Genomic DNA, 144,179 nt, shown 5'->3' on the forward strand with positions numbered 1-144,179 from the left:
CTGATCGGATTAAAGCTGTCGGTTAGGATCAAATCTGGGGTTGTTCAAAAGAATTGAACTGATTACGTAATCAGGTAAGATCAAGCTTTTCGAAATAAAACCTCCAGTTTGAAACTTTTGAGTAGGATCGGGATAACTTTAATTTAAAAAGTCAGGATTACCCGGATCCAAGCAGAGGGGTGGATTCAGGCTGGATTAGAGGAACAAAATTTAATACAACTTTCAAGTAGCTCAAACGAAACATTTTTACGATGATGTTTTTACTTTAGACATTTTTTAAATATTTTGCTCTTGAATCTCAGATTTTTGCTTCCGTGACAGATAAGTAGAGAAGGTAGACTTTAGGGTTGTGGAAAAAATAAAGGATTGTGCTCCTGTAAAACATTTTGCCAAATAGCTGTTAAAGCTTCAGTTTGTGTTGAGTTTGGCGCCCCCTGTGGACAAAGCCGTACCTCTTATCTCTTTGCTGATTTTGTCCTGTACATGCTTAAGTAGTGGTTTTTAACAAAAAATCTCATCCTGCTTTCTTTAACAGTCATTTGTAACTCTCACTTTAAATTTCCTGGAAATGTAAACAAAGGCAGCGTGCAGTTAATCGCTTCGTCTGACACCTACCCCCCCTTAAACCTTTTGAGCACCGGAGCCCCGAAGCGCAAAAGTTTTGTGTCGACTTTAGACCCATGAAGTTTGTGATATCAAGGAAGAGGCATGTAGATCATGCATGTGATGTAGTGCAGCTATTTGTATGATGCAAAATATTTGACACAATAAAGTTAAAAAAGTTATTCGTCACCTGGATCACCTCATGTTGCCAGAAGTGAGCGCTGTTACACGCAGTGTTCTCCTCAGTCCTTGGAGAAGATAGCTTACAGGTTTGGCCAGCCAACATTGCAAACAAGTACAGCATTATGTTTATCATATATTAGTAGTGTTGCATACAATTTTGAATTTCCACCTGAGATTGGGGTGGAGATATGGAGGTAAACGGATTTTGGTTTGTGCAGCATTAAACAGAGACAAAAACCTGCAGTATGAGCATCCGTGTTGACTCTGCAAACTACTTTTTTTGGACTAAAGTCCCAAGTATTACAAAAAGAATGATTTATATTAGGGATGCACTATATTATCGGCACGTTATCGGCCGATATTGGCTTAAAAATGAACTATCGGACATCGGCCAACACGCCGATATCCGCCGATCTAATTAACCGATAAAATAATGGGCTGCTGCATACTTGATTAAATGCCCGACCTCGGCGCAATGTCCCCGGCGCGAAGAAGACCTGCGCGGCGCAGCGTGATGACATCACGTGTGTCTACCTGCAGCATGAGAGAGTTAGAAGCCAAAATGTCCGTGGTGTGGAAGTTTTTCAAAGTGTCCGAAATAGATAGCAAAACTGCTGTTTGCAATGACTGCTCAACTTCGGTGATGCGAGGAGGAGCCAAGGCAAAGTCTTTCAACACTACAAACTTGATTAACCATCTCAAGACCCGTCACCCCGACCGTTGTAACAAATGTGATAAGAGTATCACCATTATACTGTACGCTAATTCCAATACAGAAGAGAGTTGATGATCTCTGCAATTAGGTGTGCGGGAAAAAAATATCGGTATCGGTAATCGGCTAAATGAGTTGTAAAATATCGGCATATCGGATATTGGCAAAAAATCCAATATCGAGCATCCCTAATTTATATCTAAGAAATAAGCAAAAGCTATTTGCATGGAAAGATATCACTAAAGAAAAAATTTGAATATTTAGAGGAAACTGTGAATCTAACTTGAACTGTAATATGTAATTGATTATAACAGCTGAGAGAGACTCTACACATTCACGGTTTTATTGCCAACAGTCATACAGAATAATGATAAACCCATACAACCAAAAGATTAAATCTGTAAACATCATTTGGACTTGTTGTTTCTTTGTTTTTATTTCCTTTTTTTTTGTACTATACCTGTTCCAAAATAGTGATTTTACGTGTGATTCCCTCCGACAAAGATTTTATATTTCTGGAAATGATACATTTATAATATATAATAGAGGAGGGAGGGAGAGAGGGAGACAGATAGAGAGAGAAAACAGTAGTCTCAAGCAGCAACACGCAGCAGGGCGAAACACGACCTCTAGTGAACAGGCATGCCCCATTGAAGATCAGCTATTGCACTTTGAAGAGAGAAAGAAGAACAAAAATACCATTTGTACAAATAAAAGGCACATTTTCATCAACAAAAATCTGGAAAGAAGCCATGTTCTTTTTGTGTCCCAGCACGTTTGGTTGGATAATTTCTTAACGCCACGCAGCTAATTGTCATGTCAGGGATTCAAGTATGGAGTTGTTCCTGTTGTGTTCAAAATTTGCACTTTTAATTACGACAAATTTGCTCTTCAGAAATAAATTCTTAGCATAGTGCTTATTTAAAATGTTAGCATTATTCCTTCTTCCAGGATGTTAGATTTGATGAAATAATGTCACAAAAAATCGGACAAAGTAAACATTAATGGCGGCTAACCTCTCAGTGATTCTTTGTGCGCTTTTCTCCTCAACTTTCCTCTCAAAAATGCCCTTTTTTGGGCACTTCCTGTCTTTTACTCAAAAGTGACACAATGAATCACGGAAAGTCTTAAACCAAAAACAAATCAGTTGGTCGACTATTTTAAAAACGATCCCAATACTGCTCTTTGCTAACATATGTGTTGCGGTGAGATGCATGTACTGTACACTCCCTCTTGCAGCAAAATACAGGCACGTTATATTACATTGCATCTGTCTTGTCAAACTCATTGAACACATGCTGATTTTGGTTCAATCGAAGTGGTCCAGTGCATATCGAATACAATGCCCCATTCATTTGGTATCCATCAGAGTACTGACAACAGGAAGGATGAGAGCATTTTTAAAGTCGTACTATTTCTAGAAGCTGTTTTTAAATTTGGATTCACACTCTACAAAAACAGCGTGTGTAACTGTTCTGATTGTGTACAGTGGACTGAAATATGTGAATTAACTCTAAACCGGTCAAGAAACTACGGTTGAAAAGTCGCTTGGATTTTCTCCTGCTCGGTAAAGCAATGCACAACCAGCATCCTCTCCTGATAAGTGAATGACGGGGTAGAACATGCACTTCTGTGATGACATCTAGTGGCAACAACGCGTCATTGCTATAAGATATCCACACACTGATCAAATCAAATCTTTTTGTTTCAACCATAGACTGTATAAAAAGATGGAGGACATGACAGCTCCCTAAAAGTGAAGCCAAAACATTTCGAGCGCCCCCCGCTGACTGGCAGCAGCATAGGTCATAAAGCCCGCCTCCTCCATGTTAACAGATGGGACATGAGTCAAACTATAAAATCTAATGTTTCTCAAACATGGTTTCTGTCATTATGCTGATGCTGATTTGCATCCAAGTGTTCATTTTTCTGGTCAAGTTTAGCTTTAATTAGTTATTTGATGCTGTAAAAATGATGATTGACAGCTCTGTTGACATATCTGGTATATCTGTTCCGGATTAGCAGATCAAAGGAGGAACGGCGAGAGGAGACGGAACTAAAACAATCACTACAGTCATTGAAGCTTCATATCTGTGAGCGTCTGCTTCAGACCAACACAAGAAGCTGTTCTGCTGTTAAATACACTGCCGTGCAGGATCCTTGATGTTTTTTGCAGTAAGTTAAGTGTGTGTTTTGGTTAGCGGAAGTGGCTACGGCGGCTCCACTCGCCGATCTCTACTGCGCAACTCTGGCTCCAAATGACATCACCATCTCAAGATGGCAGCGCCTTTCACGGGGGCTATTTTGGCATCAGTTTCGTACAATGAGAGCAGATGGAGACACGTCGTCCATCTATATATACAGTCATTGTTTCGCATCTATAAGTGAAGGTGATCTTGTCTGACAGCGAATTTAACATTTGTTCAATTGATATTGATAAGCAGAAAGTGTGAATTATATCCCAACACATTGGTAATTTCTCTTGGTACAAGTGACACAGATGATCTAACGGATCTAACTTTCCGATTGTGCTCATTTGTGATCATTCAAATGATAAAATTTCACTCAAATAAGGCTGAAAAATATTAAATAATTAGGAATGTGAGAATATCCATTGCGTGACTTAAGCCCCAAAACTAATCATCGACTACACACCTAAAAGAAGAATCCAGAAAGAACCAATTGAGAAATAATCACTGGTTGAAAAGCATAAATATTTTACAGTGTCAGCATACACAAGCACCTCTTCCAAATAAAGGGGTATCAAGGTCTACGAACGATGTCCACAAGAACAGTTGATTTTTAAGTCATGCGACCGCAGTGACACGAGAAAATACTTGATAAAAAATCTTTAAAGCCATTGACAGCACTATGGAGGATGTCTGTTTGCACCCCGACACTTTGTGACTACTGCAAAGCAAAAACACATTCAGATCTAACCCCCGATAAAAGCTGATTTCATATAGTGACTAATTGAGTGAGCTGTCACGCTATTGGTGAGATTAAAGGACGTTTTTTCATTATAAACAGCGTCTGTGTTTGTTTCCTCGACCTCTTAGCCAACGCTTCCTGTAGAAATGTGGTTGTGCTTGACAGACAAAACTAAAATTTCAGGTTTTATTCTAAAATACTCTTGTCATCACCTCTCTGAGGTTCGATTTGCACTTCATCTAAACTACAAGAACAATTGTGTTTTTTTTTATCTTTTAAAACACCAAATCAAGATATTATGTCCAAATACACCTATTTCTTCTCAAAAATATAGCATTTCAGTCATCACAACAAAATAATAACAGTTCTATAAATATTTTTTTATCTTAAACAAATCTTGCATCTTCCAGCGCCTCCAGTAAAGTAACCACGGGCTAATTTTCCCAAAAACACTGTCAGCGTGTATCGCCTTTGAGCATCTTATCTTCATGTGTCATCTTCAAGTTTCAGGATGGTAGGAATGACTGTCCAGAGCTTCCCGTCTCCCATCAGGCATCGCAAGCATCACTGTTTCCTTCCGACGGGCTGTAGGAGACACAGTTCACTCCCAGCGGACACGATCGGCAGATTGTTATCACGATGATGGCCAATAAGATGGCTAATGCTGTCAAATATATGATCTTTTGTCCGTACCTTAAAAAAGAGAAGAAATAAAAGTTCAATCACTTTTGTGGTCTATTATTAAGATGTTTAAAAATCTGCATGTCCTCTAACTGCATCTTACCGTGCCCTCAGGGTCCACCAGCAGAAGGTGTTTGGCGAGTCCATTGTGCATGCCCGTCAGGACGTAGGACCCTGGGTTTGTAGTGCTTTTACGAACCAGGAAGTCCCCGTCCTCTTTCAGCAGTTTTTCAGCGTCCCGGCGGCTCATTTTGCCGTGGTACCACGTCTGTCCCTCCAGCTCCTCCTGAGCCCGGAAGGCCAGTGAGCGCACGAGAAGAGGGCTGGAGTTGTCCACGGACGCTGCCTTGTGAAGAACAGAAACCTGGGACTGGAGCTGCCCCTGGGGCGGCGGGTGGGACTGCGACTGAATGGCATCCTCGAAGGGCTCTGGTAAAGGTGAGGGGAGTGCCATAATGATGAATGAAGGGAAGAAAGATATTTAGAGCACAATTTTTGACTCAATATCCTACACCTGCCTATACTATTAGATTGGAGACAGTAGATGCTATAGCTGTGAGATTGTTTAAACTGTTGCTGTTGTATTATCAGAGTCTTCTATTCCTCTTTTATTAAAAAGCATGGACTGTATAAATTAAGTGGACGCAGTCATCATTGGTTTGTGAACCCCCTTTTGAAGTCTCAGTTAGGCATTTTGGCCAATGCCATCTTATTTATTTTGTAACCAGAAGTGACCATATTTGGACAACAGGGTGGATACACTTTGTTACATTTCAATGTAGCTACTCCCAAAAGCATACACTGCTTTATCATCAGTTAAACAATGTACTAAATGAACATTATCCTGTGTTAAACAAGCCTTAAGTAGCAATTGCGACCATCCGTAGGGAAGTGTCTACTGAAGAGGAAGGCACATTCCTTTTGGTTTCACACAATCAACTTCATTTTGAAATCACTGAAGTCGCCCCCTGCTGACTATTGGAAAGAATGCAGGTTTAATACTCGGCCTTTCTTTCGAAACCAGAGGCTACAGCTCTGGAAAGAAATAAGAGACCGCTGCAAAAATATGTTTTTCTCTGGTTCTACTATTTATAGATTTTTTGTAAAATTAACTTTTGTTTCATTGTAAATAACTTTTCTAACTACTTCCAATAAAAATATTTCTCAGTGAGGTCTTTTATTTGCAGAAGATGACGACGGTTAAGATCAAAAAGATGCAAAAAGAGGTGTTTTTCAGACCTTGAATAATGCAAAGAAGACAAGTGCATGTTCATGTTTAAATCAAGCGGCAACCTCCGGTGTTTAAAAATGAAGCCAATGCGGAAGTGCAAAAAACTGCAGTTCCTCGAGTGGCCACTAGAGGCTGGCTCCAGAAAACAAGAAATAACATTACAGCAGAAATAAACATGTTTACAGCCTGGTACAAAAAACGGGTTTGTTATAAATAGCTGATTTTATTGTTCAAGATAACTGTACGGGGGGTGAATTTTTTTATAACACACCCATTTTAATTATATGAAGCCTTAAATCATAGGGGCCGGCTCACTTGATTGACAGGTGGATCTTGCTGGCTGTCTGCTAGACGTCAACACAGACGCACAGACAGTGAGCTTAACTTCATCTGTTTGTGTTGCTGGAGACTTCTGGGGATTTTTTCATTCAAAGTTTGGGCAAATAATCTCTCTGGGGGACTTTATGGAACTTTATGGCCGTGCAAGAAGTCTGAGCTCCAGCTTTTCGGTGAGTTAAATGCTGTGTTATTGTATTGAAATATTTTTAGCACTAAGTAGCAGGTATACTGCGCTCGCTTTAGCTGCTTGTTGCTGTGACATTTTGGTGCAAGAATTCAAGCAGCTCGGCTTTGTTTGATGGCTCGTGACCATCCGTCTTGATCACATTCAGGAGGTTTTCAATGGGTTTCAGATCTGGATTGGGCTTGCCATGACATGTAGAGAGAGATGTCTGTGAAGGTTCTCAGTCTTCCAGGTCATGGTGATTCTAAACTTAATCCAAAAGGCAACTGGACTTGTTGTTGAAGACGTTTCACCTCTCATCCGAAAGGCTTCTTCAGTTCTAAACTGAGCCTCTTATATTTCTAGCTCCGTCCACCAGTCAGTTTGCCAGTCAAGCTTAGAATTAGAGAGAGATGCTGTTTAAGGAAAATTTGAGTAGAGTGGTCTCTTATTCTTTTCTGGAGCTTTACATCAACTTCTTGTATCCAGTCTATGTTAAAAAGGCATCCGTTAGGGACCCAGTGCACTAACATACTTTGAATCTGGAAGGGATCGTTACGTCATTATTGCATCATCATCCTTTTTTTCCAAATGGATTTATTTCCCCATGAATTGGGCACTTAAACGGTACCATATGGGTTTTTTTTGACCCATTCCTGGAGGTAACAGAATACATTTTCCTGCACATGTTTAACATGTGACAAGTACCACAACAATACACCAGAAAAAAGGCACAAAAAAGTTACTAAATGTGACTGTTAGCAGTTAGAAAACTTGAGTGGGTGGACGCTGACGCGTGAACTTAGATTTAATATAAGAACAGTTAACTTTAGAGATGCAAAGTTCAGCGCTCACATGTAATTTGTGTCATGGATTCTTCATGCATAGTTACACACATCCTCATGAAACTGATCCATCATGTGTAATAATTGCTACGCTAAGCTCCAACTTAAAAGGAGGAAATAATATATGCTGCACACTAGTATTAACACTGTCCTCCTATTGTCTTCATGCTGATATGGTGTTATTATAACACCACACTCAGGTCACTGAGGAACAAAAGCTCGGGGACCTCTATAATTAAGAACCCTGATTAGAGAGTCTTACCATGTTATGCCGACAGATCCTGTTCAGACACTTTGTAAAGCTTAAACAGGTGAGTCTTATTCGTATTACACTGCAAACATGCTGAAACTTCACTACACATCACCCAGACTTACTCATGTCAAACAGGTCCTTCTGCGGGCTCTCTTTGGCTGCAGCTGCCATGCCCTTCGTCACATTTTCAGCCTCCGCCTGGAGCGCTGCGAGCACCTGGGCGTCGATCTGCTGAGTGTTCACGTACGCCGGCATCTCTCCTGTTTTTGGTCCCTGACTTTTACACTCAGGTAGACTGCTTATATCAAATGATCCTACAGTTTGCAGTTTGGAGAAACAAGCACAGCCACAGTGTTGGTTGATACAATTATGGCAAAATTCAGCATGTAAACAAATGTTGGGAGGCACGGGTTCCCTTACCCTGTTGTATGAATATGGGCTTTCTTTCATCTCCCCAGTTTTCTCCACAGTGTCGCCCCTGGTAATACGTCTGGTCAACTGAGCCTGGACCCATCTGATGACAAACAGACGCACATTTATAAGACCAGATGTATTATTCAATTTAGGTGGAGTTATTCTGTCCATATAAATGACTGTATAAATGGATGGATGACGCATCTCCATCTGCTCTCATTGTACAAAATCAAAGCCAAAATAGCTCTTGTGGTGGGCGCTGCCATCTTGCGATGGTGACGTCATTTGGAGCCAGAGTGTGTGCAGTAGAGATCAGCGGATGACGCCGCCGTAGCCACTTCCACTAACCAAAACACACACTTAACTGACCAAAAAAACCAGCAAGGATCCAACATGTCCGCCTATTTAACGGCAAAACAGCTTCTTGTGTTGGTCTGAAGCTAACATTAGCAGATATGGAAACTACTGTTGTGATTGTTTTAGTTACATCTCCTCTCACCGTTCCTCCTCTACTCTGCTAATCCAGAACAGATCAGCTGCAGGAGCCGGATTTGTCAACAGAGCTGTCAATCATCCTTTTTAGAGCATCAAATAACTATTTAAACTTAATTCATGCAAATCAGCATGATAAGAATTAACCATAATGACAGAAACCGTGTTTGATAAAAATGTATTTGACGTGTATTTTGATTTTATATAGTTTGACTCGTCCCATCTGTTAACATGGAGGAGGTGGGCTTTATGACCTATACTGCAGCCAGCCAGCAGGGGGGCGCTCCAAATGTTTTAGCTTCACTTTTAGGGAGCTCTCATGTCGTCCATCTTTTTATACAGTCTATGATCTGTATAATTTGAGTTGTACCTGGCAGCCATCTGGTGCTGCGTTCTGATTGGTCAGCCGGGCGTCGATGAATCCTCCTGGCGGCGGCATCTTCCCAGGGATGTTGTTATAGTAAGGATGTTCAGCTGACTCCTCCTCTTCCTCTGTCCATGGTAGCTCCTCCATGTTTAATACCCTGAGGAAAAATCATGGCGAATATTAAACTCAATACAGTCTATGTGTGTCTGTGCTTTTGCTACGTGTGTCATAAACGCCTCACCTGTCATGTGTGGAGGACAGTTTGCTCGAGGGACACTGCAGGTACTGCTGGAAGCGAAGGTCAAAGGCCTGGCCGATGGTGCTGATGACGTCCTGGGCCAGACCGTCGGAGCACTCCAGGATGTGGCAAGCTGACAAAGGCCAGAGAATCAAACTTTAATAAGTGAGTAGCGTGAGAGATATTAGAGCCTGTGCGGAATATTACAGGAATGATACTGACCTCTTCTGTTAACAGGGTCCTTTGCTACATAGGCAACAAAATCTGTTGTTTCCTGATAAAAGAGACACAATAAAACGTTACCTTAAATGTGTGGCCACTTTAAAAAGGGATACGCACAACAGGGCCTAGGTTAACAATGTACAATATGTCAGAAAGAGTTATTTAACTTTAACGTTACTTACAGGATCTCCGCCTGATGCGAAAGAGATGGACTGCATGTGATGGTTGGCTATGATCTGTCAAGAGCCAAAATAAACAGTACATATGAGTGAATGCAAAAACACTTTACAAGGTTGTACTTTGTCACCATCTGCTGGCAAAATCAGCTGTTGCAGACAGCAATGCAAGGAGCAACCACAGACCACTGCTGCCACAGAGAGAACATTTTTATTTCCCATTTAACTAAATATAGTTATTTACAAAGCAACATCTGGAGACGTCATGTGCTCCTGCTTGTCTTCCTCTGGTGTTTCCATTTGTATTTTGACCACGCATGTACGATGCTTGCGCACTCACCTGTTTGCCATCAGGGGTCATCAGGTTGAGGCTACTGGTGGAGATATTTAGGTTGATGGACATGCCAGCAAACTGCAGGTTACTCTTCCCCAGGATACTGGACAGAGCTTTGGACGGTGGCTGAGAGGATCAGAGGACACAAAAACTAATTAAAGCAACAAAGTGTCTTTCACCAACTACACAGTGTATCTCTAAGGAACAATTCACCTTATTTTGCGGGAAAAAGAATTTATACTTGTTTTGCTGAGAGCGATCTTGTGGTCAACCAATCACAGTCCTATGACATCATCACAGAATCCATAACTGCATGTCTTTAAAGAGGGGGTCTTATGCTGTTTCACATTTTAAGATATATATATATATTGTTACAATGTTGGATGTCCGCACTAAACGTGGGTGAAGTTTCAAATCTGTAGGTAAAAGTATGTTGGAGTAATCCCCAGGCTTCTCAGCTCAGTCTGCAGGCTGCTGTGAACGCCAGGTTTGTGACGTCACAAAGTGCAGCCTCGGCAGGCTTCAGAGAGCTAGCCAATCAGAAGAAAGTGGGCTTGTAGGGGCGGGGTTCTTAAAGGGACAGAGCTGACTGAGTCGTTTCATGCAGAGGCTGTATGAGTGCCTGCACAGAGCACCAGTGTGAGAAAAATTATGACTTTTTTTAAACCGTAAATTATGCTAAGCTACTCCACAGGTATCACAGAGTGAAATATGATGCTTGAAAATTGCATTATACCCCCCCTTTAAGTCATTAGTATAATCTGTATATAGTATAGAGTATAATCTGTAGTACCTAGAGCTGTAGCAATATGAGCTACTGCCCCATTAGCAAGTCTGCTTGTTAACTAGGTAGGCTATGCTAACTAGTGAGCTTTTCCAATGAGCTGGGATACTGTTGACATATACTAAAGAGTGAAGATATTACAGCTTATTGGCAAGCTTACTTGTTAGCATAGCCTAGCCTCTTAGCAAGCTAACTAGCTAGCCAGAAGTAGAGTAGCTAATTACAGCCCTAGTCGAGACTTGCCTGTGAAGATTAAAATCATGACTTGATGATTTGCAACTAATTGTATGTTAACTGTATTTTTTACCAATTGTACAAACTTGCATTTGAAGGACTGATTGGTTGATCGCAATATTGGTTTAAGATTAAATTGGGAGGTAAAAATCATGCTGTGCTAACTAGCAAACACAGCTTAGCTTAGGTTAGCTTAGCATAAAAACGTGAAGCTGAAAAAAGGCAGCCTGGCTCTGTCCAAAGTTACCCAAAACACACCTTCCAGCACTTTTCTGAAGCAATCAAATGGACATGTCATGCCCCCCTACTTCATGGAGTCCTTCATTTTGCCTCCCAGGAAATAGTCTGAACTTTAGTCTTTTAAACAAGTAAGATATAACATAGGATTTTAGCCTTACGAGCACTTCGTACACCGATTTTACAACACTTGGAAACAGGCTAGTTGTTAGCTAGTTTGCGATCCCAAGCTAACCGGCTTTAGAAGAATACTTTTTAATAATGTTGAACTACCCCCTAAAGTAAGTAGTGAGTGGTGATTTCAACCCATTCAAAGTTCCCCGTATAAAGCTGATGTCACCATAATGCAAAATAACCTTATCTTATATCTTATGAAGGAGAACTAGTCTGAACTGATTGTGTGTTATATACCCTTTCCTGACATTTGAGCAGGCTCAATAGGGCAGAGTAATGCTTCATTTCACACCAACGTTCAGACAGTTTCCTCACACACTGTGAACACATCATGTACATGCACACACAGAAAACAGGCTCTCACAAAAACATGCACAAGAACACACACACACACACACACACTAGCTCAGCCTCCTGATCACAGATATTGTGCACTACATGAGTCACTAAGCACTGTGCGCGGTGTGCAATGCATCGTGGGCTGTAGCTACGCCCACGCACATACAGTCCCATACCTCTTCATCTCTCTCCTCAGCCTCTTTCTTTTCTATGTGCAATCTCTCTCTCTCATCATTTCTTCCCCTCTCTATCTATTTTCTTTTTTCCATGAAGGAAGGATGAGAGAAGAAGAACTTACAGAGGCGATGCTATATATAGAACGTGGAAGGGTAAATGAATATCTAATGCTGTTTCCTCTCCTCTCTACCGTATCGTTCAGTAACATTCATTCTCTCTGATCTCTCAGTGTGGGCATCACATCGCACGTGATCGCTCCATCTCCCTCCCTCTCTGTCCATCCGTGTACCTTTCTCTTCCGCAGTGCTCCTTTGGTCCCTGGAACAGCCTCACACACCAGGCTGATGGCTTCCCTAGAGGGAGGGTGAGAGGAGGATGAAGCCAAGATGGTGACCATAGACGGTTACAGAATCAAAGACATTTTGGCATTAGGTTAGACTGTTTACAGTTCAAATTCTTTACAATGAACTTTGCCAAGACAGCAAGAAATAATAAGTTGTTGTCATAGATGAACACTACGAGTACACAGCAGCGGTAGTGGCTAGTTGGCACTGCAAACTTTTAGCTACATGCTAACACCATCATACTTGTTGATGATGCTATATAAGCATGCTATCCATAAACTGTATATAACAAGTAGATGTAGCCTCTTGGTGAGAAGTGAAGCCAGTACTGAAATGCCTTAAACCTGCATTCTTTATACGACCAGCAGGGGGCGCCTATGCAGCTGAAAAACAAGTCTGATATAATCTACGATATAATACGATGTAATTTAGGGCGTGGCTAACTGTGATTGACAAGTTGCTACGACCTATCAACCATGATTGAGAAGCAGCAATTTGTACCAACCCTGTCGTCCAAATATAGTCAATTTGCCACAAAAAAAAAATATATATGTTGACCGTCAATATGCAGAACTGAGGCTTCAAAACACGAACCAGTTGGTGACGTAAAGGTGGCTACATCCACTTCTTGTATACAGTCTATAGCTGTGTCCCAATTCAGGGGCTGCATCCTTCAAAGGACGTATTTGAAGGCCGATTGCGTCACAGCTGCACGTCGAAGGCTGTCCCATTTCGAGTGCTCCTTTAAAAGCGGCCGACAAATGTGTCCTCCGGTTCCTGGGCTGCAAAGGATCCATCCGGTGCATCCTTCACAGCCCAACATATCCCAAGATTCATTGCACAGCAATTCAAAGGAGATGGCGGACTCTTAAGGGGTCGTGGGAAAACACTTTTAAATATGAACGTTTTTGGCTTCAACTCAGTTAAATAGCTAGCGATACAAATGTTAAGATAAACGAAAGGGGCCTTGAAACTTCAAACTATCTATAAAATAATAGGTTAAGTTACGAGACGTTAGTTATGTTAGCTAGGTAGCCAGCAAGCTACCTGTTGCTAGGTGACAGGAGCGGCACACAATAAATCCTCTGTAGACCAGACTGTCTCATTTCAGTTCGGCCTTAGTGCTCTACGCAGGCTATGAATGATGCATACTTTGTAGCCTGCGTCCTTCGAAGGATGCAGCCCCTGAATTGAGACACAGCTTATGATGCTAACATTAAGCACTTAAAGGTGGTCTGTAAAATAATTGTTTTCAACATTTTCTTTCTTAAAACATCTGTACATCTCTACCCACGTTTCACAAAAATCCATCAAGCACTTGTCAAAATATTTCAGTCTGAAACAAACTGTTAAACCACTTAACCAACATAGCGCTCTTTGAGCTACACTGTTAGCTTGGGTAAATATTTTCTCCTGATGTGAGGCTTTTCCTTGATTATTTAACATAAATCGTTTTTATTTTTGGCTTTTTTTGCCTTTATTGAGAGACAGAGGACAGTGAATAGTGCAATTTAACCACTGAGCTAAACCGCCGCCTTATTTAACTTAATTCTTACGACGAGAGAAGTAACTCCACACAAGCAGAACTACAGGTATATTTTAGAAGATTTTTATCCCTCCTTCTCTCGTGTTTAGAATAGTTCAGTCATGAGGACTTGAAGCTGTACGTAAATATTGGGTTTTGTCAGGCAGAGCTGAAATCTGTTTTTTCTTTTAGTGGTTTATTAGTTGTGTGAATATCTGATAATTCAATACTTTGGATCTTTCCTATAAACGTATTATTAATACAGCTATTTTTTTCCTCTTTTGCTACACCTTACCATATTCTGATCTGTGAGTTACTGGAATATTTAAGAGTCCTCGAGAGAAAAATAAGTTTATATTTTTCAGTCTTACATGTGTAACTGTCTTTTTCTAACTGGACTGTTTTCCTTTATATTACATAATTTTTGTGTTATTTATGCAGAAATTGATTCATTTGCTGGTGCTTGAATATAGTTTGGATGATGAATTAAGACTTATCCTTCAATAATTAGAAGTTACCTTATTAAATACACTGAACTTACAGACTATATTTACAGTGTGCTTGAACTCTACAGGTAGTTACTCATAAAAAGAAACCATCTTTGCCACAAGGGACCAGAGGCAACATTCGACATTCAGTAGAAAGTGTTTGACACGGTGCTATAGGGAGTATAGCAAATGCACTGCACCCCAGCTGTATCTGTTAATGGTGCTGCACATCACAGAGATGTAAAGAAAACTGTTTTTAGCAGCAGCCATGCCTGTGCTGTCATTTTTATATAAAGACAACAATATGTGGATGAAGAAGCAGCTAAAGATAGAGCTGCTTAGATGCATAAAAGTCCCCTCTGGGACAAAGTGTATATTTGTTTAAAGACAGAAACTTTCACTTCTGTATGCTTTCTACCTGCACAAAGGTCGAATAATTTAGAAAGGGAGAAGCTTAATAATAGCATGAGGCATAGCGTCCTCTCTCTGCTCTCCCTTTAATAGAGGCACATATACACACGTGAGAGAGAGGCTACCGCTGTGTGGCCGTCCAAGTCTAGTCTGGACTCACTTCAGGAAGTCAAGCATAAAAGTGGACATGACACAAACCGATTAACTGTTGCCCTTTGCCTCACTGCACATTGGTCAATGATTTCAGAGGTGCACATGGAGTCACAGAAAATTGTGATGAGAGGAACAATAAAAGGGTTATAAATACTTATAAATCTTAATCCTGCCACATGTTTTAGAAGGGGGTTTAGAGGAGGTGGAGTGCACATAGAAACGTATTAATACTGACAAATACGTTTCTGCTTCCTTTTGTTAAGAAAAACTATAGTAGCAACAATTTTCTGCATTTTTAACACGGACATACTAAAATAATTGATTACATTGAAGATTTTTAATGACAGTTTGAACTTATAAAGGTTTATTTATAGGCTACTAACAATGCAATCGCTGAAAATAATTCTAATTTCTTCTGATACCTTTTGCCTTTTCTCTCTGCCTCTTCTCTCGTGTTTGCTGCTGTTCCGCTTTTCAGTGGTTTTATGCTCCCAAACTTCCTCCTACTGTTTTGCCTGGATACGTTTTTCCTTTTTTTTTGTGTTCTGTGACCTACACGTCTTGTAAACAGGCAGAAACCTACAGGAGCTTAAAGTCGAGCTGAAACGGCATTTCGAGAGTATCTAGCTTCCGTATCGTGACATATATTCCGAGTGAAACAGGACGTGCAGGCGGGACATATCATTAGAGGGATTTGATTTGATCGTTGAGAAGTGGGCGCAGACAGACGTTCTCCACAGCGCAGTAGCTAGCTAACTGACCGAGCGTTCTTGGTGCTCTGCGGCTAAATGTTGCAGATTGATTGGTTGAAATTGTTTGGTGCTAACTGACGTAAGCACACGTGAAATTTAGTTTTACCGGAAGAAAAAATGATCGGATTTTGATATAAGAATACGAAGAAATTGATTTTTTGTATTTTTTTTGGCCTATATTGTCAAATAGATGCACAATATTACCGGGGATGTGATCTTAAAGGATTAAAATGACATTTTTCATTTCACCTTGACTTTAAGTGAAGTTAGCATCAGATGCTAAGCTAAGCTTTGGCTCATAGACAATTTCAAATGTATTGTGAATTATGTATTTTACATTCAAATCTGTTTAATTTCTAAATGGCTCATTGTTACATAATGGTGGTTGTCATGTTAGATTGTTAACAGTGATTTTAAATGTTAAGCAGTATTACAGAATAAAACTTCAACAACATTCGCATCATCAAATGAGACATTAGAAAGCCCTAATTTGATGGTTTCCAGTAAAGATTAAAGCACTGCTCTACAACTTCTTTATATCTAAAAATAACCATTTTGCACAGTTACAAAATATATTGTTTTTTATTGTGAAAAATGTACACCAGTGTTCCAACGAAGCAGAACATGGACTTATAACCAATAAAGTGGACATACCTTGTAATTTGTGATCTCGTGGTGAAATCCAGGGACCTCATCGACCGGAGGACTTCTATACAGCCCAGATACTGAAGAGCAAAAACAAAAAGCCTGTGTTAAATACATGTTTCACAAGATGTCAAACGTTACATTCAGAATTTCATGAAAAACACACCTGACATTTTTGCATTACCAAACTCCCTAAATCCAAACATCTGCAGTTCTTGTATACCAAATGACTCTTGCATGTATTTAATAATTACAAACAAGGGGCTATTTGCATAAAAGGCCTCATATCACCTATTAATCTGCTAAATCATGCATATGTAAAAGGTGAGATAGAGCCAGAAAACTGGCCTGGCACCAGGGGTTAGGTTGAAGTTAGCCTGCCATATACCAGGTTGGTGTTAGGATTTCAGTATCTGCAGTACAAGAGGCAGATTTTCAGTTATTCTGAATGAACTCTGGTTTAGTTTTTAACAAATAGTAATATTTTATCGCATATATCTTGCGCTGATTGTCACCTATATGCTGGTATCTACAATAGACTGTATAAAAAGATGGACGCCCTGACAGCTCCCTAAAAGTGCAGCCAGAACATCTCTATCGCCCCCTGCTGACTGGCTGCAGTATAGGTCATAAAGCCCGCCTCCTCCATGTTAACAGATGGGACATGAGTCAAACTATAAAATCAAAATACACGTCAAATACATTTTTCTCAAACATAATTTCTGTCATGATAGTTAGTTATTGTTGTTCTGATTTAATTATCAAGTTTAGTTTTAATTAGATATTCAATTAGTTATTTAATGCTGTAAAAAGGATGATTGACAGCTCTTTGACAAACATGGCTCCTGTAGCGTTCTATGCAGTGTAAGTTAAGGTTGCTAATCTTGCTAAAGTCAAATGAAAATGACACATAATTTAACAAGTTACTTGCATAAAGTGTGATATACATTTAAAATGACCGGACATATTTTCTTCTGTTTATCTTTAAGAACATGGAAGTCAAAATTAGACAGAAATTAAACCTGTCAAAAAAATCAGTCACTTCCTGGCTAAGGTCACCGTTTTTAAAATGTGTCCCTGGTTGTGCTGTCTTTGATTGGGTCAATTTAACATCCTGTTTACACTAAACACACTCAGACTCGGCTAAATGTGAAGCATTAAAAGAATCTGGTCCTGACACAAAGTTTATTTGAAATAAAATAATGAAGTGATTTGTAAGCTGCATCAGTGTGTTACTATGCCACATGAGGTGACTGTCGTCCCCCTATCCCATAAAACCGTCTCCAGCACCAGCCACCTACTCACATTACAACACCTCTTGTGATTAACATTGCACAGACTGGGAACATTTTGTGCTGACGACTTCCTTTCATTAACACAATCACATTCATAATCTGGCTGTAAACAAACCCGACATCCACACACACTTTCTGTTTCCTCTTCAGAGTACGAGGAAGTTATTGGAACTATAACTTTCATATTATGAGGCCCCCTCTCTCCAGGGAGCCTTTTACAAGTACTACTAAACAAATAGCAATTTGTCTGCACGACGTTTGCACTTCTTTAATGTTATCTACTTTTAGAGCAGGGAGTTTGAAGTGTACAATACAGCAGGGCCCAAAATATATCAGACTGTTCTAAAATAGGGAGAGAGCTATTCTGAGCACAACGTGAGGACATTTCTGTCTCATGGTGTACAACAAACAAGTACGAGCTTCACGCTGTAAAGCTTAATCATGAAAATAGACTTTATTCTGTTACACATTACTTTATTGAAGGGCCATATTTGAGAAAAAAAATAGAGTGCCAAAGACCGGATATTTATTTATACCGCTTATCCTGTTCAGGGTCGCAGGGTGCTGGAGCCTATCCCAGCTGTCACTGGGCGAGAGGCGGGGTTACACCCTGCACTGATCACCAGTCAATCACAGGGCTGACGCATAGAGACAGACAACCTTTCACGCTCACAGTCACACCTACTGGCAATTTTAAAGTCACCAATGAACCTAACGAGCACGTCTTTGGACTGTGGGAGGATGCTGAAGCAAACTCCACACAGGAAGGCCCCGTACGTCCAAACTGGGTTTTGAACCAGGAACATTTAGGCTGCGCGGCGACAGCGCTAAGCACCGTGCAGCTCGCTAGGAATTTAAATGTGTTAAAAATGCACCTTTTAATCTCAGAAGTAGGTTGTTGTTTAAGTAAACACAGTGTTGTATGTTACAATAACTTATTTATTAAGTTTGACTCTCTGAATAAAAGACCACCTTTTTAAATAAATAAATTATTTCAGTGCCGAAAAACAGACATTTAGGGCTTTGAACGATTTTAAGTAAATATCCAATTGCGCTTATTTTGATTTCTATTGCAATTTCGATATGATTTTAAAGGGAATTTTTTAATTTTTTTTGTTGGGATCTACCAAACAAAGATATTTGTTACGTACATCTGTGTATGATGCGTAAGCAAGAACATCTCTGCAGCACAATATTTTATCTGAAATGGTATTTTGACACATTTTACCTTTAACAAATATTGCACATTATGCAATTCTAAAATTGCACTAGGCCATATTGCCATTTCGATAATGTTCTGATTAGCCCGAACAGACATAACTGATAAATAGGCAAATTAGCCAACAAATGAAGTAATGGTCCTATTATAATCAAACACTGTGAACACTCTTCGTTCAAACAGTTGTTTCAAAGAGTAAAGGATGTTACTTTTAAAATCCTGTAGATTTATTAAGAGTGATTTCCTGTTTGTTTCATTTATTTTAGTTTAGTTTAAAGAGTAACTGCACACTTAAACATGTTTTCCGAGCTGTAATCTAAATTATATTGCTGTACTGTGATGAAACGCATCAATGCTGGTGTTAATATTGACAATTCTTACCACATCTATAAAAAACGGTGTTTCATGGGTTGGAAATGGCTCAAACACGCCATCTACGGTTTTAAATCCACCCTGGTCTTTGCCAGCTGATGGTGACGTAGAGGCGACCGTTTGGGACAAAACTACGTAATGAATTTATTCTTTTATGCTCATTTTCAATTCATCCTGATCAAGATCATTCAGTAGAGTTTACACTATTTTTGCTAGCACACTGTACATTAGCCTTCTAGCTAACGTTACGTTACCACTCAGACTGCGCCCATTCTCTCTTCAGAATCAGAATCAGAAATAATTGTAACAGGTTGCACGCGCAGTCGGCGCACTTGCACTTGCATTGCCTCGGCTCCGAAAGCTCCATCTTCGTGGGGCTGGAGCCAACGGCTCGAACTGATAGGGCTCGGGACCACCACGGTCCTCCACCACACTAAAGTGCTCTTCAGGGGACTCTGGAGGGGAGAAGTCCTCCACCTCAAAAGACGGACTCTCTGTGGCATGTGTGCCTTATGACTCTGTGGAGGGGACGTCACTGAGCTGCCGGACACACCCACCCCTCCCTCTCAGCCCCTTGCCCACTTTGAGCATTTTTCAAAATTGTGCAGTGGGTGGAGTTGTGGTCGGACCTGTGGGTGCAGTTACACTTTAATTTTTAAAAGTGCAAACAGATTTCGTATGGCTGCGTCAGAGTGAGAGGTAGTGTTGTAGCCGAGTCACAAAAACCTTGAGTCTGAGTCGAGTTTCGAGTCTCCAGGGTTCAAGTCTAAGTCGAGTCGAAGCCACCAAAGAAGAATATGAGAATACGAGTCCAAGTCCGCGTCCTCAAGGTTTAATTATGTTAAATGCTACTAAGAGCCCAAGTCTGAGTCATCAGTGCTCGAGTCCAAGTCGTGTCTCGAACCCTGAAAATCTTGAGCCCAAGTCCTGGACTTGAGTACTACAACACTGGTGAGAGGTAATGTCTGTTTCTGGATGATTGTCATATATGTATACTTTTTTATGCTACTTCTGTGAATGATTGAAGGGCCAGAATGTGGTTGAAAAAGCATCGCATTAAGCCCACAAGCTGCAAATCGTATAACAGCGCTGCCTTTACAACAGATTGTTTGTCTTTATACCGTGTTATACTTGTCGTGGCTAAGACAGCAGCGTAAAAAAGTTTCACATAAAGAACAAACAGACTAAAACAAGCAGAAAGCATTTGTAAAATTATTGAGAAACATCATACAAGCTTTATTCAGTGCAGATATACTGTTTGGTCCAGCATGCCACGTGAAACAGGTTGATGGAGTTTTCTTTGTTGTTGAATAACGTGCAAAATGGAGCCGTTACTTAAGCATGATGAAGGGCAGGAGCAATAAATAATTACAACATACTAAGCAATGCATAAAGGATGGTGATTATGATAGTTAAATAATTAACAGATCACATGACTGTCTGTGAAAGGGGGTCGCTCACAGTGACGAACCCGCTGAGACCGTTCCTTTCAGCTCTGTGTGACTTCATTGTTTTTAAGCTGCTTTTAGCTTTTTGTCGTCGGACTGAATCCGGCCCGAGCGCGCAGCTAGCATGGGGCTGAAACGTGTGAGAGTAAACACTGTCACTGTCAATCAATGTCCCTTCAGAGTAATGGTGCATGATGTGCGGGGAGTGACCACATGACGCTAATTAAAAGTGCTGTGAGCATAACACCACGATGAACTCAATACACACAGGACTCCAACCGCAGGAAGAGAGGAGCAGAGGGTGGGGTGGATGGGTAGAGACCGGACCCCGTTCCTCCCCCCTCCCGCCTCGCAGTGTGGATGCTTTCAGCGGCATCGACTGGACAAATAAGCGCTCCCGTCCTTAATGCAGTTAATGGAAAGTCACGCTGGTCACAGATACTGTAAGCTTTGTTCAGGCCGGCTGTAGAAGGTGTCATATGATGCCAATCAAAGTGAGTAATTTAATTTGGAATATAACACATTTAACGTTTAATTGTTTATGTGCTGCTTAAATATAAAGAAAGAAAAAGTGTCTGTTGAGGCATCTTTTCCTGAATGGTTCCTTCCATTTTTTTTTTTTTCATTCACTTTACACCTTGAAGAGCTCAGGGCTCAGCATCATCGCTCCTCATGCTAGTGACTCATAGCCGGCATGATGACATTCACAGCTCTCGTAGTTGTGCGCCAACTTGCGCTCCTTTAAATGATGTATGATGGCTGAGCGGCGTGAACGCGAGATTGCGATGAGACAAACATGTACGTATTTTTTTTCCACCATTTCACTATGTGAGCTCATAGAGCTGCACAATGTACAGAAATAACACATCACCATGGTTACAAAAGCATAACGCTGCGGCTCCACATACACAAGACGGACCCCCCCCCCCCCCCCCCCAAAAAAAAGCATGCTTAAAATGCGACAGAGAATCTCTGTTTGTGTTTCCCCATCACTGTTTCCCCCCCCCGATGTTGACCTTCTCTCTTTCCTGAATTATTCAATGTCTGTTTTCTGGTCGCTGCTCCTTCACTCAGCCTTCCAACCTACATCCACCCACTCAAGGGCATGTTGTGATGTACCAATGAAACTACATTATCTCCTTCCATGCAGGTAGCTTGAGTCATTGAAAGAAAAGAGAGAATGAGACAAGGGGAGGCAGAGAGAGCACCAACCTTTACAACGTATGTCACTCCTGGACCGGAGATCTTCTCGCTCGAGTGGAGCCATCCTCTGGAGGGTTTGCTCACCAGTCCACCTCCTCCACCCGGGTTCCAGTCCTCTCTGCCCGGCTGGTGCTCGTCCAGCCTGCTCTTCTTGCTCATGCTGACGGCCGGCTCCAGCTGCGAGCAGGGGGTTGAATGGGAGCTGCACAGAGAGCCGCCCACACCAGAGGCTGCCGCCGCTGCCGCTGCTGCACTGGGGCTCGGGCCACCGGAGCCGCCTGAGCCCGATCCCCCACCCACCTGCAGCTTAGACACGGCCAGGTCCTTCACAGCCGAGGGCAGACCCTTGATGCCCAGCAAGCTGCCTGAATTGGTGAATTTCAGGTTGGACACCTTGTTGATGAGGGTGCAGAGGGTGGTGCCTCCATCTTCCAGGTGGTCAGAGCCGTGGCTGGTGCTGGTGCTGGAAGCAGTGGTGGTGGAGGAGGGCTGGACCTCAGTCGGGGGTGTGTAGGACGTCTCGGCTGCAGACTGGGGGTTGGCCGAGACCTTGGGGTTCATGGACAGGCCGTGGAGAAGCTCATCGACGGATGTCACTGACTCATTCCTGAAGCGGTTGTATTTGGTACGGTGAAGCATACCCTTCTCTCTCTTTTGCTCTCTCCCCTCTCTCCGCCGAGCGACACGCGCAGCCTGCCTCGTTCACAAGCGTGCTGGCAGACGTGGCTGAGCCGTGCTCATTACCCTCTCCTGTAACATAGCAGCGGCGGTACAGGCAGCAAACGCCTTTCAGCAAATCACAGGCCACCTGACTGTAATTTTCTCTATTGAGGTTACAGTGGTGGTTGTGTTGAGCTGCTGCTGCTGCTGCTGCTGCTGCTGTCGCCAAAGTCCAATGTGCTGTCAATGAAATCCAGAGCTGCAATCCAATCCGTCAGAGAGAAACACACAGACACAATCCATGGAAACACAGGAAGCAGAGGATGGAGAGAGGAAGGTCTCTAAAAGGCTGCCAGTGTTGTGGTGCAGCTTGTTTGGTTTCCAGCGGCGGTGAAGCTGCTGCTGCCGATTTCTACGCTCAAAAATCCAAAAAGTAAGAGAACAGAGGAAGGTCTATGTTGTCGATGACCATGGATACTGCGAGGGAAGAGCAAACACTCTCTGCTGACTGCTGCCTGCCTGCCTGCCTGCCGGCTTCGAGCTAAAGCATGACTCACTGATCTGAGAAAACCTTCTCAACAAAAGGCTTGCTGAACACTGCAAATCACTTCCTGTCGGAGGGGAGAAAAAAAAAAAAAAAAAACCTCCCACTTACAGCACACTAGGACCAATCAATTTTTAAATTCCCCAGTCTGATATTTATTCCCTGTAATTCTCCACGTCTCATTTGTTTTTCCGAGAGAAGGAAATGAAGGAGGAGGAGGAAGCTCGACTATTTAACGTGGTAACAAAATCATTCATGACAATTTCCTCCGATTCAAGCTGCAGTAAACGGATGACACACGCAATAAACTAATCAAAGAGGTGTTAATGAATTAAATAAGTAATGAAAACTCGCATCCATTTTAACGCTACAATCACGCTCTTACAAAAAATATGGATTCTTTGATTCAATCATTGAGTTTAAATGTTTCATAAAGACGTCATTTTCCTTAAAGGATGGGAGAGAAATCATTGAAAGCGACGATACAGCAACATTTTAGCACAACTGCAGGTGCGCAACATGATTCATATAATGTCCATGTTAGTTTATAAGAGCTGCAGAATATGGAGACATCACTCAGGGTCTCAGTTATGGGCTTTCAACAAACTATAATCCAGTGATGCTTCTGCACAAAATGTTGCTAATCAGGCATTAACGCAATGATTAAATAAAGCTATTTTTTGTCTAATACGAAGAACTAATCCTCCAACAGTATCCTGTAACAAAGGATTAAAAATGGAGTTAACAACTCACAGCTTGTCTTAAATATCCAGCTTTAACTACACGCATGATACAACTCAAACAAACACAATATGAACGGCGTGTTTCTCAGTGAGATGAGTCAACGAAACAGCCGAAAGAATAACAGATATAAAAAAAAAAAAAGAGCCCAAGAGTCTCCTTAAAAGCAGCAGCAACGAAGCATCTTTGTCTCCCTGGTAGCGGAAAGCAAACAGCCAGACACCATTCATGTAAAATGTCCTCAGGAGCATCTAGCGAAGCCGAGAGACTGACGCTCATTCATAAGCAGCTTCCGCTCTCGCTCTGCCGCAGATTTCGCACTGCAGTCCCTCCCAACATCTCTCTTTCCTGCCTGGCAAATATAGAAAAAAAAAAAAAAAAAAAAAAAACACAGCACGTCTGCCTTCTCTCGTCTGAGAAAAAAAAAAAAAAAGGCAAACACAAAAGCAGGGAAGAAAAAGGCAGGCCCTCGCTTATAAAAGAGGAGGTAAGAAGACAAAGAAGAACAGCAGCGGAGGAGAAAAAAGCATGCAATATTTAGTCTTTTATGTGAATGAAATAGCAGGCTGGCATACCAATGTTTCTGTGAATGGAAGCAAGGCCTTTCTGCCTCTGCAAGGCAATCCCTTGGGATGGCATGGTCTTATCCAATGAGGAGCCGGCAGGATGACTCATTCAGGGGAGGCTTGCAGAATAGTGGAAGAGACCATTCCAGACGCAGGTGTGCATCTCGTTTTCTCCCCACTGCCCTTTAACAATAAGACGTACATCATCACATATGACATGTTTGCATAATTAATGAACATGATGTTCTGTTGAGGAGATAAGAAAGCGGAAAAATAGTAAAGTTAAATAAACGAGAGGTGGAAATGACACCCCCATGATTTTGATTGTCTCCATTATCAGCTTTTCCCCCCACATTCATGTGAACAGTAACCACCTACACATTTAATTAGTGATTTACTGTTTATATGTGTGAGAGCAGAGAGTACAATTACACTAGAACAGCATGTTTATTCTGGGTGACAGGTCTATAAATAATGATGCATATTATTATCTTTTATAAACACAATTATTTTTCATATTTAAATTTAGCAAAACAATGACATCCTTCATAATATTTTATTTTTTAAAATTTAGTATATACATGTTTAAGTTAGAAATTCTACTCTATTAGTCTCACCTTGCCAGTGCACTAAATTTAACTCCAAATTTAACAACCAAAGCCTTCACTGCATTGTACAAAGGACAAAAAAACATCATCATTTAACAGCTGTGTGCTCCTGTCCTCCAGTTATTCCTTTATAAACATTATCATGTGACTCAAACTGGCCTTAAGCATTCAGAAAACCAATATCATGAAGAACTGTATGACGAGATGTGAGCAGAGAGAGCTGAGTCAGTAATGTACGGAAGCCCATGGATGGAATAATTTAATGAAACTGACCTTTGATTTGTTGTGTTTATTTAGACCATAGACTGTATAAAAAGATGGACGACATGATGGCTCCCTAAAAGTGAAGCTAAAACATTTGGAGCGCCCCCTGCTGACTGGCTGCCGCATAGGTCATAAAGCTCGCCTCCTCCATGTTAACAGATGGGACATGAGTCAAACTATAAAATCAAAATACACGTCAAATACATTTTTCTCAAACATGGTTTCTGTCATTATAGCTAGTTATTATCATGCTGATTTATGTCCAAGTGTTCATTTTTCAGAAAAGTTTATTTTTAATTATTTATTTGATGCTGTCAAAATGATGATTGACAGCTCTGTTGACAAATTAGGCTCCTGCAGCCAATCAGTTCGGGGTGCCTATCGCAGGGGCAATTTTGGCATCAATTACGTACAATGGGAGCAGATTGAGACGTGTTGTCCATCTATATATACAGTCATTGATTTAGACTTTTAATATTATTATATCATTATAGCAATAAATAATTAATAAAAATACATTCAACAATCACTTACTTGAAAATTTAAAAAAATGCAAATTAAGGTTTTTTTTGCAAATGTAAAATAAAAATTGAAATGCCAGTTAAAGTGGTTTGTTTGAACAAAGCCAACATTTTACAGCCTTTGACAGCATCTGTCAGCAATCAAAACCAAAGACATGGACAAAAAACCCAACTGACCTACTTGTGAACCCCTCCCCCAAACAACGATCGCCCAATAATGTATAGAAACTATAACTTCTCACAGCAGGGCCGTGAATAATGCTACATTTTGCTTAGGAGGGTTCCGGAATAAGTAAAATGACACACGGGTATAAGTGGGAGCTTTAATATAAGCGTGTCAAATTCTCTTAATGCTTCGGAAAGTAGCTTCACTGCTTCCTTTAGCGTAGCATACACTAAATAAATAAGAAAACCTGTATGCCAATCCTGCATGCGTAGTAATAATAATTGAGTTTCCTAATGATATATATAATTGAAGATGACGGTGCCAATAATAATTCGGAAGACTATTTTAATTTGTGTAAATGTCATCTCTGCTACAGCGAGCAGGTTTTTTATTTTTGGATATAAAAGGTGTTATGTTAAAACTTTTTTAAGCATTAACCATGAAATTTTTCATCTGTCGTTCCATTTGTCATTCCAGAAGCTCCTCCCCTGGGCCTATGACATCACATGGGCGGAGCCACTTAAAGGGCTAGGGATGACATGATGGTTGGTCCCACTTCACATGCCTTAAGTAAGGAAGCTTATTGACAATTTTGGGAGCATGTACCATCTAATCAGACGGGCTGTTCCAATATCAAGTGGGCCACAGCCAGCAGGGCAGTGTCCTTTTGTTCTCCACATTGGTGGTCATCTAATCTGCTGTAAGCACCTGGGTTAGGAAGTTAAAGTTTTCACTGCATTATCCACATTTATATTGCATGGAGGAAAAAAAAAGTCAAGAACGACTTCTTTGGATTAATTACAAAGTGGCAGACCCATGTCAATCCCATCTGTCATCACTTACAAGCCTACTTTCATTGCAGTCGGATTCTTTTAGCCCCGTTTTTATCTTTTCTTATGTCCATCTGAATCGTCCTTTACATCTTTCCTCGGCTTCATGATGTTTTTCACTGACATGGAAAGAGCTTAAGAGCTTAAGGAGGTGATCAACTTTTTTTTTGACAATTCAACTTCTATTTCTTCTAGAGATAGACCGATATGTTTTTTCAGGGCCGATACCGATTATTAGTAGTCAAGGAGGCTGATAACCGATATTTGAAGCCGATATTCATTTGCAATAAAAGTGGAAATATTGGCGTCAAAATTTTGAATAATACAAACTCCAACGCTCAACTTTGTTTAAATGCCTTTAAGCATATGCATCAGAGCCAAAATAACCCAGTTATTACCGATAATAACCGGCCGATAATCGGTCTATCCCTAATTTCTTCAATAGTTCTATCAATAGAGCGTGATACAGAGCGTTAGCACGACCCAAGTCCTGCCATTTTTGCTCTTTGCTCCAATACAGTCGAGCATCTTGGTACCCGGCAGAACTTGGGTCAACTTTGCCCACATCCTATTTGAAAGAGGTTTCTGTGGCACTGAGGACCCACCCACCATTTCCTGCCACTAATGCAGAGAAACACAAGGGGGCAGAGTTGAAAAGAAAAGGTGGGAATATTTTAAAAATTGTCTGCGACTGTGTTAAACAATGACAGCAGGTCACTGGGGGTGCTTCTTACTTATTGACAGCAGGGATCGTGTTGTTTGTTTCTTTCCTATTAGAAGCTGGTATCATCTTAACAACCCACAGGAATGTGACAGGTAGATCTTTCAAAATAAGAGTCCACTGACAAGGAAATATAAATATGCCTTCTAATAGTTAAATTAATCTTGTACACTGACTAAGAAGATACATAAAAGCCTTATACAATAATGAACCAATGTTCATAGTGTTTGATAGATGTAAGAAAATTCCTTGTAATAGGTTAAAAAATGTATTCATTAAGAAATAAACATGTGGCATACGTTCGTCTTCATCTCATTTCTCACACATACATTAAGAATGAATGAGAAAGGAGCGACGGAGGAAAAGAGCATCCACTGGTAAGGAAAGCAGGAGACACTTCTCCACTGACTACTGTTGCCAGGTTACCAAAAACATTCAAAAAAAGCAAGAGTTATTTTCAGACGAGCTAGAAACAAAAAAAAAAAACAATGTAACAGAAAGGGCAGACACAAGCGACTGGTAAAATGTGATCATTTTTGTTATTGTTTAAAAATGCATTATTCACTTACAGCAATGAAAAGTCAACGACGCTGTTCGCTGACCTTTGGTTCAAGATACTCCGGAGCAATCTGCACTTTCAGAATAAAAGCCCTTCTTTGCTCAAGCACACAAACATGTGACTCTGTACACTGACTGAGGCTGTTCTCTCCCACCGCCTCCCACAGAGGCATCCCAGTGATATTAATCATTAAACTGTTCACAGGCACAACTTATCAAAGGCAAAGAACTCCTTAAAGAAGTTAGCTTCTCTGTCCTCGCATGGGAAATATTATGTTAACTTTAATATAGATAAATAGTCTGATGACTCTCTCGTCTCATCTAGTTATTATGATTTAATATAAAGCTAAGCTATTATATGCTTATTACACGGCTGTGATAATACTTGATTCTGATTGGTTAATCACGGCATTCTGAGGTCTGCTATTTCTCGATAGCAGACCGTTGTTATGAAGAACAGACCGTAGCTATAGGGATACCGTGGACCGTGTGAACACTCTGTTCTGATAGGCTGAAGAGTGACAATTAACTCTTGAGAATTGAACACCTGTGAAGTAAAGTTGAAACAGTCTGATCACCTTTCTAAATTAATGCGCTAGCTACGTATCAAACTGTATATTAAATGAGTAAACAAAGCAACAGGGACACAGTCAAAGCCTCCTTGTTTTCAGAATAGCATCAAGTTACAACAACGAGGGCCTTTCATAAACAATTCAGGATACATGACAACTTTGATGACGGGGCTGTATGCAGCTAAAGAGAGAGAAACTGAGAAGTGAATAATACAAAAGTGTTTACAACACTTACTGCGGTCTTTTTTGTGCCACATCCTCTGAACACCACAGGATGGTGCCTGTAGCGCACAAGCTGCAAGAAGTACGCTGCACCTCTGAACTTAATGACACTAGCATCTTACGACTTGGCCATGACTTTCATTTGTTCAGGAAAACCTTGTTTTGGCTTTGGTAACAATGACATGGCTACTTGGCTAGCTATTTTTGTTGTTAAACAAACTATAATATTAAATTTACTTTTTGTCAAATATCAACCATGCTGACTTTTAATCTTGCTATCATGCTGTTAGCTTTCATGCTAGTAGCTGAGACGAAGCTCTCTATGAGCTACGCCGCGGACTACAAATATCTCCCTGACATGTTTGAGACTGGTGTGGGCAGCTCGCTAGCGTTATTATCAAATAAGGCAAGCTGAAACTGGAGTCAAAATGCAAATCATTAAGTATGGAGCACCAAAAGTTGAAGGCAATAATTTGTATATTGTGTGCATTTATCTTGTGGTAGCAACATAAAATCTTGTGCGCAAGATAATCATAAAATGTTTTTTTATTGTAATGAGTTGTTGAATTTGCAAGCTCTGTCTTGATTAATTAATATTAAGTCAAACCTCCATGTTTAATGAAAATATATACTAAAGTTACACAACATTGAGTTACCATTATGTTCACCTTGAATGGAATAGGCAGGGTGTATTTTCTTGCCCCACATCGTGATCTAATACGAGCCTGTTCGCGGCCATATTTTATTAATATTTTTGCCTGCTGTTATACAATGTGTGTATGTGTGTGTGGATATGAGAGAGAGAGTTAGTGTGTATGTGTTTCTTAAAGGCTCAATGAAACACAATCATGAATGGCAAAGGGAAACAATGTTGATAGCCTACTTGAAGAGAGTACAGTGATGTAAGAATGTCCTGTGTGGACAATAACATCCACAGCCTTGAGAGCTCATTTTCATAATCATGTCTGGGGCATCATTTGAGCCTCCTGTGAATGGTTCATTAAAAAAGCAGCGGAAGTGAGGATCACATATGAGTTACTAACCTAATTCACTAGTTTATTATGAGATAGAGAGATAGTCTATATCCAATTATAATGTTTTCTTTATTTATTATATAATGGATAAATATAGGCTTTTGTTGGTATTTGACTAGCTGTCATTTAGTGCCACATCTGTCACAAAAAGTCACAACTGACGTTTGCTAGTGAGCCAGAAGGCTAAGCAACCTGGCTAATATCTTTAGCTTGTACAAAAGTATAAAATTTATAAGGTTTTATGTTTACAAGTTGGTAAAGGGATTAGTGCCCTACTTACCACGTCAGTAACACACTTGTTAGCTGTCGCAGGCGATATGTAGTCCAAACAGTCCTGGGGCTCTGCTGGTAGCTAGCCTACATATCACTCACAGAAAAGCCTCTATATCAGCAGCCCGCGGGTCGCCGAAAGTAACAAAGCAGCTATCAATGTAACTAATACATAAAAGCGGGAAACCGCTGATTTGTTTCATTAGTTTTTCACAGCTTCTAGCTTACCTGAGGCCGCTAGCAGTAACAGCCCCAACACGGAAACGCTACTTCGGGGAAATTCGATGGAGCAGAATGACGCCTTCCTATTGGCTGAAATAGCTTTAGCTTGATTTGTGGTGCGTTCAGGCACTATACAATGTATTCGTTTTTTAATGAACATACTTTGGGAACACACTAATCTGCTAAATGCAATGTAATGCCTTAATGAAATCTGAGTGGGACTTTTAATCCGGAAATGACATTCTTAAACGACCCCCCGCCTCTCTAATGAGCTAGGCTACATGAGAACAATGCATTGAACGCCGTTTTCAGCCGCAGAGAACGCCGCTTTTTTCGCACGCTCTGGCGAAGTACATGAGAACGCCGCTTTTTAAGCAGTAATAGGGCGCCGAAAACGCTACTGTTTACGCCTTAAAAGGCAAAACGCTAGATTTCGTGCGTTTTTCACGAAGCGTATGTGCCCCCTCTTTTGTTTTGCACAGACAGTAAGTTCAAGGTTTCTATGACAGTGAGGAGCGAAGCCAGAACAAAGCTATGGAACCATTAAAGGTGCTAAAAGGCTGCAGTTCTGTGTTGTAGTTGCAATTCGTTCCTAATAGCCTTATATATGCCTCTTTTTTTATTTTTTATTATTAGTTGAAATATTGATTTTCATAAAATATATATTGACTGTGCCTGTTGTGCTGGCATAAACGATATAACGGATCAACAAACGATTTTTTGTGTGAATGTTGAAAAGTATGGAAGCCCTGAGCTGACATGCATCCAGAGATAAGAAAAAGAAGTTGTGAAAACAACTGGAATGACTCGAAAAAAAGTACAATACAACAATGTAAGACTAAAAAACAAGTGGTGAATGAACAGTGTATAAATATTTAATCCTCTGAATGCTGAAAATGATCATACACACTCATTTTGAAATGAATACAGACAATACAGAAAATTAGTGAGAAAGGTTTGAATTTTGTAATCGTTTTGTAATTGTGATGCACACAGGCCTTCAAATTGCAAAATGCACCTCATTTGTTGTAATAAAAAAATAATAAAAATAAATCTTGAAGCAGTAAACTCATTGGGTCAAAATAAATAAAAACATCTTTAATTTTGCAGACCATGGTTCTTGCAATACGTTTATACATTTAAATAGGTGTATACTTTAACCACTGTTATTTTTCCTGTACTTTGATGCCAGAACACATCAACACATATGTAAAGCAAAGTTGTAAATAGATTGTATTTGTCTGTTGTTGACCTTCAAAGTTGCATGGCTTGTGTTATTTCTTTTGACATCACAATGTTTAGACAACTTTACTTTTGTGCCTCTTGAGTCATGACGTATTTGATAAACAATTCACTTTCTACGTCTTTACTTATTTTTTCCTTTTTGGCTTGTACTTCTTTACTTGGTCACCAGAGGGCGCTGTGGCCCCAGTTGTGGAAGTTGGTGCCATGAAAATATAAAAGCATTTCAGTGCCATGCTGAGCTACAGAAACATTTTCCTATAAACAACGTAGGCTATTTCCTAATGTAGCCTATGTGTTGTACCGTAAATATCTGAATATGACTATTTAGGTTTAAAATAATTATGTTTAAAAGGTATTCTGATATTAAATTATCGTTTCATACATACATGAGGAATCTGCATTTTTCCCACAACCTACACTTATAAAGGAAATGAGTTTCACTGACGGCCATACTGCACCCTCTGAATATGTCTGAACTGTGAGAAATGCGCAGAGGAGGCTGGTTAATAATTCAGATGGTAGAAAGTGTTCCTGTGGAAAAGGCTGACGTGTCATGGTGCCACTCCAGATTGATCCTGCAGGAGTAATAATCCGTTCATAAATGTGTGAGGCAGTGTCTGTGAATAATTAAACATCTGTGGAAAAAGAAGTGATAAACGCTTAATGGGATAAAATGTGATGAATTGATATTTAAGTCAGCGTAAACGACAGATAAACCGTTTATTTCTGCTTCAGAGGGAATATGCGGTCACACTTTTAAAGTGGCACTGACTCCATTATAGCGCTATTATTCGACCTTTATCACCCTTGGCATTTTGGATGCTTGGGTTTTTATTTCAAGTTTACTTTTAGAGATTTAATCTTGCTTAATGTCAAACATTAGAGGTTTGCTGTGAAAGTAATCCTTCTTCCCACGTTAGTCATTCCTACCATCAAAGTCACATAATGCAGCTTGGGCTGTGACTCTCTGCGGGGTCACCTGAGTCACTCTCAAGGGAGAACGTCAAACTGCAAGGTCGCTTTGAAGAACCACGCTGACGCCTTGGAAGGCATCTGGAAAATGAAGATTTCTAAAGCGTCAAAGACGTTGGATTACTTAGAAATACAGATCAGTGCTCCTTAATTACAATCACTTTTATTGTTCCATACAAGCACTGCTTTAAGAATGTTCATCAATAAAAATAGAAACAAATACACATTCAGTAGAAAGGCGACCCACACGTCCTCAGACTGAGGCAACAGATGAGCTTCATCTCCTCGTCAAGTTTTAGAAGGAGTCCCACCATCATCATCTCGACCAGGTGAGCTCCTGCAGGTGCTGCAAGGTCCGTCAAACTCTTACGTAAGAAGTGACACTGCTGCATCTGTGTTTTAAGTTTCAGTGTCAGAGGTGCGGTCCACCTGGGCCGAGGACAATGTTCACAACCAGATGCAGCCAACACAAGAGAAGCTCGAGGTACCTTCCAAGAGCTCAGTGGCGATCACAGCTTTCCTGTGGAGGGGGAAAACAGAGGTGTACCGCACAAGTAGAAGAGGAAAGACACTCAGTTAAATATGTTAAACACGCCCAGGTTTTTTATTGGTTTTCAGTCTTTATTTCAGGCTGAAACTAAGCTTATTTGCAATTTGGAAACTGTTCTGCAATTAGTTTAACAAATTCAATTAATGTAAAAAGTACATGAAACCAAATAAAGTGCAACTCAGTCTGAAACTTCATCCAAATCTATAAAGCAAAGTACACATAAAGTAATAATCTCAAAGATTTTCATTTAAATAAATGTCTGTTAAGTCTCTATCTATCACCGAATGAGGTAACACAATGGTGATTGAGCGCCCAGTTAGTGACACGTTTTCCATCACCCAGCAGTGGTTGGTCTGCCAGAGAGGGTAGGCGGAGCTAAGCGGCTGCTTTTCCGGTCTCTGCAAGTGTTGCGAGTAAACAGTAATCTACTATGGCTGAACAAACAAAGAAAAGATCGATGACTACAGATACAACTTCAAAAATAAGTGAAAATACAAAGAAAAAGAAACAAATTCAACGCTCACATGAAGGCAAACAGTCTAAAGCGACCGTCAGCGAGGAAAATCAAGAGTTACAACCGGAGCCAACCGTGGACGTCACACATGCGACACTGTCTGGATATCTGGGAAGTTTATCGCCATAGGTTACGCCAAAGAGAACAAAACTGAGATCTTTGACATTACAACTTTAATGGAAGAAAAATGAGCAGAAATACTCAAATATATCATATAATGATGTATATAATGGTCCAAATAAGAAAATACAAGAGACTTGTGCTTGTATATTTAGTCCTTCAGGAAAGGGAACATGGTGTTTTGTTGTGTGCAACACAATTAGCAGAATGTGGTTAATGGATCATGTGGAAGAGAAAATGTAGTTAAATGTAATGTAGTTAAGTGTGAGGGCTAAAAGTGGTTAGTAAAAAGCTGCAGGAACAGATGGTTATTTAGTTCAATAAGTGAAGACTGTGGGAAACACGCGAGAATAAAGATCCTTTACTGAACAGTAAAACATTTCAGCCGGCTTCAGCTGTTTGTCCTTAAATGATTTGCCATCATGCGGCTCAATCCGGACTTTGCACATCTCACTGGCAGAAAGAGATCACACCACTCGCCTACAGCCAAACACGCAGAGCCGATTCAAACTGATGCACACGATGCAAGTCGACCCGGGCAACACACTCGGATGCAAGAGCATGGACCTACCCAGGCCTTTTCCCATCTCTTTAGCAGCTGCTCATGCTCTGTGAGCGCACCTCTCCACTGGTTCAAATCCCTGGATGGAATGCTCTCCTCATCTGTCGAATAACAACATCTTTTATGGGTAGAAACCATTACAAGTACGGAGTCACAGGAGTGCCTTAAAAATAAAAAATGTGTAACAAAATTATTATCATTTTTTTTTAATGAATATTTTTCCACTTAAATTTAAAATTAAAAAAAAGAAACAAACAAAAAATAAATAAATTTAAAATGTGGAAATTTAAAGAAAAAGAGGAGGACCCAGCTGATTGACACCTGGCTCTTTAAGGGATAACAAAAGAAATAAGAAATATAAAATAATATTTGGAAAATTGGACTAATTAATATGCATAAAAATATAATTTTAAATATTTTTTTTTACCTTTATAAAATTTTATGTCTTTATTTTTCCACATTTATTTTCCATTGGCACCACTTTGACTCCATACACAAATGCTCCTCTCTGGACTAATGACATATTACCAGTGTCAGCTCTACTCTACTCTTTTACCTCTCTACATGCATTACTTTGAATACCATATGTATATTTATTAAGCCACACAACACCGGGTGTAGATACCTCCGATCGTGAGGTGGACGTCCACCTCAGACATGTCATTTCCTGTGCTGGCCTCAGCGACACAGTTGTAACGGGCGTCCTTGATCAGCGGCCCCTCTCGGAGCCAGCTGCTCACTAGGACCTCCCTCTGACCCAGCGGCCGGCGGTACTCCATTATGGGCGTGTCCAGGGTGTGGCCGTTTATAAGCCAGTGAATGTGGACGTCACTGGGACCTGAGGGACAGAATCGGACTGCTTGTTTGACCCCTTAAGGTCGAGACACTGACACGCCACAGAGACATACCGTACATGGAATGGAATACTTGCTTTAGGTAGGTTCGTTTTTGTTTACATATAATGTTTATAATAGTGTGAAGGCTAACTATTTTGGTACAGTTAAAAAATATAAAAAAAGATGACCAAAAAATGTAAGATGTTGAAAACGTTTACGATTTATTTAGCCTCCCTAGCAATAGCAACAGTCTCAAAATGTTCCCTAGAATTATGTACATCTTCCAACTGTATTTTTCCATATATACACATATATTTACACGTGTTTACAGGCACCGAAAACGACCCAGATAAAGTATTGAGATGCAAGACATTTAAGCATTTGTTCTGAGAAGATAAAAAGGATCCACTTCCGAATTTGACATCATCAAGTCAGGGTGCTGTTATACAATAATATACACAGAACTGTACCTCTCGTTTACATTGGGTTGATAAATATGAGACAACCAGATCACTGAGAGGTTGACTGTTAATCCAGGTTTGACTTTTTAAGCATTCGCTCGTGTAACAGGCATCAGATGAGACGCCTAAAAAGAGTCGGGGCAGGCTTGTTTTTCACAAATCCAGAAACACACACACACACACACAGTACCCTGGTTAGTTTTTAGGAAATGGTAACATGCACGGTGTAAAAATGAGTTAAAAAAAAATGGCACAGAGAAAAGGAGGGGTTAAAAAGTGAGAGGAAAACATTTCCCAACTGAGCACGACAGTCAGTGAGCTGAGTCAGTGTCGCAGGCACCACTCACCCAGGGCCAGGCAGAAGAGCAGGAATGCCTCCTGGGCGTGAACCCCCCAGGCCTGGTCCTTCAGCAGGGGAGGCAACAGCCTCACCTCTGCCTCCCGAGCCTCCACGTTGTGGGGCTTGTTGTAGGTAGAGGCGGAAGAAGAAGAAGAAGAGGAGGAGGAGGAGGAAGGGAGGGCAGAGGGGATGCTACTTCCAGAGGACAGGAAGGATGAAGTGTCGACAGGAGAGGAGGCTGTGAGGGAGGGAGTGATGGAAAAAGAGTGTTGAGGGAGAATAGAAAGCAGGGGTGACATGCGAACAAACAAAGGGGCGACTAATGAATGAAGCCTACCATCTAAAAAAAAGCTGCAATAAATAAAATAAAAACAAATGAGGAGCTACTTACATAATAAACAAAAAGATATTACCACAGATGTGACTCATCTTTAAATAATAGATCTCTGAAAAGGTTCTAAAACTGAAGGTTTCATTAAAAATAATCCTAAAAAATAACTTCAGATTGTTTCCAGGGCTGCTTTAGAAAGAGAACAAGAGACGCCTGATATCAAGCATCATGTCACACTGAACAACATGTTATTAACAGACCACATAAGGGAGGACGACTAGTAAAGGGTTAATACACAGGAGCATCAGAGATGTATCCATGTAGGAATGTCGACTTCACAGGAGGAGGATAAAGAACAACTCCATACAAGACAAGAAGTGGTTGATTTCTTACAGCATTTTTCTTTTATGCAAGTTGTCGCTCGTCTCTTTTTTTTCTGACCTCCAGACCTTCATCGCCACCTCACTGGGTGGGATTAAAGGAGTTTGGTATTTTTAAACCTGGGCCCTATTTGCACAAATGTGTGTCGAAATGACTCAGAGGAACAAAAACATTTGGAATCGGTCCAGTAGATGTCGTCCGCTGTAGCCGCGATATGGCCGCAATGGCTGTAACAAAATTCAGGGGCAACTGTGCCCGATCAAAGTCTGTCCACTAAAAGTGCTTGTTCTTGCCGCTGACAGGCTCAGATTGTTACTCCAGGTGTCCGACAACATTACGGAAATGATCCCTAAAAAGATTGTCCTTTTTTTAAGAGTAAGATCCTTTTTGTGTCACCATAAACAGAAGTCTCGCCCCGAAATCTCGCGGGTGATGAGATGTTACCTGAACAGGGCGGTGGAAGCGTGACTTAGAGTTGGAGATTGGATTTGTTTACGTAGAGGCCAGCAGGAATATATTTCTAAAGCCATGGCTGAATATTTAGAGTTCGACGATGAAGATGAGGCAGTTGAAATTGATGGCCAGGGCTTGATACCTCGGACATTACAACACTGTGTAACCATGTCGGAGGGTTTCCCCCTTCTGATCGCGTGGCTGTGCTGCAGACTTTCTTTCATGTCACCAAAATAAACTGGAGGCGGCGGCCAAGACCACAGGGACCAAACGGGCAACTATCGATTGAGACCGAACATATTACATGCATCTAAGTTCTTTACCTAGAAATGTCTGTTTATGGTTACACAAAAAGGATCTTACCCTTTCTTAATAATCTTAATAATATTGTCGGACACCTGAAGTAAGTGCAGTTGCCCCTGGATTATGGGTTAGGGTCAGCTACGGCAGAGGACATCTACTGGACCGATTTTGTTCCTGTGAGTCATTCGACACCCAAATTTGTACAAATAGGGCCCCAGGTTTAAAAACACAGAACTTCTCCTTTAAGGCCCACATATTGGGTGCTGCAGACGGCGACACAGCACAACAAAGCCGGGCTAAAGTGAGCAAACCTTCCCTGAGAAATGACCGTAACGTCGAAGCATTTACTCAAGTCCAAAATCCTACACATTGCTTTGAAAGAAAAAAAAAAACAACGCAGAAAGCTTATTATCATGCTGTACAAAAACAAGACTCCAATTTGGAAAACATCAAGGTAACTTACCAATTTGGTAAACAATGTTTCCAATTTGGAATTAAAGAAATAGCTTTTCTTGCTGGACTCAGCTGAGAGGTTACAGCTTCTGTCAGAACAGTTCTTACTTTAAGCTCTAAACCAGACAGCAGGACTTAACTTCATGTGACACTAGCATGCGTTTATATAGAGGAAACCACTTTGAAGGGTAAGTTGTGTGAATGTGCAGCAAGTTTTAAAACAGTCTCCGAGGAGGAACGGAAGCTCCATGCTAGCAGTAAGGTTCATCTGCGTCTGCAAACTGGATGGGCTGAGATTCACAGTCCACATCGAAGGGCTTCTCCTGAGACGGGCTGTCGCCTCCGAAACTGTGAGACGGGATCCGACCGTTGCCGCACTCCGGCTCGGTCTCGTACCCGGTGTCGCGGAGCGCCCGCAGGTTTTGAGAGGTCTGGCTGCCGTTCTGCGTCGGCTGCTCCGTCATGTTTATTTTGTCGGCCGCCGATGCTTCCATGAGCCCCGCCTCACAGGAGAGATACTCAGGCTGGTGGGCGCTCTTGTGCGTGCCCAGCAGAGCGGCTCGCAGGCGCAGGCAGGGCGCTGGGAGGTACTGCATGTAGCAGTTGTACGCCAGAGCGGCCAGGAAGAGGAGGAAGAACAGGAGGAAGAGGAGGAGAAGGGCCATGCTGTTGTTGTGCTGTAAGTACTCGGCCGCTGGGTCCAGGTTGTCCGGGCGGGGGGCGTTGGAGCTCTGAGGAAGATGCTGCTTTGGCTGGAGCTTGATTGTGCTGCTGGGGGGCGGGGTTAGTGATGAGTCAGTCTGGGGAGGGGAGGTGAGTTGGACTGTGGATGTGAAGCTGGGGGGGGCGAGGGCCGAAGTTAGTGGGGCTCTGTCTGTCTTACCATTACCTTCAGCTGCGTGTGTGCTAGACGTGTCCTGGCTGCCGAGGGTGGTGGTCGCATGGCCCGCCTGGTGGGGGGGTCTGGGTGGGAGATCCAGAGTGAGGACGTACGCAGACAGGAGGCGGGTGAAGTTCTTCCCGGCGGCGGGGGCCCATTCCACCGACCAGCACTCGTAGTGCCCTTGGTCCTCAGGAGCCACGCTGTAAATAAGGAGGCCGTTTTCCCCGATGAAGTGGAAGCGGGAGGCCTCGGTGAGGACAGAGCCGTTGAACTTCCAGACCACCTGGGCCAGGTTGGAGTGTACGAGGCACGGCAGCTCAGCAGAGCTTCCTGGTTTCACGGTCACACTCTGGTAGTCCTTCAGAGACCGGCCTGACACTGTGAGGAAAAACAGAGGGGAAAAATTGTTGAGGGCAGTTTAAGTCCGGCCTAGAGAGAGTGAACATGTGGTCTAAAACCCCTTTCCCTCAAACATTAGCGCGTTTACATGGGTTTTTTTAGACCCGGGAAGACCCGCTTATAGATGCCGATTGTCTCTTTTCCCATTGCCAGTGGAGTATACTCCTGTCGGTCTCTCTTTATTGTATCTATTACTCATTCAGTCTGTGTATCAAACTTGGCGCCGACAAATTTTGAACGATGTTCAAGCACTGCTCAGACAGAGATGGGCAGAATTTGTAACCGAGATGAGTTACCGACGGAGCATAGCATCATGCCGTAAAGGGGGCGGAGATTAGCGTGTCGACACGGGTTTTGTGTTCCCATCAATGCCGATCGGAGCCGAGGCGATATGGCCAAATGCAGCCCTCAAGGATGTAGACCGATACATCTGTCTGCTCGTATTATCGGCCGACATGGGCCATAACAGCCACATCGGTATCAGCATGACAAATTTGTTATTTTTTCAATTCAACATTTTTTAACAGAACATATGATTCAGGAAATCATGCTTGAGGTGGGTTTACATCATTTATAGTTTATGTTTTAGTGCATTTCTACCCAGTAGTTTACTAAACTCCCAGCACTGTCTGCAGCACATGTAGCAGAGCATCACAGCTGAGCAGACCTCTGCAGTTCAGTGCAAAATTGTGGCACAAACCAGGAGAAAAGGTCTGTTTTGATTCCAGCTTTCCTCACTGTAATAAAGCCTCTATATTCAGCTGTATATGAGCATGTTGCAGCTTACCTGACGGGCACTTGTCTGCGTCACCGTTCAGGCTCTGGATTAACCTCCTGAAAAAACAAACAATCATTGTTATTTTACAAACTGAATGAAGAAACATGTAGTCTGACACAGAAAGCAGGTCAAACAGGAAGCAGAACAAGTAAAGTTGTCTCTCGATGGCGGTTTTGTTTAATAATGCATGAGCAGAGCACCGGTATGAGGAAAAAAGATAGCAGGGTGATAGAGAGGGCGAGTGCTGTCGCTTACCGGAGCCGTTGGCTGGGAGTTTCAAAGATGTTGACGCAGGCAGCGGTGTGAGGGTCCCAGGCGCAGTACGGGTCTCTTGCGAGGATACAGTCGTCGCAGGACAGATACCTGCTGCAGAAGGCTGTGGGCGACTGGACTACACCCGAGTCTGAACCGGCATACAGCGAGCGCGTCTGTGGAAGGACAACGTTGTACATGTAAATATGATGCATGAAGGTCCCGATCAGATGGAGGCTTTTCTGTAGTGGTTTTCAAAGAGAGAGTCCATTTTTTACCACAATATAACGAATCTATTGAACACAATATTAAAGGTATAATAAGTAGGATTTTCCGAGACAATTAAAATATAGACTTTTACAAATATAATGTAATATAAATCCTCACTTATGGGCCTCTATACATGTGTGGTGGTGATTGGTGTGCAGACCCCTGTGAGACCCTTCCCTCTGCATCTATTCTGTTCTTTTGCTTTGTGGTTCCCTGAGCCAATCACAGCGTATAGGTGAGTGTGGGAGTGGTTCAAATTAGCAACTGGGCCGCATTCAGGCCGGCGAACATGGCGAAAGAGCGATGCAGAGTTGGCCTTCTTTCTGTTGGACAGGTAGGTGCCTCAAACCGGGTAGGACGAAGCTAAGCGGCGGTTAGCATGCTAGCGCAAAGGTAAGCGGGATGCTGTCGGTGTTAGCTTGACAGGGTGGGCGTGTTCTCGCATTAGAGAGTGTGAGAGTGGTCTTCTGGTGATGAGGAGGAACCAAGGAGGAGGGGCCCAGTTTGAATGTAAGGAAAAATCCTACTTATTATACCTTTAAGTATTTTAGCAAAGCAAAATAAATGGGAACAGTAACAGTTAGATTGGCAGCTAATGATTCGGTTGCCGCCCCCATCTGTTAGAACGTGCTCTGTCCGATCGGGGCGGAGGCTTTCACAACTTTCACATGACAAAAACAGAACTTATTGTTCACTTTAGGACTCACTTTTAAATGTCACAAAGCTGAACTTGCTAACATCAGACAAAGTAAACTTTAAAATATCTCCAGACAACCACAAGCAGACTCTGCAGACAAGATAAAGTTGCGGTCTCATCTAATTTGGAAGAGTGCTGGTTTTGCTTTCACACCATCTTGTTGAAACTTCCTGTTGTGAGTTTTTCAAAGCAAACTGAGCCTTTCAAACACACGCCAATTTAAATACACTTAGCTAAAACCAATGCAAATACATGCATGTTATACATAGAGGTCTTTCCATTATTTTGTCATCCAAATCTATACAATTGAGTTTAGGCTTAATAGCAGAAACACCTCTCTGTATAATGCAATACAGATCCACTTCCTTAAAAATGGATCATTCCTCTCTACAAAAAATATAACCTTCATGAAGTCGATATAATTGCAGGACTGTTGCATTTCTGCAGCTAGATGCACCAAATAAACTTGCAGCTGAGAGCAGCTGCCTCTCTAGGTGCTATATATATTTGCCGACTTCCTGCGGTGCAGTTGTCTCTCTCACTAAGCGTTACAGTGAAGGCACTGACCTCAGAGGACAGCAGGAGGTTCTTGATGGACTCGGAGTTCTTCAGGAGCTGAATCTCCTCCACAATGTGCACTTCTCCTCCGATCACCACCGACTTGTGCAGGACTCCCTTATCTAAAGACGAGAATAGCAGTATGTCAATCATTCAGCCAAACTAGAAGTATAAAATGAGCCTGTTTAAAACAAAAATTACAACAGAGCTTGACATGGACGCCCTTATCTATGTGTTCTTACCGGTTCCAGTAAAGATGACGTCGTAAATGTTCTTATCCAGGGCTCGGACCCTCTCCACGACGATCTGCGTGTAGTTGACGTCTTTGGTGATGAGGCGAGGCCCGTTGCCGATGGGCAGGACGGGATCCTCCAGCAGAGGGTGGTCCTTGACGAACTGAAGGGTCTTGTCCGGCAGGTGAAGAGAGCTGCTGATGTTCTGCTGTCGCATCTGGTTGTTAATGCACTGATGCAGGAAAAAAAGGCAGACAGGAGACATTGAAGCTCTGGACGTTTTTTTATTGTGCATGATATATACCGACTTATTAAACTCACCGCTCCAGGTCGTGGAGAAGGAGTGATGCCGTTGTAGCGCACCCACTTGGTGTGCGACTGCTCCACTGTGGCCTTCTGCATGTACTTGCCCTTGGAGAAGACCTCTTCCACAGCCGTCATGTTGTAAGCACAGACTGCCGACAAACCCACGTTACCCCTGGGGGACGAGGATGATGATGGAGTCGGCAGAGAGGTGGGGGAGGGAAGAGAGAATATTTAAGAACCTGGGTTTTATCGACACTATCGTACTATCCCAATACTCAAATCAGATCACTGACCACTGTGAGGTGAAGACCCCGTAGATGACCGTGTCCCTCCAGTCTGCCCCCTTCAGGATGAAGACGTCATGCACTACGTTGAAGACAAAGTTGAGCTCTGGCATGGAGCAGACCAGCTTGGCTTTCAGGAAGGATGTCCATTTCTTCTGCAGAGTGCGCTGACCCCCGAGGTCGCCCTGTGGAAAAAGACACATCAGCATGTTAGGCAATAAGAGAGGAAGAAATGAGGACAGGAGAGACAATGGCAGAGGATGAACGTGTGCGTAATTTCCACTGGGGATGGAGCGGGACATATCGGGTTTTATTGTTTCAGGTTGATTTCCTTACCAAAGTCTGTCTGAACATTGTTTGCTAACTGTCTTCATACAAAAGTTAGGATAAGCAGAGAGAAATGTTAATAAAAGAAGGAGTAGATAAACTTGTCTGAGACGCCTTTCAGTTATTAACGCGCTCTCAAAGCAATAACGTGCAGCAGCGAGTGGTGCTACAGTGCTGACGGATATTTCCACCTCTCAGGGCTGCTACACCTTATTGGCATGGGTCGCTGGGGCTGTAGGCTTTCTGAAAGGAATACCTGCAGACACAACTCAGGGCTAATAATAGAAGCTGTCATTTTAACACGCCTTCAGTGGGGCTATACAATGAAAACTCCGACATAAATGGACGATTTAGATAGAAATCTGTGGTTAAAGTGGGAGGAAAATCTTAATTTTTCCTGATAAACAAAATAAGTTTTCTGTTTCTGTTTTTTTTTTAAATTATGGCCTTCTGTTAAAGGAGCAGTCCGCCCCTGGAAAAAGCCGCTGCCAGTCAAGCTGGTGTTCTCTGTAACCGATAGAAGCAATAATATTTGAAATTGGTGCCATAGCTGTGGAGAAAGTTGTACAAACAGCTCGTGGTTTTGCCTGATCTACATTCCTACAACACCCAGCGTGCATTGCGCCCCTCCCTCTGGAAGGAACGTCCCAGCGAGAGACGCTGGAGTGAAATACTACTGTTTTCGCTGCAGGTAAATCGTACAGAATCCGAAATACGACGAGAATATATCGGTGGATTGTTTAAAAAAATCTTCAGGTCTGCAGTCTACATTTCAAACCTGACCTGAAGACATGACATTGGAGGCGGGCGTCCTAGATTGACGAAGTGTAGATTAGAAAGCCAGATGACACTTTTTATGTAGTCTGGTGGAGGTTTTCCAGGGCCCATTGGAGAAGCGGATAGTGTCCTCCAAAGGCACAGAGCCAAAATGCATTTGTTTCCTACCATAATGGCATTAGCTCCCCATGATAGCATGATAGGACTGAGGTTGAAAATCAGCGTACTGGCCCTTTAAGTGGAATTTTACTTAAAGTGTAAGATCTTTTTGCATAGATATGTTCAGGTACATTACATTAAGAAACAGGTTGACCAAATGCTTTGTTTGGTTTTTGATTTAATGCTAAATAAAACGATTCAATGGCATCACTTTTTAAAAAGACGTCCCTTAAGAAAAACTTGCTTTGGGAAGGGAACATACTTTTATGGCAGGTTTTAAGTTTAGTTTATCAAAGGTGTCACAGCTACTCAGTATTTTTGCTGACTTGTCATTGTGTCAGTCCGGGCTGGGGACTTGTATCTTATCTCTATCTAAAGACACCATAACTTAGAAACAGTACGAACATTGATACGAGCACAGGTTAGGGCAAGAAAAGAGAAACAAGACAATGGAAAGAGTGATCCCCAGATAGAGAGAGACGTGCACACACAGAGACAACAGGAGCATAAGGGCTAAAGAGGGATGCTTGCTGGTATGTGCAGATGGTGCGTGACGTGTACTGACCTTACAGACGCGCGCCACCCTGGGGATGAGCAGCTTGCCAAAGAATTCGTACTCAACCGACACCTCAGTGAAGAAGTAGTAGATTTTATCGTCCTCGCCGTCCGCTCTGTTTCTGCCTTCTTTGATGACGTCAGCGAAAACAAAACTGGGCTCTGAAAGGGAGGAAGGAGGACGATTGGACTGCTATAGTGAAAGCCTCATTGTAAGGAGAGGATTTTATTCTTATAATACAGCACAATCGATTCCATATGTTCACTATCATATGTTGTACAAACCCACCATTGAGCCATGATGTGGAGTACTCGGTCCTCAGCAGGGACTGTGATGGAGAGTATCTGGAAATAATCGGTTCACTGCCTAAGAAGTTATAAGCCGTCCCCGAGTACAGCTCTCCATCTGATAAAAAAAGCAGCACAAAAAGCAATTTATTGCCTCCCAAAAAAAACAGAGATTATTGGGGATTATTATGCATTTTACGGCACGGCTCACATCCAAAAGAGCTTTTGACGTAAAACTGGCCTCAACTCACCAACCATGACGGTCGTGAAGCTTTGCGAGGGGTCGAATGAGCACTTCCCCCTGCCGTCTTCAGGTCGGCCGTCCAGAGAGAAGTCGGCGAGGTTCTGAAAGAGGAACTCGAGGTTACATTTCAGGGAAACGGTTGTTGTGACGATGAGCACAAGTATTTGTTTAATGAGATTCATAAACCTACCAAGTAGTCGCACTGAGGTTGGAAGGCGTGTGTGCCGCAGACGTACAGCCGCTCGTCGTTCACGACTTGGAGCACTCGGATGTAGTTTAGACAATCCCGCTGAAAGGCAGAATCATTACTCACTCACCTTTTAAAGCAGACTAATTAGTAATTATGACACCATAAAGGTTATAAAAGATAAAACAACAAGCGACTCATTGAACTAACCTCTTTTGATTTTCCTTTCAGCGTGCACATCATCATCGGGTTTTCAGCTACTTTCCACTGAACCTTAAAAAACAAAAAGAAAATAGTTTATGATTTTACAGTTTTATTTATCTCGTCTCAAATATAATATTCTGATTTAGATACCTTGTTGTTTTTCACCGTCACGTTCTTCTTGCTGAGCTCAAAGATGGCCTCCCTGGCTCCCACATACAGCGCATCCTTCTTCTCACTCAGCAGCAGCGTGGAGTAGTTGAAGATCCCGGGCTCGGAAAACTCCATCAGATCTAAATCTAAGGGGGAAAAAAAAGTCACATTATTTTACAGTCAAAAGGTTTAATTCAAACCTGCTCAGCACACAACAGCAGTCTGACAAAGTTATACAGGAGAGATTGTTTTCAGAAGTTGGTGAATGCTGATGTTGCTCCATGTCAGCTGGGAGTTTAAACTGACTGCGTTTCGTTCTCTTGGGCGCCCCCTAATGGCGATAAACGGTGGCTGCAGGAGGACACTTCCCCTTAACCAGACGTCTATGGCTAAGCCTCCCTTTGTCACAGTTGTAACTTTTGATTTTCCTCGCTGACGGTCGCTTTCCTTTTTAGACTGTTTGCCTTCATCTGAGCGTCGAGTTTGTTTCTTTTTCTTTGGATTTTCACTTATTTTTAAAAGTTGTATCTGTAGTCATCGATCTTTTCTTTGTTTGTTCAGCCATAGTAGATTACTGTTTACTCGCAACACTTGCAGAGACCGGAAAAGCAGCCGCTTAGCTCCGCCTACCCTCTCTGGCAGACCAACCACTGCTGGGTGATGGAAAACGCGTCACTAACTGGGCGCCGCTGGTGATTTTTACCACAAATGTCGCCACAGACAGCCAGTCTGTAATACTGACAATGCAAAGGCTTTCATCAGTGGGCCATAGGCTCAATCACCATTGTGTTACCTCATACGGCGATAGATAGAGACTTAACAGATATTTATTTACATGAAAATCTTCGAAATTATTACTTTAAATAGGGACTTTACAAGTTCATAATATGTCAATATTCTGCGTAAAGCTTGTTTATGTGTCTCAAAGAGGCCAAAAAACTATCATGAGGAGTAAACTGGTAAATATGAATTAGAGCCTGATCAATATTGAATATTGTGGACTGATACAAATTATCAGGGGAAAGAGTCTACCTATTGACAATATGGCGGCCAGTATAGTACATTTTTTAATCTGGAATGAAACAGAACTTTCTGTGTGGATTTTGCACAGACATTACTTTGCAAAGGTAATCAGGAGGCTGCTTCCTATAACAAATAACTTCTGCTCAACTCACTGTGCTGCAGACACGGTGACACGCTCAGCTGTTCACACTAAATATTGACACCATTTCTAAATCACTCTAACATTGTTTTCATCATTATATGTTCTGTAAAAAGACGTTTAAACAACTGTTGATATGAGGAAACATACGCTGACAGTAATACATCTGTGTAAGACAAATAACGTCCGAATTATATATTCATCTGACTCTAATGTACGGAAGCCCTTAGCGGACATGCAGCCATACAATTTATTTTCTCGGTTTTCCTGTGATGACAATTTCAGCTTGTTTTCTCGAAATCTCAACTTATTTTCCTCGTTATCTCGGGATAACAAAGCTTGTTTTCTCGTGATAACGGGGTATTTTTTAAGCGACAGAGGCTGGTCACTGTGATATTACAGACCAGGACATGCCTTGCTGCCACTGCCCACACTAGTGAGGTAAGTTGAGCCTGTTTCTATGTTTGTTTGCAACTCCGGGGATACCAGTTAGGATGATCTGACGTGATGGTGGTGCCTTGTCGTTATCTTGTGATAAATAAGTCAAGATCTCCAGAAAACGAGCAAAAATGTACTCATTATAACGGGAAAACGGATGTTGTGTGGATGCATGTCTGCAAAGAGCTTCCGTAATAATATGATCCACAAAACCACCTTTGATTAGAAGCTGAACCCTCCAAAACAGATGCTTGAGACACACGTTTCTGCTGTTCTAACTGAGACACATTAGCGTCTTGTTGAGTGCACCTCTCGTGTGCTGCGTGTTGTGATTGCTGGCTTCGGTCGCGCCAGGTGCAAGTGGGTTCGGGTTGCAGGTGCCTGGACGTAAACACCACAATGATGAAAGCAAATATCCTCACTGACTGACTGAACCAGTGACGGTGCCACGGCGAGTGGAGAAACTTGACTTTGTTACAGGGTGAGCTGTACCGGTTCTCACGCAGCGACTCGGTTACTGGAGCTATTTCTGTAAAGTGCAGTATGCCAACAGAACTTCCGCCTGACAGGAAGTGCTCTAACTTGAGAGCCTGAGGTCAGACTGACAGTCTTTTGACATACGATGAAGTAACAGGTGTCGCTGAACCATTGTGAACCTTTAGTTAAAGGCAGTTTTGGTGTATTATTATTAAGATATCTCTACACAATGTGACAGCTCAGGTTCTGTGCATTGAAGGTCAACTCACGTTTACATTAGTGTCTCATGTTTCTCGTTTTAAGATAGTGTAACCTCATAAATACCAACGCTCACTAACAAGTATGAGGGCCTTTAGTCTCTTAATGACTTAAGGAGAGGTTTCAAAAGAACACTTACAAGAAATTATCAGTTTTCTAAAGATGAAATTTACTGTACAAAAGGGAACAGAAGTGTACGGATGTGCTAACAAAACCTTAAACTAATATTAAATTTGATTAATTGATACATATGTAAATCAACAGGTTAGAAAAGCCAATTTAAAGTCACCACAAGAGCCAAAATATGTCTTTATTGTAGCTTTAATACTAGCAAAATGAGCTAACAGACACTATTTACTATTATCAGCAATAATTTGGTATATATGGAACAATTTAAATAATGTATCACTAATGACAGCATTGACAAATCACATTGATATAAAGCCTTTTAAATATAAAGCCTTACCTTGGTGTCTCCAGGACGTTCGAGGCACAGCGTGGGGTCCATGTGTCGACACCTCCAGGAGCAGCCCCAGAAACACTCCCAGCACACCAAACCCCATGTTGGACTCCGGTAACTTCGGGACGGTGAAGTTTCCTCTGCGAGACAAAAAAGAGAAGCAAAGCTCTCAAACCCCCGACGAAGAAAAAAAAAAGCATGTGGTGATGAACGAGTTCCTCGCAGGCTGATCTTATCATGCAGCGCAGACGCTAAAATGGGACAGGCATCAAATCCACTCCCCTCATACTGAGAGCTGGCAGGACTGATTCATCCTCTTTAGTGTCGCTCAGAGAGGTCAGTTTGGTACGTCACATGCATCTGAATACAATCAATGAAAGACTCCTCTTTTTCATTACAAACCCATGTTAAAGTTTGTGTTTTTGGATATGAAATGCTGTTATTTGTGTGTGTAAAACAATAAAAAGTTGTGGCAGCTGTAAGACAGAGCTGCAACTATTAATCAACTGATTGTTCAATGGAAGTTGAAATTATTTTATCTCCCCAGTCATTTTTAAGAAATATGCAGACTATTTCCTTGTTCCAGTTTTCTATTATAGATATGTCTGTAAATTAAATCTCTTTTGGTTTCTGGACTTTTGATAAGACTTAAAAAAGCTACTTAAAGATGTCAACAATTGTGGATAAATTGTAAAAATAACCTGCCAATTTATTGCTAAAATAAATAATCATTAATTAAAGCTCCTGTGAGGAGTTTTTCACTGGTTATGAAACAGGCTGAAATTAATTCAGATTACTCTATATGAGCTACAAAAGCAAACCAGACCATCAGCGACAAGATTGATTATTTCTATATAGTTATTTTTAATGTCTGAAACTGCAGGCGGGGGCGGGGGGTAGGTGTCAGGTAAAGAGATTAACTGCACGCTGCCTTTGTTTACATTTTGCAAGGTAAAAATTTAAAGTGAGTGATACGGATGACTGCTAAAGAAAGCAGGATGAGGTTTTTTTTTAAAAACCCCCCCTAAGTATGTACAGGACAAAGTCAGCAAAGAGATAAGAGGTACGTCTTTGTCCACAGGGGGCGCCAAAAGCAACACAAACCGAAAGTTCCTCACAGGAGCTTTAAGCAGGAGTGGGCTTTTTTCACAGCGGACATTTTTTTATGCCTGCGTTTACATTTTCCTGGGCAAAAATTTAATGTGAGTGATAAATATAAATAAGATAAAAGATTTTTTGTTAAAAACCACCACCAGGACAAATTCAAGCAAAGAGATAAGAGGTACAGCTTTGTCCACAGGGGGCGCCAAAAGCGACACAAACAGGAGCTTTAAGTGTCATATAGTGCTGCAACTAAGTAAGCTGTGACATATCAGAAAACCGACCAAGTCTGTGTGCTTCATCTGTGTGGGTTTAGGTGCACACAGTAGTCAGCTTGAATCTACCAAAGCCACATTTAAATGAGGAACTTCTGCTACTCGTGTCCTTTCAACTTCCTGTTCATGAATCAATGCTCATATTGTTCAATATACCAGCAAACAAAACACAAAACTTTGCCTATTGTTCTGAGACAAATCTGACATTTGTTACACACTTTAATTCTTATGGAGAACTGAACTGAAGCCCAGCTTGTAACATGACAAGAACCATTTCTGGTGGGGTTGAAAACAAATGGATGTGGACTTCTGTCTGAGTAGAGGCATCAGAGGGGCCAGGGGCGGTGAGGAGGAAAGAGAGAGGGAGAGGGGTTTGCAGCACATGATGAGCTCCTGAACTTAACATGACTCACAGCAGGAAAAACACGCTCATGTTTGTAATAAGCACAAAAACCACACTCGCACAGTTGGCGTCACATTCAGGCACGCTAATGAATGCGTGTGTTTAAACTATTGTGCGTCTTATGGCCGCTGTTTGACACTTAAGTTTACTGTTGGCATGTGCATTATGCAACAAGTTAAAACCACAGGCTTAAGAAAATCCTTTTATTCAAAACTCACTAACCTACCCTGCAGTATTGTTGAGACACTAATACGCGTATCCGTTTGCCTCAGATGATGATGACGACAATGATGATCTTTCAGCTCTTATCTGTTTTCCATTTTGCTAATTTGCGGAGCCTCGTCAGGTTTCTGCCTCTTCACAGCTCCCTCCTGGTGCATTCACTCCAGGATGTGCCTGATAAGGATTCCATTAGGCTGCTGTGAGCCATGCGTGCACGTGTTTAACCTATCCAGACCCACCTCAGGACACTGGTGTTGTCGTATTCAATAAAACCTCCCGTTCAACATCAACGCCTGGCTTTTGTCTATGCTAATCGGCTTTAAAATGCAAGTCACCGCTCGGAGGCTAGGCTAGGATGTGATTAAAGGAGCAGTTCTCCCCTGGAAAAAGCCACTGTCAGTCAGAGCTGGTGTTCTCTGTAATCGATAGAAGCCAAAATATTCGAGTTGTGGAGAAAGTTGTACAAACAGCTCGTGTTTTCGCCCGTTCTACAGTCCTACAACACCCAGCATGCATTGCGTCCCTCCCTCTGAAAGGAACGGCCCAGCGAGAGACGCTGGAGTGAAATACTACTGTTTTCGCTGCAGGCAATTAATACAGAACCCGAAATACAACGAGAATATACCAGTGGATCGTCTAAAAAATCTTCAGGTCTGCAGTCAACATTTCAAACCTGACGATTTTGAACGAGACACGACATCAGAGGCGGTCATCCTAGATTGAGGAAGTGTAGTTTAGCGAGCTCCCTGGCCTCCAGCAGATGACGCGTTTTATGTAGTCTAGCGGAGGTTTTCCAGGGCCCATTGGAGAAGCAGATAGCGTCCTCCATTGCATTTTTTTCCTACCATAATGGCATTAGCTCCCCATAAAAGCATGATTGGACTGAGGTTGAAAATTGGCGTACTGGCCCTTTAAGTGAATAGCCAACGTAACTCTTGGTTATCAATGCCCTCAATCAATCATAAAATGTTGTTAAATTGAAACAATGACAAGTCCCACAATTTATCTTGAGATGCTGCGTTTTATTTTGAAAGCAATAAGTCTAAAACATAAAAGATTCAGTTTAAATATCTACAAATGTGCTTTTATTTCATGTCTAAAATGGTAATATCCTCTAGTTAACTGAACCATATTGAAAGTCTCCTGTTTGAGGTCAGCAGAAAAGTGGGGTAGAGCTCATGCTTTAAAGCTTAAGTTAAATATTAAAATAAATCTCTAAATCTGTTCTCAATCCTGCTTGTAATACATGCACTGCTTGTTGCCAAATTAACCGCAATGCGGAGCACATGCAGCATAATCTTAGGTCGATTTCGACTTTCAACCACCTTCTTTTTCTCTTTAAATGTTATGACAATAAATTTTGTCAACGCTGAAATGGAATTAACTCACAAAGTGATTTAACTGACATAATTCAATAATGAGGATAAAGTACTTCCTTTTCTTGATCCAATCATGTGAAAGGAGCGGTGTGGTCCGACTCAGCACAACTCCGGCTTTGTACTCTGTCGTTTAACACGGATGAAGCTTTTACAATATTGGTGGAGACCACTCAGGGTTTGCAGATGGAGCTTTTGTGGAGGAGCCTGCATGTGCGTTCATGTTGTTGTAATAAGCAGGAGGCAGGTGGGCCGGGCCGGTCAGGTGACTCTGAAAGAGTAACGTGATCCGGCTCAAAGCAGGTTTTTCTGGTTTTCCGCAGCGGGCTCAAAGAAGCTGAAGTACCCGCAGAACACCTTCACAAAAAAGGGCGGGCCGCCCGCCCAATGAGGGGATGATCGGATGTCTTGTAAGACGAGGATTGAAATAAAGAAAGTTCTCTCTCACAGGAAGCTACAAGCAGTCTCACCATGTCTAAATAACATAGGTTTAATTAGCAACAGAAAAGAATCATGTTCACTTAAAGCTAAAAATCAAGAAAAAAATCACTTTTTTAAGTTCTTTTTTAGGTAATTTGTCCTCATTTAGGTTTAATAACCACAATTACAGAACAAAAAGGACACATAAATCATTGTCAGCCATGTTTTAATGACCTAGTAGCACCATTGTGGCTCATCCCACTCAAATATAGGTTAGTAATCAGTTACCCAGTCGAGGGGGAGATATATCATGTGGCAGAGCACGTTCGAACGATCGATTAGGGGCCACCGCAGCTCGAGAAAAAAGGGAGAGACTGATAATTGATTATTGATGCGGTTGTAAGTTAGAGCAAATTGCCCCCGAGGACTGACCCGCCTTATACTGGGGTTGTTGTTTTTTCAGAGGGTTTCCAGCGACTAAATCTGGCAAAGATGGAATTCCATCCCGGCTTCAGCTCGAGCCATGGACTCCACTCCGCTAAAGAGGGGGTCAAACACACAAGGACCTATTGTTTACCGAAGATGAGGGTAGCCTCCACTCCACTCCACCCCCATCACATCCACATCATCACTGCAGAGTGCTCAACAATGAACAGAGAGAGAGTGAGAGAGAGAGAAAGGAGGGAGGGTAGAGAACTAGGAAGGAGAGAAAGGCATCACTTCTCCCTCTCATGCAGTTCTTTTACAGTCTTGCCAATCTAAATGCCAGGACAGCTTAGCCCTGAGCTAAAGCCAGTGTTTTCAAAGATCACATAAGCCTGTGAGACCTGGATGTGGAGGCATTCAGTAGAGATGATCCATTCACCATATTCACACGGCGGCCATCTTTCTCTGACGTCGCGTTCGGGATGGGAAGTTCAAACGCTGTTATAATGTTGCGCAGCTGTGTTCAAGGCTGTACGTCGTATAACTGTTTGATTTATGTTATCACTTTATATAAAAGATACTGTACAGTGAAGATCCAGAAGGAAATCAGGCCATAATTGAAGTTATAACAACATATTTGATAACCCATTAGCTACAGGTAGCAAAGCTTTCACCACTAGCTAGATATTACTGTTAGCTTGACATGGACGGTCGTTATCATTTCACAACATCTCAATTGATCATAAATTGACAAGACAATCAATAGTGTAGAACTGAAGGGATATCAGGCCGCATTTAAAGTAAAACAACATATTACATTACTCATTAGCTACTCATTTCCTAATGTATTGTGTAACTACTAAACGGTACTAATAGCTTTCAGCCTCTTCCTAGCTAACAGTCATATTTCCTGGCTGTATGCTGTTGTCCAACAGTAGCTAATGGGTGATCAAATGTATTGTTTCACTCTGAAGCCTGGTCAAATTTTTATGATCCATTTACGCATTTCCTTATGTATCGTGTAACACCACCAAACACTATCATTAGCTTTCAGCCACTTCCTAGCTAACTGTAATATTCTTCTAGCTGAATGCTAACGCTAGCTGTTGTACGACAGTAGCCCCTTTTACACTGCCAGTTCAAGGTGGGATTATTACGCGTCTGTAACGCCTCGTCTTCTGTGTAAAACGCACAGAGGCAGAATGGTGGGGCGAAGCCGTTCCGCCTCTGAGCCGGCATCGGAGGTAGTAACAGAGGCAAAACAGCGGCTGTTTAAACGCCGGAGCCGGCAGGGCGGAACAGCGCTGTGTGTGTGTGTATGTGAAGCACATGCTGTTTGTTTTGCTTCTGCAACGCCGGAATGCTATGTAAAAAGACACACTAGGACGGTTTTACACTGGCGTGGCTTGGTCTAACTTCAAATGGCTCAGGCGGCATAATAGCGGAGCTTCGTAACGGCGTTGTGGCAGAATTAAAATGTAAAAAGGGCTAGTAGCTAATTAGTTACCAAATGTATTGTTTTACTTTAAAACCTGGCCAGACATTCACTAACCATTCATGCTTTTCCTAATGTATTGTATAAAACAACAAAACTTTAATATTAGCTGTTTAGCCACTTCCTAGCTAATGGTAATATTTTCTGGCTGAATGCTAAAGTTAGCGGTTGTCAAAGGGCAGCTAATGGGTTATCAAATGGAGTGTTTTACTTTGAAACCTGGCCAGACATTCATTAACCATTCATGCATTTCCTAATGTTTTGTGTAAGACAACAAAACTTTAATATTAGCTTTATTTTTTTGCCATTTATTAGCCACTTCCTAGCTAACGGTAATATTTTCTGGCTGAATGACATTAGCGGTTGTCAAAGGGCAGCTAATGGGTTATCAGAAGTAGTGTTTTACTGTGAAACATGGCTAGATTTTTTACTAGCTTTTGACTTTCATGTTGCTTTACAATAGAGAAGCAGTAAAATGATAATTGGTCAGATACGCAAAATTCACATGACTTACAGCATTAGGACATTAAAACAGAAGTTCTAACTCTAAGCTCAAAGTCAGAGAAAAATGGCTGCCCTGTGAATGTGGTGATGTCTGATGACGGCAGCAGAAACCATTACTGCTCAGCAGAGACTGGGAGAAATAAAGGGAGTGACGTGGGCAGAGTGTGAATGGACGAGATAACAAAACTGAATCCAGCATGAAAAGCCCAGACAGACAAATTTCTCTCTGAAAAATCCTCCTGTGGCATAAATAAAAGCTTTAAACTAGACTCATCCCTCTATCCCTGCACTCCTGACGCCCTCTATCACTATAACCACTCTGAGCCCCATTTAGGACGAACAAAGCTTAAAAAAAAGCTTCAAACCCCTTTGACTCCGCGCTACAGTAGCAGAAAGAGCCGACTGGCAGCGGCCCTCTGCTGCTGAGAGATTTAGAGGAGTGGCTACACTGGCCTGGGATATTTAAGACGGTAACCATGCTGGCAGGTCTCTTTGAAACCTTTGTGTTCCCTTCTCAGCTCCTTTGGCTGGGCAGGGTGGTTGACACCTGCTCGGGGCCTTGGGGTTCCCAGCACTGAGCTGGTTACTGGGCACAGACGTTGGCAGGCTGCCCACTGAGGGCAGGGGACAGAGAGGGGGGAACTGGAGGTCGGCCTATCGGTGTGCTCCCACTTCTGGGAAAAAAGGAAGTGCGTTTATGACTTTATGTGATGCTAACAAATCATTACGGGCGTGCCAACCTTTTCAATTTGATTGAAGGCAGCCATCTTGATAAATCACTCTATAACCAGATGGAAGTGGATGGGGGGTTCACAGCTTCTACTCCAACTATTGTTTTCCCCATCTGCACACACTGTTTGCTTAATGAGCCTGACCACAATGACTCCTGAATTACAAAGGCAGCTTACTACAACTTCACTTTCCCCTAATAAGTCACTGCTGTGAAAAAAGGAGAGAAGCTACACATATTATGCCAAAGAAGGGGGTGTGTTTGTGCTTCTGAACTGTTGGCAGACCAGCGACCTTCTAAAAGGACAAAATTATACAGTGTGGCGTCTTAACAACTAACAATTGTTGCTTAAAAAGAAGGCCAACAGGTGTGCAAGGAGGATCCATAAGCTTGTAATATATGGGAAAAACCCTCAAGACAATACTTTGGTGAATTTAAGGGAGGCCCAAAAAGTCAACAGACAAATCCAGCCCATTATGGAGCATAGAGAAATTTTTAGACATGGCAAGAATGAGAACAGGCTGACAGTTACTAGTGCAGTTAAACCTGCCGCTTCATGTTTATTACTGTTAATGTAGAGAAGCTGGTGGAACATTTACAGCTGTATTTTGTGAAAAAAGGTCCATCACTTACTGCGGTAACTTCAAGGATGTTCTTTCTTTTCTTAACATCGAGGTAAACATGTGACCTGAATGCCTGAGGTGAATCAGCCAGATCAGAATGCATCTCATCTCATGATTAACTGGTTCCCTCACCCAGGGCCTCTCTTTCTCCGGAAGCTAATGGCATGACTCATAGCAAGTGTCAAAATACTTATTACTTGTTTGTCAGCAAATTTTGTGAACAGATCAGCTATTGTTCTTCGACTACCAAACCTCATTGGGGGGCGAAGGTCAACTTTTTGAGGCTTCTGGTTCAGCCAGCAGGTCAGATAAGTGATTGAGGATATCAGGGCCAAGACGGCTTTTATCTGTACACATAAAATCTTAAATCCAAAAACGGAAAACAATGAGCTCTGGGCTAACATGCAGTCTGGTTCTTTTCCCCCAGATTGTTTTCCTACATGCCATAAAAGCCAACTGTAGCGATGGAAACCAGAATGCTCCTAACACACAAAAAAATGTGTTAAACAACAACAGATTCTGTATAAAGCCCCTTTCCCACTGGTCATAAAACCCAACCGGCTTTTTTGCTTAGTGGGAAAGGCTTTCAATCGGCATTCAGACCCGGGGCAAATGACTCTGCAGTAGACCCGGGTAATTATCGCCTCGGCTCCGATTGGCATTGATGGGAACACAAAACCTGTGTCAGCACGCTAATCTCCGCCCCCTTTCCGGTGCGATGCTATGCTCCGTCGGTAACTTCTGCAGCTCCTTGTCATCTCAGCTAAAATTTCCGCCCGTCCTCGTCCGAGCAGCGCTTGAAGATCGTTTAAAATTTGTTGGCGCCGAGTTTGATAAATAGACTGACTAACCACCGTAACATCTTCACCGTTTACTAACCCTGTTTCCGGCGCGTTTGTGACGTCAGACGTTGACACAGCAGAAGAGAGACCGAAAGGAGGATACTTCATTGGCAATGGGAAAAGAGATAATCTGCACTTATTAGCGGGTCTTCCCGGGTCTGAAAAACCCACATCAGCGCACTAATTTCAGTGGGAAGGGGGTATAAGACAGATTTGGGCTAGAGATAAACCGGGGGTGACCCCCATGGACAGTTATCGGTCAATATGGGCTTCTTATGCAGCTTTACTAATTAAATGGAGGGCTAAAGTTTGCCTCACATTACATTTCTTTTTAGCCACTCAGATGACTAAGAGTGGGCTGAAGCTGTATCAACTAAACCAACATTATCTGACTCAACGAGCATCTCATTCCCTGCTGTATTGGTAGCATGACTTGTCACATTAGACCCCATAGTGGTTTCAACACTTGCCTCTTCATTTTAAATGCAGAGGGGGGCAGAAAAAGAAGCTCCACATCCTGTGAGCAGAGAGGATAGTGAGGATACAGAGGGTGACGAAGGGTGATGTGAGGGATTTGGACATTCAGTGCCTGCCAACAACTCCAACCCCTCACTTCTCTCCCCTCACTGGCTCTCTTTTCCATGTACTCACTCATCATCAGCATCAATGCACAGAGATGCTCTTCTTCCTTTCGGCCGCAGCACGCCAAGAGGCTGCTTCTCATTTCTATTCCCGCTCCGTCTGTTGCTGTAATACCAATGGGCCTGACCACACAAACAAGCGGTGTAATGGGAAATGTGTTCGGAGAAGTTCATTTTGTGGAAGGAATGTCTCTTCTGGCTGTTCAGTACGACACGTCCATGATGTGCTGCACACTAACTAAGCTCTAGTTCACCTTCCTCTTAATATTAGGGTCACCTACCTAAAACTAGTGTAACCTAGTTCAACAGTCCTGCAATAAATCCTACCTACATGAAAGTTATAATAAGAGCTAAGCTAACAGGTGTGCCTATTATTTTGTTCTAACAATCACCAGTGAGGGCAGCATAAAACAATAGGGTTGATCTGATAGAGATGCCAGTCTCACAAATGACGCAGATGAGCCACAAATGTGGTATCAGGTATCGTTGAGTATCCCTGTAACACAAAAATCAATATCATTATTTACTAGCCGCCCCCAGAGATGTACTCGTTTCTTCTTCTCCAAAAAAGTAGAAAAGAGTAGAAAAATGATATATTATTGATGCTGCTAGCAACTTCCCTTTTAGAACATGAAGTATTTTAATGTTTAAAGTTGAAGTTGAGAAATTCAAACTGGTAAAACACAAAGTAAAAGCTGCTTTATGTAATAGATTTGCTTCCCCAATGCTCTCTGGTGGACACTGTACATCAGGAGGAGCCGTAAAACGGGGTTCCAGCTTATGTTAGCTCTGCGTGTAGCTTTCATATACCCCTTTTCTACCAATATTAGCGTGTTGAAGCGGGTTTTTCACACCTGGGAAGACCCGCTCATAGATTGTCTCACCGTCTGACTGTGACTGTAGTGCTCAGGAATTGAACCACCAACCTTCCGATTGAGGGACGACCGACTCCACTACATAGCCACAGCTGCCCAAGGCTAGGCTAATACTTAAAGGGGACATATTTTAGCTATGCAACCAATTTTATATGATTCTAATGTGTTGTTGAATCACGTTGGTACAGTTTGTTTTGTTTTTAAATTGTTATACATATTTTAATTTAATTATTTTTCGGAGCCTCTTCTTCCTGCTGAAACCAACAAGCCGTTCAACGTTCAAAACTTAGCGATTGGCTGACAGTGTTTGGAGTGACCGCGTAGCCCCTCCCCCACGTGGGGGAGTGGCCACACTGCACCATCACTCCAAAGTTGTGGAAAACACGGCTGGTCTAGGATCGGTTATTCGGCCTTATATGTACGAGCCAGAATCACCAGAAGGTATCGGAAAGTTGAGTTGAAATCTTGACAACGACTTGACTCCAAGCTCGTGCGAGAAGGCAGTCTGAGGTGAATAACGATTGGTCGATTTTAGCCGAAGCAAGGTTCTACGTAGAAACCTGCAGCTGTTCTGAACGGCCCATTTCAGAGGCGACCTTTTTAAAGATGTAACTCTGGAAACTGCATAATTCTGTGTTTTTCCACTTTTCACTGTGAACAATAAACACCCAAAAATGTGAAACCCATGAAAATATGAGAATATCCCTTTAAAAGATATGGCCCCTTTAAGTTAGAACAGATGCCTGATGTACCTAATAAACTAAAGTTGTCTGTACTGAATAAAAAACTGGCAACTGAGTGCATATAAAAGACATTTTCTTGGTTGTATGACTGCAGACTTAATCCAGCGCACCATCTGTACAGCACCGGCTCAGCTGTGGAGCGGTGATAACACAGATCTAACGGTTTATGCTAATCAGGTTGCTTTGGTCAAGGTTTCCTTATTAACCTATAATACAGTCTGACATTATAACTGATGGTACTGATCATGTGACTGCTGATGGGCTTTGCTGCATTTTGTAATCAGGAGCTAAAGAACAGGTAGCACGTGGAAGTCCAAATCCAGTAAAAGAATTGTGACGATTTGTGACAATGATTCACACCTATTTCAGTGTTTGAGGAAAATATCTGTCGATTAATTGTCGTAATACTTCGGCAAAAACACGTTGAAATAATCTGCGTATTCCAAGACACAGTTTCACAGCAATCGAAAGTACATCTATGCGCTTAAAACAGCCTGCTAAGTGCTGTTGGTGTTTATTTTCTCTAAAAGCACCAGACCTTGCTCTTGTATTCTCCAGGGGTATTATGGGTTATTTGGAGCCGGGCCCGCATGAGAAATTGCCCGAGCGAGACAGCCTTTACTTGAAACTGAACACTGAGACCACAGAGGATGACACACTGATGGGGACAGATGTCTCCTCCGATGTCAATCGCAGATTAATGCAGTTTGGCTATAGATGTGGCAGAGGCTCGAGCACGCTCACATGTGTACGTGATAATGCCAACTGCGGGCATCAAATCCCCTCTTATAAGATGAGACAGGGACCGAGAGCTCATCTTAAAAGACTGCCAGCTGCGTCAGAGTTTTGGGTTGCGTTTTCCTCCCCACAGGCTGATGGACGTTTGGTTTTTGACATTACAAGTGTGGACAACTGAGGCTTTGCTGTCGTTCAGCATTGGCTCCAGCTCCAGCTGACGATTACATTTCCATCTCATGATCAAGGCTACCGTCTGTCTCTGGTTTTTGAGCCACTCGTGGGCAACATCTTAAAAGGTTACTCCCTCTATTTAGCATCGCACCTCCATAACATTATCGGGTTCCTGATGGACATTTAAAACAAACTGAAATCAATGCAGCAAAACAGGAGATACTCGCCTTCATTCAACACACTTTTCTTGTCACATACATTACCCACAATGCAATGGGGATTTAGGTGTGTTATGCTAGTAGCATGAAATGTAGTGAGAGATGAAAAGAGATCTGAAGACGTCCTTTCTCCACAATTCTGAGTTTCTATTCTGTAATTTCAAAACCTAACCCATGCAGACTCAAGTGACATCACCTGAGGCCATTTTTCTGACTTCTTGCAGCTTCCTCTGGAGCCACCAAATGATTCATACAACAAGTTTCACATGAGCAGCAGAGATGGTCAAGTTAAGTGATCTCCATCAGTGATTGCTTAAAGTGGTAATCTCAAAGTTTTGTTCTCGTTGGCGCCACCTATGGCGATACATGGTAATTGCGGGAGCACACTTCCCAGATATCCAGACAGTGTTGCAAGTGTGACGTCCACGGTTGGCTCCGGTTGTAACTCTTGATTTTCCTCGCTGACGGTCGCTTTCCTTTTTAGACTGTTTGCCTTCATCTGAGCGTCGAGTTTGTTACTTTTTCTTTGGATTTTCACTTATTTTTGAAGTTGTATCTGTAGTCATCGATCTTTTCTTTGTTTGTTCAGCCATAGTAGATTACAGTTCACTCGAAACACTTGCAGAGACCGGAAAAGCAGCCGCTTAGCTCCGCCTACCCTCTCTGGCAGACCAACCACTGCTGGTTGATGGAAAACAGGTCACTAACTGGGTCAATTTATGATTATATTTATAACAAAAATAAGAAAACTCACATATTGAACATCTACTAATGCCAAAAAGGAGAACTCATGTCATATGCCCATCTCTATTATGCAGTACAGGTGCTCTCTAAGATCCGTAAACAGGCTTTCGTGTGTAAAACCAACCCCCCTTACTTTCAAGAAGAGTTACTCAGTTTCTCAAATTGTCTGGATGAAAGAGCACGACAGTGAGTCCATCCCCTGTGGAATTCAGTGGAAACAGACATCAGGCTTCAGCCGTGAAGTGCAAAGCCAGCGTGTCAAAGCCACATCATGTTAACATCAAGTGGTCTGAAAAGCCGGCGAGCAGCTGCACGACCTCCACGGCACAGCTGACTATCGGTCATATGGACAAAATCATGTAAAAAAAAACCTGCAACAGATGATGCAGCAGTCAGCGTGCATTATCCAGCGTGAGCTCCCTGCATGACAGATGGGAGGAAAAGTTGAACTTCACAAAAGCCAGATCCGGGATTACCAGCCTGATCTGCTACGTTCACAACATTAATTCAGTTTTACATTTTAGGCCGAGTTATTACATAAAGCGCGTGATTATTTCTGATGTTTAAAGAGCTGGAAGCCGCAACAGAAAATCAATTAGGAGGAATTTAAATGGAGGTAATCCATCAATGACAACCCAAATGTCTAAATTGAGGAAAGGCGCTTGTGTGAAGGCAACACTACACACGGGATGTTAAATGGAAACCCTCCTATATAATTACTGGTTGTAGGGCCCCTGCTGAGCTAGCATGTCGACCTAAAGTGGCCACAGCAAAGGCAAATGAAGGGTCAGGTCCAGTAAAGGGTATATTTAGTCTGTCGATGGCAAGCTTTTTAAAAACAACACGCCCTTCCCCGAGTCACGTGGCTCGGCTGGATCTGCAAAACGTCCCCATAAACACACAGACCAGAGACGTACGCTAACTGGAGGAACAAGGAGTGCTGTGTGGTGTTCCCCGTCCTGCTACTAAATATGCCTCAGTAGTTTAACATGAAAACATAATCACCATGTGCTCTTTATTTTAATTAAAAGGAGAAAATAAGTGGAGGAGTTTTTACTATTGACATCTGCAAAGGCTAAAAAAACAATGCAGGAACTTCAGTTTAAAACAGTCTATAAAAGCAGCTACTTGTGCGCGCTTCGATGTCGTCATCCTGACAAGTGTACAGTTTTCAGACATTTCCTCAAGCTCATTTAGCTATTACTCCTGCACAAAAATAGTAGTTAGTAAGAGTTGTTTTAGTAGTTATACAAGTAAAAATATAACCGTGTCAAAGTAGCAAGCTTCCAACTGACCCTTCGCTAAGTCCCGCCCCCCTTGGTTACTGTTGCTACGCCTGTCAAGCATTCACAGCAGCATGTAAATATTATGCCGTGTTCAACCATAACAGTGAGAGATGTTCCAAGGGAAATAATAGCACATTTCTAGAAAATAGTCAGACAGAAAGGACGGCAACCTACAAAAAGGACTGCAACACGCATTCGAAAGCTTCATCCAGACTATAATCTGTCAGCGGAGTGTTGAGAATGAAGGACATAAAAATCGAGGCTCATCGGTCACAGTCCAAGCATCAGGCACCCCACGTCCTGACAGATCATTACATACAGGAACAACAATGTTCTTGCACAGCAGAGTAAGGGCCCGATCAGACAGGACGTGTTTTAGCAGCTGGGGGCGGCTTTTTTGTCATTGTTTTCAATGAGAGGCTTTTTGCGCGCTGCTTTTGCTTTGCAGAGCGCCTCGCTTTTTTCCGCTCTGTGCGCCTCGCGTTTTTGAGGAAACGCTCCGAGCGCCTCGAGTTGAAAGAACTTCTCAAAGCAGAAAAGCGCCCGACGTCATGGGCGTTTTTTCTCATTGTCCAATCGGATGAAAGGAGAGGCGAGCCTTCTGTCAGTTTACAATGTAACGGTTAGGTTAATGACAGCTAATGATTCGGTGGTTGCCTTAGCAACAGTAGGAAAAAAAGCCGCCCCCAGCTGCTAAAACGCGCTGATCGGGTGTTTACTTCCACAAAAAAGGCAGTGCGGTGCGCCTCGCCTTTTACAGCCTGCAAAGCGCGTCCTGTCTGATCGGGCCCTAAGTCAATATATTGTTTAATTTGAAGCTAATATTCAGTTATGACTCCCTTTAACTCTCATTATCTGACCTTTTAGCTCATTGCTAGCAAAACTAAACAATCCATGTTTTTCCATTTTGTTTAAAGCGCGTCAGGATATTGCTCGCATATCGTGGGCTTGATTCACACACTGGATCTGGATTAACTATTAATATTCAACCTTACTTTGCTAACATGCTAACCTAGCCAAGTTAGTTAGCGTCTTACCTTGGAGCAAACAAAGGAGATTGTGTTGATATTCGATGGATTAAGCTGCGAGTGCCGTCTTCCTAAATGTATAATCCATGTCCAACATCTCTCCTTTTGAGTTTTCTGGCTTCAGAAAAGCTAAAAATACGACACCCCCCTTTAAACTTGGAGGAAATCTGCTGTCGGACTTGCAGATTCCATATGCACACTGTTCAGGCCTCTGAAAGCTTGACAGGACTCCTGTGCCTAGTAACGGTTGCTAACTTAGGATTGGACATTGGCCGTTCAAGGGAGGGGCTTAGGGAAAGGTCAATTATTATGTTGTTTTTTAACTGAATCCATCTATAACTAAGTGTGAAGAAGGCAAGAGCAGCCTTCTTTACCCTGCTGTCGCCTAGCTTGTCTTTCCAGAAGAGTGCCAAGGATTTTCCCCCCTTTTGGATAAAAAAAAAAAGAAGATATTTCCAACAGGAAGACGGCACAATCTTCCAAAACTAAGCAGAGCTGCTGTCAGGACAGTTTACACAGCTCTAATACGCCATTAAAATCCCTTTATCACTTATCTATGAGTGAGTACTTTAAGACTAGGGGTCATATAAAAACCACCACTCACAGTTAAGTAATAAACCTTTCACTTGATGCAGTTTCCTCGAGGCTGCTGTGATGCCAGAGAGGCCTTGGGGCGTATAATGTGGGACTATTTTTGGAAGCTGCGAAAGCCCAGCCGAAGGTCTTGTGGTTCCCAGCTGAAGGCCTCGCGGTCACAAGTCGCTGAATGGTAGTCCTATTGGTGGGAGCCATTTAAAGCAGCAACAGAGCCAAGTGCAGGTGACTTCAGCTGCCAGAGTGGAATCATTTTTCTGATGTGGGTTTTGAATCGAGCAAAGGGGGATAGAAATATCGAAAGATGATTTGCGTGAGATGCACAGGAGGAAGAATACGATGGGATAAATAAATATAATATATAATAAAGACAGTTACTCTGCTTCCCACCAGTCAGGGCACATTTTAAGAGGCTGTAAACATCACCATAACCCCTGCTATATTTCCCCTCTGCCTTTAAGAAGGACTCCTTTCTCCCCTGCTTTTCTCTCAGCGCAGTCTTCAGCAGGCACCAATTTCATGGTGGTAATTTTGGCCCAGCAGAGACAAAAACCTCCTTTGGAGTGCTGTGTGAAAACTCGGCCCATCACCCACAGGCTGCCACAACACTAACAGTGTGTCCTCCTGAACTTGGCATACCAGGAGATAAAACAGTAATTTCACCGTTTCCTTCGCCGCACAGAGAGGGGTAAGCAGCACAAAGCCCCGTCTGAAGCTTTAAACAGCTATCACACGGACTCCTCGTGATGTTACGGACAGATTTAGGGCACACTTCCGTCCTCATGGTGACGAAAGTAATTCAAGGCATTTGAGAACATTTGAAGAAGTAGCCGACAAAGATAGATAGAAAGAGTCACATCAATAAAACTGATGGTGGCAGCATTTATAAAAAGTACTGGACTCTGGGAAACAGGTGTTGGCACCAAGTCGACCCTGTGCTAAGCCCCCTCTTCCTTAGTTACTGTTGCTTTACATGCCAAGCATTCTTGCACGTTACACATGCAGTTTACAATAACAGTGACAGATTAACACTCAAAATGTAATATGCATTTTTTTAAGAGTCCTAAATTTCAGACATAAACAAAAGCAGTCTACAGAAGGCAATTTTTATGCCTGAAATGATTATTAGTTAGCTATAGCGAGCTAGCAGCTAACAGCTGCTATTGTTTCTCTAGTCTTTAAATAGTGGCAGTTAGCTCCGGAGCAGAACATTTCTCTCTACCAACAGCCTTTTCTTGTGATGCAATGTATTACCCAACAAAATATTGCAGTAGGCGAAAGACATGCTGGCTGACATTTAAAGTAACGTTAGGTTAGCATTTTAGACAGTACGCCGGATAGCCAGCTAGCATGTTGTCAGTACAGATTAGGGATGGCCATTTCCAGTAATCTTAATATTCAAGTAATCTAAATGAACGAGTAATCGAGTACTCGCAAATTATAGCATATCTCCAGTCAGCATTTTCATTATGCTCATTTTCATTATGCTCTGGCATGTGCTAACAGGGCTAGCAATTGGTGTGATGCGAGACATGCCTGTTATCTGTCTCCTTGTGCTTTAAGCACATGTGGTTAAGCCTATAATATACGTACAAGTGTAACACCATATATCTTCAACAGCACGTTATTGTCGCCTTTTTTTAAAGTACTTCCAGACGTCACTTTTCCTGGTCACGGCTGACATGGTGCGTGTGAGTTAAATTACTTTAGCCAAAAACAACGCATGCGCAGATGCGCGAGTAGTGTAACATTACTAGTGCTAGTTAGTACTTGAGTACTCGCCCCCATCCCTAGAGATCAGATTTAGCTGTTCATTATGGACGCCCACATTAGTCGCATGTTTTACCTTTAAAAACACATGTTCTACATAAGCTGAAAAAATAACGTACAGATATTTGACTGGCAAAATGTGAGTCAACTCCAGGCATCTTGACTGAGGATTGAAACATTGAGTTTAAAGGGGCAGATCTAGCCAAAGTTGTAGGGAAAAATCAACACACATTCAATCCATGGCTTGTATTTCAGCTTGAGCCTTTCTGTTTTTTTAAAGGCCATAAAAAAGAATCTGACCTCCAAACTTTTGACCTTAGAGGCTGCATCATTTTGCTTCAGTTTTGTAGAACTTCTACGCCTTACAAGACCCTGTTGTGCCTTGTTACAGCTGCGAAGTGATAACTGAACAATCACTGTTTGAGGGAAAAAACAGAAACTTGCGGAGCAAAGCTGGATGTGCAAAAGGCAGCTGTAAGAAAGCATCTGCACATGGGGGCACCATTAACTTCATTGGATGTTAATAAGTGAACACAGACCATCAGGTTGTGTCCACATATAAAACAAGAGAATCACAAGCTAAAAGGAAAACCAAAGAAGAGAGCGAAATGATTGGGTAAAAATACAGTATCATTTAAAAGGCACCGAAGCCAAGCAGAATCAACAAAGCTGGATTGCCCAGGTGTGGTCATGCAGGGGGAATAAAAAACAGGAGCAAAGCCCCGAGGGGGTTACAGGGGGGATTGGAGAAGCATGCAGCATTCGTGTTGAAGCATGCGGGCCCGTCGAGCAGCTCAGTCTGCACAGCAAAAAAAAAAAAAAAAGGAGGGGAGTGGGAGTGAGAGGAGTAGAGTTTCTGACCTGTGGCTCCTTACAAGATGCGACGCTCTTCCTCCGGAGAGAATTATAAAATCCTCAAGCTAGGGAAGGGGGGAAGAAGACAGAAAGATCAGACAAGACAGTAATGAAGTGTGAGTGTGTGTGCCTGCAGGAGGGAGGAGGCAGTGTGTGCATGTGGAGTGTGGTTAGTTGTCTAGACCAGGGTTAGACAGATATGATGATGAATCAATGAAAACATGTTGCACAATAAACACATTTCCATTCATTATATTATCACCTTATGAAAACACAAACACACACATATACACACATAAGCATTCTTGTAAGGACAAAATGATTACATAGTGATTGAAGTATCCTCCGTCCACTAAGCCAGTGAGATCATGTGATATCTGTCGGGACGCCGTGCTAACTTTTTATAACCAAGGACACATGAATGGCGAGCGGCCAAATAATAAACATTATCCTGTGTGAAGAACATGAGGTCTGTGCCGCCGTATTCATTTCCTCCTCCACTTTGTGTCGACTACACAGAGCCGGCTGTTCGCCGTCAGAGATGCAGGAGCACAGATGTAAGGGCTGTGAGCAGCCACGTCTGTGGATCAACCAGATGTAAATACAGAGAAAGCAGTCTCCCTTCAACCCTCTTGAATTATGTCTGCTCAATGTGGGTTAATCCTCTAAGAGGTCAGCCACAGCCAATCCTTAAATCTGCACAACTTTGAGTCGAAGAACAGGTCGCACTGTTTGAATGATGATCAGTTTTGACAGCAGAGGAATGCAGCGGTTTTGATTGTTTGTTCTCTTACACATGCGACGTGTCTTATTTCCATTGCAGGTGGGGTCAAACCCAAAGTCTTGTGGACCATTCGTCTTTTAAACAACCTGGAAACATCTGAGGAATCTTTGGTATTTCTCTTAGGTCTGCATTCAACGATACATTTCATAATGATACATCGAAACATGATTTTCTTGATAAGATATTATATATATTATAAGAGGCAAGAAGAGGAAAATATGTTTAGCTAATATGATTTCAACGGTTATGTGTCCCATTTAGTCCCATTTAGACCAATACGCTGTCTGGCATTTGACTCCAAACTACAAATGTCAAAGGTCTAATCTCGAAGATTTCAGTTTCATTCTCTTTGGCGCCTCTAATGGCGATAAACGGTAATTGCGGGAGCACACTTCCCAATTTAACCAGACGTCCTTTTTCTTTGGATTTTCACTTATTTTTGAAGTTGTATCTGTAGTCATCCATCTTTTCTTTGTTTGTTCAGCCATAGTAGATTACTGTTTACTCGTAATGCTTTCAGAGACCGGAAAAGCAGCCGCTTAGCTCCGCCTACCCTCTCTGGCAGACCAACCACTGCTGGCTGATGGAAAACGTGTCACTTTTTTCTGCGAATGTCACCACAGACACCCAGTCTGTGCAATGCAAAGGCTTTCATCAGTGGGCCATAGGCTCAATCACCATTATGTTACCTCATTCAGCGATAGTGACTTAACAGACATTTATTTACATGAAAATCTTTATTACTTTAAGCTCAGTGTGTCGCTAGAGGAAAAGTCAGGGATCACCAAAATCATCAGGGTTAATTTCCTAGTGGCCACTAATGTCTGTGCCAAAAGTTGTGCCAATTGATGTTGTACATGTTGAAATATTTCACCAAATAAGTACGAACTATAATCTATTCATAAAGCTGGATGAACTGTCAGAGGATAACCAAACATAACCCCGGCTTACAGCCAAACAGCGCCGTCATAAGAGCCATAAAAGGAGCATGGCTACAGCATCCCAAGTTATTATCTATTAAGAGTTTAACACTAAAAAAGCTGATCTCTCACTGGGACTGTTTCAGGGTAGTTTGCTTAGATTTGATTGGACGATCATTAGAGTTCGATTGAAGCATTGCTAAAAGGAGAACAGGAGGAACAAAAACAACCAAAACTGTTCAGGCAGAAAATCTCGTTTCACTTAGCACCAAATCCCTCACAAAACGAAGCTGATTTAAAAAACTGGGTTAAACTTTTGTGCTGCGTCAGCACTCGGCTTGTGCATCGCTAATGAATCAATGCAACAACAAAAGACTTTCTGGAATAATCTGCATCAGCTGCAACCGAACAGTCAGCTGGAAAAACTTCTCTAGCTTTCTTTTCAGTTCATGGAAACGAGTCTCGGTTAAGTCCAACGGGAGGGAAAAGCCGAAATCTTCTTATTTCCATCGTGACAGATGGTTGGGCCTCCATTCACAACACTTTCCAGTCTGTTCCCTTAGACTGCTTCTCTTTACAACAAGGCTGAATACATTCTCCCTGCACAAGTACACAAGCTTTATTCCCACATTCCTGTACAATCCAGCTCTGTTTGAGTGGAAAACACAGGCTTACATATTTACTCTGCCTTGACTAACGCTCAGTTTCAGACTTATTGTCGATTTATACCGGTACTCCAGCAGAAAATTACTATAAAATATTCAATTTATGTCCAACCAAACAATGATAAGCTAAAAAAAGTCAATACAAATCCCAATATTCAGGACTACATGTTGCTGGGAAAATAAACTGTCCCAGCACAAGCAGACAAATCTTCCAGACATCCGTATTGAGGTCACCCAAACCAACCCAAATATGCAGATTCATTAGCATTTGCTTTGGTGGGGTAAGCTACTGTAATGCAGACCCCCTGCTCTCCTGTATAAAAGAATAATCAGATTATGTTAAGCAGAGATGATACTAGACTACAAACATGGACAGTTCACTTACAACAGATCGTATTAAGAGTAAAAAAAGCTTTCAATGTGCACGAACAGAAACTGTATGTTCTGTCTTTTCTCTGGTTTCACTTTCATTAAACTGTGGCCACAGTGTCCTGTCTAAATAGAGGCATCTCTGTCATCAAGTACATATTACAGCTGACCATAAATTATAGCACATTACTTCAGGTTACGGATGCACGATATTTTGCGGATATTTTCCAACCCTTTTTGCCAATTTCGATACCGATATATTAGGCACATGTTTTTTCCACCTAACTGCAGAGGACATCAAGTCTCCCCTGTAGTGGAATTGATATCATGCCTACTATTATTGTAGTGTCCAAAAACTTGCACCCTTCTTCATGCTGATAGCTCACGTTTCTGAGCGCACCTGAATGCAGCATCCCCCCAAAACAAGGCAGTGCGGGAGACATGCCCGGACTTGTTTACTGCACCTACTACGGAGTCATCAGCGATCACAGTCGGACTCTTTTTATCGTGTGTGCGTCCATAAATATGTAAGTTAGTTTTGCACTGATGTTTATGTTACACTCTGCTAATGTTGGCTTTTGCCGCGAGTGTATTTTCGGTGTGTTTGACGTTGTTTAGTCCGGTTAAATGAGAGAATGTGAGTTAACTGTTAGCTAGTTAAGAGTTGTTTAACTTCTATTCATTGGCTTGAGTTTCTGGGACTTTTAGTCTTTATTTGTATATTGTTGATAACTTGGTGCAGCCAGCGTGCGCACTCGCGCCAAGTTAATGTCGGAGCATTACGTCACGCTTTTTTTGGAAAATCATCGAGAATTTAAGCAGAATTAAAGCGCTGTTTCATGGGCGGAAATCTGCCAATGCCGATATATTATTTTCAAGCCTTTATCTGCAGACACTGATAACGTGCCGATAATATCGTGCATCCCTACTTAAGATCCGTTTCAGGATTTCTATTTCATTCCACAGTAGACGGTTATTCATGTAGATCAAGGTCGAAAGCCATGCTTGATAGATGCAATATGCAGCCACTCTGTTGTTTTTCCATCGTCCTCCAGACTCTCTCATTCTCCTGTCTCGTCTTCGCTCTGAGACACCCTGAGACAAAAATCATGCATGCAAGCAAGCACAAATACACGACGCAACGAGTCCTGCCTCCTGCCCTCCTCTGACAGCATCAATGGACCTCTGGGAGAAGATGACAGTCACATAAGATTGATGAGCCAGAGGCCAAAGGGTGCATCCCCCTCGACATCCTTAGGAAGCACTTTGACTCGGCTTCCCTCGGCTCCCACAAAACCCAGTGACAGCTGATACAGACTTTTTACTATGCACCCACGAATCCCAGTGACACCAGTGACACCGCGCCTTCACATGTCTCAATTCAGGATTTTCCTGAGTGGGTGTCAAGCCCAGCCGTGCCCCATAACTACGCCCTTGGTGACACCGTGGTCTGGAGAGGGCACGGAGAGGAAGTGGAGATGTCACGGGTCTGAGGTTTTTTTAATTGATGAGTGGACTTGAATGAGACCAGGCAAAGCCGGCCTTTAGAGGACTCTTCAAGCCAGAACAAATTTATTAATAGGCCCTACTTCAGAAACTCAGCCTATGGTAAACATACTGACAGGATCAGCTATTGAGCTGACTCTACTGTGACACCTGATTTTCCCCTCAGTCTGATAAAAACGTCCAAAACAGCTGCATCTCTCATACCAGCACGCCATGTGTTATATCACTGGTGAGTTTATTTCAGGTATTTTGATCCAATTCAGGAAGCTTTCAGATGAATTGCAAACCAAATCTATAAGTAGTAGTATCTGTATTTTCCTGTGTGTTACTGTGAACAGAAAAGGGCACAATAAAAGTTTAAACTAACAACAAACCACCTGGACTATCAGCAATTCTATCGTCTGTATTAAGGTCTTTTCAGAAGCGGGGGAGAGATTGACACGCCTCAGCGAGAGGCGAGCGGGCAGGTAGGGAGGCGCGGTTGTGCTCGTATCACGCACATGTCCACCCACTGCCAGAGTTGAAAGCGACGCACAGTAGTAACCACAAAAATCACAATGGATTTGAGCCTGATCCTTGCGGAGATATATAACCACTTTGTAAACAGTTACCGGGACATAAACAGGAAGGCCTTTGCATGGCAGAGCATGACTGCATGCATCAGGTAATGTAACATTTTAACTTAAGTCAGGCTATAGTTACATTAGTTGCTAACTGTTTAGTTAGTTCTAATTTAGCTAGTCATTATAGCCTGTAGAGAAAATACATTTATACCGGCAGGAATACAGAAGCTGTTTCCATGGTTACCATGCGTAGAGCGGCAGGCGTTTACTGCGGGTACGCAGGCCGAGTGTCGCCCCCCGTCTGAAAAGCTTTTTTGGAAGTTTAGTTTTGTCTTATATTAAGGCAAAGTCTTACTTAGGCCACACTCTGTAAGACAAGGTAAACTGGACTGAAGTCGGTATCATACCTGTGCATGTAAGCTAAGCCGAGGCTACACCTAGCTTGCGCAAAAGGCTGTAGCAGCTAGCAAACAAGCTAGCATAAAGCGCAGGGTCCTCAGTTCCAGTGCGTTGCTACAAAGTTGATCAATCATAGTTGTATATAGCGTCACCGCAGTGTGTAGTCACATTTCTTGGAGGTCCACAGCAAAGGCTACACGGGAGATTAAAGACACATAAACCAAGCTTAAGGGTCTACACTTATGGCAGTGGCATGCTTTGAGTTGCTGCTCTCAACGCTAAAATACCGATGTTTACCTAAGTTTAGCTTGTTAGCATGCTAATATTGGAGGCATTAGATCATAAATCAAATTACTTCGACCTGACAGTGGTGATTGTGGAAATGTAAAGGGATCACCAAAGTCAGTGGGCTTTATCCTCTTGGGACAGTGTCTGTACCACATATCAAGACTTACTGAATCTACCACTATACCATCAGATCAGCAGATTGTTCTGTTTAACATGAAGTCCTAACACAGGGGTGGGCAACCCTGCTCCTGGAGGGCTTCCTTCCTGCATGTTTTAGGTTTCTCCGTACTCTGACACACCTGATTTGAATGATCCGCTTGTTATCAACCAACTGAAGCGTCTCAGGGGATTGATAACAAGCGAAACATTTGAATCAGGTGTGTTAGAGTGCTGAGAAACCTAAAACATGCAGGAAGGCAGCCCTCCAGGAGCAGGGTTGGCCACCCCTGTCCTAACAAATCCATCTATTCAGTCTAAATGCCATTTCTCTCAACTTCTAATGCTTGTTGCAGCTTTGTGTAAGCGACAGTTTCAAAGCCTTTAACCAGCCTCTGACAGTGGTTCTAAGCTCTTCCTCCCCTGAGACTGACATGAACACCGACACACGAGGGACCTTAACTGATGCTAACACACAAAGCAAACACATACACAGAGGACTGGGAAAAGGCCTCTCATCTCTATGACAGTGTGGTCATTCCAGTAAAAGCCCACACCATACACACACACACACACACACACACACACACACACTCATCTGTGCAGCCACCCTTACTGTCCATCTATAAACATCCAAAGTCTCTGACAGGACTGTCAGCGTGCACCACCACAGGTGGGGGAGGGAAGGAAAATGAGAGGGGACAGAGGAAGAGAAAGAAAACAGGGTTTTGCTATGAGAGAAGATATTCGAGCGTGCAAATTCATACAGTGGTTCAACAGAGAGAGGAGAGAGAGGACAAAGAGAAGAGCGAGGAGGAACGAGTGGGAGGAGGATTCTCCTTATGGAAAACAAGAAGGGAACGGTTGCATAAAGAATCATGGACGTATGGTTTTAGGATTTATGGAAGAATAGTTTCCATCTTCATTTTATTTACTTTTCCTTAAAGAGCAGACACACAGTTAGAGTTTGACCCCTTTAAGGCTAATTAAGACATTTCTTTTAGTTGTTGGGTGCCATATTTTCATACGATTGCATTCTCTCTGTGCATTTCACGCGTTGTATGTCTGCCCTACTTTTCTACATGATGCAATACAGTGAGCCCTTGTGTTAAGAATTAAAAAAATGCAGATCTGGGTTCAATTCCTGCTCGTTAAAATCCTGTATGGAGGTTGCATGTACATTTACATACACACACGCGCCAAGCAGCGTTCAAAAGGATTACGCAGGCTTGAGTTTCAACAGAAGGAATCCCCAACTACAAGCGCTACAGAGCAAATCTGGCTTAAGAAACTTTCCTCATCGCAGAGCATCCCGGTACAAAGGCAGAGAGGATGCAAGGACGGGATGGATCAGCTCCTGAATCAATACAAACACGTCTATGAAAATCACTGATACAGAGCTATTTTACCAAACAAGTGGTACGATTGTGCACCCATCGGTCACATGCACTAAGCTGGAAAATGTCAGAAAAATGTGAATGAAATCAAAGTGTTTCTTGTTTTTCTGCAGGCTAGTATGTATCTGGGAATAGCGCAGGAATGTCCGCTGATATCCCGCTATGTGTAAATGTTTGCTCATGACTGAGCTAGAGAAAGTAAGGGGGCGCGTTTGTGAGTGTGTGTGTGTGTGTGCACTAGAGAGAAAATAAGTGGCTGTCTTCTTCTGCCTTTGTATGAATCTTAAGTAGTCCCATGTAGAGGGAGGCTTTGTTCGCCGTCACCATCGGGGGGCACGTCCTCCAACTTTTCCCCTCACTTCCCTTTTGGCGTAACATTTATCATTCTTCCCCGGCGAACAATCATCCTACAACACGGACTAGCATCAGACGCATAATAAGCTACCACCCTCCCCCCCTCCTTTATTTCGCCCCTCTCTCTGGTTGCCGGGATACCTTTCATCCAATGGGGACAGCTTGTCAACAACATCATCACTTACTTAGAAACTTTCTCTTCAGCTCACTTTGATTCGTTCCAGTCGAGCCTTATTAAAAAAATACTGCTGCATCTCGTTCTCAAATTAAAAGTCTCCGAGACCATATTTTTCTTGTTTTCCTTTTATGCTGCATCCAAAACACTTAAAAAAAACTTCAAGTCTGGCGCTGCAGAAATTGCAATGCATCCTTAAGGGAACGGCTGAAGTGGTACAACCTTCTAATTTGCAAGAGAAATTCCCCTCCGGACAAATATAGCATTATCCCGCTCTGCTTACCGACTACATGCATGATATTTTGTGCTGACATTAAAGTATGCTAATGTTAGCTAGAAGAGCTACCCTGAGGCCTGATTCATAGAAAGACTGACTGACTCATCAGACCTCCCCCCCTTCTGTCTCTCTCTCTTGCTCTCAGCTGGGTGGACAGGTGCATTAGCAATAAGTGGAGAGATGCTGGGAGGTTGATTAAGTGCACACACACACTGAATCACATCCACCTCATTTCCTCAGCTAACACTACCTTTGAAACTTTACTGTGAACCTTTAGCACAAGCACGCATGGTCACAGTGATTCAGTTTTCTGAAAACAGCTGTTTCTTCTGTTTTATTACGTTGAACTTCTTATATTTGCAACTCAAGCCCATAATATATGGCGCAGGATAAAGGACAAAAATTAAGACTATTGAGAGGACAAAGGAGGCTATATCCTTGCCGAAGCCAGCAACCGATCTGGCCAATGATAAGCCAGCGCTGGTAACTGAGAGGCTGGTGGTGGTAAATAAGAAGCCGCCTATTTATTCGACCAGAGCGGCAAGTCATGCATCTAACATAGCAACCCATTGGATCGGATACTGGCTAGGCTGGTCATTAGCTTCCGAGGCTGGCGACTAGCACGCCAAAGTTAGCAACCCATCGGATCGGCTAATGGCTAGGCTGGTCATTAGCTTCCGAGGCTAATGACTAGCACGCCAAAAGGTAGCAACCCATTGGATCGGCTACTGGCTAGGTTGGTCATTAGCTTCCAAGGCTAACGACTAGCACGCCAAAGGTAGCAACCCATTGGATCGGCTACTGGCTAGGTTGGTCATTAGCTTCCGAGGCTAGTGACTAGCACAGGAAAGCTAGCAACCCATTGCATCGGCTACTGGCTAGGCTGGTCATTAGCTTCCGAGGCTAACGACCAGCACGGCAAAGCTAGCAACCCATTGGATCGGCTACTGGCTAGGCTGGTCATTAGCTTCCGAGGCTGGCGACTAGCATGCCAAAGCCAGCTAGCTAGCTACATTCACTATGTTCTTTGTTGTATTTTATTGGCGGATTGGAGCCAAATGCAGCATGTTACCGCCACCAACTGTCGACACGTTGGATTTATCTAGATTCTTAAAATTAGTCTATTTGTTGTTACCAACAAAGAAAGTATTTCTCTTTCCTTTGCTGACAATTTACGTACGGTATTGCTGCTTAAAATGTGCATGAGCGTAAAAAATATCTATCCATCTAACTTGCTAGCTTCGGCGTGCTAGTCGCTAGCCTCTGAAGCTAATGACCAGCCTAGCCAGTAGCCGGTCCAATGGGTAGCCATGTTAGACGCATCACTTGCCGCCCTGGTCCAATGAACAGGCGGCTTCTTATTTACCAAAGCCGGCCCCTCAGTTACCAGCACTGGCTTATCATAGGCCTGGCTTTGACTGTTTTTACACCTATCCCTTTCAGCTGGCCTGCACCACTTATTCCGCTTATTATGAACGCTAACGATAGATTATTTTGCTTACTGCACCCAAATTCTCCGTCCTCTGTAGATAAAAACATAAAAAAGGAAACACTGGGCGGAGAGACAAAGGCAAAGTTAACAAAAGAGACAAAAAAAAAGAGAAATGAAAAGGGGGAAGGGAAAAGATGAAGACGGACCTACAATAAAGAAAAAAGGAGAGACTACAGAGAAGCAGCGAAGGAAAAGGTGGCTCTGCAAAAGGCTGAAAACCCTTTAAATGACTGTGTTTTGTCAGGGAAATAAAGAGCAGCTAGCAGCAGCAACATACCAGCACAGTGAACGAGAATGCAAATCAGCCCTGATGCAAATCTCATACGTCTTCAGGGGGCAAAACAGACTGTCTTTATACCAACCCCCCCTCAACACAACACACTTCTCTCTGTGCAATCAGAATCCCCCCACAACTCTCCTCCAACCCTGCACAGAAACACAAACATTTCCAGGAGACAATCTGGTTCAGAGCGAGAGGAGAGTAATAACATCATCTTAGTTCACACTAAACAAAAGGCTCAGAGTACAGTGGGCTCTCTACGCAAACACACACAGACGCACTGCTGAGAAAAGATAAACCACTTACTTGTCTGTCATGGCGTCGGCGAGTGAATACTGATTCATTAAAACTGCTTTTCACTTTTCTTCACACGGTTGGAAACGGTTGAGGGAAAGGCCCGGGGAAAAAGTCACAATGCCAGTCTGCAAGAGACGGAAAGATGAAGATTAGTTGGAGTGAATCACTGATCAACACCAAGAGAAGGAAGACAAGATGATGACACCTCATGGAAAACTACTTTAACTTGATAGTTACATAATTTAACGCTGCAACAAACAACTTTATTCTTTATCAATTCATTGTTTTGTTTGTAAAACCTTAGGAAAAAAAATGGGGAAAAGGCCTCTCATAGCCCAAGGTGACGTATTTAACTGGCCTTTTTTATTCAATGAACAGTCTATAGCCACTTTCCCACTGGCCAAAAAACCCACTGACAACCAGCTTTTTTGCTTAGTGGGAAAGGCTACAATCGGCATTCAGACCCATGTCAAATGACTCTGCAGTAGACCCGGGTAATTATTGCCTCAGCTCCAATCGGCATTGATGGGAACACAAAACCCGTGTCAACACACTAATCTCCGCCCACTTTCCGGCGCAATGCTATGCTCCGTTGGTAACTTCCGCGACTCCTCGTCATCTCAGCTACGAATTCTGCCCGTCTCCGTCCGAGCAGCGCTCGAACATCGTTCCAAATTTGACAGCGCCAAGTTTGATAAACAGACTGAATGAGTAATAGATACAATAAAGACCTAACCACCGTAACATCTTCAATGTTTACTAACTTCCCAGGTCTGGGAAATCTGCATCAACGCGATAATTTCAGTGGAAAATGGATATTAGTGACACGTTTTCCATCGGCTAGCAGTGGTTGGTCTGCCAGAGAGGGTAGGCGGAGCGAAGCAGCTGTTTTCCCGGTCTCTGCAAGTGTTGCGAGTAAACAGTAATCTACTATGGCTGAACAAACAAAGAAAAGATCGATGAAAAGGAAAGCGACCGTCAGCCAGGAAAATCAAGAGTTACAACCGGAGCCAACCGTGGACGTCACACATGCAACACTGTCTGGATATCTGGGAGGTGTGCTCCCGCAATTACCGTTTATCGCCATAGGTGCCGCCAAGGAGAACAAAACTGAGCTCTTTAAGATTATCACTTTAACTTGATAACTTCATAATTTAAAGCTGCAACAAACAACTATTTTATGTATCAAAAAGTATATAACTGGCTTGGTGTAACGGTCTATAACCAAAATAGTTTTTAATTCATTCAGTGACTTTAAAAATGTTAAAGATAAAACATACATTTCTCGCATCCAAATGGCAGAGACCGGGGGAAAAGAAATAAATAAATGTATCTTTGTGTACGGTTACAAACACTCAAAACAAATAGATATAAACCCGTCTGATATGTATTGATATTTTGAGTGCAATAAAATAGGCCCCATTTTATGTAACAGTGTTGATTTGGTCCCAATTTTAAGTCCCATTATAATTACTAGCACATTCTTTTGTTTTAAATGTATGTAGGTCAAGCCACCAGATGATTCGCTGCACTCTGATGAGAAACAAAAGATGCGAGCTAATCACTCCTATTGTGACAGCGACTGCAAACCCGCGAGGACCCCCTAAAAAAAAAATAAAAAAAATCCAGCGACCGGGCCCTCGTCCAGACTGGGACTGCAGCGAACTTTGCAGCCATGCTTCACTTGCTCACAATTAGCCGAGCAAGGGCCAGGTCTCCTTCAACTTTCTAGGGGGGGGATACTGTTACCATAGTTACCAAGGCAGCCAAGCAGCCGGCCAGCATAAATAGAAGTGCACCAAGAAATCCTGTGGGTAGCGAGCAGACAGTGTGAATCCAAAGCGCAGATTAAGAACGCATTGTTTGTGATGAAGGAGCAGTGATGACAGTTCTGGATCAGTGCTGCTGCTAATCACGCAGAATAGAGGACGAAGTTAACAAAGAAATCGATGAACACGCCTGTAAAAATGATGCGTGTTTGGATGCACAGAAATCAGCAGATGTTCCCAGCCAGAGATTTTTACTATTTTAACGAGGAGATGAGACATCCTGCGTCCTGCTGGGTGAAGAGCAATCTCCAAAACCCTTCAGATTATCGGCCTTTAAACGATTACGATAGCGGCACATTATCCATAGACTCGTAGATTATCTTCCTGATGTGTTGGCAACACACAGATTGTGACTTTCCAGAGTGGGATTTAGGCCCCATAAGAAGATAAAGGTTAGACAGCATTTCACGCTCAGTCAAGTATACATAATGGACCTGAAGCTCTTAAAATCATATGCTTTACCTCCAAATCATGTCTACTCCAGTTAATAATCCAAAACTGATTAACTAAAGGCGACTTAATGGTTTTATAGCTGTCAGCTTCAACTGAAGGGAACCAGAGGGGTGAAGGAAGCCTCTCAGCTCCACCCAATCCTATCAGCATCACACGCAGACAGGCGGCCACCCGCCTCGGAACCAGAGAGCGACAGTCTGTCTGCTGATGCGTCTCCTTCTCCCCTGCTTTTCTTTCACCTTTTCCATACATCCTGCAAGACCTCTCCCTCCTCTCTGGTGCTTCAGTGCATTTGCTCACCTGTTTGTTTCACTTCCTGTCTCATAGCGGCTAAGTGAGCTTGTCCACGTGTCCGTGTTCAGGACAGAAACAAGCATTAGCTGTATACACCCAAGTAATCTCCGGTAATCACTTTAGTTCCATTTCCTCTGGTCTGTCAGCCTCTGTATTTATGGGAAATTATATCAAAAGATGGAAAACTCCAACACGGCAGATAGTGCCCGGAAAAACCAGAAGAATTTGGGCGATGCATTGGAATTAATGAGGGTGAAGAGTGCAAGGTTATCTGCTGTTGTTTAGTTAAAGAGGCGACTGTAGTCCAGAGTCTTATGAATGAAACAGCACAGCTGCTCTCTGGAGGAGCACAATAAGCCGATTTCCAAATGACATTTTCATACATTACTGAATTGTTGAAATATGCAAGAGTGGCTACTTTTGCACAATGTGGCCAACTATGAGAGCTGATATGGAAAACATCCCAGTGTCTGCTGCTGTGATGATGTATGAAGCGCGTCCCTGCTAGGCGAGGAGTTCCTTGCCCAAACCCAAAATTACAATCCTGCCAATGAAAACAACCATACAGTGCCTGGATGCTGCTGGTCAACACAAAACTGAATCGAAATTAGGGCATTGACGCAGGTTTTTCAGACCCCGGAAGACCTGCTTATAGATGCCGATTGTCTCTTTTCCCATTGCCAGTGAAGTATACTCATGTCAGCCTCTTTTCTGCTGCGTCACCGTCTGACGTGCCCGAAACACGGTTAGTAAACAGTGAAGATGTTACGGTGGTTAGGTCTTTATTGTATCTATTACTCATTCAGTTTGTTTATCAAACTCAGCGCTAAATTTGGAACGATGTTTGAGCGCTGCTCAGACGGAGACGGGCGGAACTTGTAGCTGAAATGACAAGGAGTCACAGAAGTTACCGACAGAGCATAGCATCGTGCCGGAAAGTGGGCGGAGATTAGCGTGTCGACACGGGTTTTGTGTTCCCATCAATTCCGATCGGAGCCAAGGTGTTAATTACCCGGGTCTACTGCAGTCATTTGACCCGGGTCTGAATGCCGATTGTAGCCTTTCCCACTAAGCAAAAAAGCCGAGTGTTAGCAGGTTTTCTAACCAGTGGGAAAGTGGCTATAGAGGGGTAGTCTCTAAAAACACCTTTCCCACCTAAATTTAGCGCGTTGATTTGGGTTTTTCAGACCCGGGAAGACCTGCTTATAAATGGCAATTGTCTCTTTTCCCATTGCCAGTGGAGTATACTCCTTCCTGTCTCTTTTCTGCTACATTCGAGCGCTACTTGGACGGAGACGGGCGGAAAAAGCCGGGTGTTAGTAGGTGTTAGCAGGTTTTTTGACCAGTGGGAAAGGGGCTTAAATTGAAACACTTTCAGCTTTCATCGACCTGAACACAACGCTAAAAAACAATAAAAACAAGTAAAGATGCGTTTCAATGCACAGTTGAGGACAGCAACTTGTAGCATGCTAAACGACAATCTGAAATGTCCAAGCTGGGAAGGAATCGCCACTCCTTCCCCTCTCAAGAGAGATTTATGAACTCTTGACAAGAGCCAGCAAAGGGAGGACAAACTGTTTCCACATCTAAAGCTCGGCAGACGCCGCTCGATTCCTTTGATCTCGCATGTTATGACTGCCTCACTGCAAAGCATGAGCCTGCAATCTCTGCGCTCATACTTCATGGATGAATCGCCACCAGACGTAACCAACCAGGCGTTCTGGCGATTCCAATAAAGTTTATCAAAACAAGATGGCTGCATCCTCGGTGTTGACAGGAAGAAAAGACGGTTTCTTTCCTTTTGCAAGATAATATGAGGGAAAACAAGTCTGGAAGATGCTGATACTATGGTCTGTTTTTAGGAATTTTAGTTTCAGTGGTTGTAATATTAAAACAAGAACACTGCAGTTTTGAGCGCATCATTTGGCGGGTGCTGTGAGCAAAGTGTAACCATGGAACAGCTTTAACCGAGAGACAGCCGGCCAACATTTTGAAAGGTTGGCATAACCAGATAACTGACTTGATTATTCGAGCATCAGAGCCCTTTTTAAACCGCAATTCAAACAACAACGGAGGTGGCAAAAATTTCCGCCAGATTCTAAAATGGTTCAGAGTTTCAGGAATCAGCCAAATCCAAACCAAACAAATGTTTACTGCATATTAAAACATTAAACCTTCTGCCCTTTAATCAATAAGTATCTTAGCGTAAAACAGCAGAGCTGTGTGGGTTATAACTCAAAGAAGGCACAGCAGCAGAGTCCCACTCACTGCATCATGAAAACACTGAATTATTCACCTCCCAGCTGAGTTTTAGGTAAAAATAGCATGCACACTACTGGAGACTGTATCCACTGCGCTGGGTAAACATCCAAACATATCTGATCGCCGTGGCAGAGGAAAAAAAGGTGTTGACATTGTGAGATGCCAGCAGTCAACACACTGTCCACACGCAAGCTGTCTGCGACGACAATCTTACCATAATCTGAGAGGGAAGATCCTGCAGGACGCTGAAAGAGAGCCTCTTCAGTCACACTGTTATTACAGGGAAAGTCACCACTGGTTTCGTGACAGATGGAAAAAAACATAGACTCGGCTCATCCAGCACGACTCGTCTGTCACCTCCTCTCTCCTGACTCCCCCGGTCATGCTCCTTTTCTCTCAGACACCCTCCTTCTGTCTCCCTCTCTCTCTCTCTCCCTTTCGCTCGATAAAACACTCAATAGTCGAGCACGAGAGGCTGCAAAGGGTGGAGAGACAGAGCTTGCATCAAAGCTCTGTGTCACTTAAATTGCATGTCACTGGCGGACTCTGTCTCCATCTGTGTGTACAACAAAACAGCCAGGATTGCCACAGCAGTCAAAGCGCTGCTCGCCGGCGGAGAGAGCGACAGCGCAGGGATCGCGCCTCTGGAAAGCGTCAATGCACACAATTGCTGAGAAGGGGGAGGGGGAATTTGGGGGTGGCGGGTGAGCGAAGGGTTGAGGGGGGAAGGGGGCTAAGGTTAGGGTAGTGTGTACATCGGTCTGTGGGAGTGTGTCTATTGTTGTGGTGTAGGTTTTTTTTCCCTCTTCTCTAAGGAGTGAATGGGGACGGCAGGTCCAGCTGCTCAGCTGTGTGGCGCTCAGTGATGTAAACTCAGGAGCAAGTTCATTAGCAATACAGAAGCATGAGTTAATGCAAAAGTGCAACAAATCATACCGTACTAAGTTTATATGGCTATAAAGGAGTGCAACAGAACATATTAACATATGGATATTTAAGATGCTGGAGTTTTTAAATCACTGTTTGAGCCGATAGATAAAAGCCTGCAGACTGATACTGATGTATTACAGAGGGGGACATTTTTACAGATATGCCGGTTGTTATAGTTTTTAGCTGAAATTATTATTATTAAATTATTATTTTATTATTAAAATAGCCTTTTAATAAGTAGCATTTACATCAATATGTCGTGCAAATGTACTTTATTATTTCATTAAACAATCTGCTAAATTATTAGAAAAGGTTCTGTGTAATCAAACATCTAAAGACATAAAGGCTACCGTAAAACTTGGTATATAAGACGCACTTTTAATATATTTCTTTTCTTCTTAAAAATGGGCTGTGTCCGATATACCGGTGTGACCAATACGCCAGTATAAAATGCAGAGAGGCATGTTATTGTGTTACCCAGACAATGGCGCTATAATCTAGCTAAAGTTGTCAGTTGTTAAAGTAACAATCTCGCATGTTTCAGTTTTGTGCTCTTGAACGCCGCCCACTGGCGGTAATCTGTAATTGCGGGGACACACATTTTTAAACACATGTCTATGATTGCCTCCCTTTGTCATTGTTCTAACTCTTGATTTTCCTCGCTTTTGTTTGTAGACTGTTTGCCTTCATCTGAGCGTCGAATTAGTTTCTTTTTCTTTGGATTTTCACTTATTTCTTAAGTTGTATCTGTAGTCATCGATCTTTTCTTTGTTTGTTCAGCCATAGTAGATTACTGTTTAGACCAGAAAAGCAGCCGCTTAGCTCCGCCTACCCTCTCTGGCAGACCAACCACTGCTGGGTGATGGAAAACACGTCACTAACTGGGCGCTGCTTGTGAACACCAAGTCTGTAATAATACTATATACTGCAAATGCAAAGGCTTTCATCAGTGGGCCATAGGCTCAATCACCATTGTGTTACCTCATTCAGTGATAGATAGTGACTTAACAGACATTTATTTACATGAAAAAGTTGAGCTTGTTATTTTACGTGGTGACGACACATCTCCGCATTAAACTGTTTCAAGCCGCTATAACGTCCCCTATTTACAATATTCTTCTTGTTGTTGTTTAAAACGAGGAATATTAACTCGCTTTGTCACGGACATGTACCGTCATGATCGCCATTGCGGCCGCTACCCTCCCAACAATCAACGTTACCGTAGGCTGCCAGCTACCGTTAGCTACAGCACCGGTAGCTAGCAGGATTGCAAACTCGACAGGGTGAAAACAGATGGTCGGCTGAATGTGTTTTAAATTAAAATGAATTAAAATAGTGTTGGAATATCTTGTATACACGTTTTTATTAATAAAAAGCTACAGAAAAACGTTTTCCCTCCGACACCCCCAAAAACAGGCCGTGTCTTATATTCCGGTGCAACTTATATTCTGGATTTTACGTTAGTACAATATTTCATAAAACAATATTTAATCATGTTATAAAAATTGAATTTGTAAATAATACAAACATCTCTCTGTATGACATCATCGTGTTCTGGATGTATCTTTATAGCTGTACTTATTAAACTATCAACATGCAAAACTGCAAAGACAGCTTTCACCCTGTGGCAATGGATAATGTTGTTGGGACTTTTTCTCACTATGCAAACACTAAACAAATCCAACAGCTAGCAGATGGAAGAATACCTGATTCAAATCTACTGACTATAAACGCACCGTGTCGTTCAACCTCCCGCTTTGCAAAACTATCACCTCTTAGCGTTTGACCTCCGACCCGCTACAGAAGGAAGTTGCACAAAGACAGAGAGCACCTTCTCCGTTCAGCTGTGTCATACAGAGATATCTCTCCACAGTAACAGAATGTACTGTATGTCGGCTCGCTCCGCACTCCATTCCCTTCCAGCTCCCTGCTCTCAGCGGCACAACACTGGGAACCTTTTCAAAACATCAAGTAAGCTGTCAATAGCAGCACCGCCGCGGCGCATCAGTGAGCTTCCTGCACTCTCAGCGAAGAACAGAAAGGGGCGCGGCATCTTGGGAATCTTGATGGATTTCCTGTACGGTTTTCATAAAGGCAGTTATTGCCAGCACTTCAAAACAAATGGCACGCTCATACAAGAGGTATTTGGATCACAGGAGAGAAACACAGCCTCACAGGGCGTGGGCTTTCTCTTCACCTTTATTGTAACCTGACTCGTGAAGCACAGAAAAACAGGAAGCCAAGCTTAACGTCCAACTTCAAACCACCATTCAATCACGAGACAATTTTGCTGAGACATCTCGGGAATGCAGCGATGCATTATGCATAACCAGTGCTGCATAAAGTGCCAACACATGCCACTGTCTGCTGCTGATCCGCGGCCAGATGCTACTCCTCTCTTTGCCAATAGGAAATTATTCCAGCCTGAGGGTGTTGGGGTACTACAAGGGTGTGGCAGGCGAGGTTTGTGTGTGCTTCAGACGGAGGTGGGGGTCGCGGCCCCCAGATGTCTGTTTCTTAGAGCCTCCACATCACAGCACCACAGACCGACCTCTGACCTCTCCCCTTTAACTCCTGCAGGACCAAAACAATGAGGCGGCTGCAAGTCATACATCACCCTCGCCTACCTTGCTTCCTGAAACAGTGACATCCAATCGGCTCGTGTGGAAGGTCGGTCAGAGCGTTTGAATCAAAGAGAGAGAGTCCTATTTGCTGACTCGACAGCCGGGAGATGATTACATTGCTAATGAGCAGCGGGGAACAATAAGGAGCCGTTTGTGTCCGTGCCAAAGACGTAACACCTTTTACAGTGACCTCCCCAGCAGGAGGTGGAGCGTCACAGCCAGGACAATTTGCAGGTAATTTCTGCCTTTTCTTCCAGAGGAGGTGGCTGACGACCAAACCCAGCAGAGAGGGGGGATGAGAAGAAAGCTCCCTGATGGCTCATGAATGGTCCCCCCCACATCCATTAAGGGTGTATTCAATTACCCGACAGTCGCTCACTGTAGGCATGTGACGAAACGCGACGTCTCTTAAAAACGAGGCCTCCTTTGAGGTGGTCGAATCATTGCATTTGGATTTAAAGACGCGGGGTATATGCAACGCTGGCGACTCTCCAGTAAGAACCAATTTCTACGCTTTTGCTTTTTACAAGAGACAAATCTGACAAACAGCCAGGGCTTGTTCTGAAACCCAAACAAGGCATCCAAGTAAATATCCCCTGACGTCCAGAACCAAGTGCCATTTCTGCACAAAGTTCAAGTTTCAAACAAAGCTCTCTTTCAGACACGCAGTTCCAGACAAAATTCCCATTTCCCATTCATTTTAAATTGATAATTGATTAGGAAAAAAGGACTCCGGCAAGCCCGCGTGCTTATGTGCGGTTATCTTTAACAAGCAAGGCGTTCTGTCTGATTTAATGTAGCGCATGTGAATCCTGCGCTTCCAATGAATGTGGGAAAAAACCAACAGATAGTTTGGTTTCTTCTGAAACAAATAAAGTGCAGCCAAACATGAGTTAAAAATAGACTTATTAACCTTTCTAAAGGGGAAGTCCCCTGGAAAGGTTTCAGCAGGCAAACACTTCCTCCTATGAAACACAGATAAGAGAACAGGCATCTAATTCAATGCTTTTTAAAACCTCAACAAATATATTTTGAGACCGACGGATCGCTGCAAGTATTTAGCTTAAAATATGTTCACATGAATATTTTCCTGTTTAATGATGCATTATTTCACAGACCGCAACCCATCCGATATTAATCGCAACGTTACATTGTATTACCTGGGCCGATGGTCTGGATTATCTGTGGATATTTCTGCAATCCCGCCATCACAAATACACACAAAGCACCCCTAAACAAACACACAGTGCTACCTGCAAACAGCGCAGGCATAGCCCAGCTACCACTTGCTGCTGTTGCGTACCGGTGCGGCTTTTGGGGTCTCCAGTGGGATTCAGCAACTATCGCTCCGGTGGTCCCTAACGAGAATGTCTTTCGGCGTTCTGTCGTCGTTTCCAGCTAGCGCCAACAACCTCCCTCCTTCCAACCATTTTTCGTGAAACCTGCGTCTCGACATCTTAGCTCATCTTTAGCCACAAAAGTTGAGAACAAAATCACGCAGCCAGGCGTCGCCGTTTGTAGATTAACACGCAAAGCTTGACACACCGTCTGCGACATTACGGTAACTTACATTTCTTCTATACTGACACTGATACGTGACAATTTTCCCATCGGCCTCAAGCGCACCATCTTCAAATTTAATACCTACAGCAAACTTACGGTCGTTTTAAGACACTTTATTACTTTAATTTCCCTGATTTTAGAAGACTTTTTAAGGAGCTGCGGGAACCCTGGAGAAAGTAGAATGCAAAAACAGCACAAAACGCATTACTGTCAAATTGAAAAACAAAACTATAAACAGTGAATATTTTATATCATATTTAAATGTCTTTCCAATGCCAGTTCCAAAACTAGCAAGAAGCAGTGTCAACCTCACAGCGCAAACACAACCTCTAACCTGAGGGAAAGTCAGTGTGACGGACAGAAATGCCTGAACCGCTCAACGGCACGCAGCCAGCGGTTTAATGATTTGTCTGCTGCTGGTAAATGATCACACAGCAATATCCTGCTCGGGCCAGTCCTCCGGGCCCCCCCCTGAGGGTCTGACTGACATGATTCTGGCCTGCCCGGGTGACGCTGAAGCGCCAGCCAGCCCATCATATTGACAAGAGCAGGGTGACTGCCCCCCGTGCCTCGTATGACCCAGCCAAGGACCTGTGGAATCGAGCTCGATGAGGCAGAAGAATGACTTATTGAGGCCGCCGGGGAAGGGATGTCACAGGCCGGGCATTTTGTTGGAACGCCGAGCGAAGCGGAGGGAGAAGCAGGGCGGGGCGGTTAATGTCACTAACGAAGCTGCGGAAAACAGATTTAGAAGGCACAACAGCTGTGTTTAGGGACAGACCAAATGACTGGTATGTTCAGAAATTCCACACAGCTTATGCAACGTAAACTACGCCTGCATGTAATGTGAGGGTGTTTCTTTAATCTTAAGTGAAGAGCATTCATTCATCAATGCATCGCTTATGAACCTTGTGACATCTTACAGAGTCACAAGGAGCAGAGCATGTGGGGAAGATGAACGCTGCAGATCTATTTTCTTTATAAAACAATTTGTTGATTATTTTCTTCTTAAGAAATCGGCCTGTATCTCAGGTGATGTCTTCAAATAGCTTTTTCTTTGGTCTGACCCACAGACACAAAACATTCTGTTTACTATAATATAAGAGAAGGAAAAGCAGCAATCCTCACCATAGCTGGACCCATCACTAGAACTGGCAACTACTATCAGTTTAATATATTAAGTCATTATTCCAAGCAATCATTTTTATGGTTCTAGCCTCTCAGATTATCTCCAATGTGAGAATATGTTTGGATTTCTTTGGGTTTTCACTGCTGGTCAGAAATACTGAACATTTTCGTGTAGTTGTTGTAGTTGTGCTAGTTAAGCCGCTTTCCCACTGGTCAAAAAACCCGCTAACACCCGGCTTTTTTGTTTAATGGGAAAGGCTACAACCTTCATTCATACCCGGGTCAAATGACTCTGCAGTAGACCCGGGTATTTATCGCCTCGGCTCCGATCAGCATTGATGGGAACACAAAACCTGTGTGGACGCGCTAATCTCTGCCCCCTTCCCGGCGCGATGCTGTGCTCCGTCGGTAACTTCTGCGACTCCTCTCAGCTACAAATTCCGCCCGTCTCCATCTGAGCAGCGCTCGAACATCATTCCAAAAAATAGACTGAATGAGTAATAGATTCAATAAAGACCTAACCACCATAACATCTTCACTGTTTACTAACCCCGTTTCCACGTTTGTGATGTCAGATGGTGACAGCAGAAAAGAGACCGAAAGGAGTATAGTCCACTGGCAATGGGAAAAGAGATAATCGGCATTTATAAGCGGGTCTTCCCGGGTCTGAAAAACCTGTGTCAACACGCTAATTTTAGGTGGGAAAGGGGTATAATTGATATTTGTGCAGATTGATCAATAATAGAAATATTCAATAGTTGCAGCCATAAATCCAATTTTTTGCACTTGGTTGAGAGTCGTTTTCTTAATCTCCTCTGACAGTAAATTGAACATATTTGGGTATTGAACTGTTTTATGGACAAATTAAGCATTATGAAGGTGTCCCATTAGACGTCATATGGTGTGGATTGTTCTCTGCTTTCTGACATTTTACAGACCAGGCATTTCAATAAACTAGTCAGCATATTAAATCAATGATTATTATAATGGTCAGATGCAGCCAAAGTTTGGTTTACCACGTTGGACTATGAGGGAAAAAGTAAGTCCTAATTTCCCCCAAAATCTGTGATTTAAAGGTTTTCTGACTATCAAAATAGGTGAGAGTTAATTTCTGTCTATCAGCCTATCAATTAATTACTTCAGCTCTCATCTAAAGCAATGCACAGAAGATCCACTGATCCATCAGTCTCTCAAAAGTCTGCTCTACACTTCAGGGTTGAAAAGGTCGAGAGACGGACCACGGTGATGATAGTGTGCTTTGAATTATATTGCACGGAGCCAACAGAGTCACACTGAGCCACAGGAGTTCAGTTAGCCAGGCCAGAGGGCAAACGATGAGACAGAAAGCAGCTCCATAACTCCTTATTACTCCCTCCGGTCCACACAGCTCCATAAGACAGACTAAGACTAGACATGCAGGCAGGTGAAAGGTTTATGAGCATCCACTAATGAGCCCCAGCTGCACTGCACTGCCCTCCTGCCTTGGCACTAGATGCCCTCCAGGCTGAAGAAGTGCAAAAACACACCCTGAGAGACACAACAGTGCACGCCGCAGGTCTAAATGACGCTTAATGGAAACTGGATGCTCCAACCAGCCTTCATATAAACTGTGGTTACGTGTCAATAAAGGTCTTTTGTTGTTGTAGTGAAAGAGCACCCTTGATTTATGCATGCCAAGGGTAGAAACCCCTGAATGACCTCTGGGTGCCAGAATGGCATTTTGAAAGTGCAAGGGGAGTTTAATCTTTAAAAAGATCAGTGTGAGCACGGCTGGTCGAAGAGTAATATTATATTCACGAGTTATTTAGCGCTTCAAGGACAGACAGAGACTGAGTAGGCTCCTAGAGGTGCAGTCGTCCCATTAACATCTTATATTTTTTCCGCATTTCGGTGTCGAAACGTCGCGCGAAAGTTTGTTAAAAGGTTTAATGCGCCGTCTACACGCGGGAACGTATTTAAAAACGTTTTGCGCGCCGGAAATGCGCATAAAATAAAAAGATAACGCTGTATTTTTCCTTTCTTTCGTGGCTCAGTAGGGGTTTAGACTACAGTGCAACAAGTGCAGCTGAGCTTGAAGTCCGCGACAGCACGCATGAATACGACCAGCAGGGACACACAGGCTGAAATAACTTCGCAATTTGAAGCAGAAAAGTCCCGACGTTGCGTTCAAAGGCAAGCTAAATTCTGCACCGAGCTGAAACCGTGTGTTGTACTCACCGTGGGGAGGTTTTCCTCTTTGTCCCGGTGTGTACGGAGATGAGCGGGCGTCGGTGCAGCAGCAGCAGCAGCAGCGTGACAAAGTTTGGTTAGTGGCTCTCTCTCAGCTCAGCATGGCGGCTGGGACCAGAGACTGGATTCAAACCTCTCCGGGCTGTGATATCAACAGACAGGGGGAGGGAGCAGGCTGCAGGGGGAGGAGGTGGTGGTGGTGAGGGACCCAGAGGTGGAAGAAGTAGCTTCAGCTTCAGAGCTTCTACACAGTATAGCTAGCAATGTAAAATTACTCTGTTACAAGTAAAGGTCCTGCGTTTGAAAAAGATTGCTCTTAAAGCTCCTGTGAGGAGTTTTTTTGCTGGTTATGAAACAGACTGGAATTAATTCTGATAGCTCTATATGACCTACAAAAGCAAACCAGACCATCAGTGACAAGATTGATTATTTCTATATAGTTATTTTTAATACCTGAAATCACTGGCAGGGGGTAGGTGTCAGACAAAGCGATTACCTGCACGCTGCCTTTGTTTACATTTTCCAGGGCAAAATTTAAAGTGAATGACTGCTAAAGAAAGCAGGATGAGTGTTTTTTGTTAAAAACCACCAGTTAAGCATGAACAGGACAAAATCAGCAAAGAGATAAGAGGTACGGCTTTGTCAGCAGGGGGCGCCAAATTCAACACAACCCGAAAGTTCCTCACAGGAGCTTTAAGTTAAAATACACAAGGAGGCTACATGGAGCAGAACTTATACAGCAGAATGGACTGTTATGTATTATATTAAAGGATTATATTTTATATTTAACACTTTCATGTAGCAGCTGCTACAGAAGGGGAGATAATTACATGATGGCTCAATAAAGGCTAATAATAATGAACAATTATACACCATAATGTGTATCTGTATTTGTATCAGAATCTGCAAAGTTTCTTCTAAAGTTGCCAAATAAAGGTAGTGGACTACAAAGTACTCTGAAATGTTGTGAAGTAGCGGGTATAGTTTGCAGATTGGATCACTACACATGAATCAATCTATAATTATAATCCCATTATATATTCATATGAAATGAAGCTGTTTGCATAACTATTTCTTATACTTGTGGTACTTTTCTACTTGGTTGGTACTTTACTATTTATACTTTAATAATTTGATGTTGCTTATATTTGTATTCCACTTGATTTCAGAGGCAAATATTGTACTTTTCACTTCACTACATTTATTTACAGTTGGAGTTACTCGTTACTCTGCAGATTTAAGTATATTATATACAAAACGTGATGAGATTATAAATATAAACGCATTATTATAGAAACCTGCCACACAGAATTTGAACTGATAAGCTGTACCTCTATAAACTACAACATTTAAACGGTATTTGGGTGAAAGCATTTATAGATATTGTCTTATAATATTTTCTATTATAATACAATATGCAGTTCAAACTCTGTCCTTCTGCATTGCTCTTAAATTTCTGTACTTTCACTCCAATTTTCAATACAAGAATTTGACTTATGGAGTAGGTTTACATTGTTGTGTTGCTACTTTCAGCAAAGGAACTGAATCTAAACAAGCTAAGGGCGCCTGAAAACACACAATCTTCTCTACAATATTTACATGCATGTATAGTAAAAAATAATTCATCTAACTTACTGAATGTAATTAGATTAACAAGATATGAATTCAGTCTTTAACATGTGTCTAATCACCAAATGTTAACTCCTTGTCAACCCAGAAATATGACAGAGGACGTGACCTTAACGTCCTCTGTGTCAGCTGTAGCTACAGCCCTGGTGAAGAATCAGTTACCTTAAAACTTGGCTGAGTGGACTCTGTAGGTGGTGCCAGTGGGGTTTAAAAGGTCACTGCTGGAGGTCAAAGTTTACACAACATTTTCCTAAAGGAGAAGTGAATCAAAAACACAGCGAGCAAAGACAGGCTGACCCTTGTCTCATTGTGCAGGCCAGAGGAGGAGGGAGAGGGGCTTTCCGTGGCACTGCGGGACGAATACAATACCATCTTTGAGTGAGAGACAGATTGCTGCTGGTGGAAAATAGAATAGTCTTGCCGGCTAACCTCTGTGGCTGCATTGTGGGTTCACTGAATAACTTATGTTGAGAAATTACCTGCCCACTTAAGCTGCAATAAATCTATAATGTCCTTTTCGTCAACAAGGAATAATTAGGCCGCATTCTTAAGTATGCCGATACTTCCATGCATCATCGGCTACACTACAAATTGTTTATTTTCATATCGGCCTTTGGTGATCTGAGAGCTTAGAGTTGAAGGCTGGCTGGAGTTAAAAGGGGAAGCTAAGTGTTGCCTGAAATGAATACGAAAAGCAGCTGGGTTTATCTTCACTCACTCTTTGACATGTGCTGCTAAGAGAAAACAGGTGACCGAGGAATGCGCGCTGAAACCCAAACGTAATACTGGAGCTCAAATGATTTGTAGCCACTTAGCCAGATCTGCATTTTAAAAGATATATTATATGTACTTATCTGATGTCTTTATGTTGAATTTCTCCCTCCTTGTAGGTTGTTCTGGTCTCATGTGTCTCTTCTTATTTCTTCTCTCTGTCATGGACATTAGAACATTTTAATGCTTAGTTCGCACATGTTAAAAGAAGCAGGACAGACAGACACAAAGACCCAACACAGAGGAGCTTATTTGAATGTAGCTCAAGATAAAAAGATCAGTTAAATGCCCGAAATGTAAATGTAATAGCGACAGAGTCACACACACAATAGATGGGTAAGTAATAGAGTTAGGTGTGGATTTCCAGTGTATATGATCTTCATGCCTGAGCTCTTCAGACACAGCAGTTGGATATATTTAGAGTCCCTAGCTGTGTGTATCCATGCTACAAGGCAGACCACAATTATTCACAACACTGGAAGGGCCAGTACTGGTCTGAGATCAGTCAAGGGAGGGGAGTACGTGCATGTGTGTGTGTTGACTGGTACAAGGACAGGATTTACTGCAAAAGGGTCAAAGGTCAGGGCCACTCAAATCAAAAGTAAATACAGTTAACCCCAGAGTTTTAAATAGAAAGTTGCCCTCTTTATGACGTTTATTACAAAACTGGGTCATATTTTTAAAGATATATTTTACTTATATAAAGTAGAAACAATGTCAGTCAAGCCCAAAGAATACAGAAAGCTATACATATTAACTATTATTAATAATATTAACTAATAATATGCAACTAATATTAAATGTCTTCCCGGTTCCCCAGAACCAAAGTAAATGTAGCAAAAAGTATCGCCGCACCGAACTACAAGGCAGATATTTGCTAAAAAAATTACTTTCTGTAGGCTAATGTTTAATGATTTTCAAACACCTGCTGCACTGTTTTTGAGCAGCCATCTTGAATCCTATTAACATAAGTAGTTCTTGCGATACAGTGAGATTTGGCTACTCAATCAAATATGTTTACATACTTACAGAGGAGGTAAAAAACAACATTATTTTGGTTCTTAGTATCCTGTTCTTGCCTCTGAAGTTTCTTCACTTTCTTTCCTTGTTGACTAAAGGGACGTCATTCACGGCATATTTTGTACCTAGCTAGCTTAATAGTTTAATTATTAGCCTACATATTTCCCTCAACCAACATTGACTATAAGGAAGTGAAATAAAGCATAACAGGTCTACTTACACCATTGTGACAAAGCAGCACCATCTAGCGTCGAATGTCGAACATGACATTGGCAGACGTTAATAATCACTTGGACAAATATGACACACACTCTCACTCACTCTTTATATTGGATTTTTTTGCTTAATCTATTTTCTATTAATATTGTTTCGACATTTTCGTGTTTTTCCAATAGCTTACATGTCATGTGACCTTTTGTCATATTTAATCAACCGTTGCCATCCACGCGCACACGGCATTGTCCTGCTCGTGCATAGACCCCACAGGTGTCTTTTTTTTGCTTCAGTTTTAAAGAAAAGTGTCTCTGCTTAAGTGACATGCTCAAGAAAAAAAATGTCTCCAAAGAACACGGAGGAGTAAAAATTTTGTGAAACTGTGCTCGAGGGAACTTTCTTTTTGTTTCACCGGAAATGCCGTCTGACATCTCTAACAAATGAAATAACTGCGCGCCCTGGCGTTTAGCAAGAGCTTGTACAGTTGTGGACATTATTTGTACAATTACTGCAAACCTGCTGTGGGGTCACTCATCCTGTGGGGTGTTATTGACCTTGAATGCCATCAGGATGGTTTTTAAAAAGGGTCATGACTTGTACCGAACATAATGATTTCTCTTGCACCTGAGCTATATTTTAGCAACATGAATCCAAAATAAATCTGGCTGCAGGTTACAATGAGGTGAAGCTGTATTAAGTTACATAAGATATATAAAAATAGAAATTTTAATCAGACATGTCTTCACAGGGACCAAGAGATAAAGATTAAAGAGTAACCCTTTCCTTTTAAACACTCATTTGTGGTCTGCATTATCTAAAAAACTAAACACAAAACACAGTTCAAACAACATCACACCATTATTATGCTGTTCACAATTTGCACCACTTTTTAAAGATTGGCTAATCAACCTTTTAGAGATTTGCCTCACATTGTGGCATGGAAATTTACACTGGTAAAATAAGATTATGTATAATAGTTAATTAAATAATGATGTTGTTGTTCCCCATTAATGGGGCATGCAAGGTACGGATTCTGAGGCCCTGTGACACACATATGATTTTTTTTATTGAGCAGTATAAATAAAACAGTTTTAGTGTTGTTGTTGTCGTTGTTATTATGCTGTATCAGAGGGTAGGAACAAATAATCCCTTCCTTATGTGCAATATCATAACAATTGTGCTTAAAGCAGATTAAACACAATATAAGTTTTAGTGGAATTAATGTTTACAGAAAAAAAATATGATTTCTGAATGTAGTTTTATCAGCTTCTAGGCTTAGGCTTTCGAAATAGATGAAAAATCATGGATGCACTAAAGTCTGTTCCTGAGAGGCGGGCGAAGAGCTCGTGCTCCAACCACTTTTGCCGGTGCAGTCACGTGCCTCTGGTTAGCCAATAGCGAGCCGCAGATTAACCAGTTTGCCGCACCCAAGTGGGATGATGGTGGGTGGGCGGAGCGACGCGGGGACGACAGGCGCAGGGAGATAAACCCACTCTGAAATCACCAGGGTCGGGGATAAAAATAGTGAAAACCCGCCGTCCCGCTTTTACCGAGCACTGTTTATATTTCATCACTACATCAGAGAGAGGGTAAGTGCAGAATTAATCGACATGTTTTATATTTTATCGGCAGTGTTTGTCCTGCAGAACACGGTCTATTTGTGGTTTATTTTAATGTTTGTTCCGTGGTGCTCCTCGTTGTGTTTCAGTGTGGCGAGCTCTCGCACTGTTTTGCTAATATGTTGGTCGGTGTTGCCTGCAGAGTGGAGGCGTTGCACGTTTTTATACTGTCCTTAAAACGACTAATTTGGCCTTTTAGTGTGATTAAATGAATTCCGCCTTCGCCCAGACGGTTTCCCGTGTTGAACAATAACAGCAGCCCAGAGCCACACACTTTGTGTCCGGTGTGTTTTGCCCCAGGTGTCGTTAGCCTGCTGGCCCCTGTGAGCAGGCCTGCGCTTGCATTATTTTGCATTTCATATGCGCACAGTTACTGGAGCTTTTAGATACGGACTCTTGAGCTGTAAATGTAGATTTATTTTCCTTTTTTGTTGTTTCTGCTCTGGGTAGGTGTGTTTCTAGTCTGTGGCGTGTTGTGAGGCAGAGGAAATATGGCTGTATTCAGTTGTGTGGTGATGGAGCAGTTTCCTGTTGGTCAGATAGCCCCATGTCCTGCATGACAATAACCATGCACTTTCGCTTTTCTCACCATGTTTTTTACAGTGTAGGAGGAAACACCAGGCCACACTCAATCTTATAAGCTTTATTATTAATGATAATGGGAAATTGTGTTGTTTAGTAGCCAAATCATGTCAAGTACAATTGAAATGGATAACAAAACATGTTATAAAAACCAATAATATTGCTACAGACAGAGGTAAAAGTTAAATCAGACTCCTAACTCTAAAGTAGTGATAATTCATGGCAACATACGGTACACTGGTGGTGCAAAAATATAAGAAACCTATAATATATAATATAAGTAATTGCTGATCCAAGCTTTTATGTGATATTTTGTTGCCTTTTGTCAGTTTTATTTAATGCATTTGATAATGCGAGAGAGAGATTGTTATTTGCAGCTGTAATGGTCCAGCTGAACTAAGTATAAGTAGGAGCATATGGGTGTGAGGATAACTTGGGTGTTTGTATTTAGGCCCAAACTGGAGAACATCACCACTAAGGTGTTGCTGTGTCTGGCTTCTTTCTGAAGTCCCCTCCCCCGTCCATACTGTATGAGGATTAACAAACGCCAAACTGCCAAGATAAATTGTCAGTGAGTGTGTTAAGGGACGGTAACTCCCTGGATTTGGTAATTCTGTTAGAATGAGTGAAATTCCCCAAGGGGAGGGAGCTTGGCACTTACAGTCTGGCTCCATGTTGCCCACTACACTAATACACACACACACATATACACACTCACTCTAGATACAGAGCTCTGTGTTTGTTTTACTCCCACTCCCCACGCCCACACCCTTGACTGCAGTGCAGCTGAAAATGTGTTCCTCATTTCAAGTCTATTTCACTCTTTCTTTCCTTCCTCCCCATATGTGGTCACTTATCAGGGTTACAGGACACCCTTTTTAAAGACACGAAAAGAGACATTTTTGAACTTTCATTCACACCACAGAGGTCACTGAAGATCATGTCAATATATGTAGCGATGTTTGGGTCCGATATTTAGCCGGCAGAGTGACGCGCAGATGCTACGCACGATAGGACAGGCCGGAGTGTGAGACCAGGAAGCTGTACAGGGAGGGGTGTGTTGTTGCAGATCTTCCACCACTCTGTCCCGTGTGACATGAAACACGCAGATAAACCCAGAGCCCCTGTACTCGCATGCTAACACAACACAGGCCCTGGTAACAGATAATACCTTTGCAGTGTTTAAAGTCACTCTGGTGGTCGTTTTTGTATCCCTTAGATGAAACCTGAATTTGGCTCTTTGCTCTAATCAGTGTGATTATAATTCATTTAATTTATGACCTTTGCTACTTATTTACAAATCCAAAGGGACCAAGAAATATTCATTTGTAGATGTGTTTCTGGCAACCTGATGAATCGAAGTCTAATATTCCCCTCGCCTTTTAGCTTTGTTTTTGGTCTCTACCACCCTGGGGAAAGTATTTAGCATTTTAGCGCCTAATTTCTCCCCTGTGTTCACCAGCCAGCTGCAATCATGTTGTGAACAGTCAGGTTTTATTGGCAGAAAACAGCAGTCTGTTTCAGCTGAAAATGACGCTATAAGAGCTTCGAGAGTGAACCAAACAGTACATTTCTCTGTAGGTTCATTACTGCTAACGGCAGCTGAGCTGAGATTTTCATATAAGTGCCTTTGTTGTTGTGTGCCTCTAACTTTTTAAGAGGGTTAGCATGGTTTGCTAAGCACAAATACCTGGAAACTGCACCATCCTACAAAATGAATTATTGGAAAATGGATACAAACAGTGATGTAGAGCGGGCATGGATCATATTGTGATGTCTTCCTAGCCAGCCCAATGAGCTATAATCCCTTGTAGCAGGCTGAGGCCTCAGAGACGAACCGAAGCAGACAGGATCTGTTATTCGTGGAAATATTAAGATATTGCACATAATGATTAAGGGATTAAACAATAAGCTTTGGGTGTATTGTGCACAGCTTTGTAACTAAACTTGGTCCAACTTACCAAACTTACATATTATACAAGAAGTTGTAGACGGTGGTTTTTATTTATTTGATATTTTATGGACAAGAGGAATTGAATGAAAGTCATCACCAGTTGTAGCTTTGTTGCTAAATAAGTGCTTGTTGGATAAAACCGATTTGATTTCACCAAAATGAAAATGCCATGTTTTTCATGCAGTGTGGTATGATACTCATACCTAGAAAGACCGACCTGCTTTTTTAGCTCCTTTCCTTAAGTGATTGGGTTTTAGCTGAGTTCAGTACTACCCCTTTCCCACCTAAAATTAGCGCGTTGACACAGTTTTTTTTAGACCTGGGAATACCCGCTTATTGATCCAGATTGTCTCTTTTCCCATTGCCAGTGGAGTATACTCCTGCCGGTCTATTTTGATATTACGATGTTACGGTGGTTAGGTCTAGAGATAGACCAATATGGTTTTTTCAGGGCCGATACCGATACCGATTATTAGTAGTCAAGGAGGCCGATATTTGGAGCCGATATTAATTTGCAGTCAAAGTGAAAATATTGGCGTCAAAACTTTGAATAATACAAACTCCAACACTTAACTCTTAAGTCTGTTTATCAAATTCAGTGCTGACAAATTTGGAACGATGGTCGAGCGCTGCTCGGACGGAGACGGGCGTGTTGACACAGGTTTTGTGTTCCCATCAATGCTGATTGGAGCCGAGGCCGAGATAATTACCCGGGTCTACTGCAGAGTCATTTGACCTGGGCCTGAATGCCGATTGTAACCTTTCTCACTAAGCAAAAAAGCTGAATGTTAGCGGGTTTTTTGACCAGTGGGAAGGCGGCTTAATGTACACGTGTATTTAGCCCCCTCAATTTGTCAAACACTTTAACTTTGTCTGCTGTTAGCTCATGTTGTGAAAACACTACGACTTCTTAGTGTGTGTCATTTACTGCTGGGTGCACGAGCTCGTACATGGGGCAGTGCTGAAATGACACCTAATGCATTCCTACCAGTCAAAGTAGTTAGGGTCTGCACACACCCACACAGACATGCACACGCACACACACACTAAAGAGCAGTTGCTGGTGGATTCTTCGTCCTCAGTAATGACAGGCATCCAGCTCAGGGATATAAAGAGCCCAATCTGAGTGCTTGTCTTGAATGTCAGAAAACTGCTTGACACACCAACTGTACACACATGCGCACACACACACACACTAATACTATTAGAGAAAGAGCAGCAGGACGTTGAGGCCGTCGTTTTTTCCTTTTCTCTCTCCACCATAATGAGCCGTTTCACTGCTGATTACCAGATTGGCATATTTTTGGAACAAACTAAATGGATCCTTTTCTTTCTCTCCGAGAGCTTAGTCATGCTGACAGAGATGTTTTCAGTGCAAGCTTCCGTCTCTGGAAAATGAGCAATGATGAATTAAAGCATCTACAATGTACTCCCAGTGCTGTGAAGCTTCAAACACACCAGCATCCATGTGAGAGCAGAGCAGCTGGTGATTTATAAACTATCTCTACCTTTTCCTTCGTCCAGCCGCTGTGGAGAATGGAAACATCTGTACCGAGCGGTGTCACAGCAAGTTCAAAACATCAGTGAGGCCAGCCTTCCTCGAGGAAACTCGATCTGTTGTTTAATGCAACAGCATCCTGTTCGTTTTGCTTTTGGAGTGAACAGATGGGCCGTGTCCTGCTAGGCACTAAAGTTATGGTTTAAAGGGATATTTTGGGGTGTTTATTGTTCACAGTGAAAAAGTGAAGACTGCATAATTCTGTGTTTTTCCAGGATTACATGTTTAAAAAGGTCGCCTCTGAAATGGGCCGTTTAGAACAGCTGCAGGTTTCTATGTAGAACCTTGCTGCGGCTGAAATTAGGGATGCACGATATTATCGGCACGTTATCGGTTTCGGCCGATATCGGCTTAAAAATGAACTATCGGATATCACCTAGGCTTATGACGTCACGTGTGTCTACCTGCAGCATGAGAGAGTTAGAAGCCAAAATGTCCATGGTGTGGAAGTTTTTCAAAGTGTCCGAATAGATAGCAAAACTGCTATTTGCAATGACTGCTCAGCTTCGGTGATGCGAGGAGGAGCCAAGGCAAAGTCTTTCAACACTACAAACTTGATTAACCATCTCAGGACCCGTCACCCCGACCGTTGTAACAAATGTGAGAAGAGTATCGCCATTATACTGTACGCAAATTCCAATACAGAAGAGAGTTGATGATCTCTGCAATTAGGTGTGCGGGAAAAAAATATCGGTATCGGTAATCGGCTAAATGAGTTGTAAAATATCGGCATATCAGCAAAAAATCCAATATCGTGCACCCCTAGCTGAAATCGACCAATCGTCACTCACCTCAGGCTGCCTTCTTGCACTAGCTTGTAGTCAAGTCGTTCCAACTCACCATTCCGATACCTCCTGGCGATTCTGGCTCGTACACATAAGGCCGAATAACCGATCCTAGAGCAGCCATGTTTTCTACAACTTTGGAGTGCAGTGCGGCCGCTCTTCCCCCACGTGCGATCGCACACGTAGGGGAGGGGCTATGAGGTCATGGCAAAACGGCTTGTTGGTTTCAGGAGGAAGAAGAGGCTCAAAACAAACGTTACCAACTTGATTCAAAAACACGTTAGATTAATAGAAAATTGGTTGCATCGCTAAAATCTGTCCCCTTTAAGCTGAGGAGGAGCCTTTAGCCTGAGGAAGTTGGAATTTCTTCACCATAACTACATTGTGAATGTTGGCAGACTCTTTCCAATACTGTTTACTGTGTGAAATTAACACTGTTGGACGAGTAACACAACTGTATAATGAAGAAGATGCCACACAGCTGAAACTGAAAGTCATATAAAGGTGCTTCTTTGCGCACACAAGGCTGCACCTGACTCTTCAGTTATGCTATTAGTTTTCATTTATTCCAGCTTTCAGGATATCAAGAGTTGGTTAGAACAGGCAGCAGCTTTCATCCGTAGGCCGCTGTTCCCGATGTTCACCCTTTGAAAATCTCCAACACTTGATATTCAAAATGACGAATCCAAGTGTCTCCTCTAATTTCTCACATATAATTCTGTCCTGTACGAATGTGCTGCTAGATTCGTCATCATCACAACATTTTCCTGTTGCTTGGAGACGCTGGGATGCATGCAGACAGAGGGGTTTTCACACCACCAGTGAAGATGGCAGTCGAAGTAGCAGATTTTGCTGTGCATTTAGCCAAGACATGAAGAGAGACATGTGACACTTGCCATCAGGCGGGTTCATAGCAAGTTTGTCTGCCCACTGCCTTTAAAATCTTTCTGACTGCCGGGGTCAGCCCTACACACGGGTCTGTATGTGACTGACTGACTGACTGACTGAGTAACTGAGTGACGGTACTTTCAGAGCCGTAGAGAGAGAGAGTTGCGACGTCGCAATGGCAGATCATGGAGCATATTTGACCTCCACTGACGCGACTCTCTGTCTATACGGCTCTGGATACTTTGTTCGGGGAGTAGGCGGGGCTGCTCGTCCGCTGTCCTCACCTACGTCCACAGGGTGCACCTGCTTTCAAACACGTTGTCATGGCCTCATAAGGACAGTCCTTGTGACACATTGCGCACAAAGGCGCACATTGACCTGATGCGGTCAGCCACATACTAGGTTTTGACGTAGTCTTGTTCCTGCAGGCCGGGGGTGACTCTAATCTGATATGGAAATATGCATCGATGTCTTCCATCCCTGTTTTTTGATTAAACTGAAAGACAGTGAACCCCTTTTTAGTGCTCGTCATGCCTGAAAGGACCAGATACTGACAGTCAGGGCTGCTGTAAACATGTGCAGGGTGGTGCATGAGTTTCAACTTGAGGCACACCCACTGTCCCGTTCAATGAGCACGGGGTACTTTCCAATAAATATTGCGAAGCTAATGGGTGTGACCATGAACTCCAGGCCAGGGTGAATCCGCCTTTAGGGAGACAGGCCATCACAAGATGTTTGATTAATGTAATTACTGAATTATGTTTGGATTATTCTCTGTCTTGTACAGAAGGTTCAGGTTGTTGTGATCTGTCCTGATGTTGTATAGCTGTGACTCAACCCTTCACTGCTGCACAATGATGTTTCCAAACAGAGGGACGTTTTCTGCTCCACACAGGAAGTGCATTTTTACAACAGGACGCACATTTATCACTTTAGTCCTCCGTTAAAATATAGAGTTTGATTCCCTGCTTGACTTGACACGATTGGCGTGTCTAATGCATTCATAGACGAGCATGTGAACTTGTCAGCTGATTCCCTGCCATGTTTTGAATCCAACACAAACTGAGTTTGACGGCGTACCCCTTGTGACATCGACCGGCTCGCAGCGTGATGCAGGCCTACAGCTGCTCTTACATAACAGTAATCTTTTAAAGGCTGTCCCGTGTTTCCATGGTAATGCATTTGGTTTCCATAGCGATCTCCCTCTCGACAGGAGCGAAGGCTAGTCGAGCCCCTCCACCTACACATCTGAGGAGAGATAAGAAGTGGAAGGGGAGGTGGGGTTTGGAGAGGGCGGGGGGCGGGGGGCGCCCGCGGTTTGCGAGATGACAACATTCTGCATCGATGGAGACACTTCCTGCTTCTGCAGCCTTTTGTTATTGCTAAATGGTCCACAAGAGATAAACAGCTTTCTGCATGGTGTCTCGTATCGCACAGCTGGAGTAATTCAGCTGACATTTGCAGCCAGGAAATGATTTCACTCAAACGAATGCTCCTTGAGACAGCAGAGGAATTGACCTGTTTCACCTCCATAATTAAGATTTGTGAGTGTGCAATAAGGCATACTGTATTCCCTTTTAGCCTCTCCTTGCTTTGTTTACTCTGACATTCAGGTGGTTACTCTGAAAGAGAGCAGAAAACTGGAGGATATCTGATATTTACGGGGGTCGTTCTTACAAATCATCTAATACTCTCCTTGCTTTCACTGCTCCTCTTTCTCTTTCTTCTTCAGAGATACTTTAATGAATACTTACAGTTCATCCATCCTGTATCTGCAGGTGTTGGCAGATTTTGTGGTAGCATACTCTGCAGTGTTTGATTCCGTCGGGACTGATGGCAGCCTCCAGACCATCTACAGGATCAGATTACACGATTCCTCATTGTGAGCAAGATTAGGGTTGATATTAAAGGAGCAGTTCACCCCTGGAAAAAGTCACTGTGTGTGTCAAAGCTGGTGTTCTCTGTAATAAATAGAAGCAATGATATTTGAAATTGGCGCCATAGCTGTGGAGAAAGTTGCACAAACAGCTTGTGGTATTGCCCATTCTACATTCCTACAACACCCAGCGTGCACTGCGCCCCTCCCTCTGAAAGGAACGGCCCAGCGAGAGACGCTGGAGTGAAATGATGGCTCAGAGCGGGACAGAATCTGAAATACAACGAGAACATACCGGTGGATCGTCTAAAAATCTTCAGGTCTGCAGTCTACATTTCAAACCTGACGATTTTGAACGAGACATGACATCGGAGGCGGGCGTCCTAGGTTGACGAAGTGTAGTTTAGCGAGCTCCCTGGCCTCTGCCAGAGGACACGTTTTACGTAGTCTGGTGGAGGTTTTCCAGGGCCCATTGGAGAAGTGGATAGCGTCCTCCAAAGGCACAGAGCCAAATTGCATTTTGTTTCTACCATAATGGCATTAGCTCCCCATAATAGCAAGGTTGAAAATCGGCGAACTGGCCCTTTAAGCTTAAATTCTGATTTGAGTACTAATAGTTTCCTGTGCTCTTGATAAAGTTTGAGTGGGTCTGTATACCTCTAAATGTATTGTATTGCCTTTAGCAACATTAGCGGCATAATGGGCTATTTATATTTTAGTTTTTATTAAAATGAATAAAAAGCAGGACCATGAGATATTCAGTTTTTTAATGTAGGTGACCAGTTTTTAACACATGCACTGGAGTAAATGCTCAAATAAAAATTGTCCAAGTCCTGTGGCCTTGTGGAGTTTATTGTAAAACTACACATACATTACTATAAAAGCTGCCGCTCTGTTTTGCCCCTCACATGGATCTCTGAACGTGCAACCTCTCCTCTGTCAGTCTGAAGAACAACATGAATATAAACTCCTTCAGGTTATTGTCACTGTTGTTTAGTCGCCCTGCTGTCTGCAGACATGTTTGATTTGCCATTGCTGCAAGCAATAAACAACGACACGACCAACAGACACCAAATGCAGGTTGAACGAGTCAGACTGAAGCGAATGAGATCAGACCGGCAGTCCTGAAGCATTAAGACAGAGTTCCTGTTTTCCAGGCCGACATGAACCCCACCTATCGTTATGAGCTAAAGCTGAATTCCAAGTTTGATGATTTTTCTTGTGATGTCACAGTGTTGTTGCTAATTTTCCAGCATCAAACCAGTCTGATTCTGAGGCTGTTTTTGCACTGCAAAATTTGTATTAATAACAAGCCAGAGCCTGGGACTCTCTTTATCCCTAATGAGAGCATTTGGCACCAGAGCTAATTGCTGATGTCCTTATTCTTCTGTCAATAACTGATGTCCTCATCACACCAGTGGGACAGGAAGGAAAACTCTCAGAGTGTTTGCAGAGACAGTAAGCAGCTTGTGTGTCGCAGTTTCTTTCTTTTGGAAATCGCAGTTAGAAACCGTATTTATGATTAAAAGAAAACAGAGAAGTTTCAGCTTGAGGATATCAGGGAGGAATGTTGTTACGAAGGCGTCGGTCTCAAACGCCTCCTCTTTGGACGCAGTTTGGAGTTTCTTCACTCGTGGAAGGAGTAAGGATTCTTGAGTATACGATTTTAATATTTGTCTTATACATTTGTGTATGCAACAAAAAAAGGTGGAATTGAAGTAATGCACTTAATCTTAAGAGTTAGGAGCTCAGAAACATTTAAGTTTGCAGCTAATAACCAAACTAGTCAACGAGTCAGGAGAGATGCATCCAGCAATTGCCAGCTATCTGTGTTTTTAAACAGGTAGTTCCATCCTTCTTCTTTTAACATTTTTCCTCTCAGTTCAGTTATTTTACACCAGGTTTCGAAATAGTGTTAATCTTAAAGGAGTTCTCTCTCTCGATGTTGAGGCACTATTTCTTCCATTAACAATATTTTAACCAATCCTAGCTAGCTGGTGAGATGGTGACGGCTAGCCTCTGCTGAAGCTACCTTTACTTTCACCTTAAGCTGTTTCCTGTTATTATAATATATAAAATGATTATAGATTACAATCCTGGTTATTTAGCTGCTAAATCCAGTCATGGTGAATAAAACCAGCCAAACCAGTCCTGCTAAAAAGTAACTAGCGTAGCTTAGCAAAGCTTTTGGCTGTAGTGGGATTTGTTTGTTTTTAATTAAGTGTTTGTTGACTTCAAAATTCTAGTTTTTCAGTGGGGATTGTAGTTTTTTTTTTTTTTTTTTTTGTTTTATAAGGGCTTATTTGTTGTCTCTGTCAATTGTTGTTTATGTAGTACAAGAAACTACTCTAAACTAGGGATGCACGATATTATCGGCACGTTATCGGTATCGGCCGGTATTGGCTTAAAAATGAACTATCGGATATCGGCCAACACGCCGATATCCACCGATATAATTAACCGATAAAATAATGGGCTGCTGCATACTTGATTAAATGCCCGACCTCGGCGCAATGTCCCCGGTGCGAAGAAGACCTGCGTGGCGCAGCGTGATGACGTCACGTGTGTCTACCTGCAGCATGACAGAGTTCGAAGCCAAAATGTCCGTGGTGTGGAAGTTTTTCAAAGTGTCTGAAATAGATAGCAAAACTGCTATTTGCAATGACTGCTCAGCTTCGGTGATGCGAGGAGGAGCCAAGGCAAAGTCTTTCAACACTACAAACTTGATTAACCATCTCAAGACCCGTCACCCCGACCGTTGTAACAAATGTGATAAGAGTGTCACCATTATACTGTACGCTAATTCCAATACAGAAGAGAGTTGATGATCTCTGCAATTAGGTGTGCGGGAAAAAAATATCGGTATCGGTAATCGGCTAAATGAGTTGTAAAATATCGGCATATCGGATATCGGCAAAAAATCCAATATCATGCATCCCTACTGTCAATTGTTGTTTATGTAGTACAAGAAACTACTCTAAACTAGGGAAGCCCTTAGCGGACATTCATCCATACAATACTATTTACTCCGTTGTCGCGTGATAACGAGTTATTTCTCGTCATTTTCTCATGATCTCGTTTTATATATAAATAACTTATCACGGGAAAACGGAGTAAATAAAATGTGTGGATGCATGTCCGCTAAAGGCTTCTGTATTAAACACATATAATTTAGCTGTTACATCTGTTACAGAGTTTACGCAGTCAGCCCTCTCTCTTTCTCTCTCTCTTAACACTTTCATGTCATGGCCATTAAATTTCCCTTCATTTAACGTGTTTACGAGGTTAAAATGGACAGCACACTGTAAGCCTATAATTAGTCAAACAGCGTGAACACAACAGAACAACCTTGATTGGAGCAGGTGAACTGAGCTCAGTGAACACATTTGGGTTTGATGTTGTGGAAAATGTCCAGAACGCCGATGAAAGCGGACAGAAACAGAGAGCGGCTCTGTCGGCGCTCGGTGTGATACTGGATGCTTTGGGTTCGCTCTGCAGTTGTCATGGTAGTTTTGGCCGAACATTTGTATTGATGTGGACTAATGGGCTGCATCGCTGTCTGCCAGAGCTCCCCCACATTACCCATGAATGCGCGCACACACACACATTTCCCCATGCTCATAAGTCGGTGTGAGTCCGTCAGAGTCAGGGCTTGAAGAAGTCTGCGCTGTGACAGACAGGCGGAGGCTGTTTATCCTCGCATACACTCAGCCAGCTGGATGCATCCATAGGAAATCTGTCTCTGTTCTCTCTGTGTCTCCAATCTCTTCTTGTCATTGTCAGATGAAGGACACATATGCTAATGTTTCAGCTAAATGTTGGTAACTTTAAGACTTGTGGGTGTATTTCCAGTTGTTGTCTTACTTTCCTTTGCACGGCCTTGACAGCTGAGTGCTGTTGTGATTCCAGGAAACGCATTGTAAAAAAAATCAATCCAAACCCCTCCGAGCTGAGAGAGTGGTCACATGATCATGACAGGAAGTAGAGGAGAGTGTGCTCTGTGTGACTGGCTTTCACTTTTAATGACTGGCGATGCTTATCTCCTCATTTACCCAGGGAAACTTTCTCCTTCTGTCAGCATCTTTATTGTCTCCCACTGGTTTTTCATCCTATAGGTTCATGAAATCCCTTCACACGTTTTAGCAACAAAACCGATGTTGTTCATTCCCGTTCCTGTTGAATTTGGCCATTGTATATTGCATAACATGTAGAGCTCGACTATAATTCAGTTAGCCTAAATGATCTGCTAATATTGTCCTATCATAGATATATCAGTATCAGATTTAATTCCAGCTGAAACTAATTCACAATAACGGCCACCATTTCGGTAAATGGTCAAATTTTCCTAAACATTCCATATCCGTATTGTTTTCAAAAATCCTACATTGATCGGGCTCTAATAACATTTTTAAAGGGCCAGTTTGCCGATTTTCAACCTCAGTCCAGTGCCATTATGGTAGGAAAAAAATGTAATTTGGCTCTGTGCCTTTGGAGGACGTTATCCGCTCCTCCAATGGGCCCTGGCAAACCTCCGCCAGACTACGTAAAATGCATCATCTGGCGGAGGCCAGGGAGCTCGCTTCCTCAAGCTTCCTCAACTTCCTCAATCTAGGACACACGCCTCTGATGTTATGTCTCGTTCAAAATCGTCAGGTTTGAAACGTAGACTGCAGACTACTAAGATTTTTAGATGATCCACCGGTATATTCTCGTCGTATTTCAGACCCTGTACCACTCTGAGCCATTGCCTGCAGCGCAATGTCCTTGACAGGAAAACTCACTCCAGCGTCTCTTGCTGGGCCGTTCCTTTCAGAGGGAGGGGCGCAATGCATGCTGGGTGTTGTAGGAATGTAGAATGGGCGAAACCACAAGCTGTTTGTACAACTTTCTCCACAGCTATGGCGCCAATTTCAAATACTATCGCTTCTATTGATTACAGAGAACACCAGCTCTGACTGACAGGGGCTTTTTCCAGATATAAACGTTTCTCAATTGTCTTGCAGCAGGTTTAAAATTTAAAACACCAAGACTGGAAGAACAAACATAAGTAGAAATGTTCAGAAAAACCACACAGATGGATGTTTCTTAACTGACAGACAAGGTTTAAAAGTTATCACCCCCTCTCTCTCTGCAGGAGGCCAGGCCAGGATGAACGGCGAGTCAGGTGCCGGAGTGGTGACGGCGCCCCCTCCCACCACAGCCCCCCACAAGGAGCGGTACTTCGACCGGGTGGACGAGAGCAGCCCCGAGTACCAGAGAGAGAGAAACATGGCACCCGACCTGCGGCAGGACTTCAACATGATGGAGCAGAGGAAGAGGGTCTCCATGATACTTCAGAGCCCGGTCAGTGCGATGGACACATGTAGCAGCACACGCGACATTAGCTGTAAATTTACGGTCACATTTATCACAGCTGATACATCCACACTGAATTGACCGCCTGTAGTGTTGCAGCCTTCTCAACATCACATGATGGGTCCAGTTTATTCCTCATCGACTGTGTGTCTGTGACCAGCTGAATACCCAGCACAGAGAACAGCACTTTTTAAAGGCCTATTGTTTGTATGAAAAGCACTGAGGCCTGAAAAAAGACCCAGAATGGTGCTTACGTGAGGTTCAGTTTGGGTTAGTGCTTAGAGTTGCGACTTCATTTGGTACACCTAGATAAAACGTATGCCTTCTAATAGAACAGCTGAACTGTATCACGTTTTACAGAGAGGTATAAATGAGGTGGCGATACCAGTAAGATTTTGCATGACTGTTAAGACTACCTTAGTTTTAGCTAGATGTACCTAAAAACTGGCTTCAGAGTTTGGTTATTACTGCCTATCTTCTAATACACTGCAGTGGTCAAACAGCAGATTTAGTGTAACTTGTTGTAAGTATACTTTAGTGGAAGTACTTTTCTCTTCAGATTAAGAGCTGATTAAGAAAGTCAGCTTTTAAAGTGTGAAACAAGGTTTCTGCCAGGGGCTGCAGCCTTCAAAGGACCCAGCCTACGAAGGCTGCAGCCCCTAGATTGGGACACAGCTATAGACTACATAAAAAGATGGACGACATGACAGCTCCCTTAAAGTGAAGTCAAACCCTCTCTAGTGCCTCCTGCTGACTGGCTGCAGTATAGGTCATAAAGCCCGCCTCCTCCATGTTAACAGATGGGACATGAGTCAAACTTTAAAATCAAAACACACGCCAAATAAATGTTTCTCAAACATGGTTTCTGTCATTATAGTTAGTTCTTATCATGCTGATTTATGTCCAAGTGTTCATTTTATTCAAGTTTATTATTAATTAGTTATTTGATGCTGTCAAAAGGATGATTGACAGCTCTATTGACGAATACGACTCTTGCAGCCGATCTGTTCCGGAGTAGCAGAGTAGAGGAGGAACGGCGAGAGGAGACGTAACTAAAACAATCACTACAGTCATTGAAGTTTACATATCTGTGAGCGTCTGCTTCAGACCAACACAAAGAAGCTGATCTGCTGTTAAACACGCAGATGTGCGGGACTCCTGCGTTTGTCTTTCGGTAATTTATCTGTGTGCCAGTGTGTAGCTCCACCCGCCGATCTCTGGCTCCAAATTACATCACCAGCGCAAGATGGCAGCGCTTGCACGTCTGGTATTTTGGCTTCAATTTTGCAAGCAGGTGGAGACATGTCGTCCATCTTTTTATACAGTCATTTGTAGAAACTAACGTACTGACGGTAATAAAAGCAGACGTGTGATGGATAACCTTTTGGATCCTTGTCCCCCCTCGGTGTGTGTTTTTTTGCCCTTACACTGCTGTTGTTCCTGCAGGCCTTCTGCGATGAGCTGGAGACAATGATCCAGGATCAGCTGAAGAAGGGGAAGACGCCCACTAGCCTGTTGGCTCTGCAGCAGATCGCAGACTTCATGACCACCAGCATGCCTTCCATGTACCCCGCCGCACCACAAGGAGGCATGGCGGCGCTGAACATGAGTAAGCAGAATGACTGTGTTCGACTGTTTGACCCCAGCCCTGCTATGTCTGTGCACACGATGACTAATGCAGCGTCTGCTGGAGTTAATTTCTGGACAAAGAGTGCAGTCTGGTTTTAGTGGGCAGACTCTAATCTAATTATTTTTATGTATGAATGAGAGTTTTTTCTGTGCTGCTACAGTGAATGAGGATGCTTCTTATTTCTTTCTGTACAAAGCACTGTAGTTTGTAAATTTCACTCTGGTAAGGCTTCTTTTTTCTCACATTGCTTCTATATTTCAGCCTCTTTCATGTACGCTGACCCTGCCTTTCTGTCTGACCCCGTCTCGTCCCCTCAGGTTTGGGTATGGTGACTCCAGTGAATGACCTGCGTGGCTCAGACTCTATTTCCTACGACAAGGGCGAGAAGCTGCTGCGCTGCAAGCTGGCTGCCTTTTATCGGCTCGCTGACCTGTTCGGCTGGTCAGAGCTCATCTACAACCACCTCACAGTAAGACAGGCTTCCCTATTCATGATACTATCAACCGTCTTCACTGCAATGCTGGATGAGAAATTATTTTAGTATACCTGGACTATGGAGGGATTTACTGACGTGAGGGAAGCTAAGATGTTGCGTGAGCTTTAATTTGACTTTGACGGTGTTGAAGTCATCGTTATGGTTGATAGTACTTAAGCTGCACAAAGGAACTGTTAATAGGTAATTTGGCATGCTTTTAACAATGTGTTGTGTCTAAATAAAATAAGCAGTAGAGGCATTATTGAACAATATTGTTAAGTATCAGAACACACTGTTTAATCCGTACAAATATCCACTTAAATTCAGGAAGTCCTGATTTAGTCGTTATTTATCTCTGTTTGCAGATTCTACATAGAAAAGTAGAATCTGTAGGCAGGGATGTGGATTTCTGGGAAGGCAAGATTTCTGGTTTCTGTTTGTACTATGCTTGTAGTCCGAGTAATATTGACCAATCACTTATCAGCAGGCTGCGGCGTATGCGGAAAAAACAGTCCGTGTGGAGAGCAAAAGCAGGAGGATCGTAATGCACCATGATGACATCACGGCTTCCATCAGCGTCATCTGATGATGATTTAGCTTCTAATTAATCTCTACAAACAGACATCTGCATGACAACAGCTAACAATCTGTTCTGGATCTAAAATTCAACTAGAGTTAAATTCCCTGACACGGTGTCACTAAAGCCGTTCAGTGTTCAGATTTCCCGACTTTCTTGAATGCATCAAAAAATGATCGATCCAACCTCCGTTCAATAAATGAGCAAGTGTTCTCCTCCTCTACAGGACAGGCCTGACAAAGCTTCATTTTGACTTCTTAATAATCTGCATCATGATGGTGAAATTTCGGCAAAGTTAAGACCCGTTAATTAAAGTCAATCACAAGAAAAAACGGTTCTTCTTCTGTTAACAATGCAGCACGCGGAAAAGGAATCTTGACCCCGTTGTCCCCAGAGTCTGTACCGTCGTCAGACTATAGCCGATGGGATACAAGACTGAGTCATTATGAGCTTTAAGAAAAGGCCTTTGTTCCAACCAACAGCCTTTTAACAATCAGTTTGCTTCAAAGCCATGTAAGACTGTAATCTGATGTGACCGTCTTCTGTTTTTTAGGTCAGGGTGAATCCAGACGACGAGCGCTTCCTAATTGTCCCTTTTGGGCTCCTGTACAGTGAAGTCACGGCCTCCAGTCTGGTGAGAATTATTAGAACTTCATGTCTTTTTTTCATTTTTCTTAAATGTTTTCAGATTGGCTCATTTCTCGTGATAAAATCCGTCAAAGCAACCTGAGTAAACCTTTGTTATCTTCCCTGCTCTCCAGGTGAAGATAAACCTTCAAGGTGAGATCGTGGACCGGGGCAGCACGAACCTCGGGGTCAACCAGGCCGGCTTCACTCTGCACTCTGCCATCTACGCTGCACGGCCCGATGTGAAGTGTATCGTACATATTCACACACCTGCGGGTGCTGCGGTAAGGAACTGCATACATGTTATTTTAACTGATACAGACACTGACACCTTTTTATAGTCCTATATCAAATGTTGTCTCTCCTGTTTTTGGTTTCAGGTGTCGGCCATGAAATGTGGCTTGCTGCCGATCTCACCTGAAGCTCTGTCCCTGGGTGAGCTCACCTATCATGACTACCACGGCATACTGGTGGATGAGGAAGAAAGCACTCTCATACAGAGGAACCTGGGGCCGAAAAGCAAGGTAACAGCAGACTGCTAAGAAAATCTATTAGTTTCATTTCTAATAGCTGATACATTCCTTTTTGTATGATATTTGAAACATCTTTAAGAAATATAAACGTGCTTTATTATAAATTTATAGCAACTGCTTTTAGGGATGCACGATATTATCGGCACGTTATTGGTATCTGCAGTTACTGGCTTGAAAATGAAAAACGCTTTTATTCTGCCTAAATGCTCGATGATTCCCTAGAAAGCTCGACGTAATGCCACGACATTAACTCAGCACGAGTGTGCGTGTGCACTGCCTGCACAAAGTTATCAACAAGAGACTAAAAAGTAAGAAACTCGAGCCAATGAATAGAAGTTAAACAACTCTTAACTAGCTAACAGTTAGCTCACATTCCCGTCATTTTACCGGACTTAACAACTTCAAACACGCCGAAAATACACTCATGGCCAAAGCCGAAGCTAACAGAGCGTAACATAAACATCAGTGCAAAAGAAGCTTACATATTTATGGACGCACACACGATAAAAAGAGTCCGTCAGCGATCACTGATGTCTCCGTAGTAGGTGCAGTAAACAAGTCCGGGCATGTCTCCCTCACTGCCATGTTTCGGTGGGATGCTGCATTCAGGTGCGCTCAGAAACGTGAGTGATCAGACACCTTTTGTACAACGTCTCTTTCGTCGAGCGTGAAGAAGGGTGCAAGATGTCTGCTTTACGGCAGTTTTTGGCCGCTACAATTAGAGTAGGCATGATATCAGTTCCACTACAGGGGAGACTTGATGTTCTCTGCAATTAAGTGGAAACAAACATGTGCCTAATATATCAGTATCGCAATATTGTGCATCCCTAACTGCTACACTGTATGTGGTTGTTCTCTTATAAGTTCTAATCTCTCTTCTGTCCCAGGTGCTCATCCTCAGGAACCATGGCTTGGTATCTGTCGGTGAAACAGTGGAGGAAGCTTTCTATTACATCCACAATCTGGTGACAGCCTGTGAGATCCAGGTAGGCCACACACCTCGCTCTGTACAGGACATTTTCTCTCTGTCACAATATCTCATCTATTCATGTCAAATACTCTTAAAGGTGTACCAAACCATGTATTTCATTTAGGTTGTTATTTGGAATCATATGTTTGTCTGCATTTCTCATAACAGCTGTCTCTGTCCCTTGTCTCTCCACATTTTCATATACGTTCATCTTCCTTCATGTTGACGTCTGTATTTTTCTGTTATGTTTGATGATTTGTGTCCTCATGCCCACATTTTATTTCTTTCTGTATCCTGGATTCTGTCTGTGTTTTGTCTGTCTGTACCTACCCCCCCTTTTTTCTTTCAGGTGCGAACGCTGGCCAGCGCTGGAGGGCCGGATAATCTGGTGATGCTGGACCCGGCGAAATACAAGGCGCGCCCGCGAGTCCCAGAGCCAGCCGGCGACGGGTCGTCCACACACCCTAAGTGGCAAGTCGGGGAGCAGGAGTTTGAGGCGCTCATGAGAATGCTCGACAACCTGGTGAGAACAAAGAAAAGGCAGCGGAGTGGGGCTATATTAGAGTTTATAATGTACAATATTTTATACTTGCTCATTTGTTCTGTTTAGTTCTTACTATAACAGTTTATTCTCCAAAGAAAATTATTAACATGTAATTTGACTTAATGTGATATGATGTAGTTACTGTGTCTTCCTGTCTCTTAGGGCTACAGGACGGGCTACCCATACCGCTGTCCGGCATTGCGAGACAAAGCTAAAAAGTACAGTGATGCAGATAACGCTTCCTCCGTCCACGGTGGTTACTCATACGGGGAGGACAGCGACTCAGGTGCTCGCTCCCCGCTGAAACACAGCTTCCAGCGCGGCCAGCGCGACAAGACCCGCTGGGTCAATGCCGGCGGCCGGCCCGACGAGCCCTTCGAGGACGGGCCCGACGGCAGCAGCCCCAAGTCGAAGCCTAAGGTGTGGACGAACATAACACACGATCACGTCAAACCCTTGCTGCAGTCTCTCTCGTCTGGTGTCTGCGTGCCAAGCTGTATAACCAACTGCTTGGTCTGTGCCTACCTTATTGTTCATAGTATAGAATTTACAGCTACCTTGTTGGTGGAAACGGGTAGGTGGTCGGCATCCTGAGGGTCTTGGAACAGTGTGGAGTAGACTTATGGAAAGTATAGCACAATCTCTTATATTGAGCCTTTTTTATGTAGCAATTAGGCTAAAGAGGAAGTGAGTTTAATCAACTTTTTAGGCTCTCTTACGTTGTAATTTTAGATGACCTCTTAACCCACCTTTCTAATGCTGCTCTGTTAATTACTCTCCAGCAGAGCTGTGATTATTTGTTCATCCTCCTCGCTCTTGTTTCCCGTCTGATCTCCTAACGCTTCACGATGCCGGGCCAGCTGCCCCCCCCTCCCCGAGCATGCCCCACTGCATGTGTAGTAGTGAAATGCATTGTTGGTGTTGATGTTTTTCCCAGAGGAGCGAGCAGCAGGGGTGTGGCATGAGTCCTCAAGTGGGCAGGTGGATGTGGGAAGACGCGGTGACATCGCTTGAGACCCCTGTAGTACACACACTCAGTGTTTTCTCTTTGCATCTTGAAGTTGGCGCTCAAACATTATGTAGTGGAAAGGGTGAAGAAAAAGGAAGTATAGTTGGATCTAAGGCTACATTATCCAAACCTTTAGAGTGAGTTTGCTTTGTAGCCTGCTCACAAAGCAAACTTTATTTATTTACACTGCCTGCATAAATGAGGGAGGTGGCATGTCTCTGACTTAGACTTCTTTAAAGGAGAAGTTCGGTGTTTTTAAACGTGGGCCCTATTTTTACAAATTTGGGTGTCGAAATGACTCGTAGGAGTAAAATCTTTTAGAATCGGTCCACTAGATGTCCTCCGCTGTAGCCGCTATACGGCCGCAACATAATCCCCTGGAGCAAAAGTGCCCGATTAAAGTACATCCACTAAAAGTGCTTGTTTTTAACCACTGACAGGCTCAGACTGTTACTCCAGGTCGCCAACGACATTATTAAGAGCGTCCTTTTTTTTTAAAGAGTAAGATCTTTGTTGTGTAACCAGAAACAGAAGTCTCGCTCTGAAATCTCGCGGGTGGTGAGATGTTACCTGAACAGGACGGTGGAAACGTGAGTTAGAGTTGGAGAGAGGATTTGTTTACGTAGAGGCCAGCAGGAATATATTTCAAAAGCCATGGCTGAATATTTACCTGATTCTGATGATGAAGATGAGGCATTCGAACCACCGTCCGGTTCAGGTAACATCTCACCACCTGTGACATTTCAGAGCGAGACTTCTCCTCCTGTCTCGGGTTACACAGAAAGGATCTTACTCTGAACAAGACTCGGTCAAAACCTAGTATGTGTCTGACCGCATCAGGTCAACGTGCGCTTTTGTGGGCAATGCGTTACAAGGACTGTCCTTATGAGGGCGATGACAACGTGTTTGAAAGCAGGTGCGCTCTGCGGACGTTGGGGAGGACAGCGGACGGGCAGCGCAGGAGCAGCCCCGCCGACTCCCCGAACAAAGTATCCAGAGCCGTCTCTTTCTACGGCTGTCAGTCGCATACAGACCCATGTGTTGGGCTGACCCCGGCGGTCAGCCAAAAAAGGGAGGGATCATTTCCGTAATGTTGTCGGACACCTGGAGTAACAATCTGAGCCTGTCGGTGGCAAAAACAAGCACTTTTGATCGGGCGCAGTTGTCCCAGGATCGCGGCTACTGGGCCGATTCTATGAGTCTTCTTTGAGTCATTTGGACACCCACATTTGTAAATACAGGGTTTGAAAACACAGAACTTCTCCTTTAACTACCGGGATAATAAAAAAAAGTATATCAAAAGAAGCTGAATTGACTAAAAGAGATATGCAGCCTGCTTTTCTTTAATCTCAAACACTTTCAACTGCTCCCAGTTGTATGTTTACGTTCCTTCTTTTATTTCTCTCTCTCTAGTTTCGCTTTATTCTGACGGTGGTTTTGAGCACCTCAAAACCTGCATGAGTTGAATTGTTTAAAAAAAAAAAAAAAAAAGAAACAAAAAAAAAAACTCAGTTGAATTTGACCTGACCTTTTGAATCAATTATCTCCTGTTGGGAAAGTAGGAAATGTTGTGTTGTGAGACTCTATCTCAGTGAGTATATCGTGTTTACATGTTCATCTCATACTCAAACCAACCCCCCCCGACCCGGCTACTTCCATCCAGAAACCCCTTCCTCATCCGGCCCCTGGTTTGGCCAGCTAACCAGCCGAGCTTAAAGTAAACGCAGGAATGAAGTCATGAGCTTACGCTTTCCACTGCGACTTACATGCCTAGTTTAAAAAAGGTTAAACAAGAATATTCTGCATGAAAGCTGAAGACTTAATTTGTATACTCACCCGCTGCTCATTCAGAAATGGGACTTTTTTTCCTTCAATCATGCTGAGCATTACCAGGTTTTAAATCTTTGTGAAAGTAAGTGGGGTGTTATTTTCAGAGTAAGAGGGGGGATGTTAAAATAAAAGGTTTGGTCCCTGCAGGAAAGATCTTCTCACCCTCTTGTCTTAGTTAATCGTTTCTCTGTCCCAACGTGGGCGAGTGTCTCGGGTGTGTTTCTCTCTTATCTCTGTCGTCCTTGTTGTTGTGTATCAGCCTGGAAAATGACTTTGGTGATGCCAGCTCACCCCTCACTGCCACTCTCGCTTCGTAAGCCAGACTCATCATCTCAGTCACCCACCCCGGCCCATCCCTCACTTCTCCCTCGCCCTCCTGCCACCCCACAACCCTCACTTCTCCCTCGCCCTCCTGCCACCCCACAACCCTCACTTCTCCCTCCTGAACCCCCCTTTTTCCCTTTTTTCTCATTCTGTGATGCTTTCAGTTGGTCTTCAGTGTGCTTTTTCTGTTTTTGTTTTTAATAGTTTATCAATGATGATGAAAATGGATTTCAGGGACACGTTTTAAAGATCTTTTCATTAGTTTCTAACTGAGCTTCTCCAACCCTGATCAAAGGGCGTCGAAAAGGCATAAAGGATTTCAAAACCTTATTTTTTAAAGATTCATTGCGTCACATAGGCTTAACTTCTCAGCAGATTAAAAAATCATGAACCACCACTTCGGCTCATTAAAAGTTCTGCACAAAAAAGAAGAGAAACGCCGTAAAAGTCAGACGTCTTTCTGTCGATTGGTTTAATTTCTCATTTCCAGCACCTGTGTGCAGGTTCGTCTAAGACAGGGGTGGGCATCCCTGCTCCTGAAGGGCCACCTTCCTGCATGTTTTAAGTTTCTCCGCACTCTAACACACCTGATTCTAATGTTTCGCTCGTTACCAATCCCCTGAGACGCTTCGGTTGGTTGATAACGAGCAGATCATTCCAATCAGGTGTGTTGGAGTGCGGAGAAACCTAAAGCATGCAGGAAGGTGGCCCTCCAGGAGCAGGGTTGGCCACCCCTGGTCTAAGAGCTTCTAGTGCTTTAGCATTGACTCTGGAAAAAGCCACCATCAGTCAAAGCTGGTGTTCTCTGTAATCGATAGAAGCAATAATATTTGAAATTGGCGCCATAGCTGTGGAGAAAGTTGTACAAACAGCTCATGGTTTCTGCCATTCTACAGTCCTACAACTCCCAGCATGCATTGCGCCCCTCCCTCTGAAAGGAACGGCCCAGGGAGAGACGCTGGAGTGAAATACTACCGTTTCTCTGCAGACGATGGCTCAAAGCTACGCAAAATCTGAAATACGACGAGAATATACCGGTGGATCGTCTAAAAGATCGTCAGGTCTGCAGTCTACATTTCAAACCTGACTGTTTTGAACGAGCCATGACATCAGAGGCGGGCGTCCTAGATTGAGGAAGTGTAGTTTAGTGAGCTATAGCGTCCTCCAAAGGCACAGAGCGAAACTGCATTTTGTTTCTACCATAATGGCATTAGCTCCCCATAATAGCATGATAGGACTGAGGTTGAAAATCGGCGCACTGGCCCTTTAAGTATGAAAGCCGTTAGCGGTTTTGTTGGACATGAAATTATCTATAGTCTGTAAATACTAAAACAGCTTTTAGATCATTTTTAAACTCAATAATAACAGATTAATGGATAATTTATTCTTTGTTCCAGTGGGTCTGAACCCTTCTGCTAAAATCAAACAAGCTAAGCTGAATTAAGTGAATCTACTATCATAGGTTGGTAAGCCACTATCAGAGAGGTGATGTTTGCGACGATGGAGATCAGCCCCTACTAATTCCCTTAACAGTCTTTTCCCGAGCGTGCCTCATCATCATTGGTTCAATTTCTACATTAAACTCGTTTTACAGCCATCCACGTTTGTCCATTTCAGTTCAGCATGACTCTTGTATTGTGAAGCCTGCATAGTATTTTTGTCTGACTCTTTTTTTTTTTTTTTGTGCTTGGGTTTTCATGTCATTCACTTGATCTGATTTCAGTTGGGTTTTTTTAACACTTCATGTGGTGTTTACAGTGGACAAAGGAAGACGGACTCCGCCAGGCTGCCGTAGCCAATCAGTTCATCCCGCTGAACACCAACCCAAAAGAAGTGCTGGAAATGAGGAATAAGGTACTGATTCGTCTCTTTGGTGAAACAAAGACCATCAAAAGTTCCTGATGCGCTACAGATGAGTAACATGTTGTGTTTTCTAGATCCGGGAGCAGAACCTGCAGGACATTAAGACAGCAGGGCCCCAGTCTCAGGTTCTGTGTGCCGGCTCCGTGGTGGAACGCTCCTTTAACCAGGTCAGTCTTTGAACGCTACACATATAAACCCTCGCTGCTACAGCTCTCCTGACCTGGAGATGAATATGCATCTCGTTAGTAGCCAAAAAACTCTCTCTGATTCGGTTTAAATGCTTTAAAGAAATAAAACACATTCTGTTATATTTCTCCAGGTCTGGAGTCTCCCCCTTAAACAAAACACGCTGCAAACATTGTGCGTGAAGTTGTCCTGAACACTTCAGCATATTAATGAAAGAAACTGTAATCAAACCTTATCTTTGCATTCTGATCTAACATATCGGAGAGCAAAAGCTGTCCTCCATGTTGTCTCAGAGCACGGGGTGACTTTGTAACTGTCACATTATTCTTTGACTACAGAGGTATTCAATCTGGCAGGTGAGTAGTGTTTGGGAGAGGTAACCTAACCTCTGCTCTCCAAACCTGCCAGCTCCGGAAGTGTCCATATTCATACATAGATTATTTTCCTTCATTTTATGTTTACTTTGCCGTCTCTTTAGAAAAGTTCAGAGTCGAGGATGGTCATTTTTTTGGTCTCTTGCGATGCTTAACGAAACTTTCTTTCTGAGCATGCACTCATTATCGACAGTGGAAAACTGAAACTTGAAATATTGCTCATAAGTTTGCATGATTTTAAATTAACCAATACACAATGAGGAGCAGGACAAGCAGCTTCTTACTGTGTTAAATAAGCTTAATGCAGCACGTCAGTGTTACGACCAAAGAAGTAATTGACGTGCTTTTATTTTGTGAAGTCGAAGCGACGTCTGAACCACATAATGTGTGGATAGTTTGTCTTTACAAATGCATGCTCTCAGCTTGCATCACTGCCATGCTTTTCACAGCCTCTCACCCCCTTCCGGAACCATCTCTCTTTGCATGCATTCCCAGTGTATGTACATGTCTGTACGGCAGAAGTGCAGAGGTGGAAAGTAACTAACCAGAGCAAACTGGAAAACTAGCGACCAAACTTTCTCACAAGCTTTTTCATAAAGAGAAATAATGCAGAATAAGAAGACCTGCTCATTCGGAGTCTTTTCTCCTGAAGTTCTGCTTCCAAACTTTTCATTTATTTCAAAGTGTGAACTTTTACTTCAGCTCTTTTGGACCAGAGAGAATGGACACCAATATAGATAAATTAAGTGACATATACTTGTACTCTTTCCACCTCTGTTTGCCGTAATATCCACACACATTCATGCCTGCCTGACAGCCCGCTGATTCAAATGTGCTAGTGTTATAAGAGATGGCTTGTGCCCCCCCTCACTGGGTTTACTATTGCAGGACGCCCCTCTGTCTGACTGTACAGACACTATTGACGGCCTCGATGTGTCCGAGGGGTCCTATAGTCCTGCTAGATCAATTAGAAAGGTACTTACTGCTCCAGTCTCAATATACTGTTCACATGTGCTTCACATCACCCAACAGTCACTCGTCTGAGCCTGCAGATAGGCAATGATTGTTATGTTTGTATGGTCATGTAAACCCTACGCTGCCCTGCGATAACTTTTGGACAAAGTTTAATTCAAATATTTTGGGGTTAAAAAATCGAGTCTGTCTGCAGGACAGATTTTCATCATTGCTGCGTAACATTGCAAATTGATGTGGGCAGTAAAGAAGGCAGATATTAGATCCAGTGATGGTGGAGTGTGCTGCATGTATTTTACAGAATGATGAAGGAGAAGTTCAGTATTTTTAAACCTGGGCTCTATTTTTACAAATTTGTGTGTTGAAATGATTCATAGGAGCAAAAACTTTTGAATCGGTCCAGTGGATATCCTCCGCTGTAGCCGCAATACAGCTGTAGTGGCTGCAACATAATCCACTGGGGCAATTGCGCCCGATCAAAGTCCGTCCACTAACAGTGCTTGTTGTTGCCGCTGGCAGGCTCAGACTGTTACTCCAGGTGTCCGACATCATTATGAAACTGATCCCTACAAAGAGCGTCCTTTTTAAAGAGTAAGAAAACAGTGACATTTCTAGGTAAAGAAATTAGATGCATGTAATATGTTTAGGGATGGGTACCTTTCACATTTGAACCGATACGGTACCGATACCCGGTACCTGGGAATCGATATCGGTACTCAACGGTACCAATTTTCGGTACTTTTGTGTGTTTATGTGGTAATAAATGTTAATTTGTTTAATAATAAAATCTCAAATTTTTTGTATTTAACATATTTATTTCTCATTATATAAACTTCGACAAATATATCAAAACAACATCCAACTGTTTGTATTGTAACATCGCAGTTGTTTCACAAATTTCTTCAACATGAAGCCATAACTACAACTACGCAGTGTTTTTTCTTAATAATGCACAAATTAAAACCCAGCTCCACAGCAGTCACAGCCCTGTGACACTCATCTGCCCTCTGACGGGAAAAAGCCGTCTCCTTGGCTTTTGTAAAGGGAGTCACCGTTGCAGCTCTCACTTTAACTTTAGGGCGGGTTGACAATGGGTCCGACGGACCTGTAAATGAAAACAAGCATTTACATTTACGTTACAAAGTACGAGGAACCGAGCTGATAATGATAACTAATGCTAAGTTAAAATGCCAAGCTAATGTCATCTTAAACACTGGGCTTATTTACCTGGAGCAGACGAAGATGATGATGCCTCACTTGCATCTTCATTGTCGCTGTTGCCATCACCAAATGTTAAGGCCATTTCTTCTCCCATGTTGCTGGCTGCAGACGACGAGTCGCTAACGGATGCAGGCGTGCAAACGGTGCCGAATGCAGGAGTTGTAGCCGTAGATCTGAGGCTGTCGAAAATTGTGCACTCTTTAGCCTTGATAAAAATCTTGTGCTTAACCAGGTGCTTCCTCAGATTGGAAGTATTCCCGCCGCTGGCCTGCACTTCGCGCAACAAATATTGCAGCGAGCGTAATCTGCATCGCATTTTGAAAAGTGGAGCCATACTTTCGAGCGCTTTCTATCAGCCATGCTTGCTTTGTTGACTGAACCTGCGGCTACTGACGTCATTACGCTCTTGTGCGTGCAATGCTGTGTTCAAGTCCGGCATGGAAAATCGCCTACTCTTCCACTCCCTCACAGTCACGAGGATGCGTTTAGGTACCGAAACATGGCACCGTTTGATTTTACGTGAATCGGTACTCGGTAGTACCAACGGAATTCGGTCGGTACCTATAAAAGTACCGAATACGGTACCCATCCCTAAATATGTTAGGTCTACGTACTCGATAGATAGTTGCCCGTTTGGTCCCTGTCGTCTTGGCCGCCACCTCCAGGTTATTTTGGGTACATAAAAGAAAGTCTGCAGCACAACCCTGTCGATCAGGGGTGGGGGAATCCTCTGACGTGGTTACACAGCGTTGTGTAGTGTCCAAGGTTTCTTCCTCTGTGGGCACAGGGTCACAGCACCCACAGGAACACCACCTATTTCCTGAACTTTGCAGCCTGGCAGCAGCTGGTTCACCCTCCTCTGCCTGTTGCCCCCCTCTCTCTCTCTCTCTCTCTCTCTCTCTCTCTCTCTCTCTCACTCTCTCTCCTCGTTTTCTCTTCTCCTTCAATTTCTATGAGCGCTTCGTCTGTATACTCTGGTTCAAATAAATAGGGATGGCCATCAAATTCAAATGCCTCATCTTCATCGTGGATCAGGTAAATATTCAGCTTTTGAAATATATTCCTGCTGGCCTGCTACCTAAGCAAATCCTGTCTCCTACTCTAACTCACGTTTCCACCGTCCTGTTCAGGTAACTTCTCACCATCCGTGAGATTTCAGAGATAGACTTCTGTTTCTGGTGACACAAAGAGGACAATCTTTGTTACTCCAGGTGTCCGACAACATTACGGAAATGATCCCTACAATCTGAGCCTGTGGTAAAAAACGAGTTGCAGTTGCCCCAGGGGATTATGTCGTGGCCGTATCACGGCTACGGCGGAGTCATTTCGACACACAAATTAGTAAAAATAGAGCCCAGGTTTTAAAACACCAAACTTCTCTTTTAAGTCCTTGAAAGGGGAAATGAAGTTGATACTTACTTCTGTGGTAGAGAACACAACGATGGCTGCAGATATACATTTTCTTGTGCGCTTGGTGATGAACTGTTGGCCTGAATACTCTGTTAGCTGTCGCTGTTTGGCTTTAAAATTCATTGTTGTTATGTATGAACATTCTCTAAATATTACATCGTTCCCTCTGCTTTCTACACTTTGAAGTGGCTTGTTAGTTCGATCATGTGCTCTTAAGGTGCATTCTTCATCTATGGCTGACAGTGCTCATGCTGCATAATAGTTAATCTAGTTTTAAAACTATACAGATACTCTGCAAGCATTTAACTCTGCAGCTAGATGTTAATATGTTAACCTGCAGTCTATCTACCTCTGCGTCTCATCTCTCTCTGTGCCCTCCTTCTGTGTGTCCTGCAGGGGGAGCTGGTGACCGCGTCCAAGGCCATCATCGAGAAGGAGTACCAGCCCAAGGTCATCGTCAGCAAGCAGGGTCCCAACCCCTTCACCAAACTCACCGACCAGGAGCTGGAGGAGTACCGCAAGGAGGTGGAGCAGAAACAGAAAGGGCCTGAAGGTAAAAGTGAAACAATCTTCAGGTTGTCTTATTCTAGGCTGATTAGATAATGATACATGTACATGATAAGTAGTGTAGGCAGCATTTATATCACTGTGTTTGAGTGTTTAATCACTTTAGTTTTAACAGCCTTCTCAGGGTGAAGTGCTTTGCATAAACAGGAGAGAGTTGTGTGACTCATGGCGTCCTCCTCCTCCTCCTGTCATCACTTTTTATTGACCCTCCTTTGGGAAAAGAAAATAACAGTGAGAGAAACAATGGTGCCTCTTATACGAGTCTGAACAGCAAGGTAGATACGGGCGAGAATAAGGGATGAGACTCTGAGCTGTTACGTGTAATTCTACATATTTTCAGTTACAGATATTTGCAGCTATTGTAAGTAAAAAGGAAAAAAGCCACTTGTAATGCTGGAAAACCTTAGAAAGGCCAAACTATGATGTTATGTCTCCACCCACACAAACACACACGGATTCACAGTGCAGGGACAAGACGATAGTAAGGAGCAATCGGCCTCCAGCGCTCCCTGTCCTGAGCCCGAAACTCCACAGGGTCGAGCGTCCGTCTCCGAACCTCTGCAGTCTGCATCTGACTCACCCAGCTTAGAGACAGCCCCGCCTGCACCAGCCCCTGAGCCGGGATCTTCTTCCGAGGCGGCTGACCCGAGTCAGAGCGTCATAACTTCCGCGGAGGCGATTGTAGATGAGGTTTTGTCCGCCGCGGAAGAGATGCTCTCAGCTCCAGGTTCCCCGCAAAAGGAGTTCCACTGCGCGGTGCTGCGAGCGCTCAGCAAGGAGTCGACAGCGGTAGACGCAGATCGGGCTCCAGGTACACCAGATGAAGCGGAGTCATTCCTAAAAAATCTGGCCTTCTGCTTCCCCTCCTCCCCCTGCTCAGCCTTGGCCCGTCTGCACTGGGAGTGTGGGAATCCCTGCCTGCTGTGTCCTCTCCTTTTCCTGCGGGTTTGGGAGTCTGCCGCCGTTGTTTTTACCTCCCTACCCATCACAACTTTGTAAAAGCCTCTGCTTGATTACTTTCCCCTCATCCCCTCTCTCTGATGTCTTGCACAAAAAGCCATCAGAGTTCAAGCAGATCAGTCACCTCCCTGCAGTTTGATTGGACGAGGGGCTGAGTAGAGAGGATTTGAGGGGTAAAAGGAAGCTTATTTTTTTGGATTTAAAGCCACGCCTTCTCTCTGAGGGTGTTCTTTCCTCAAGTGCTTTTGCAGTGGAGTGTTGTGCTAAACGTGGAGGACGCTGTGTCTGAGCTCAGTCATCCAATCAGAGCTGCCCCATGTGTGGACATGAATAACAGTGTTCTCCTTCTCTTCCTGCTAACCTGTCCTGGATTTTTCTCTGTTGGTGTTCACTCCCCCTCCCGTGCCTCTGACTGATTCCAAATAAATCTAAAGATGGATTCAGATTTATGTTGCTTTTTGGGATATTTTGAGGTTGATTTATTTGAAAGCTTTTGCAGTGATTGAGGTCTCTCCCTGGTTTGGTTCCTTTTGTTTTCCTCCCTTTTCCAAGATTCTTTGAGACAAAATCTTGCCTTCAATCAATCTAAGCCTTTAAATGATTTAACTGCTCATTTATTGGACATTTCTCCATCCTTATAACCCTTATCTTATTCGTGGTAAACAGATTCTTACTGTTTCTTCTCTGCCGATTTTTTCCTTCAGACCTGGAGCAGCTAGTAGAGCCTGACGAGGAGCCCAAAGGCCAGAAACCCACCACCACGCCACCCAGCACCCCCGTCAGAGCAGAGGAAGGTAGGTTGGCCTGACATACTCGACATACCTGGCTCTCCTGGCTCGGCATGGGTTCCTCCAGCTCTGCGGCTGGGTTTTTATTTTGGGGGAACTTGTAGGGTCCTACAGAGGGATTGCAGAGGCTCCTGCCCGTCCTCCTGCCTGTCTGTCTTGGGGTCTGTTCATGTTGTGGTCTTTTAATAATAATACTACTACAAGTGCTGTGCTGTGTTTTCTGTAATAAGAGGCCAAGAGGTGTTTTTAATGAGAGGTTGAGAATCACAGGCGCAGATTAGACTTTAATACACAATCTTCAGATGTAGTGTTAGGAAAGGGGAATGCTGCACCCACATGGATCAGGCAGACGGGAGACGCCAGCTGCAACAAAATGCAGCTTTCATTCATAAATTTAATATTAAATTTCCTCCAAAGTGTATGGTCATTCTTTTTTAACATGGACAGTCGTGTATCCTTTATTAATGTTTGTTGGAAAAAAAGACATTGGTAGTATTTTCTTATTTGTAGGAGCTAAGTAACAGTACACACAAAAAAATCTGTCCTTGAACGGCAAAAAAGGACAAATATTTTAACTCTGGATGGCAGTACACTCTAACTTTGGATGGCAGTACACTCTACTGTTATTGTTGGCCTCACCTGATTTTACTGTCCCTCTCTAGTCCTCTAAAGTGACATATGATCTGCTGTCTACCGCCTGCCTGCCTCCACAAACATGCAGCACAAGCGACTTTACAAAAACAACACATATATCTAAAACAAAACACCTGCTTCAAGCATTTATTGATTGACCCCAGTGCAGACGTCGCTGCTTATTATTTTTCTTCCCTGTTTATTTGTCTCCCTCTTGGTCTTTATTACTATTGGATTACACCTATGTGAGCAGTATCATCCATGATGGTACCAGAGTATGATTTAAGCCTTAAGTGAAACAATAATTGGCTTTTTTCCAGTCTCACACTCATGTTTTCTTCTTATTTAAAGTAATAATCTCGAAGATTTTCATATGTCTGTTAAGTCACTATCAATCGCTGAATGAGGTAACACAATGGTGATTGAGCCTATGGCCCACTGATGAAAGCCTTTGCATTTGCAGTATTACTGGGCGTCTGTGGCGACTTTCCCGGGAAAAATCACAAGCGGCGCCCAGTTAGTGACGCGTTTGGTCTGTCAGAGAGGGTAGGCGGAGCTAAGCGGCTGCTTTTCCGGTCTAAACAGTAATCTACTATGGCTGAACAAACAAAGAAAAGATCGATGAAGATACAACTTCAAAAATAAGTGAAAATCCAAAGAAAAAGAAACAAACTCGACGCTCAGATGAAGCAAACAGTCTAAAAATGGAAAGCGACCGTCAGCGAGGAAAATCAAGAGTTACAACCGGAGCCAACCGTGGACGTCACACATGCAACACTTGCTGTGTCCGAAACCGCATACTAACGTACTGCCTACTACATACTCAAACAGTATATACTGCATACTGCCTACTAACCTGACTATTAGGATGCAGGTGGCATCATACTCAGAGCCGTCTTCTCCGTATCACGTGACTTAATCTTTTATGTATGTCTGGTCTGATCTCCTGTCCGTCTCCGCCATAGTAGAAGCTGATTAGCCGCAATGCATTTTGGGGCAGTTGAGTACAACCAGTGAGCTCCCGTGTCATACTCAAATATCCGGGCTGATCTAGTATAGATCCGGGCATTTCTCGCATACACAAAATTGCATACTATGAGATGGGAACGCGTGACATACTCAATTTTACGTTACAGTTAGTATGATTAGTGTGATAGTATGCGGTTTCGGACACACCGACTGTCTGGATATCTTAGACGTGTGCTCCCGCAATTACCGTTTATCACCATAGGTGGCGCCAAAGAAAACAAAACTGAGATCTTCGAGATTATCACTTTAAGTTCCAGTGTGAGGGAGTTAGGGAATAAGTAGCTTTGATCGCAGGTGTAATCTAATACCTGAAATGTTGTTGTATAACATGTCTCTCTGTGTACGATATCTCCTCTGCCCCTTCACTTCCATTCTCCATCTTTTTTGGGGTCTACGAAGAATGGTTCCCAACCATTCTTTTTAAATTTCTCCTCTGGTGGTTTTTTTTTTTTCTCTCTTTGACATTTTTATTCCTTTTTTAATTTAACACGTGCTTGTGGTTTGATCTGCATAGACATTTGTTTCTACTTGTGCTTTTTCTTCTTTGTGCCTGCGATTACAATCAGGAGATGGAAATACAAAAGAGTACCTGTTGCCATAGTAAGTACGTACTGTTCCAACTCCTAATTACCCGTCACCCTCCATGCCCGTGTTTGATCATTTACCCCTTTTTTTCTTTGCATGGCTTCACTAGCAAGAGCTCCTCTGTGTTCTGAACTAACCCGTTTCCCGGGGTTTGAGACTTTTCAGTCGGTTTTCAGTCTGTTCTTTGAACTTCTTTGAATCTCTTTCTCTGGGTTGAGTGGGGTTATTTCAGAACTTCTTCCTCTGTTATAATTTTCTGTGGCTCCACTGTTGCCAGTTTTTGCTTCAAAAATAAATTACAACAATCAGATATTGATACGTTTTCCTTAAAAGTCTTATTTCCCATATATTTGACCCAAATAACAAACACCTGGTCCAAACAAAAATGGAGGATGTTCCTGAAATAAACCTCAACTCACCAAACCTCTTTAAGTTTGATAACCTCTCTTTTCTTCCTGCCAATCTTTCACTTTGACGTTAACCAACCTCTTTGCACCTTTTACACATTCTGTCAATTTTTTATGACACTGTATATTTTTGTTTCATGGAGAAAACAATCAGGTAATGTTTTGAAAATGTCTTCAATGTTGTTTGTCCTACAGACGAGACCTTTACCAGGTACACCAGTACTTTATTTGAGTGTGGCTTTCGAACCAAACTTGCTGCTGTTGGCTTTGCTGGGACTCGCCGTTAGCTTAGCTTCACCGACGGTTGACTTCCAGTGCTCGGCTGTGTGGTTTTGTTTGGTCTCCATTTTATCTGTCTGTGCGTTTGGCCTCACCTGTGTTCTGACAGACATGAGATGTAAAATGAAGACTGGTGTGTAGTGTTTTCTCAGGTCTTGACAAAAGGGGTTTTTCATGCTACTGTCCAGCATGTGAGCAATATTTCAAATGAACAGAACTGTGGTTGTTTGGCGCCTGACTGCACCGTGGGAGCTTGTACTTGAGCTTGAGGCTGTTTAGACTACTGATCCATAGAGGTCTACTTGTTGCTTCTTAACACTTTTTGCTGGGAGTATTTTTAAACAATGCCACAGACTATTCAGTCAATATGACCTGATTGTTTCTAGAAAAGTCTTGATCAAAGCTGACAGTCTCACATAAAATTTAAACAGCAATACATGCTAACAGTTTCTGCCCTCTGAAAGATACTTTTATTTATCAGTGCAAATCCGGCTAAATTGTCAAGTTTGGAAAGCTGCACCTATCAAGCTTTCCTGTTTAGCAATGCACAAATGCAGTTAGCCGCGTAGTTCGACTGGTAAAATCTAATAATTATTTTATTTTTAGAAAAAATGTAAAAATGTTTTTAGACAGATTGAGACAAAAGCAGCGTCTCATTTTCATCCAGCAACCGCTGTCTTCTGCCGACTGAAACTGTAACTCCTTTCAGCAGTTTTAGCTAGCTAGCTAGCTATTATTGTTAGCCCTGTGAATCTGCCCGACTATCTCTCTGACTTTTTAGTTCACAAAAATAATGCAGAAGCTTTCAGTCAGAATTAAACAGACACATCTTATTTTTATCCAGCCAACCACTGACTTCTACTGACTGAAATGGCATCAGACGTTTGAGGTTACAGCAGCTGTAGCTAGCAAGCTAGCTATCATGGTTAGCCCTGTAAATTGGTGGGGGAAAAAACTCTCCCCCTGACTTTTTAGTTAATTAGATTAAATTAAATTAGACGTAAAAATCCAATTTCTTTTTAAAGAGACTGTTTATTTTACACAAAGATTTCTAGTCTCTTCTCAAGCACAGCATTAAGACCAGAGGTAACATCTCTACATGGTTTCTGTACTCCCAGCAAGTGCTTTAAATTAGAGTCAAATGTAAAACTGCACTCACCTGTGAAGACCTCTGGATCTCGTTGTTAATTCGAGGCTGTGTTAAACTTACTTATCCCTGCAAGCTGTGCCAGTTTTTTATTAATTCACTGCTTCCTCTCCTGACTTATTACGTAACCTCACTTGTGTGGTTATGTGATTAAAGTCGATGGAAACATTGCAGTATTTTTTTTATGTTGTAGACTTCTATTTTTGTTTGTTTGTACACAGGGTGCAAACGAGCAAGGGAACTGCTCTCATTAAGATTTGCCTCATGAAATGAAGGTAAAACAAAAATGCTGTGCACCAGCATGGGCCTGTCAGAATAATAAAGACAAAATCATTATTTTTAGTCACTTATTATCATTCCTAAAGTAGAGATTGTGAGCTCTTGAGAGATACTTTTCTGTTATGTAATAGAGAGTGTATCATGTTTTGGTGTGTTATCTTGTTAGTGTGTTTGATCTGCTCTTTTAGTTCTTAGTGGGAATATGAGCTGTAGAAGTACATTAAATTATTGTTATCATAGATGCCTCTAGAGAAGCCAAGTTTTGTAACTCATCAGGTGACAGGTGGATGCTTTTTCGCGGGGCTTTAAAGGTTTATCCAGTGGCTTTAATGGTGTGCAAGCTCAACCACAGATCCATCAGTTTGACTGCGATCAATAACCCTCTCCTTCCTCCTCCCACCAGAGTCCTTACCCGAACAAACCTTTAAGGATGAGAGCGACGCCGCCACCCTGAGACAGACCCTTCCAGATTTAACACCCGACGACCCCTCCGATGCCCCGGCACTTCCTGCTGAAGACCCCGCCTCTGCACCTGCCGCCGCAGAAGTGGCCGCAGACGTGGCCGCGGAAGCCGACGCCGACGCGGACGCAGCTGCAGCTGAGGCGGAGGATCCCGCCGACGCTGGCGACCAGGAGGGCGAAGAGTCTCCCAGCAAATCCCCCTCCAAAAAGAAAAAGAAGTTCCGCACTCCTTCCTTCCTAAAGAAAAACAAAAAAAAAGACTGAGCCTTAGATTTGGAGAATGTTGGATCGGTCCTCACGGCTGGCCTCTGCCTCTTTCGCTTTTTGTCTGCTTTCATTGCACCCTTCGAGCGAGCCACAGCTACACACAGTTATGCTTTTTGTCGTTTTTGATATCATTTGTCGCTGGCTTATTAACCTCTTTTTCCTCGTTAGTGTGTGCCAATTTTGTATACAGTGTAAAAATGATTGATTGCATAAAGGTTTTTAATTATTAGGGGCTTTTAGTTGTGAGCGAGCGATGCATTCGGTCTTGTCCACTCCATCCGGCCTTTCGTGCATGTCTATTACTACAAGCCCGCACACTTGTTGTGAGGTTTGAGGGTTTTATTGCCCTCATTTTTTAAAGAAAAGAGAATTACTAAACTGTTGTAACCACTAGAATGTATTGGGATTGTATCAAAAATAAGTCCAAGTGTCTTTTAATAAACAGTGAATGCAGGACCAGGAGAACTATAGTTGGGAAATGCATATTAATGTCTCCGTAATCCAATATTAAATCATACAAGCTAAATCAAATCAGGATCGTTTGTTTTAAATACTTTTTTTGAACATTTTCTGCCCACAAGCGTTTGACACAGCCTTAACTTACAGGTGTGTTTCGTGCTTTCGATCTTTATGATGTAAAAGTTTAATATTTCTCAGACTGATCGGCGGTGATTCACGATGCATCGTTTGAACCCACTTACGTTGAGTGTGCTTCACTACAAAGCGTGAGTCATCCCGGGAAAGTGTCGGCAAGCATTGTCCTTGTTGATTATTTCAAGGGAGGATAATGTATTTGCTCCTGGCTTTTTAAGGTCTTTTATTATGAAGGAATGTGTTATCTGAGCCTGTTTTGCATTCGCCCCTTGATTTCTCTCTGCCTCTGTGACCGTCGGATACAGACAGAAATGCTACATATTGTGTGAGTTTACACATTTCATTGTGTTCTTGAATATGTTCCTTTTTTTAACCTTTTCAGCTTTTCTCACTCGGTAGATTTCGGTATGATTGCTTGGTGTGAGAGAGCACTGTGAATCCTCTTTTTCAAACCACTGTCTGTGACCTCATACCACACTTTGCTTTTAGATAGTCACAGTCTATCGTCATGAGTATAGATACAGAACATGTCAATGTCACTGTTATGAAAGCTGCATGATCAATCATACTTCAGAACCCTCAACTCGACTATCCTGTGTAAGACTCCACTCTGAACAAATAGACTTTATCATTAGATAACCTGTGTGTTTCCAGTTGCAGTTAAAGACACGATGTACACTGGAGAAGCAACTCGTGTGGAATGAGCTGTGCTTTAAGGCTGCAGGGCATTAATACAAAGGCCATGTCAATGCATTGCTTTCTTACTTGTGTTACCCTTCACTCAAACATGATGAATTAACTCATCAGTCTATATAACCTAAAGGTAAACCTTACAGGAAGCTACGTCTAACCTGACCGTTCTTTGAACACAGGCAGTATGTCTGCAGAGCTACATGAAAGCACAGAATGTCTAACTCATGAAGGACTGCATGTGTAGAGTGCTTAGAGCGCGTACCGTTGTTTAAAATGACTACCCATCTTATTTTGGTTATGTTTTATTTTAGCTTTAGCGTGCAGATAACAATACTAGAGTCCTTTTTTATAGTTTTCATTTGAGTCAGCCATAGATTGTTTCCAATCTCACAGCTATAATGATTTGTATCCTCTGTCTGAACTCCTTCCAGTTTAAATGTGTCTCATCATTATACCATCTACAGACTTAATAATCCCACCTCTCTTTTCTCATGGTTCTGCCTCTTTTAAAAACCATGAATAAAAAACACTACCATGAAAGTACGTAATGTGTGATTGTAGTCATTTGTGTGTAATCTCTAAAGGGATCCTAAATGTTATCAAACATTAGCCTGGGTTAACTTTGTAACTAAAAAAAATCAGTTTTTTTAGTTTGGTTTGAGTTATTCTAAGTATTTAACAGTTGTTTTGGCAGTAAAATTTCACAATATCTTTAAAAGGATGTGTAAAAATGTATTTAAAAGGTCATAACACTATTAAAGCAAAATACAGAAAATAAATTAAGAAGATGAATAGATTTTCATTTTATTAAAAAAATATTCAAGCATTTCAAATTTAAAAGAACTGACTTAAAAATTGATACTCAGCTATAAACGTGGTTTATAATTATCTTATAAAGTTATCAACCAGCTTTTTTATGTACATGTTTCAGCAGTTAATGCACAATTTGTTTTTTTGATGCTCTGTTTTCTCCTCATGGTGACTTGAAAAATCGCGTGTTAAAGTGTTGTTTGTGTCTTAAACTAAGTTTAGTGAATTCTGGTTTCTTTAGGGTTTTTTTAAATTATTTTTACGTTTTTATTTCATCAGTATTTGTTACGGCAATAACAAAGAAAACTCCAAGTAACTCTCGTGCCCAGCAATATATAAAATGAAAACACAATGAACTTCTGATTTCTAACGCTAGAGACGCTGTAGGGGAAGCGCACACCGGAAGTTACTCATGACGCTTCTTTCTTGAACTTTGACCTCAGACTTGTGCACGCTGGAAATGTGAAGTCAGTGAAACAACGTGGATACTGAAGGATTAAAGTGTTATTTATAAAATTCAGCGTTGGCACAGCGTTAGTGCCCCATGTTTTCTTCCGCCCGCATTTAAGAACTCGACACCTCAACTCGGCTAAAAGGTAAACTCTGCCTTTTATAGGTTACGTTAGTTTGTTTACAAACATGTCGGCTAACAGTGGAGCTAATTTGCAGTGAATGCTCGAGTTTGTGTCTTTTGTCACACAGTCGTCGTTTTTATTACATCTTAATACGTTTGCTTGATGAATACATTAAACTCATACACATACATCAGTGTTTGGCACAAAACGGCTAACTGTGCTAAATGCTAGCCCCTAAAACACTTGTCTGTTACAGATGGGGAAGGCACCTAAGAAGAGGAGCCTTGCTGACAAGGTCCGCAAAACCAAGACCTCTGCTGAGATCAAAAACAACCCCTTTGAGGTGAAAATCAACCGGAAGAAATTTGATGTTCTGGGGAGAAAATCCAAGCACGATGTGGGTCTGCCTGGTGTGTCTCGATCCAAAGCTATTAACAAGGTATGTTGTTACTCCCTGCAGAGAATAATTCTGCTTCCTTTAATTTAATAATTCCTTAAATTGACAAACATCCTTACACTTACAGCCTTCTATACATATTAAGGGTCAAACAAGTAACTCCTTAGAGACCTATAGACTGTCTTTGAGTTCTCTTATAAGTAAACGTAGGGGGCAGAGTTAATATATTGAACATTAGCTACTGTTCTGTCCTGTCTAATTAATTTCAATTCAGTTAGAATATAAGTTTTTAATCAGAACGACTGATCTTGATTGTACAGTGATATTACTTTGATATTATATGACTACTCTATGTGTAAACTGATCATTTGACAGGTGATGGACGTGTGTCATCAATATACAGGAGTGCATCAAATTAGATGAATAGATAGATTTCGTTAAAATATGTTCAGTTCATATGTGCAGTTAATTATCTTCATCTATTTCACATATTATTATTATATACATGGGACCCGTTTTAGCACAATATAAGCAGGTTTTTCATCAGCACTGCAAAGTACTTATACTCAAAAACGTGTTATTGAATTGTTTCAAGGCAGCTTCTGAATGAAACAAAGGCCGTCTTATGAAGACAAACAAATCAAACCGAAGAGAGTCCTTTACTGTAGCGCTGTATCTAGCAGCCATGGGTCACAGCTCATCATGCGCTTAACACTATCTGTGCTGTGAAGCCTGGTGCTCACAGTATCATGCTGGGTGAGGGACTTTATCCAAGAGTGACCGAGGGTTTTGTAAGGACAGGGAGAAGCGAGAGAAGTACAAATTAGGGGAAAAGTAGAACATGTACACTTCTGCTTACTTCTACTGTAGCATTTATATGTATGTAAATGTGGTTTCTCTTGTTACACTTAAAGCAAGCACATGTTTGTGCGTGTGATTGGAATGAAATCATATCTTGGTTTTTGCTCTGTAGAGAAAGGAAACCCTCCTGAAGGAATACAAGCAGAAGAACAAGTCCAACAAATTAATCGACAGGCGCTTTGGAGAGTACGACACCAAGATGGCACCAGAGGACAAAATCCTGAAGAGGTTCGCAATGGAGAGACAGGTACAGTCATTAAGATTACCTTAAGGACATCATGCAGGTTACCTCTAAGTAAACCTAACCCAGCATTCAGACAGATGTAAACAGAATGTTAAATGAGGCAGTAGTTCTTGTTTGAGTATCTTCCATAGATTAAGCTGAGTTTCCCATTTGGCTTTAAAAGTAACAATGTATAACTCACTGTCAGCCACACGTCGCTTCATCTTTCAGCGCGTCCACGATAAGAAGGATGTGTACAACCTGAACGAGGAGGAGGAGCTGACTCATTACGGCCAGTCGCTGGCCGAAATGGAGAAATTCAATGACTTGGTGAATAGCGATGATGAATCAGAAGAGAAAGGTCTTTTGTCAGGTGGGTATTGCTTGTTTCAAAAACACCGAATGAGCAGAAAGGTGATAAAACATAATGAACCCCGAGTCTGTGTCGTCTTAGCCTCATAAAACACTGTCAGTCTCCGAGATCTGGCTGTCTGTGAGTAATCTATGTGGAAAACTTCCTGTGTGTGTGTCCCTTTAAATATTACAAGAAATCAAACCAACAAAAGAAAACTAATGAAAGTCCATGTATTATCCAAAATCAAAGCCTGTGAAGGACATTCTTTATAGAATCTATTTTATTAGAGCTGGTTTATGATAATGACACCACTTCCCTTCTTCATCTAGCTGAGCTGACTGCGTCCCACTTCGGAGGAGGAGGAGGCCTCCTCAGGAAGAAGGCGTCAGGGGATCAGCAGGAGGAAGAAGGAAGCCAGAGGGCCAAGTCCAGACAGGAGCTCATTGAGGAGCTCATCCAGAAGTCCAAGCAGGAGAAGGTGAGCCAGTGCTTTATTATAGTTCCACAAGTGTCCTGCACGCTCACCTTATCAAACAGTGTTTAGTCTTTAAAGGATCATTCTGGTGATGAAGTTGTTCCCATGTACACCATTCTGCTGTAGTACATGCATGTTTAACAAATCCGCAGCTGAAAATAGTTCCCAACAAGCACGCTATTTGTCCCGTTGTTGTAACTTTTGCTAAAAACACCAGTGCCCAGCTGTTTAAGGAAATGATTTAGCCTGTCTGTAATAAATAAAAGTATTTATCGTAGCCTGTTTTTCAAAGATTAATAACCTCATTAGGGATTCATTTGTGACTGCTGAGTGCTGCAAAGCGAGAGAAGCCTGAAAGTACAGACAAAGTGGTCCTTTTTTAGGATTTGGTGATGATTGCAGAGTCTTAAAGGGCCAGTTCGCCAATTTTCAACCTCAGTCCTATCATGCTATTATGGGGAGCTAATGTCATTATGGTAGAAAAAAATGCAATTTCTCTCTGTGCCTTTGGAGGGCGCTATCCTCCTCTCCAATGAGCCCTGGAAAACCTCTACCCAAACTACATAAGATGCGTCATCTGGCGGAGGCCAGGGAGCTCGCTAAGCTACACTTCCTCAATCTAGGACGCCCGCCTCCGATGTCATGTCTTGTTCAAAATAAAAAAGATATAAATGTAGATCGCAAACCTGCAAAGAGTTTTTAGACAATCCAGTATATTCTCGCCGTATTTGGGATTCTGTATCGCTCTGAGCCATAGCCTGCAGTGAAACGGTAGTATTTCACTCCAGCATCTCTCGCTCAGCCGTTCCTTTCAGAGGGAGGGTAGTAATGCACTCTGGGTGTTGTAGGAATATAGAATAGGCGAAACCACGAGCTGTTTGTACAACTTTCTCCACAGCTAAGGCGCCAATTTCAAATAATCTATTCTATCAATTTTACAGAGAACACCAGCTTTGACTGACGGTGGCTTTTTCCAGGGGTGAACTGCTCCTTTAAGAATATTGTTTGCCATCTCGTTTAAAGAATTTATTTTTCAGTCTAATAGTTGTAGTGATGTTCCAAGGAGGATGTTGCTTGTTGTCCAGATGACAAATCTCTCTCTTCTGACCTTTTTCAGCGAGAACGACAGGTGCAGAAAGAGGAGGCACAGGAGCTCACCGAGAAGCTGGATCAGGAGTGGAAGAGCATCCAGGCTCTGATGGTGAAAAAGACGCCCAAAGGTGAAAGTGCTGACAAACCGGAGGAGAAGCCCAAGGTAGGGTCACGGCAGTCAATCAACAACACTTTGTTTCTCTTCCACTGTGTGCTTTCATTCAGACCCTGACATGTCTTTGTTCTCGCTCTCTCTGCTTCCTTTGTGCGCTCCAGCCAGAGGAGTACGACATGATGGTGAGAGAGCTCGGCTTCGAGATGAAGGCTCAGCCCTCGGAGAAGATGAAAACCCCAGAGGAGCTCGCTCGGGAGGCGAGGGAGAAGCTGCAGAAACTAGAGGTGTGTTCACAGTGCAGGGTGGCATTTTCATCTCAATGCAAACAGCTACTTGCTATCACTGCTAAGCATATATCAAAGCTCTGTGTGATGGTGGCTTATTTGTGCTCTGTGCTTCCTCCAGTCTGACCGTCTGAGGAGGATGATGGGAGAGGAAGTCGGGGACGGCGCACAGAGTCAGATCCACATCTCTGCTGATGACCTCAACGACGGCTTCATCCTGGATAAGGAAGACAAGAAGACGCTGTCCTATCAGGTAACAGAGGACTCTTCACTTGTTTTGTGAAGAACATGTTAAAACTGTTTTAATCACATTTGTTTTGTTTGTCCAGGATGGAAAGTGGAACATTGGAGAGGAGTCAGAGGGAGATAAGGAAGATGAGGAGGATGATGAAGAAGAAGAGGGAGAAGCTGGAGATGAGGAGGAGGAATCAGAGGCGGAGGAGGTAGAAGAAGAAGAGGAGGAGGAGGAGGATGAGGACGAGGAGGGTAGCGGTGATGAAGAAGAAGAAGAAGACGGTCACTCGGACCTGGAGTCCGAGCAAGAAAGCGAGGATGAGGAGAGACAGGATGAAAACACCAGCGCCAAACCGACGCTGAGCAAGGAGGAGGTGAAAGCCCAGCAGGAGGCGGCCAAAGCAGAGCTGCCGTACACATTTACAGGTGACCACACGTATAAGAAAACTACGCTGAAGGCTTTCATTAATATCAGAACTACATTTGTAAAGATCTTTTTTGTTTCTTCTTCTCGTAGCTCCAGAGAGCTACAGCGACCTGAAAGATTTGCTCCACGGCCACACCCCGGAGAACCAGCGCATCATTTTGGCCAGGACTCAAAAATGCAACCATCCTAGTCTGGCTGTTGGCAACAAGCTCAAACTGCAGGTACAACATGGAGGCGGCTTTATAGTTCTGTTTATAAGTTTGGTGCTTTTTTTAGACAAAAGAGTTCATTGCTGCTTAACTTAAATCGTAATCTGTTTGTCTCAGAAACTCTTTGGCTTTCTGTTGGAGTACATTGGAGAAGTGGCCACCAGGAGTCCACCTGAACTCACCACCACAGATAAGCTCATACCGTGAGTTCAACAGGTTCTCAAGTTTACCTCTTTAATCAAGTATTTAGTCTTAAACTGCTTTATTCTCTTGTCTCTCTGTAGAGAGCTGTACACTTTGTGTCAGATGTTTCCGGACGCAGCCTGTAAGGCGATGCAGACCATCCTCGGAGACGCCGCTCATAGCATGGAGGAGGTGCTTGAGGTCAAAGGGCACACTGGTTTCCCGACACTAGACATGGTATGAATTATTTTCTTGGAATACCATTAACATGTTTTTGAGTTTTAAATGTCACTCCAGTCAATCGCTGTATCCATTCTAGCTTGAAGGGTGCAGGACTGGTGAGGGAGCACACATAAAATGTTGTTTTAACATATCTACTATAAATACTAAACACATTTAGAGACTGTTGACATTTCAGCAGAGTAGTGCCTGTAGTCTTCATTTGCATTCATAAAGCTTGGCAGCCTGTATCGAGCCTGAGAGGCAAAACAGAGGGCCAAAAAGCGTCCTCGTAAAAGAGGATGTTGGGACCAACCCCAGTGGAAATTCTGCACCATTCCTGTTAAAAACTGTTGCTCATTCTTTCTTCTCTGTTTGACAACTACATTTATATATCATACAGTACATTTATTAATTAATATAGTATGTTTGTTTATGTCTTTTAAGCTTGTGTACCTGAAGGTGACAGCCCTGCTGTTTCCTACCTCCGACTTCAGACACCCTGTTACCACTCCAGCGCTGCTCTACATCAGCCAGGCTCTCACCAAGGTACACACAGCTCCATCAGCGCAGACGAATACAAACCGACTGAGGACTGTTTATCTACAGTTATTTCACCAGCCTGCCTCTGTGAATGTAATCAGGTTTTTCCTCCATTATTTGTGCGTCCTCAGTGTCCAGTGAGGTCACTACAGGACGTGACATCGGGTTTAGTTCTGTGCTGTCTGGCCGTGGAGTACGTCTCTTTCTCAAAGCGCTTCCTCCCGGAGCTCGTCAACTTCCTGGCTGGAACGCTACATCAGGCCGTCGAGGACAAGACGTCGTTGGGTAACCGCACACTCGCAGCATATTTCCACACGTCTATCATGAATGTATTCGTGAGGGTTAAACATGCTCTGACATTGTGTTGCAGGTTACACTGTGGTGCCGCCCTTCAGGCAATCGGGGAAGTGCAGTGATCTGCTGGTGCTGTCGGACTCTGAGTCGTGCAAGAGCTGGAGCAAGAAAGGCCTTCCGCTGTCTGCTACACAACACCTGGAGCTCAACGGCGACGTCGACAGAGATCACCACAGGTAAGAGGGGAGGGGAGAAGACCTTTTTTTATGTCTAGTCTAAGATTCTTAATGTTCTTATATTAATAGGAATAGTTAAATGTTCTGGGTAGTATGTTTAAGCTTGCTTTGAGTTGGATGAGAAGGTCGACACCACTCTCATGCCTGTCCCTGAAATATAGTACTAATGTGTAAGCCAGGAGATGGTGAGCCTTACTTATGATATCATGACTAAAATGAGGAGAAACATTAGTAAAGCCCGTTCAAAGGGGACTTTTTTTGCACTTCTCTGAAGCGTAGAAATCAAATTGTTTGACGCATTATTTCTCGTAAAAGCACAACCTAATTATTTACTCTCCAGTTATTGTATACAGTCGACTCCCAAATGTGCATATTTCACTTAGACTTATTATTACTTTTGACTAATGCTAGCTACATTTTTGGAGTCTGTTTAACAACATAGATTTGATTTGATGTACTTTATTGCCCTAGAGGGGAAATACAGCTCACTGCAAATTGTTAGAAAGTAAAACAAACACAACAACCTAAGACTAGCATCCGTAAAAACAAATCAAGGGGCAGCTGTGGTCGGTCGACTTTTAATCGGAAGGTTGCTGGTTCGATCCCCAGCTCCCTCAGTCTACATGTCAAAGTGTCCTCGGGCAAGACACTGAACCCCAACTTGCTCCCGGTGGCATAGCCATCGGTGTGTGAATGTGATGACTGATTGACAGTCGGGCACTTTATGTAGCAGCCTCTGCCGTCAGTGTGTGAATGTGTGTGTGCGCTATAGAAGTACAGTCCATTTACCATTATTACACCGGGGTCAGCCCTACTTGGTCTGTATGTGATTGACTGAATAACTGAGTGAGTGAGTGACGGTACTTTCACAGCCGTAGAGAGAGAGAGTTGCGACATCGCAATGGCGGATCATGGAGCATAACGGACCTCCACTGACGTGACTCTCTGTCGATATGGCTCTGGATACTTTGTTCGGGGAGTAGGCGGGGCTGCTCCTCCACTGCTTGTCCGCTGTCCTCACCTGCGTCCGCAGCGTGCACCTGCTTTCAGACATGTTGTCATCAGCCTCATAAGGACAGTCCTTGTAACACATTGCTTACACTAGCTTTTGACCTACTCTTGTTAAATATGAACAAATGTAAAAACACTAAAAGGCTAAAACACTTAACTTAATTTAGTTTTGCTACATAACTTCTACTTAACCGTCAAAGGCTGCTGAAGTGTAATTTAGCATTAGTTAAACTTGACATATTGTCTGATTTCTCTTCCACTGTGACACAGCTATGTTATTTCTCTATGAAATACCGGCCCCTTATCAGTGATCAAATGTGGTTTTAAATGTTAAGCCAAACCCTCCACAGTTGTCCCCAGACGTTTTGTTTACGTTCGTCTGTTTTTACGTCTTGACCCCCAGAGACGCGACATTTAGAAACAGCAGATCTCACGATGCTTTAATTGGCCATTTAGAGTGGATTCTGTGACGATGCGATGCAATAACAGCAGAGAGTACTAGAAGGAGACAATTATAGTACCCGTAGGAAGAGAGGGAGGGAGAGAACATGAGAGGAGCCTTTGTCTTCACACTGATTCTTCTTCTGGTCTCGGTTTGAGAGAGTAAGACCACCGAGAAATGACACGACGAAACAGGAAGAGACGAACTGAATGATTTCTGTTTTTAGAAGTGGGAAAAAAGAGACAAGAATTTGTTTATTGTAAGAAAAACTGTGACGAATTTAACCTTGAAAACATGCACTTGTGCTAATAAGCAGTTTCTTTACAACATTAGATAAACTCGCATTTCCTGCAGTGCTGCTACACATTTAGTTTGAGGTAAGGGTCTGCTTTAATGTCCGCCATTGTGTGTATATGAAGAGCTAAGATAAGCCATGATCACCGTGTTTACCTATACAGACTGTATGTCTCAGAGCTGATACATCCACTCGTGTGATTGTGATGAGTCGCAGCGTGGTTTCACACAGCAGCTGGTGTGTGGGCACGCTGCGAAGCTTGCAAACGGGCTTCAGCAGAGCGTGATCGTGGAGAGTACTCAAGAATATACATTTTATTTTAACTCAAGTTATTACTCATAACATGCTGTAAACACATTAAAGGCGGTCGTGTTAGAGAAAGTAATTTAATTTTATTTAATGGCTTCATTAGTTAAATAAAAAGTAAACACGTCATAATTATTAGATGTATGATTCACCTTATTTTAAAATGTATGGATCCTTTTAAGTAGTGATATACAGTTTGTATTTATATCAGTTAAAAATGTTTTTGTGCTCTGTAATCATTAACCTCACATTTGTCAAATGTATTCAGTAGAAAGCAACAGATCTTAAACTGTATTAAACCCTAATTACCTGCTAAGTTAAGGCCTGTGTCCACTAACTGCGTTTACTGCGCTGGCAGCGCCTATTTTCTACACAAATCCAATGCAGTTCAGCCTTTTCCGTGCTCAGTGTCCTCAGCGCAAAAACGGCCTCGGTGTCGGCTGTTTTTAGTCGCTGCGCTCACCGCGCTCTCAGGGCCTGTGTCCATTAACAGCGTTTGATGCGCTGGCAGCTCCCATGACCTCAATTTCAGAGCACTTCTCACCGGTGCTTACTGTTGCTTGGTTACAAAAGTTGTATCCGCCTCCCTTGCTAGTGACTGTTAAATCTGTTTTAAATTGCTCTCTGCGTGTTAGTATTTGCTTTCATTCAATGAAATTTTCAGCAGCTCTACACCTGGCAATTGTACCCTCGAAAAACGAAAGGATTAGCTTCTCCTCCACCATTGTTGTTGACAAAGTTGATATCTGAAGTCCCGCCTCTTCTTGATTTTGATTAGTCGGTGAGGGAGAAGTGACATTGAGGAGCGTGGCGGTGTTCTAAAAGTTGAACTATGTTCAACTGAGAGCGCTGTGAGTATAACCACAAAAAACAATTGACGCAGAGGGCGTCTGTCTGCTGAGGATGCTGAGCGCTGAAAACGCTGAACTGCACTGGTTTTGTATAGAAAACAGGCACTGTCACACAGACACAGACCCTAACTTAGCAGGTATTTAGGGTTGCAACAGGCCTCAGCTTGAGTCACCATGAATGAAAAACTGTATAGTTGTAGTACTTTAGTAGACACAGGCCCCAAGTTGAAAATAGTTCCACTTTTAAAACACAGCCACGCTCGTCAATGTCACTTCTCTTTCACCGACCACGCAGAATCAAGAAGGGGCGGGACTTCCGATATGAACTTTGTCAACAAAAATGTCAGAGGAGAAGCTAATCCTTTTGTTTTTTCCGAGAGTGCAGTGTCCTGTCTAGAGCTGCAGCTAATAAAAATGTAAAATTTCCTGAAATAAAAGCAAATATTAAGCATACAGAGAGATTTAAAACAGACTTAATGGTCACTACCGAGGGAAGTGGAAGTGCTGCGTTACAACTTTATGTAACCTAGCAACAGTAACTGCTGAAATTGAGGTCGGGGGCGCTGCCAAAAAACACTGTTAGTGGACACAGGCCAGTCTTATTTCAAATACCTTGCGTCACCTTGGACGTCTGATAGAGCCAAGTCTCCTGTCAGTTAACATGACTGCTGCTTCTCACACCTGCGTACCTGATCATGCTCATAACCTTCAAACAAATAGCAAACTATAAAACTGATGTACACTCATCCATGTTTGTGTCTCTGCGCAGGTTGACTTGTCTATCTACCTGCCTGGACTTGGTGAAGCGCTGCTGTCTGCTCTACAAAGACCTCCTATCCTTCAGTCACATCTTCCAGCCAATCAGAACGCTGCTTTCCAAACATCTGTCAGTGCAAACGTTACCAGAGCCTTTACAGGTCGGTGCCAAAGGTCCAGAGTTTTTTTTTTTCTGTCTCTTTTGTTCTTTGTCTCATTCTAACATTTGTGGGTGTTTCAGGAGCTTCACAGGGAGATCCTGGAGATCATCAGCAGTGCTCCTGTGACTCACAACCCGCTGGTTTTAGATAAGAAGAAGCCCATTCCTCTGAAGCTGCTCACACCTAAGATCGTTGAAGTGTAAGTGGGGATCAGACACATTTCAAAGTCATGTCGGAATCAATAGAGAAAGTTTCTGGTTGTCTAAATATCTCATCTGCGTCTTTAACATCTGTCAGGCTGGATTATGGAAAGAAGCGCGGCAGCACCCGAGAGGAGAGAGAGAAGGAGCGATTAAAGCACAAGTACAAGAAGGAGTTCAAGGGCGCTCTGAGGGAGATCAGGAAGGACTCGCGCTTCCTGGCCAGAGAGAAGCTCAATGAGGTCATGAACAGGTGTGGATCACACGCAGCGTCATCGCAAAGCGTCTCTGTGAAATGTGCCTGTTTTTAAAAGCCTCTGACTTTGTACGTATTGTGTGTTTCAGGGACGCAGAGAGAAAGAGGAAAGTGAAGGAACTCTTTGGCAGTCTGGCCACTCAGGAGGGAGAGTGGAAGGCCCTGAAGAGGAAGAAGAAGAAGTGAAATACAGAAGCTCCGTCTGCTGTTTTTTTACTCTATGGATTGTTTTTTTTATTCACGAGCGAGGAAAGATTCAACTCCTGACTCACACACTTTATTCTATCGGAGAAATAGCTGTCGGGAATTTGCTCCCAAGTTGCCAAATATTCGGATGTAGGCGTTTGATGTGATGATGGGATGCTGTTGTTGGAAGTGTCAGTCAACACAGCAGTGAATATTTGGTTTGCAATCTATCCAATCTAATCCATTTGTCCAACAGAATCCACGACTATAATCTGCTTTAATACATAAGTAATGAAATAAAATGTCTTTCTTTCATCTGTTTTTCCATCTACAAATAGTTTCTTTTTCCAGTGGAGCTCAGTAAAGTAAGATGAGGGTTATTTTAATAATGCTAAAAAATTTAATGATTTTACACACAGGGGAGTTTAGTATATAAAAGGAAGAAACAGAGAGTCTATGCACACACGCACACAAAGCTTCATTAGTCATTTACACGTATGTATGACTGCTGTATTACATAAATGTTATGGATTGATCAGTGGGCGTCTTTATATGGAAGGAAGCCAGTTTTATTTATTATTTCTAAGTGACAATGTAACCACAACCGCACAAGACGTTAAAGCTGGTTATTAAATGGACTGAAATTTATGCTAATGCCTTTATATGAGCTAGAAAAGCAAACCAGACCATCAGCGACAAGATCGATTATATATCTATATAGTTGTTTTTAATGCCCGTAGCCGCTGGCGGGGGGTAGGTGTCAGGCGAAGCTGTTAATAGGAATTAGGCGCTGCCTTTTTTCCACATTTTCCACAGCAAAGATTCACAGCGAGCGATACGTTTGAGTGTTAAAAGGAAGCAGATAAGAGGTACCACTTTGTCCACAGGGGGCGCCAAAGTCAACACAAACTGAAAGATCCTCACAGGAGCTTTAAAAGACGGGAGGGAGACATTTTGAACTGAGGAAAAGGATGTGGTCAGACAGAGAAGAGTTAAATCTGCACTGAGGAATGATGGTTGTAGATTCAAGGGGA

The 144,179-nt window shown here is 42.7% G+C and overlaps 4 protein-coding genes across 14 annotated transcripts in view; 2 read left to right on the forward strand and 2 right to left on the reverse strand.

The window, feature by feature from the left end:
- Positions 1-3,666: 3,666 nt before the first annotated feature.
- Positions 3,667-22,801, reverse strand: shc3 (SHC (Src homology 2 domain containing) transforming protein 3). The gene is made up of 12 exons (XM_069673611.1): positions 21,994-22,801; positions 16,457-16,527; positions 12,419-12,482; positions 10,191-10,310; positions 9,857-9,910; positions 9,675-9,726; positions 9,456-9,585; positions 9,218-9,371; positions 8,362-8,455; positions 8,064-8,255; positions 5,214-5,539; positions 3,667-5,122 (listed from the first exon to the last, which is right to left on the reverse strand). The coding sequence occupies exons 1-12, from the start codon at positions 22,621-22,623 to the stop codon at positions 4,994-4,996; spliced, it is 2,016 nt and encodes a 671-aa protein (XP_069529712.1). The 5' UTR covers positions 22,624-22,801; the 3' UTR covers positions 3,667-4,993.
- An 8,646-nt stretch (positions 22,802-31,447) lies between these two features.
- On the reverse strand, positions 31,448-89,759 carry sema4d (sema domain, immunoglobulin domain (Ig), transmembrane domain (TM) and short cytoplasmic domain, (semaphorin) 4D). 5 transcript variants are annotated; one of them, XM_069673116.1, is made up of 21 exons: positions 89,653-89,759; positions 76,362-76,477; positions 66,437-66,495; positions 48,357-48,490; positions 45,556-45,701; positions 45,412-45,474; positions 45,205-45,303; positions 45,022-45,115; positions 44,772-44,888; positions 44,493-44,644; positions 42,674-42,849; positions 42,396-42,552; positions 42,084-42,306; positions 41,851-41,963; positions 40,320-40,492; positions 40,074-40,120; positions 38,894-39,265; positions 36,091-36,321; positions 35,072-35,284; positions 34,456-34,547; positions 31,448-33,220 (listed from the first exon to the last, which is right to left on the reverse strand). In XM_069673116.1, the coding sequence occupies exons 4-21, from the start codon at positions 48,451-48,453 to the stop codon at positions 33,200-33,202; spliced, it is 2,586 nt and encodes an 861-aa protein (XP_069529217.1). In that variant the 5' UTR covers positions 48,454-48,490; positions 66,437-66,495; positions 76,362-76,477; positions 89,653-89,759; the 3' UTR covers positions 31,448-33,199. The 5 variants fall into 5 exon arrangements, with proteins under 5 accessions (XP_069529217.1, XP_069529216.1, XP_069529212.1 ...); XM_069673115.1 differs by having other exon boundaries at positions 31,448-34,547; XM_069673111.1 differs by lacking the exons at positions 31,448-33,220; positions 34,456-34,547; positions 35,072-35,284 and having other exon boundaries at positions 36,234-39,265.
- Positions 89,760-94,773: 5,014 nt separating this feature from the next.
- On the forward strand, positions 94,774-131,692 carry add1 (adducin 1 (alpha)). Of its 7 annotated transcripts, XM_069673776.1 has the most exons (18): positions 94,774-94,886; positions 107,694-107,902; positions 109,361-109,523; positions 109,862-110,013; positions 111,150-111,230; positions 111,358-111,507; positions 111,604-111,747; positions 112,644-112,742; positions 113,076-113,249; positions 113,433-113,690; positions 118,192-118,287; positions 118,371-118,463; positions 118,821-118,838; positions 119,745-119,831; positions 122,856-123,012; positions 123,490-123,837; positions 124,691-124,780; positions 129,537-131,692. In XM_069673776.1, exons 2-18 carry the CDS (start codon positions 107,708-107,710, stop codon positions 129,857-129,859), a joined length of 2,628 nt encoding a protein of 875 aa, XP_069529877.1. In that variant the 5' UTR covers positions 94,774-94,886; positions 107,694-107,707; the 3' UTR covers positions 129,860-131,692. The 7 variants fall into 7 exon arrangements, with proteins under 7 accessions (XP_069529877.1, XP_069529880.1, XP_069529882.1 ...); XM_069673779.1 differs by lacking the exon at positions 123,490-123,837 and having other exon boundaries at positions 113,433-113,783; XM_069673781.1 differs by lacking the exons at positions 118,821-118,838; positions 119,745-119,831 and adding an exon at positions 127,003-127,040 and having other exon boundaries at positions 113,433-113,783; positions 129,537-129,625.
- A 726-nt stretch (positions 131,693-132,418) lies between these two features.
- nop14 (NOP14 nucleolar protein homolog (yeast)) overlaps positions 132,419-144,179 on the forward strand; it is an 11,904-nt gene continuing 143 nt past the window's right edge. Inside the window, exons 1-19 of the mRNA XM_069673260.1 lie at positions 132,419-132,555; positions 132,791-132,973; positions 133,905-134,039; positions 134,247-134,388; positions 134,700-134,848; positions 135,963-136,100; positions 136,214-136,336; positions 136,458-136,589; positions 136,666-136,996; positions 137,088-137,218; positions 137,324-137,409; positions 137,491-137,626; positions 138,056-138,157; positions 138,283-138,436; positions 138,522-138,681; positions 142,356-142,503; positions 142,584-142,702; positions 142,801-142,956; positions 143,049-144,179. The exon at positions 143,049-144,179 is cut by the window's right edge and continues 143 nt beyond it. Coding sequence (XP_069529361.1) covers positions 132,791-132,973; positions 133,905-134,039; positions 134,247-134,388; positions 134,700-134,848; positions 135,963-136,100; positions 136,214-136,336; positions 136,458-136,589; positions 136,666-136,996; positions 137,088-137,218; positions 137,324-137,409; positions 137,491-137,626; positions 138,056-138,157; positions 138,283-138,436; positions 138,522-138,681; positions 142,356-142,503; positions 142,584-142,702; positions 142,801-142,956; positions 143,049-143,145 — 2,622 coding nt within the window. The 5' untranslated portion in view covers positions 132,419-132,555 and the 3' untranslated portion in view covers positions 143,146-144,179. The remainder of the gene's footprint in view (positions 132,556-132,790; positions 132,974-133,904; positions 134,040-134,246; positions 134,389-134,699; positions 134,849-135,962; positions 136,101-136,213; positions 136,337-136,457; positions 136,590-136,665; positions 136,997-137,087; positions 137,219-137,323; positions 137,410-137,490; positions 137,627-138,055; positions 138,158-138,282; positions 138,437-138,521; positions 138,682-142,355; positions 142,504-142,583; positions 142,703-142,800; positions 142,957-143,048) is intronic.

This window comes from Semicossyphus pulcher, unplaced genomic scaffold (genome assembly GCF_022749685.1).
Source record: "Semicossyphus pulcher isolate SPU_LCO1_2020_fin unplaced genomic scaffold, fSemPul1.0.p SCAF_22, whole genome shotgun sequence".
In the NCBI taxonomy this organism is placed as follows: domain Eukaryota; kingdom Metazoa; phylum Chordata; class Actinopteri; order Labriformes; family Labridae; genus Semicossyphus; species Semicossyphus pulcher.

Coding starts and splice junctions, on each gene's coding strand:
- add1 (XM_069673776.1), top strand. CDS start 107,708: ATGAACGGCGAGTCAGGTGCCGGAGTGGTGACGGCGCCCCCTCCCACC. Junction 110,014..111,149: donor TCATCTACAACCACCTCACA/GTAAGACAGGCT, acceptor TCTGTTTTTTAG/GTCAGGGTGAATCCAGACGA. Junction 113,250..113,432: donor TGAGAATGCTCGACAACCTG/GTGAGAACAAAG, acceptor CCTGTCTCTTAG/GGCTACAGGACGGGCTACCC.
- shc3 (XM_069673611.1), bottom strand. CDS start 22,623: ATGCTTCACCGTACCAAATACAACCGCTTCAGGAATGAGTCAGTGACA. Junction 10,311..12,418: donor GAGCACTGCGGAAGAGAAAG/GTACACGGATGG, acceptor TGATCCTCTCAG/CCACCGTCCAAAGCTCTGTC. Junction 8,256..8,361: donor GCCCATATTCATACAACAGG/GTAAGGGAACCC, acceptor TGCAAACTGTAG/GATCATTTGATATAAGCAGT.
- sema4d (XM_069673111.1), bottom strand. CDS start 48,453: ATGGGGTTTGGTGTGCTGGGAGTGTTTCTGGGGCTGCTCCTGGAGGTG. Junction 45,475..45,555: donor TGACGGTGAAAAACAACAAG/GTATCTAAATCA, acceptor TTGTTTTTTAAG/GTTCAGTGGAAAGTAGCTGA. Junction 45,304..45,411: donor TGAAAGGAAAATCAAAAGAG/GTTAGTTCAATG, acceptor TCTGCCTTTCAG/CGGGATTGTCTAAACTACAT.